This window comes from Cydia pomonella, chromosome 5 (genome assembly GCF_033807575.1).
Source record: "Cydia pomonella isolate Wapato2018A chromosome 5, ilCydPomo1, whole genome shotgun sequence".
NCBI lineage: Eukaryota > Metazoa > Arthropoda > Insecta > Lepidoptera > Tortricidae > Cydia > Cydia pomonella.
This window is the reverse complement of record NC_084707.1, coordinates 5,779,610-5,923,788: the sequence shown is the minus strand read 5'-3', so window position 1 is coordinate 5,923,788 and position 144,179 is coordinate 5,779,610. Positions and strand designations below refer to the sequence as shown.

Here is a 144,179-nt window from a genome sequence, read left to right as displayed (position 1 = left end):
CGACCATGATACCGCTGCAGGTAACTCAGCTGTAATAGTATTTTATACTCGTGATAAAATAGAGAGCTTTTCAGGCAGGTACCGTGTTTAGGCAACGATGCTTGCCGAGTATTTATGATATTTGATTTGCATTAAGTAATTTGAAAAGGGAACCGTTCAGAGACGCGAATTGAGTGACATGGAAATGGAGGAAACAACAAAACACATTTTTCTGCACTGCAAGCAAACCTGAAAACCTTGAAAGGTTTCGTGGAAAAGCTGGGGTGGTTAGAGTAGCGCTATCTCGTTTTTCACGCAAAGTAGGTATAATGGTTGTCGATTTGGCAAAAATGCTCAGTAAAACTAACTAAGTTCGTTATACCAGGCAGTCGTCTAGACTGTATAGAAAATATGAAAACTATGACTGACTGTATGAAAATATGAAATGAAATATGTAAAGTTAGCCCGGGATAATTGCCTCGTGGAAAATATTATAAACAATTATTAGCTGATATACAAATATAGACATGTTTCCGCATATAAAAACACAAATGGAATTTTACGTACATTTCTCATAGGATGACGGCATGCGTATCGTTGGTGAAAACAAATAAATTGAATTTTATTTAATTTCCAACCTGGATTAAGCGGATTGTGAACACTCTTGTCGGATTTGCGCTATCCGATCCATTTTGTTACCGATATTTAGATAGGGAATTACGGAAAACGTAAAATGAGAAAATAAGCCCGGCCTAGCAAATGGAAAGCTTAGGTACTTACTTAAAATTTTTAGAGATCCGCAAATTGCCCCTACCATTTTTTGGATGAGTATAGGTAAGATAAAACTAATTTTTACTCCCTAGCGCCAAATTGTGTTTAAAGTTTAAACACCGATATAGTCCAGAGATAAATCCGCCGCCGGGTAGACCACGCACCGCCCGCTTCCTGCGCTCTTCTGCGCAGTCTATACGCAATTTACAGTTACAATACAAAAACTACGATAGAATAACCTTGAATGTATGACTTTTGTGTTTATAACCCAAGTAGGATAAGGTGTTAAAATTACCAAATAAAAACAACGCATTTTAACCCTTAATTGAATATAAGATAACATCATTAGGGTACATTAAAAGCACATTAAAAGTCTGCCATTATTACGGCTCCAGCCGCCATAACCTTTAGCGGGGTCTAAAGCACTAAAATAACAGACTTTAACCCTTTATTCACTTAAAAGGGTTAAAAGCTTTTCCAGACTTAAAATATCACCCTAATACCCACTTACGCTTATAGAATAGCATTTTTCAAGCGATTTTCAGTTTCAAAGTGCCCGATAAAGTTATTGTTAGCGAACGCTTATAAATGGGGCGATTTAAACCTTTCCGAAAAATGCCGAAGTTTTGATGAGTTATACAACTTTCAATCGTGGCTGATGTCTTGAATCGAAATTGGAAATGCACCCAGCATCGGATAATTATGTGCGGACGGATTGAATCGGTATAATTATGTGCTAACTTTTTCTTTCGATTGTAGGTAAGTTATTTAATGGAGCTGTATTTCAGAGTTACATATTAAAGTTAGGTATTTACCTAAATAGATTAAATTATCAGATTGGTTAACAGCGTCCAACAGCTGTCGTCTCAAGCCGCGTAGCCAACATGCAAATCGCTTACGCCTTACGCTCCGTAGCGATCGAAACGGAACTGTCACTGTCGCACTAATATGAAAGAGTCATAGAGAGGCACAAAGCGTTTCGTTATCATAGCAATAGTGATTGTCACCTTGGCTAGGCCAGCTGGACAATTAATAACTTTAAAAACTTAAAATTTTATGAAGAACTTGTTTCCGTAACGCAGGTTTTAATTTTTACCCAGCTCCGAAGCCAAGGGACTTCAAAATTAATTTATACCTGATTATTTTTTTACCAATAAAAAGTGGGTTTTTTTCATTTCATTTTTAGACATTTTTATATATATTGAACATTCTTATAGGCACTTATTTAAAAAAATTGGTTAGATTACATACACTGAAAATAGGATCGTAAAAATTTAAAAGCACAATCATATTTGTACCAAAATCCTGCCAAATGATGTTTGCTGAGATTGCTTCTGGCGAGCAACTTTACAGCTTATACTTTTACTGCAAATATGGCTTAATAAAAACAGTATATTACAAAAAATAATCATACAATACAATACATGTTGAGGGCGACCAGTATGTGTGGGCGCGCTTTCCTGGTGAGTTAAGTGCAGGCGCCCAGTACTCATGCAGCGCGCGGAGCAGCAAAGCAACAACCAGCGGCCCGCAGTTCAATGATAAAAGAATCTGAAGTTAAACTTTCAAATCTCTTAAGAATCTGTAGAAGAAGAAAAAAGGCTGCCATTTTTAATTTAACACTACCTAAATGGATATTTAGTCCACTGGTCCACCAGTAACCAGATTAGATTTACCTCTTACTTACACATTTAACCTAAGAAAGTGACCTACTCCGTCTAATGGGTTCCATCCATGTGAGGAATTGTAAATTGTAAATAAATATCTTCAAGTAACATAAAGTATAAACAATATACAACAATACCCTATAGTTTTCATGAATTTAAAATGATAATTTCAGCCATGTCGGAGTAACAATGATATTTGTTCTTGTGCGTCTGTGTAGGCATAATGTTCGTTGAAGTGTGCGTCACCGCTAAAGACGGCGCCCGCGCCCTCGCGGCCTTACTATACTATGGGGATGTAGAATCCTACATTCGATATCGGATCGGACAAGGTGAAAACGCTCTAAGGGATACAGTGATCTGACTGACCAATGTAGCTCAGCAGAGAACCCATGTTGTAATAAAATAGTGGGTAATCTGCCGCTTATCCCGTTAGCGGTTCCATCGCGTACTTTACAGATATACCGATAAGTTATTGTTTCTCTCAAGGTCACAATAACCAGTTAGCTCGAGAACTCGACTTTCTAGCTCAACTAATAGGACCACGCCCTAGTAGTGGGTAATCTGCCGCTTATCCGGCTAGCTGTCCCATCGGTACTTTACCGATGCCGATAGGTTTACTGTTAATCCGGACTTTATTTCCGGATCGTATTGAGGAAAAAAATGAATGATGGGAAGCAAAGGACTGCCTCAACTAAGCTTTCGATTACAGCTGGGTTATAGCTGGACTAAATTGGAAACTGTTTTAGCTGGAATCGGCCAACGTCAATGTTTTTTCGTTTCCTTCATGTTTTAAATAAAATTCTAAATAGGGATAATCGGAGACACAAGTGACCAAAAATTCAAAGCAATGTTTAAGGGAAGGAGACATGAATTCGCAGCAGTTTTCTTATTTAAATGAATAAGTACCAAGCAATAGGGCTCAATATCTAGAGTATGGGCGCGATTCGAAGAATGATTAAGAGATGCTTAAGATCTTGGAAAGAGATTGAAAAGATCGATAACCAAACGATATGTCAAAATTGTCGTTTATTTCGATTCTGCTGTGATCTCAATAAGATCTATTTACGATATTTCTAACGTCAAAGTGACATTAGTTGCCCGAATCAATTATACGACATACAAACGATATCTAATTAAGAACTTATCTAAACCAGAACTTATCGTTATCTTATCTTTTCCGTATTTCATTCTTCGAATAGGGCCGTAATGTAAGATTGAATTTTGACGCATGACTTGTTATGAATTGACCATTATATACTTACATATGAAGCTAAGGCTATCAGCTAAATGGTAGATCTTAACTTCATATATAGACAGTTACGAGTACAATGGTCAATTCATAACCGTAAAAAAATCACCTCTTTCGTTAACTATAAACAGCTCCGGATTTGGGAAAATAATTATTTTATTATTGTTTTTAAATTAGACGAAAATTGGGTCGTCCAAATACTTTTTAAAATAACTGGGAGATATTAGTATGACTTTTTTAAAGAAAGTTCCAGCCAGCCCGCCTGAGAAAAAGCTTTTCTTTTAACATTATTCTTATTATGAGAATAATAAAAGGCAATTAAAATAATATTAGTAACCCTAAATGATTTCTGATTTACCTAATACCTTACCAGTTGCTGTACGTTATCTAATTAAATACACGCGAACAAACATCAGTTTTCTCTAGCTAATTATTTTCTTTTTTTAATTTTATTGTTACTTCACTGGAAATTTAATAAAATAACGGATCTAAAAACCTTTCGACAAAAGTAAGTTTTTTATGTTTCACAATTTTTGTTTCATAAACACATCGTTTTCGCGATTGAGAGATAATTTTCGTAATGAGTAGTGTATTTACATTCAATTAATTTTACGGTTTATTTTACAAATTTAATCACTCTTTCGACATGTTTCCGACAGCCTTAAGTCCCCCTTTTAGTTCTAGCTAACCTTTTAGAAAATTAAAATGGCGACACCAGTGTCATTCCTTTTTGTACCGACGCCGTCGCGTTCAGGGTGGCCATGACAAAAAATGACAGCGGAATCGCTGGAATAAATGATTTAATCCAGATTTATTGTAGCTGGTAGTATTGATAAGCTGAATAAATGAGAAAGGATTTTTAGCCACAGCGGGGTGTTACACGGTTTTAATACGGTGGCTTTTAAAAAGCATGTAACATATTATTATTATTATTTTAACGCAACAACGCAAGGTAGGTACACTTATTTATTTATCCTCACGTGTTGGTCATGACTTATGGCACAGGAAAGCCTCCGTTCTATGCCATATTGAATATAAATACTTACGCCTGTATTTCATTGGCATACATAGACGGAGTCTGAAGTAATCACGCATTCACGATGCATGAGCATGATTTACTAATGAATTAGTTATAACATTCCATTAGCGCACTAGCGCGGATACAGACTGTTTATTTTGTTTGTGTTGTCATTCAGTGTGATAATGATAAGGGAAAAGTGTGGACTGAACGATGATGTAGTGCCAAAAATTCAGAAAAGTATGTTTAGATAGTTGGCACATGTGGAAAGAAGGCAAACAAAGAGACTATATAAGGGACAAGTAGAAGCGGGAGTTGTAAGGAATAGAGCTCGGCGGACTTTCCCTGATGAAATCGGGAAAATCCCGAAGAAACCGGCACCCTAAACCGACGAGCATATATGAGGAATGTTATGAAAGTGAAGGAAACCAAAGAAGTCTGGTATGTCAAGATCGTAGCATGTGGAAATCCGTGGTCTCTGCCACCCCTCCGAGATATAAGCGTGACTATATGTATGTATATGTGTGTTATTCCCAATGGTGATATTGACCGATTGAAGGCTTGAACCGCAGAAATCCGTTGGATTTAATTCTTGTTACTATTTTTTTTCTTGTCACCCTAGCGCGCTAAGCGGGCTGCTCAGACGCAACCCGTCTTAATTGGCGGCAATAACTTGCTTTTAATTAAAAGCCGCTTTGTGAGGCTACCTGCAGCTGCGGAACGGGATGGATTACTAGGAAAGGTAGGTTTGAACTGGTTTTTCCCTTATAATTATAAGGGGAAGTGGGGTAAGATCAGCACCGAGGTGAGAACACTTAAGAATCACTATTATCGTCGTTTTACCCTGGGCTAAATAAATTGTCCTTTCTTACGCTACCTTAATGGGTTGTCTTGAACATGATAGCGGAGAGCATTGAGGAGACTAATGCAGTAAAACATCCTAATTATGTAACGATTATATAAAGTGCCTTACGTCAATAATTTTATTGTTAGAACTGGATATAAAATCAAGAATATAATCCAGTTCGTAATTATTCTCGTGTTCTTTCTAATAAACGTTACTTTCTTTGCCCTTTGTGAAAAATTCAAATGCATTTTTATTGTAAAACATAAGATAAACATTTGGCTGTCAGGCCCGGACGTTGTTCCATTTGGACCTGTCAAAACGCGAAACGTGCAGTGACACCTGTCAATCAAGCGAGCTGCGTGTTTCGACTGTTAATGCAAATAAAAAGTAAAAAAACCCGTTAGTAACCTTTCGCCTCAAATGTTTATTTTGTTAAGAATAATGGGTGCCTTTTTCGTGCGATGAAAGAAATGCGTTTGTGAATCGGAATCGAATTGTGTCTATGGTATCATAATCCCCGATCCAATAAGAGGAATAATAAGTTAAACGTGAATCTGTGTATTTGTCTGTGACATCGTGACTTAGATTCTAGCATTGACTTATAACTAGTTTGTTACCAATATTTTTACAGCTGATAGTACTCGGTTCCTGGAGCATAAGTACAAAACCTTATATATTTTATGATGTTTTCTAGGAGAAAATTGGAAAAGAAATTTGCTAAGTAAAAACATCCTGTTAATGAGTTAAATCTAACTTTTAACTGGCCAATTTACGTTGATAAATCAAATAACACGTTCATTATGACCTCAGAACAATTAGTTATTAATTATTATAATGAAATTATGACATTTAAGACAAGCAATAAAATTATTGACATGACAGAAACTGTTAAACATCTTATTAGATAAATGTACAATGATGGTTATTTTTAGATAGATTTATAATTTGTTCATTTTGTTCCGTAAATGAAAACAAAAAAATCATATGTTAAGTTTTTTTAATTTTTATTTGAAGTTTGTTTTAATGTAAAGTAAAATATCTATTGCGTTTGCGATTCTAGTGCGGTTTTATATACAAGATTCTTGTCTTTATAAAAGTAAAAAACACAATATTAACTAACGTATCATAAACTATCTAACATATCGTATCTGACTTTTTTCTCGTACCAAAAATATCCCCTCAATTATTAATTGTATACCTGAACTATTAACGTCTTGTTAAAATTACGAAACTTAGCAGCCAATTCCCAATATACCTGTTATACATCATATTACATGTTTACTTTGCGCTCCTTTACTCTCTGTAAACATTAACAAGCAGACATGAACAGAAACCTTCGATGAAAGTCTTTATACTCATCTCAAAAATGAAACCCGCAGGCCCATTCTGGTTTAACTATTTGGTAAGGTTTTGATCTCATTTTGATAGTACGTTGAGTCAGCGTGAGCCGATAATATAAACAAGGACCCTCATCAATCCTCACGAAATGCAATAAGGAGCAGTCTTATAAGGCATCTCGCACGCACTTAAAGTCAACTGGGTTAATTGCGTCACTTGGTGTAAATGCGTCTATTAAAGATACTCGTATCTTCTAAACGGAATATTTTAGAACTATTGCAACCGTCTCAAGTATTGTCACCGAACTTTTAATGCTTATTGTCGGCTATAATAGTTATATTATGTTGCGTTTCGGAGATGTCTTCAATAGATGCATTATTGGTGTGCGTGAGATGCCTGATGCCGAAGATATGATTCTAGTATCCTTAGCACGAGTTTGACACTGTCATATTCGCTAGCGACTGCGTAAACTAAAGGTAACGTTCGGATTCAGACTGAACCAGCATACATAATATGCATTGACGCGCGATATTACTGCCGACTGCATTGCTGCCGAAGACGTCTAAATTCCGTGCAGCAACATCGATTTTGATATTTGTGGCAGTAATGCAGTCGGCAGTACTGTCCGCAATACTGCTGAGGCTGGCTGAATCCAAACGTTACCTTAACTCACAATGCACCTCCCTCATTTTTGACATTGGTATAGTCACCATCAGATATATCGGAGCGGCCGAGATGCTCAAAAATATCTAAGCACGCACTCTAACGCCTTGACAACAGCGTGTTTAGATATTTTTGATCGCCTTGGCCGTTGCTCCGAAATATCTGATGGCGATTGTACAAGCAAAATGCACTCATGGTGAGGGTATAGATCGTGTCAATACGAAATCAAAACCAAATCAAATTGGTAAATTAGAATCGGCCGCCTGTCTTATTAAAACCGCTCTCATTACTACGGAACTAAAGGTGACTTGTACAACACAGCTACAAATAAAAATAGCTCAGTACCGACTTACCGGTGCCGGTGGCGAAGATTGGAACTAAAATTCTTAATGCTTCACGACTCGAACGCTAAGAACAACATACGAGTAAGAGACATACTCAACTTTGTTTACTCAATAGATGACATTGTTCTAGAAAATCAACAATGAAATAATTCTCATATAATTCGATCATGAAAACTTGGCCCATTGCTGTCTAAGGTCAAGATACCCAAAAGGCCGAAGACCGACCGAGGATGCTGCAGCACCAGCGCTAACTTTGGTACCTCCAACATGGGACAGTGCCAGCGCAATTAGGGTCGGGCCTCAGCCCCAGCGCTTCGGACGCATGCAAAACCGTGGTGGCTGTCCAACATGGCGCCGCATTGACGGCGATGTGGTTGGTTGGTTGGTGCCCCTAAACGTTGTATACTTTAATAAATATTTAAACGTAATTCTTAATCGATAGCGCGAGATGGAAATTGCAGTTTTCGGTTCATCAACATCTTCCTATTACGTACTGAAAAATATTGAAGTACCTATGACAATAGAGACACGAACATAATGTATTGTTGTTGGCGGGGTGCTACTTGAAGTCAGGTCCCTAATAAGTAATAACTAAATGGTAGACTAGACTATCGTTCTCGCGGTAATATTTTGTCTATAGGAAAGATTCCCGTGGATATCATAAAATAAAGTACTAGGTATATAGCCTTTTTTGTCTTGCTGCTTTCGACTTTTATATTTTTTAAATATTATGTCCACAGAAAGATGCCCATTTCCAAAAACGAACCCAAATATGAATAATAATCGACATTCAACTCGCCCGCGCTCAGTAAGCATTTGGAATTTCCTCCTTCGCTGGTGGCGCCGCTGACTCCTCTATCTAAGTTGGTGACGCCATACAAAGAAACAAAAGACGCGAGTTTTCATACTTCGATGGATTCCCGTTTCGTGTGACGAGAAAAAAGCGCCGTTCGTATTTTGAATGCTGCTGTTCTGGATACCTATAGAACAGATGTTTACCCGACGATGTTTGCATGAGAAAGCCTAATTTAGCAGTCTCTGTAGGTGTGTATGTGGTTGTTTTTGTCATGCGTAATCAAACTTAACATATGTTACATACTTACCCCCTTATTCATAAACGTCTACTAAAGTTGGCAAGCCGCTAATAATCGTTTGTCCCTTTCCGACGTATAGGTATGATGGAAAAAGACACACGATTGTCAACTTTAGTAGCGGCTTGTCAACTTTAGTAGACGTTTATGATTAAGGGGGTTACTAAAATGTATAAATATTCATATCGATTTCAGAAGAAGAATTATATGCCCTACAACGTAACATAGTAAGTCCCTATGTGGTCCCTATCTAAGCGAAATATGGCATATGACATATTATTATGAATATTTATTACATTTCGAAGTTAAAATATGAGGGATAACAGGATTACATCATCATCATATTTCTTTATGTAATAAGAGACACATACAAAATATTTTTCACATTACAATTCCAGATAAGTATCTATATTTATTGTTTCATACTTTTTAGAGTGCGATTTTTCAACATAGTTTTAGTTTTTGAACTTAGCTTTTATACTAAACTTATTCGCTTCGTTTATTATATATGGATGTTTCAATTGAGACACTGTGTTCATTTCACTAATTGTGATAACAGATTTTTCATGACATTCGTTACAGATTTGTGACATTAGGTATATAACTATAAACGTCTCAAATGAACAATAAAATAAGGCATTTCTACACAAATTGATAAATGTTATCTATAAATAAACTTAAAATAAGGGGGTTTTTAATAAAAAACGTCTTCGGAATCGCTGCCTATGGAAAGTTGGCCGTATTGCCACGTTGAATGGCAATTCTTATACGCTGAGCGAAATACTGCCCACCCCTTTTGGTCACCTACGGTCCCCTGCTGTTTACACCTGAATATAATCAATTCTATTAAGGTATTCTTTCACATGTATTGAAGTATCCTCAAGGCCCGAATCAAACTTTAAAATAGATAGGTCAAATATTAGGTCTAGATACGATATGGATCGGATATTTCAGTGCCATAAGTTATTGTTTCTCGAAACGTCACTTTTAACACTGACATAACCGATCCATATCGTATCTAAACCTAATATCGTCAGTCACTAAGATCTCTCCAATTTTGATAAGACATGAATAGACGTAGTGGTTCATTTGCCCCGCACTGTATTCAGATTTCATACGACTTTGCCGCTTGTGGTGGAAGGTATTCAGGCTGTGATTGCACCTGCATTCTAGACACGACGTCTTCTGTGAGATATTCGAACTTTACATATTGATTTCGATTTGATCTCATTTTGACATCTCTTGAAGGCGCGTGTCGCTCGCAATAATATGCACAAATACCCGTACGAAACGAACTAGTTTCAAATTCATATCTAGTCATGAATAGGTACCATATCATAATCTACATATATAAAATTTAAAACTCCTGACTAAATTATGATAGCGCCATATATGCTTTAAGTTTAAACTTATTTGAAGCATCAATAGTATATGTAGATAGTAGATACATATCACAAAACCTTTATTTACACCTTTCGATCCGTTTTGAAATAAGTAACAGGAACCAACCATATGCATAGCACAAACACATAAACAACCATCCACCTTTACGCTTATACCGTCTTCGTTAAAACATGAGTCATAGGTATGTTTACACAAATATATTAAAACATAAATTATCACTTCTGTGGATACTGGATAAGAGTTGACAGCTTATTTGCATATAGATATTGCAAGTAGGCAATGATTTTAGAATCCGGGAGCCCAAATCCATGAACAAAAAAGTCTTGTGATCGAATCCATGTCCATGTTCTGGCCGAAGGGTGTGGTGTTTCGGCGGTTCCGGGGCAACCTGCCGAATCCTACGCCGAGTCAGACGGAGCCACGCTGTAACGTCGTCGCCCAAATCCAATGTTTAGATTGTATTTTGTTATTATTTGTGTTGTCTCATATCTTTGTATTTTAATATGTTTATGTAGTTCGCAGTGCCTTAGTAGTAATACTGTAATGCTGTGTAACTAAGTTGAATAATAAAATAAATAAATATTATCCATCAAAACTTTACATTAACAATTCACATATGATATGATATGACAACACAGAGAGTTATGTGTTAATTAATGTAAACACGATACATATGTAGGTGACTATTTAGCATGTCGATTAAAGAGTACATTTAAGACAAAGCCCCTAAATGTGGATATGGATAACAAATTAATCAGAGAACTTGGTTTTCTAGACTTTAACATACCCCGATGTCCATGGGAGAGACGTGAACCTAATTGTCCTAATTGCTGTATCCAAGAAAATAATGTAGTGTTAAAAAAAAATCAACAGTTCAATTTTTTTAAAAGTATTTTATCAAATTAAAATCAATTTGTGCAATTCGAATGCCGCCCTCGGTGTTGCAGTTAATTCGACTTTCAAAGGAATTCGCGCTTCGTCTGTTCTGTAGGTGCATTCATTAATATTCTGTCTGTCTGCTTATTTAGTGGAATGCCAAATAAATCGCGTTTCAATTGTTTAATGAGAAATTGTTTTATCATCGAAATAATTATGATTTTTTTTTGCTGGTTAAAGAGGCCGCAATTCATCTCAACAAGGAGAATTGATAGATGGTAATAGATGGGGTAAAGTCTAAGAAAAGGGGCACGTTTTTTTCTTGACATCCAAAATAGATGGCGCTGTATTGCGCCATATGTTTTGCGGTCACGTCAACTTCAGACAATCAGAGTTACCGCAAAATGTATGGAGCGGCATCGCATTTGCCTGTCAAATTCGAAGCACAAAATTTTCTTCGATTTTCCACATCTTATTCAATCAATTTATCATTGATCACAGCAATCATCCATGTATCACTATCACAATGATATAGGCAGATAATACTTTTCATTTTTAAGATTCATTTTCTCAACATACATTAATACGAGTATGTTGCTTTTTAGCTTACCCACATTAAAAGAGGCATGTAGCTTGGAACAAAACATAATCATTTCAAAAGTATGTAATACAAAGACATAACCATACAATCTTCTTCCTCGCGTTGTCCCGGCATTTTGCCACGGCTCATGGGAGCCTGGGGTCCGCTTGACAACTAATCCCAAGATTTGGCGTAGGCACTAGTTTTTACGAAAGCGACTGCCATCTGACCTTCCAACCCAGAGGGTAAACTAGGCCTTGTTAGGATTAGTCCGGTTTCCTCACGATGTTTTCCTTCACCGAAAAGCGAGTGGTAAATATCAAATGATATTTCGTACATAAGTTCTGAAAACTCATTGGTACGAGCCGGGGTTTGAACCCGCGACCTCCGGATTGCAAGTCGCACGCTCTTACCGCTAGGCCACCAGCGCTTCTAAAGACATAACCATACAATATACAATGTAATTACACGAGGAAACATTACATATAAATTAAACATTTTATTTGAAGACTTTGACTGGAGTAAACTTTTGTAGCGGAGCAAACAATTTCGCTATTATGTTTTGCTGTGCTATAGAACGACAATTGAACACGATTTTAGAATTTCCTCCATTGTACATTTTCAATATGACCTTTATTTTCAGCTCGTTTATTATTGGGGTGTTGTAGGCCTTTGAGTGCCACGTCGACCAAGCAGTGATCTATTCTGACGGCACTTTAAAGTTCATTACTAATGCCCGTTGAATCCAGAAAATTCCAGATTCTTTGGGCCGTAATGTTCTGCACCTCATAGGGTTGCAATACGAGGTACTTCTTTTTGACATAAGTGGTCCACAGGAACAGAGAATGTGCATTGCAGTCTCCTCTGACTCCTGGCAGAACCTGCATGTCGCATCTTGTTTCTTTCCAATTTGAAACATGTGTTTGTTCAACTTACAGTGTCCAGTCAATATTTTTGTCAACGCGCAGGTTTTGTATCTTTTGAGCCCTAGAATCTCCTTATAACCTACTCCTTGAACCCTTTGATTCCAGTTTTCGAGTGTTCTTCTGGTTCAGTTCGTGTTGTATTAACAATACCATTCATGAAGAAACATCCTGTACAATACCGAGTTTTTTTTAATTATTCTAGGCAAAGGCAAATACTTCATTTAATCTAAAGTTAGATATACACCATAAAATGCTTGTTAGCATTATACGATTGCATTTTTGGTCCCGTCTATCTCCCGCCAGCTCAGTGCACAAAGCCGCAACCTCCCTTGTGATGCAAATGTCGAGATGGAACATTGCTCAGCCGGCTGCGGCTGAGCCAGGTATTGGGAATGCTGACATTCTATTACGCGTGTGCTTCTGTTTGTGTGCTTTAGAGAATATTTTGTGGGTGACATTTAATTTTGATGTTTTGTTCGGTGTATGCAAAACTTCCTGTTACTGTGGACTGTACTTTACGACCGAAAATTGCGGTCGGAAGGAGAATATCAAACCGTAGAACTGTGTCTTACTTAAACAAGTTGCCACATTGATTTTTTGGTTTAAAAAAAACGTTTTACTTGGATTTATGTCACACTTTATTGGTCGTAGAGCGCAGTCAGCTTTAAGTATACGTTCATGAAATAAACACGTAGTTGGCATCTGAAAACAATCCAAATATTTACGCAAAATACCCCAAGGAAATAAACGTCCTCAACAATGCTAACTTCAAAAGGTTCAAGGCTCTGTTCATGGTGTTGGCAAGTAAAAACAGGTTTTTGACGTTTTTAAAGAAGGAAAGTGAAAACTTTCTAAGCTTTTACTGTACCTACGATTATTAACCTGTATGTACTGTACTGTATTTACATCTACTTATTTTACTTTACAAAATATACTGATGCCTTTAGTATGTTGCAGCTGATTAAATGTAAAATCCCTCCTTACCACTAATTTCCAAGACGTAGAAACCAGGTTAACGAGTTGCCGAGCAAAAATGAATTTAGAGCTAGATGCATGCAGCGCTTTGACTAAGTTGGTATTGTACATAATTGTAATAGTTTGAGTTTGCAAGAATGTTTGTAGTTAGGAAGCGTTGAGCAAATTTTATGAGATTCTTCTAGCTTTTAGGCTTGTTATTATAAATAAGTTTTTTATTATGTTAGTGTATATTATATAACACTTTTTCAAATGCCTCTTTGTAGAAAATTAAGCTGAACGATAGTGGTGTGAAGAAGAATACTTGTTATTTAGATATAGTGTAACAAAAGGTGTATAATTTCATCGACTAAGTCTATCAATTTGTCATTTTTGCGACTAAAATCGATAACAGTGTCTTAAATCAATGATTAGAGTCAGACCACGATAACTCTGCAGCGATTTTTATAGCACAACGTAAAACTTCTATGAAATTATGACGTTTAAATAACACTTGCACGTCTGTGCAAATTGCCTGCAGAGCTGATTGACCTTGATTTGCCGCCCACCGCTTCTGTCCAGTCAGCGGCCACTTTCCACTTCTAAATTTTCTTGATATTTCTAGTAGTCTCGGGAATATTCTAGAATAAATCTAGTACGTAGTAGAATGTTCTCGAATCTTTCACGTAGGGTATATAAGAGCGGGCTTGTTACAGAGATAGTTAAATTCGAAAAAATGGACCAACAATGGATCTTCGAGCGATTTACTTATATGAACACAAATTGGGAACCAGTTCGAGGGAAACTGCAAATAAGATTAACACTGCTTTTGGCCCAAACACTACTACCGATCGCACAGTACGAAATTGGTTCCAACGCTTTAATGAAGGAGACACAAGTCTAAAAGACATTCCTCATACTGGTCGGCCCGTCACTTTTGACGAAGAAGCATTGCGGCGCGAGCTTGAGTTGCATCCGGATTCCACCACCAGGGATTAAGAGAAAACTGAACTATACTACAGTACCATAGATCGCCATCTGCAGGCCTCATGCTTTGACCGATGCTCAACGTGCATTACGTGTCAACATTAGTGAAAGTCTGCTGCTGCGCCCCCAAAGAAAGAACTTCCTGGAGTCAATCATCACTGGAGACGAGTCCTGCGTCTTGTACGAGAACGTTACACGAAAAGCCTTTTGGATGCCTTCCGATAAACGGCCACCAACACAGCCGAAAAGCAGTCCGCATGGCCAGAAACTTCTCCTGTCAGTTTTCTGGGATTCGCAAGGAATGTTGCTGTGGGAGTTACTGGAGGACCATCAGACTATCAATGCCGAAGCCTTCGTAAATCAACTACAAAAGTTGGCGAACGCTGTTAGAGAAAAAAGGCCAAAACGTCTTGAAGTATCATTACTTCATGATAATGCACGACCACATACGGCGAAAATAACCTGTAAATTTCTAGAGAAGCTCGGTTGGACTACTAATTATGCAATAACCCTATAATTTAAGGTGTGTTGGAGTAAGATGGAATGGTTTTTATGAGGTGCGCAGTGTTGCATTGAAACTACCCTATAACAAAATACAAACGTTTGTGTTGAACAACTGTACATCTACATTACGGGGGAATGAACAACTAATAAACATTCCTGAATCCATCGATAACACTCCGGTAATACGGTATCAATGAGGAAAACAGACCATTTTTTTTCACGTTAAGTGGGGATTGACCACTGAGTGAAGGGGCATAACTAAATGGCAGCTGTAACAATGTTGCCAGCACTAAAAATATTACATGCGATTCGGAATTGCGGAGGACTTTTTATCTTATCCCCTTTCAACTTACCCCAACGCACTGACTATAGAAAAGTTACCAAATGATTGATGTCCATACTTTTCTTACTATGTAGTTCCATCGATTTCTCATTTGTTACATTCACCTCTGCTCAAAACACGTGGCTCATACTATGTAGATAACTCTTGTATTACGATACGGTGCCCTGTCCTTTAATAACCGGCCGTGTGGTCACCCGATGATGAATGTGTTTCTCAATATCGCGCCTGTCTCGCACTAATGGCCACCCGATGCCATATTGAAATGCAATAAATATGTCCCGTTTTTATCCCAATGTGTGGACGCAATAACGCGGAAAGTGTAATAGAAAAATGGGTATTTAAGAGTCCATTTTATAGCTGCCGTTCTAAGTAGATCATTTTGTTTGGAATGTTTAGAGTTTTGGTTGCTTTTTAATATGAATATTTAACAAGAGAGAACGGCGTACCGTAGAAATGGAAAGCACACATACAAGGCTGAGGAAAAGGAGGACGAACTAAGTTATAAACGGCCTCCTAGCCTAGCCAACGAAGCAGGAGGTCCCGGGTTGAAACCCTGGTAAGGGCATTTATTTGTGTGCTCATTACAGATATTTATCCCTGAGTTATGGATGTTGTCTCTGTATTTTAGTATTTATATCTATTTAGAATAGAATAGAATAATTTTTATTTGTAAACACAAACAAGACACATTATATTACATAATATAACAAAAACAAAGAAAGTATAAAGTGCCACGAAATGGCCTCATCTCAGCATGTTGCTGGTGGCTTCCAGCGCTGATCTTCCGATGAGACCATCAAGTCACAAAAATCACGAAAGGTATCAGACAAGAAGGAAAAAGACATAAAATAATATAGAGTGAACAAATTGAAAAATACATAAAAGATAACGACCAAATTAAGTAAAGATTATTTATATAAGATTATTTATAGCATCGTAAACATAGCACTGTATCAATCCGGTCCAACCATACCTTGGCTGAGCATTACAGCTGCATACGCAACAAGCGCCAACGGTAGCTACGGTATTTATTACATATGGTGGAAAAAAATAATGGGCCCTCGATGGAAAGTACCTTAAAATCTTATGTTAGCTTATTTTACTTAAAGGAAACATTCTTTTATTTTTAAAACAAAACTGCATTCAAAGATTTTTTAAAAATTTGATAGTCTAAAAATATTCTTGTGTACTAAATACGAGTATTAGATTTTATGTTGGAATGCCACTCTAGCATTCCGTATATTCCTGCTCGGCACTCGGTTATTCCGTTAGTTAACATTTAAGATTGAATTCAAATGAGATGCATTTTGCTATGCACTATATGCATTCTAACTGGCGTTTCTTGAATAAATTCAACACTGCGAATATACGGTGGGAGTGACTTAAATATGTCAGTTAGGAATTAAAAAATAAAGATCTTACTACTAAGGAAACTGATCTGGGGGCACGGCAGTGCCCCCGCCAAGACGAGTAAAGCGAAGCGCAAGGGAACTTACTACCTTTTCTCGAAGCACTTCATCGTTATTTTGAACCCTTATACCTAACTTGGGTTTGGATTATACCAGATAAACAAAGTTCTCGGGATATAATGTCAATAGTGGACATATTAAGCATAAAAAAATCGATTGTATAGCTTTCTTACTTTAGATTTTATTCATATCTAAAAAAACCCCGATTTCGTCACTAACTCACTCACTCACTCACTGATGATCATCAAAACCCTTAGTACTTCCTGAAGTCCTAGGAAGCTGAAATTTCGTATGTAGGATAGTAATTAATACATAAACAACAAAAAAAATCTAAAACTTAAAATTTCTTGCCCCTAAGGGGGTGAAAAGGTGAGTGGAATTTTGTATGGGGAATCAATAACCGCTGAACCGATTTAGTTGAAATTTGGTATGGAGATAGATTTTATTATGGGGAAGGATATAGAATAGTTTTCAACCCCAAAATCACCCGTAAGGGTGAAAAGAGGGAGGCAAAGGGTGTAGGGCGAAAAAAAAACCTGAAGTTTATAGTTATGGGGGATCAGAAAAAAAAGCAGATTGTATTAAATATGCCCCCAGGCCCAGATACGTATTTCAGCATTTTTAATAGTAAATCACTCCCAATCCTTTAAATAAGGTGATGGAAAATTGTCAAAGGAACTTACAAAAAGAAGTGATAGGCCATCGAAAACATTTTCATGTAAAATTTTGCCAAGACGAAACCATAAGGCATATTAAACATTAGCAAGCATTTCATTTTTTATTTATTGAATAAACAAACAATTTACAGTCTAGAATTTAATACTTTTATATATTTACAATAACCATATACATAATGGATATATACAGAGGATTACTTTAACTAGCTTAAATCTAAAATAGGCCCTTGGGGCATTGTACCAAGGATTCTGGCGGAATTTCCTCGTTCTATCGCAATACTGATACGTTGTGTGAGGAAACCGCCAGCTCTTTGGTCACCAGTTGCGTCAACCAGACGCTTGTGCGCGCTGGGACCCCATGGACCTAACGTTTCAACGTCAAATGGTACAAAATGGTACTATCTATTTCAAAATTTTGGCGCTTTCCACCGCTGCGCCCGCTTTTATATCAATCCGTTGGAGGTGGGACGGTGCCAGCGTGTCTACGCAGGTAGCACCCCACACTAACATCCGTCCCAGGCTCCAAGCAACCAAAGACACCCCATCAGGCCTCTGGTCATCATCCCTGAATGACAAAATTACTTAATTGAAGCTCAGGAATACACCCTTGAAATTAACGGACTTTAAAAAACACCGTATATCATTATAAGCTAGGTACGTACATACGTATGTACATGCCAAGTTTCAAGCTTTCTTCCGGATGTACTTAACGCTTAAGACAAGTTGGATTATAATCATAATAAAAACACAACAACAGAGAAGGAACCGCAAGAACAGCTCCTCAGTTATAGTTTTAATTACCTTCCCTGTAGTGCTCAACTTTTCCATCAAAGCGTAATTAAACTGCAGAGGCCTGTATTGGAACTTTGCTCATTCAAAACTAATTATTAAAGTGCCTGGTAGGCGCTGTGATGATAAATCCTTAGTAATATCAGAGAATACAGAGTTGCGAAGTATTAATTAAAAGATAAACATTTTAGCTGTGAATATTGCTACACTACAAAGTAACGATCGTTCATCACGTCGAAAACCTATTGTCATCTTTACTACAGCCCCTGAACTCATCTAGCGCAAGCAAGCAGTGATGAGTGGCGGAAGACAAGGAAAGTCTAAAAAATGTATCTACCTACGTCATCTTTAAAAGGGTTTGTAATGTGTGGCTGCGGAACCCAATAAATGGCAAAAGTAATAAGCCCGTGGGACATGTGGCGGGACGTTATGAAAAAACTTACGGCGCCTCGTGTGTCCTTGTATAGTCGGACTCATTTATATCACTGAATGTCTCTTCGCTACTTTTAGTTTTTATTTATATGCGGAAATTAAAGTTTTTTCGTCTTTTTTACTATTGTAACTGAAGTAAAGTGTATAAAGTAGGCCATTTTAAATCGTTGTTGTAAATACAAACGAAATACTGTTGTAGGAAATATATAGAATCTGCACCGATTATTTTGCTGTTTACTACACAGCAAAAATTATGTATGGCCCATTTAAAAATACAAATTGTACTTAGGAAATCAAAGTAATTTTGCTGAATGAATGCCACACAATTAATATCCCGAACTAATGCCACAAATAATTTCTACACGGCACGGCATGCGCTGTGATCGCTTTACTATAGGAAAGCGATGGTTAGGTACCATGTAGCAAATTTCAGCTAACTCAATTGAGACAAACAAATGATCTTAATTTATGTTACCAGTCGGGTCGGGTTCACTGTTCAGCAGCCCATTTCTTCTATTTTATTTAATCGTATGGCTAGATATTTGTCAAGGTCGCTTACAGTATTAGTGAAACTTTAACTAATTAGGTACTATAATTTTACATCTAGCTCCTTCACCCATCGGGCTGCGTTTTCATCAGGGAGGAGCAAGTCCAGAGTATCTCCAGGGTATTTTCTCTTTGGGCAGTCGTAGATGATATGGTGCATGGATTGCATTGGCTCTCCGCAATCACACATTGGTGACTCTCTCCAGCCACACTTGAACATGTACTCTCCGCAAAGTCCATGTCCAGTTCTAAGCCTGTTCAGCTGGCACCACTCTCGTCTGGGGGCCGAAAAGCCGAATGGCTTTTGCGTGGGGTCATAGTGGGATGCAGTGGCCTTTGGTGGATTTAACTTCTATTCGCCTTTCCATCTAGTTTTTATATCGAGAGGTTTTTCCAGCAGATCAATCGCTGTCTGGTAGGGCGGATGTCGGGACTTCAAACGATGACGGGGTGGGGCCATAAACTCCTTTCTTCTATGTACAGTATAAACAATATATTATTATACGATAACTTATTACACTTTAACAACCAGTCACTGAAAGGCAAGGTATCGCATTTGTCCTAAACATTGGTCTCTTAAATAACTTGGGCAATAAATATAACGAGCGAGGGGAAGTTTGTTTGTCCCGTGATTTATTCGCGTGAGTTCGTAACTGATACATTTACGCGTTGTGTGCACGGACTATGTGAACAAGCTGTAACACTTGTAACGGGTAGTGAGGCGCCTACGGAAAATTTCCCTTACGTGAAATTGAATGTATGAATTAATGACAATCGTATATGATTTCAGGCAACTGGTGGCCCATAAATAATTACCTTAAAACTATCATACATAAATATTATATCAATATATTTAAAACTAAATACTACAAATCACATTATGGTTGCGATGCATTACGCAACCCCGCAGTGTGAGGGAGCCGGCCTCTCTGAAAGCTTGAGAAAACTCCTCCTTGCTGAAGGAATTAAAATTCCCATTGTGTCGAGATTCCAACTTCGCGACCATCAGGACGAGTCCGGACTTTACTCTCACATACTTTACGATGGCATCGACCTTCGTAAGATAGTGCAAACGGGACACATACAGCAGCGTCGACGGTGTTGCAGGGCGCAGCAAATGGTTGGATCCGGTCGATGCGGTACCGCACTGATTCTGGCGAGCCTTTATCTTAAGGAATACTCCTGTGAAATTTGGAATAAAATAGTCTAACTAATCTTGTTTCACCGTACAAACTTTGGACCCCCATTTCACCCCTTTAGGGGATGAATTTTGAAAAATCCTTTCTTAGTGGACCCCTAGACCTTACAAGGAACCTACTTGCCAAATTTGGACTTTCTAGTCCCAGAGGTTTGGGCTGTGCGTTGATTTAAGTCAGTCAGTCAGGTCTTTCACGTTTATATAGATGTAATATATTTATATAAATTCCGACATACTTACAGGTTAATTCTAACGTACACTGACGTACGAGCGAAATACACGATATGTCAGCCCTGTGTCTATCGTTTTGGAACCATCCAAAAGTCTGATATCTATGACATATTATATCATCTGCTCCGCTCAAATAATTATTGTGACCATGTTATATGGTAGCCTATCGAATATCCATAAATAAGAGATTCGTATATTCATATTCGATAGCTAGGCTTCGAACACTACCTAAAAATAAGGTTCAAAGGTGCCTACGCATTTGTGACAAAAAACACTTTGTTGAACATGGTAACAATATTGTTTTGTACAATATGGAGATCCGTATTTTGTATAAATAAATATGTATATAAATAAAAAATATTTCCCAGAAATATTCCAGTAGGTAAATTTTAAGAATAAAGGAATTTATTTTAGAGTTTTATAATTTTTATACAACTATAGTAGTTTGTTTTTTTAGCATTTTAAAACAGGTAAACAATCTTGACGTGCTTTAAAAAAAATAGTTTATATTACTTATGAAACCAAACGAATGTAAAAGATCGTATATGATTTTTAACAGATTTTTAATTACACATACTTGCTGTGACTTATTTTTCAAAAGAGATTTTTAATAAAAATACACATCATGATCGCTTACCTTTTTCCTAATGCGAAAAAAACGAACTATACAATGAATTACCGTCGAAAAACATGTGTGAAATATGAGAAGAAAACGTTTTTACTGAATTTTCTTTCAGTATTCCGGTTACCTAATATTACCGACACATTAGGTAGCTTACCTAATGGTACCGACACATTAGGTATCTTACCTAATGTTACCCATACATTAGGTAACTTACCTAATGTTACCATGTTGCACAGTGCTGCTCTACTATAGTTAACTGCGATGTTGATGCACCTTAAACGAAAGGAAACATTCAGTAAATTAACCTCTCATAACAAATTACCTAAGGTATCTTACCTAATGTTACCGACACATTAGGTAACTTACCTAATGTTACCGTTTTGCACAGTGCTGCTCCACAGAAGTTAAAAGCGGTATTAAAAGAAAGGAAACCTTCAGCACACTAAGCTATCTTAACAATTTACCTAAAGCTCCCAATAAAATTTCAACCCTGCACCTACAAGTACGTGACTTGCACTTGCAAGTATCAGCTGTATGAGCAACTGCATGCAGGAAGTAACCAAGGGAATACATCGAATCGCGTTTTGATTTGGATGAACTTGAATATCATAAAATCGAATGTGAATATAAAAAATATTCCGTATATTTGCCAATATGATTGGCCCGTTCTGATTGGGGAATTTCCGGCCATGGGCCAAATTGGCGTAAAGTTGATTTACGTCATTGTTGGCAACCTCCTCGCCTAAATTAAGGCCGATTGCAAAAGGAATATAACTCATATTTTATCAAAAATTCTCATGGAAGTATATTGCGGAAGGAATGAGCAGTGAATAATTTATTAATTCATTGAAATGTTAGTAAGCAAATAATAGTTGTTTTCTTCGTTTATTCAAAGTAAAATATGATGCTTCCGTAATTGCATTAATAGGCCACCAATCATACTCAAATATCAATGATTCATCAGACACCAGTGATTACATAATACCGAATTTCATTTTAGTATTCCATAGTCGACTAGAAACTCTTAGGAGAAACTGTTTCCATATTCTGTCTGTTTGCGGCTTAGCTCGTTCGTTAGTAGGTTAGTAGTAAAGTAAGGACGCGTAGCACGAAGAATTTTATACATTGACTCGCCTATCCCTATCTCTATCGCACGCACGCAATTAAATTGCTGTTCCACCCATGATGCCGACGGTCAATGCCACTGCGAGCGGGATATAATGTACGTGCGATAGGAATGAAATCGCGGGCGAAATTCTTAGCTTCGTTACTTTAGACAGCTGCAATTTAGTGTGGGTATGCATCCTAAAACGGTCTGGGCCGACTCTTCGTTTTCGATAGAAAGAATCATGTGATCGCCGAGATCGAAAATGAAGTGCCGGATACCTTAGTGCGGACCCAGTCCGTTCTAGCGCGAATCCCCCTTAATAAAAGGTGAATAATAGTATAATAGGTTACGTGTTACGGATGGACTAGGCCAGGGTACCCAAACGCCTTCTAGAAGGCCGATCGGAGAGGTAAAGGCAGTCCCAAGCTCAGATGTTTGGACGGCGTATACCAGGATATCAGGAGTTATCCTGAGACCTTAGTAGAGACAAGTTGGAGAAGGAAAGCCACGAATAGATCGAACTAGAGAATTTTGCTTGACCAGGCTAAGGCCCATCCGCTGTTGTAATGCCTCAGATGATGAATAGTATAATAGGTACTTTAATCAGATACTAGTGGTCCAAAACTACAAATCTTGAAGATAACTTACGTGTAAACATCTCAAGTGAAAAAAAAGCTTGTAAAAGTTTACTATCCCGTAATGTATGCGCTACTTCCACGTGCTGATTTATGCCACGTCTCGCTCTCGCTTGGCATTCCCGCCATGCGTGACAAAGACAAATGGCTTTATCCAAGCGTAAAGACCTGTATGGATTTACGGGATATGTTGTAGTTTTTTTCACGACGGGGCTATTTAACTATTATTTTGTGGCTCATTTCTCAATAACGAAGATGAAGATGGTTTCTCTTCTTGCCTTTCCTTGGATTTTGAGATAAATGCCATATGTTCTAACTTTTTTCTTATTTAATGCATGTTACGAGTAATTATAAGATGTAATGTTTTGAAAAGATGTGTCCCGCTGAGTCCCATATTGGGATACCCTCCTAAAATCGAGGGGGGATTTAAATTTTCTCAGACAGAGGTAGTTAGAGCCGGTGTAGCTTTATTTGACGTTTATAAGTGCATTGTAATATTTATGCCTACTTGAGTAATAAACTATCTTTATTAAAAAGAGCAGGAACTACATATAAATTGCGATGGCAATGCACTTACCCGATATGAAGCCGATGGTCTGGCTATTTCCAAATTTCAAATCGATAGGCGAGGTATTTAGCGATCCAACCCCATCGCATCTCAACGGGGGATTTGTATTTCACGTTCGATTCACCTCGTTCGATTTTAAAATCGTTGTTATTTTCGTAATCAGCGACCCGATAAACCATAGAAATAATACCCATGTTGATTTTTAGACTTAGTCACCATATTTCCCCCTTTTAGGGGTTGAATTCTCAAAAAACCTGAAACACGTATTTACTCATTTATCGTTATATAGGAATACTCTTGTAAAGTTCCGAAAAAAAATAGTCTAACTAATCTTGTAGCCCCATACAAACTTTGGATCCCTATTTCACCCCCTTAGGGGGTGAATTTTGAAAAATCCTTTCTTTGTGCGCCCCTAGACCTAAAGAACCTACGTGTCAAATTTGGAATCTCTAGAACCAACGGTTTAGGCTGTGCGTTGATATGTCAGTCAGTCAGTTTCTTCTTTTATATATTTAAAGATAAGTTTCTTGAATATTTAAATTTATTTCAATATAAAAGGTAAATTGGTTACAGCACATTTTATTCAATTTGCCAAATACGTCAAAGGAAAATGTCGATAAGACAGTCCCACCTGAATTTACTTTGAGAACTAGGTATAGTCCCCGAAGTCATTATAATATAACATTTACCTTAAGTGTTTTGTGAGTAAATATTTACTTATGAAATGATAGTTCTTATTGAATATTTTATCTACTACAGACTGACTTTAAAGACTTTATTCAAAACATTTGGTTCAGGCTTCACTTGAGTGAGTTGAGTGGGCATTCTTTTTAATAAAACTAAACAAATTTGTTTTAAAATTTTACCCTACATGTCTACATGTGTCGACATGGTGGAGGCGGATCTGCGCGAACTTCGAGTCAACAATTGGGGAGAAGTCGCACAACACCGAGGAAGTGGCGCTGTATTGTGTCAGAGGCCAAGTCTCATTTTGAGTCGTAATTTCAATAAAACAACGAATGATCAAGACACGTTTGGAAAGATCTATAAAAGATTGATAATAACTAAACGACATGTCAAAATTGACGTTTACTTTGATTCCGCTGTGATCCCAATAAGATCTATCTACGATATTTCTAACGTCAAAGTGACATTGGTTGCCCGAATGTCAATTATACGACATACAAACGATATCTATATGAGAACTTATCAAAACTAGAACTTATCGTTATCGTATCTCATTCTCCGAATTGGGCCGACTGTTTCACTCAATTTATCAAAAGGATATTATGATGGATGCGAGCACAAAATAATATCACAGCTATAAACCAAACACATTTTTATTTACTCAAGAACCTTAATCCAATATGTCAACGTGACATATAAACTTTCATCAAATCAACGGAACAGATACATTACATTACCATTTATATCACCAACAGATATATTTACAGTATGAAATGATACCGCAAAACAAGACGTTGGTACAAATAGGTTCGTCGTGATGTTTTTCAATAAGCCTTCCTGACATTTCCACCCAAATGTATGTTCTATTCCATCATATTAGAGCACATTTTCCAAGTGCCCGTGTCTCTATTCCATCTAGAAAGATGTCTTGAATGTATCAAACTATCTACAATCAAATTGATACCTAATGTAGAGGAGATTGAATCCGTTTTTGTTTAACAGTTTTATATGTGGTTTGGCTGAACGTCTTGATCCTAATATACGAGGTAAACATGCAGTAGTTCAGCTATAACGTTATTGAAAAATTATTGTAAAGCTTTCATATGTAGTTGTAGTCGTAAAATGTACAACGATTTACGAAATTGGGCGTTAATTTTTTAAACTGCAAAATTGGAGCAGCAGCGGTTTGTCACCTGTCGTATCATGCGTCACTTTCGCACTTACATATTTGTTAGAGCGTGACAGGTATGATAAGAAATGATAGACAGCCGGCCATCTTAGCCCTGCTAGTTAATATATTCAGCTAGCCTATGGTCGGGCTATTATCGTTTTATAACGTGAAGTGGAAAAAATTTGTGAAAAATTGCAACTATTATATGAATATTACCTACAAGCCGAAAAGTGACATTAGTAATGTAGGCTATGAATATTAAGTTAGGGTCTGTTTCACAAAGCCTGCATCACGATGAGATACACTAGGTGCAAAACTGTCCCAAGATGCCTTAGTAGAATGTGGAGAAGTTGATGTCGATCAAGGCGAGGGGCACATGATTAATACATAACCGCATTCCTTAAAATTTCCTACAAATCGGCCTAACATATGATATACTTGGAATTTGCGGTTATTTTGTAATTTAGAATCGGAAAGTAAGAAAAAACACATTTTTTTTTCAATATTTCTAGTTTCTCTTATGGAAACTCCAATAACTCCATAATTAAGAAATTTATATCGCAGTATAGCTGGACCACAATTGAACATGACTCGTCCTTTTTATAAAACCAATCAACCCTTGACAAATATATTTGATTGATTAATACTTAAGCCTCCATTTTCGAAAGTCATGTTCTAATTGATCAGCGAAACAAAAGGACAGGCTCTTTATTGAACAAATATCGCGAATTCAAAGCAAGCCGTTGTTTTGTTACATCCCTTTACGCCCATACAAGTCAATCGACGGCTGTAATGAGTTAGGGTACTGTTGTAATGTTTTCTGCGTGGATTGGAATATTCTTGGATCCAGGAAACAATTTAGTCTGTCTTGTAGGTGGATCGTGCAAACGTTCCTTATTGTAATATACATATTTAGTATTGATACCCACATTTACATCTACGTCTACATTTGCTCGTAAATGAAGCCTGTTTTTTATACTACGTCGGTGGCAAACAAGCATACCGCCCGCTTGATGGTAAGCAGTCTCCGTAGCCTATGGAACAACTGTACACTCCTTTTTTGAAGGACCCTATACTGTAGCCTCTCGGGAAAACTTCGGCAGGGAGCTCATACCACAGCCGAAGCGTCCGCGTGAGGAAAGTTTATTCAAGACGCAATGTATTGCAAATTTTGACATGTTTGAAGCGTGACAAGCAACTATAATTAGTATAATTACACTGATAACAGCGTAGATTGAAGATAATTTTTAATCTGTATGAAAAATAGGTATAAAGACTTCATAATTATGAAAAGTTATTGAACAAAAGTGATATCGTTTGAGGAGTACAATCTATATTTAAGTTATTTGCTCGTGTTACAGGGCCAACCCGGTGTTTGGTAACATAGGTTTAAATTCAAAGATATTATATTCTAGATATTACTGAAGTTTTTTGAACTAGCTATCGCCGACAAAAGTGGAGCTTTGGTGAAGAATCCCATTGAAAATCATTTGAATTTTGAATTCTTAGTTGTGATATAAGAAAGTAAAATACACGTGTATTCAAAAAACCATGACTCTGACTTCTTGAGGGTACTTTCGATTAATAATTTAGGTAAACGTAGCATTACCTGTGGAATGGGAAGTTAAATGTCAAAATAGGAATCGTACAACAACAAATCCATTTAAAACCAAATTTTAATGACTTATCGTAAAAAAAGTAAAGAAAAAGTACTTTGAAAGTAAAACGCCTTGGAGCAAAACGTATCACTTCGTACACACTTCAAAGATAAACAATTACGCACTTTCAGAGCATAAGAAATGAAAACTCTTTTCCAATGCATGTTACGACTATTATCATTAGTGCCGGTTTTATAGTTATAACCACTTTCATTATTTATTTATTATTATTTATTTTATTGACCGAAGCGTTAGCGAAGGTTTACGTTTTGACTCGAGCAATTGGCTTCTTCTCTACAGGTCGCAATTCTCAACAGAATCTCGTGAAATTTTGTATGTGTAACATTTTCCTGTTGTTTCGTTTTTTTTAGAAAATGTTCAAAATGGTGGAAATTGGCATAAAGGATTTAAGTGCCATTACGGCCTATGGTACTTAAGACCATTGTGAGTACGCTGTAAAAATGACTTAACGAAGTATTTTTGAAGTGAAAACTTCTTTAGCGGCGCTGTGCACTTTTTGTGATGGGGAAAAAATGTTAAACTGGCGACAGGTCACGTGACCGACACATTCGTCAGATTGAAAATTGTAAGACGGACACGTAACCTGATCGAAAAAATGTTACAATGTCATTGAAGCCGTAGGCCGCCGGCGCGGCGTAGGAGAGGAAATATCCCCCTCTCTTTCTACCGCGCGGCGAAAATGTATGCCTGCGCCTGCTGTTTCGTTTAGGCGGCGCAGGGCGCTTGCAATGAATATTGTATTTTACCACATAAATTATAGTACTTTTATACTGATAATTAAAGCAATTCGTACATAATTATTCCCTAACCATTCCAAAGTATCAAAAATGCACAATGTTAATATTCAAGTTTTCACTTCTGCCGGCACTCCCGGAGTGCAACTCGTTTTTTTTTACATCTTATCGCGAGGTCTGCAGGTCCCAGGGCCACTAGTTTCAAAAGGTACAGAGGTATTCTTAAATATAGTTGTAGTCCCACAAAACTCAATAATGAGTTTGACTGTGGGGTTATCAGTCGAATATCTTGTCTTGTTGTATTCCAGATCTAGAGCAGAGCCCAACTGGGGAAGTACCTCCACCTTACAGAAAATCGCAACCAAATAACACTAGACCCTACTCATAGTATTGTGTTCCTGCCGGTGAGTAAGGTTGCCAGAGCTCGGGGGGGGGGGGCGGGTTTAGGGTCGGCAACGCGCATGTAACTCCTCTGTAGTTGCAGGCGTACATAGGCTACGGAGACTGCTTACCATCAGGCAGGCAGTATGCTTGTTTGCCACCGACGTAGTATAAAAAAAAAATTAATATCTTGTCATGCAACTAAAATAACTTAGTAGGTAATTATGCTTTATATTTTCAAGTGAACTCTATTACTCAAGTTAAAGGTGATTAACTGATTATTAAAAACAAATAACACTGAACTACTAATTTAATAAACACCTATTTATTTTGCGTTCGTTTCTACGTATGGGAACTCTGGATTTGGCTTTCCCTGAAAACGTTAAGTGAATTGGGTTAATTAAGTTATTAACAAAGCCTATTCAGACAGCTTTGGCGAAATGTATTGTTTATCTACGTCCTTTCGGCGTTAATTTGACCAAGTTTGACTAAGCTTCACGTGTTAATGAATATACCTATATGTATTAAAATGATTTAAAGCTATAATTAAATCAAAACATAAGTAATAAATAAACATAAAAGATGCCTCACGCTGCAACGGTCAGGGCCTGGGCCGGGGCGCCTGACACTTCAGTTTACTATGGATAGCATCACGTAATCACCGATCACCTGTCATAAAATAAAAACCGGGCAATTGCGAGTCGGAATCGCGCACGAAGGGTTCCGTACCATTATTTATAAAAACGGCAAAAAAATTATGTTTGTTGAATGGAAGCCCCCTTAAATATTTATTTTATTCTGTTTTAGTAGTTGTTATAGTGGCAACAGAAATACATAATCTATAGAAATTTCAACTAGCTAACTATCACGGTTCATGAGATACAGCCTGGTGACAGACGGACGGACAGCGAAGTCTCAGTAATAGGGTCCCGTTGACCCTTTGGGTACCCCCCCCCCCACCCCCCCCCCCCCCCCGAAAACTCGCATATAGTAAATCGTTAGAGCAGGGCGGTTACCGGGAAAATCGTAATTTTCTCTTTCACTCTAATTACTTCTTAGTGAGAATAAAAGAGAAAGATCCCCGCAATTTGCGAATTTCGGTTTTCGCAGTAGGCCTCCCGTTTCAGAGAACCCTATACTATACTCGTACATACAAGAATTGCTCGTTTAAGGTATCAGATACGCATCCATTCCACGTATACCTAACGTAGACCCCTGTTAACCTGAGTACGCCTATAGTAGTTCAATTGCATGCACCCTGCGGCTTTGAAGCGGTGCATTAAAGAGATTGGATACTGCCTCCCGGGTCGTACCTGCGCCAAATTTAATTAAAACCCGGCCTAAGCTGACGTCCATTGCCGGTGGGATATTTAAAAATATGGAATTTATGCCTTAATACGAAAGCGAAGGACCCCCACGAGCCTTTTCATACAAACGTAGTCCTCATTTTACTCTCTGGATTTTATTTTAACAACATTAAAAATATGTTGACACTATTTGATGTATATCAACCACAACTATACCCTACCTATACCTATATGATAATAAGAGGAGCACTAATAATTTTTTTTATGGTAGAGGAGGCAAACGAGCAGACGGATCACCTGATGGTAAGCGATTACCGCCGCCCATGAACACCTGCAACACCAGAGGGGTTGTAGAACGTTGCCGGCCTTTAAGATGGGAGTACGCTCTTTTCTTGAAGGTTTGAAGGTCGTATCGGTCCGGAAATACCGCAGGCGACAGTTTATTCCACAGTTTAGCTGAAATTAGTATGAAATCAGTTTTTTGCACAAAATTTTTATAATAATCAAAAATCTAAATAAGTTGAACGTAGGGGCATCCATCCATTCATATGGTTAATCCATCAAATTGTGTAAAAATATTTTCCATAATGCCAATATCCAAAGAGGAAAATGGAGACAACGTTTGTATGGAGAAGCGGCCGTCGCTTTTCCTTTTAATTTTGTATTACGCATTACCTACGCAGAAACGTCTGCAAACGATGCCATAAAGCTTAGAAATAAATTAAAAGTGGAAAAATTTACTGTCTCGGGCGACTCGAACTCGCGCTTCCTAAAGCGCATATGTTGGAAATATTCGCTGTCCTCCGGGATAGTCTCGGTAGCTCAGTTAGCAGAGCATGGATTAGTGATCCAGTCACGAGTTCAAACCTCGCCTCGTTTGCCTTCTCTATCATAAAAAAAAGACAGTGAAATTTTTCACTTTTAATTTACTTGTAAAATGTTGGCATCAAAAAAGTACACGGTCATTTATGTTCTTCTTCAGCTGTTCCTATTCCGAGGAAGTCGAAGATAAATAGTTAGATATTGAAGAGAAAAACACAAAGACAGCTGGAGAGGCTGAATTAGAACCAGCGGTAGCATTTCAACTTTCGCAGTTTACGTCATACTCGTATACCTAATTCATCCACGATGATACGCAGATTTGTCAAATCTAAACTTTAATAACATGATTACATGACAATGCGAATCAAGGCACGCGTCTTCATGAATGACACGATCTTGTATAATACGTAATCTTAATGGCTTATCGCTTGGCAGCTTTCTGCTAATGTTACGTTGTATTGGGTTAGAATATTTTTTTTATAAATTTCAATACAAAGTATCAGGAAAATGTTTGTACATGAACTTAATGGTATGGATTAAGATTTAAGACTAAGATAAGTCTGCAGTGATTTTGATAGCCTAAACTGTGGAAGTGTTATTTATACGTCATAATACTCATAATTTATAGAAGTTGGAGACTTATAGGGGGACCTTGACCAGGTTATAATATAATATTTATTTTTTAGCATGCATTTGTCATGTCCAGATCGATATCGTTATGTGAATATTGAAGTACTGATAAAATGAATAATTCGGTTTTGGTACATTTTTTAATAGAATGGTTCAAGTCTCCCGGACTCCCCCTGTTGGTCTAATTATTCTAAATAGGTAATTTTCAACATTTTTCATCACAGGCAAAATACCTAATGATGAATTCCTACCCACGATTTCCGTCGCAAACAAAAGAGGGCGCATTAGGCTGTTACATTATGCAGGGCTAGTCCGCCTAAGCAAATATTCAACAAAGTGCAGTGCTATGACCACTCCGCTAGGGTCACCAATCGTCAGGACTTTCCCAGATAAGTCGGGATTAATTTTAAAACATATTTAAAACCAGGTCTATCGCGAACTTATTTTGTTACTTTTATTTCCGACGTTTTTAAGAAAACAAAATAAATTCGGGATAGATCCGGTTTTAAATGTTATAAAATGTGTTTAAAACGCGAAAGTTTTAAATGTTATAAGTCGGGATTAAGTTGTGGCTCTAGGCTATATGCTACTCCAAGGACCAGTTCGCAGAACATTATCAAAAGTTCCAAATAATTCTGGAAATTATTCATGTAAGTTTCCACTCAGAAAGTTCCGTTCAGATTAGGAATTAACTTAATGTTCTTCTATTATCGACTTTTCAATTAACATTTACGTCACTCATTCGAATCTATTTCAAGAATTAATAATAGAAATCTAAACTAACTGTAAAAAGGTTTGATACTGAACGTGTAGAAAAAAATAACGAGAACATTTTATGGGAACTTAGTATTTTTTGAAAATTATCTTTAACACATTACTAGCCTGCCACCACTTCGTCTAGGGGCACCAGATGTTAGCGCTGTTATGTAGGTACTTACTTATGTAGTATGTCCGAATCAACCTAAGTAAATATTCAAGCAAAGCACGGGCGCTGTGACCGTCAGGCAGTGTCTTACCTGAGCGAATAACTAGCGAACGCGAAGCGGCGCGGCGCGGGTGAATTCAATCCTTTGATACCTATGGAAGTGTCCTACGTGGGCGCTCTCCGAATGCCGTTGGGCCGCCGCGCCGCGCCAAATCGCATTCGCGAGTCATCGCCCACGTAAGCCGCGCTGTCAGACTTTTACATTACTGCCGGGGATTTATTTTGTTTGTCTAGCTCGCAGTATTGTTTTAAAGCCATCCGTGTTGGCCTCTAGAAACATGCATTTAAGGGAAAGAATTCTATCAGATCTATATGGGTTTGTAAAGTCAAACCAAACTAACCTTGCATGGCAATTGCAATAATAAATTTATTCATTAAGGCATTTTTTAATTAAGGCAATTTTTTTATGAAAACAACGTTTATGTAAAGTTAGCATAGAAGGAGTCTAATTTTATTAGGTCTATACAAATTTATATCTGGTAACCCTTTCTAACTACTCGCGCGCTGGAAACGTATGCAAACATTTGCTCTTTACAGTCCGGTAACTGTATTATCTACACGTGAAAAGGCAAGTTTACTGAGCGTTTAGCTTTCCACGAAAAAAACAGTAACTTTACTTATATTCTCACTCTTGATTTTTATATTTGATACTCAGGGAACTTGGTGTGGTGAAAAAAACTATATTGTTGATAAACAAATTAACACACTAGAACAATACGTAGAAGGCGAGCTAAAATATTTGGTGGACGTCGAGCCTACTAAACGCATATTGTATATGTTGCAGATTTAATTAATTTTTTGATTAAGTAACGTCTCGTCGGCTTACACGTGCAATTAAAGCAAAGGCTCGGCTTTTCAATCAAAGCCTTCGTTTACTTTCAGAAGCTTTTGAAAGTTGGGATTCGTGTTTCAGCCAGAGGCGATAAACACTTAGATAATAATGTTTTAGCCTTTACCTTACAGACTAATTCGGACTTACACTGACTTCAAAATTATGTCATGTTAAGAACAAGTAGTAGTGAAATGCACGATAACGAAATAATTTTGATGTCAGTGTATGTACTTTCGAATTGGTTTGTTAGTTATTTTGCGTGTTTTATTTCTCGCCTACTTTATCCAAGTAATATCAGGGGACGAAACTGATCCTTTCGGCCATTCTCGACTCCGTTCGGCTCAGCATTGGTATAGCTACGAACATTTGTCAGGGTTGACAGAACTTGCCGTCCCTTTGTTTATTTAATTTATTTAAAAATTGATTCAGGCAACAAGACCTTTTATAAAATTAAAACCTTTGCGTGTACAACCACAGATAAGATAATGACTTGAATTTTGACAACTCTAAATAGCTGAAAGGGATAGTGTCATACATTAGAAAGGGACAGCATGATTCGTCCCTGAATCGCTGTCAAACTTCGGTTTTGTTGGAAGTTTCTTTTCTGTACGATAGTACTATTACTTATTTTGTGGTAATATTGGAATTGTAATATTCATTTTGCACTAATCATGTACTGTAACAATTTATAATAAGAAACAGAAACTGTGGGTAGGTAGGTACAGTTAGAATTTATCAAAGTGCCCGAATTGTAGGAAGTTGGGAAACGCGATAAGTTGATGAAAAAGTACAAGAGTTTAGTTGTTAGTATTCGGTCTATGGCGTAACTTTTGACAACTGCCATAGTTTTACGACGCACTCATAGTAATGGATGACGAGCTGACGAGGTTGTTTTTAGTGTTGGACTGACCCTCTTACTCATAACATAAACATAAAACCATAAACCAAAAACTTATAATTAGACCCCGTAAATTTGGTGCAGTTGACACAAAATCGACGTCACGCTGCATATAGGCTGATTCAATTTACTTTTTTCCTAATCATTTAGTATGTACATATCAACTGCTTTAGTTAACCGTTATCGATATTTAAAATAAGCAAAGATAATATATAAAACGTCTGTGATTGACTTTGACTGATTGTCATTCAGCTTACTTACTTAATAGCACTCAAACTGAGTGCTCCTGTACCGTCATAGATAAAGTCGAGCGCACAAAATATTTAGGTATAATGCTGGATCAACGTTTAACTTGATACTCTCACACAGAATGCATTATGACGAGAATAAGAAAACTTATGTGGACTTTAAAAAATTTAAAGCATAAAAAACTAAGGACATGTTAAATTAAATATACGTTTCACTGGTTCAATCAGTTATAACATACCGTATTACTGTATGGGGTGGTGCCACAAAAACAAAATTGTTAGAACTAGAGAGAGCACAAAGGTCATTGCTTAAAGTACTTTAAACCGTACAGATTTCCTACCACTGACCTATAAGTATTATCTTGCGATTTACTGTCTGTCAGAAAACTCTATATACATTTTTTTCTTTTGATTTGGAGTTTGTTGATCTACGATTGTCATATTGGCTAGGCGCCCGCGACGGGCAGCGTGTCAGTCTCCTGTCGTGACCAGTGTTGGCCGAATGTTAATTAGAATTGACCTTTAACCATTACAAATTGAACCGTAAATTGTAACCGTCCGTTCCGGTTTACGGTTCAATTTGTAATAGTCAATGGTCAATTCTAATTAACGTACCAACACTGGTCGTAACGTCAAGGCACGCTGTGCGTCGCGAGTGGCGTTTTAAGCAATTCCTTAAGCTCTGGTTTCCTAGAATATTGGTGCCGTCATAGCGGCCGTCTCCATGCAAAATAATACGGCAGGTATTATTTTGGATGGAAACGGAGCTTTAGAGCTCGCCAAGATTGTCGAGTAGAGGTTCTTTACATTATTAAGCGACTTCTCCTTACTCGTTAGAGTCCTGAAAGCTGCTGAAATATTCACACAAGTGCTGAGTCATTATCCGCACCTTTAATGTGTGCGGTGTTGGTGAGATAAGGTTGTAAGTCACTATGTGTATAGTATATTGTTTACCAAGTGAGGACAAGATACTGAACTTTACGTGCGAGTAACAACGGTCACCTTTACGTGTTAAAAAAAATAGAAAATAGCTATATCCCTCAATCTTTCTTGCATTTTGCCACGGCTGACTAGGGACGGCTGCGGTTGGCTCGGCAACCTTGCCCAAAAATTAGCACATGTATTCGTTTTTACGAAAGTCTGCCATCTGATCTGACCTAAAGGGAAGCTCGTGCTTATTTAATCAGAATCATTTATTCTCGATAAACTGTAACATACACAAGTATACTCGTAATACAAAAGGGAAATTTAAAACATAAATACATAAGTTATTTAGGTACCACGAAATGGTCCCGCCTCAGCATAATGCTAACCCAAAGGTCATTTCAGTTCAGTCAGTCAGGCTGTTCCCCTACTGGGTCTGTAATATTTCTCAAAATTGAAAAAAAATGGAACGTAATTCTAATTCAATATGCTACTCGTATATTGGAAAGGCAAGGTTCTAAAGAAAATACATTAGATCAGGTTATTATAATTTCCCGTGTTTTGTGTTATTTTATAAATTTCATAATACGCTTTCCAGATTGTGACGCGTTTGTAGCGTGGTCTCTTCAAAATCAGGATTTTACTGTAGATAGATATAATTTTCCTCTAATATTCACGTATTTCTTAGCAATCCTCATCTGTCAATTAGATGAAATAGAAAGTTTCACCCGAAGACAGATGATGGTGCGGCGAGAAAATTGAATCAACTGTCCCATACATCAATCTTCTAGTTATCTGCTTGACACTTCGCAACTCCGCCATCTTACGGATGTTTGTAAACAAAGTTGGAGGAACTGCTTTCATGTAGCGTTTGCCAACTGCCATTAAATGCATAGATAAGATACTTTATGAAAAATCTTATCTCTTGCGCAATATGGAAATGTAATGGAAAAAGTTGAACAGACTCTTAAAATTGGTACAGGCATTCGTTTTTACGAAACATACTGTCATCTAAAATTCCAACACAGAAAACTAGGTCTTATTGAAACTAGTCAGCTTTCTGCACGACGTTTTTCCTTCACCGAAAAGTAAGTTTCAAAATGATATTATGTATATGTATACAAGTAAATATTATACCTACAAATGTAAAACGGAAAACATTATCCCTCCTTCTTTAGTCGTATAAAAGGCATATTCTCCTCGGTATAATCATTCCCTCATCTTACCAATGTTCTATGTACCTAATCTACGCTAAACTTTTTCCCCACGTCAGATACTTTCAACCCGTCCCGCTTAATTACGCAGTAATTACCTAAAGTAACACATGTTTAATTTGCGCTAATTTACTTTTTCACGCTTAGCTAGCTTGTCTTTCATTTAGTGTAGGACGCCTACCTTTGATGCGTTTGAGGTACGGTCGACAGCAAAAGTTGAGACAGGTGTAGACGGAATATTTAGGTTTATACCACGTTTATACACAAGACTTAAGGAGGGACATATATTCAAGTAAACCTCCGTTTTTGATTTCGCCGCAGTCAGGTAGAAGGAAATATGTAGTCAGTGTTGGCCAAAACGTTTATGCAATTGACTAATTTAATTTTTAACAAGATTTCCTTTGAAGACTAGTATAGTAGCAAAAATTGTTTAAAACGAAACTGAAAAAGTTGCTACTAAATACCTCAACTCTTAACATACCTCAACTTAAAAATAAATAAATAAAATATAAAAAACAATCCCAATCTTGGGCAACTAGTTTTTACATTTGGAGGTATTAAAAACAATACAAACCTACATACATACATGTAGTACTTAGAATAAGTCATAATAATCATAAATACTTGGAATGGCTGTAAACAAGCCATCTTTGGCTTAGTAGTTAAGAAATATGAAACTCTGCGATTAATTTAATGTTTGGAACTTTAATAAATAAATAAAATAAGATAAATAAGATAAATAAATAGTTCATAAGATAAGATCGTGTACACAAAAACTGTAAGTGAGTGCAACATTCGCCGATGAACTTTATGTTTGGCGAAAAATAATGTAAATATATATTGTACCACCTTTCTTGATAAAAAAAAAAAAAAAAACATTACAAATTGAACCGTAAACTGTAACCGTCCCATACGGTTTACGGTTCAATTTGTAATGGTTAATGGTCAATTGTGTGTAGTATACTCTTAATACGCCATCTACTACACCGAGTGCTTTTGCATTTACACGAGTTACTACGAAATAAGTTTTTGGCATCCATTTTTGGTACAAGACTTTGTCGCTGACTGTACTATTCTTACCATGGGCAACTTATACTCATCAAGACAACTATAAAACCCCAAACACAATTAGGTTGCCTTGTTTCATCACAGAGTGCCTATGGCCACCCTGTCTTCATCATGAGATCAGCTCCATGGTACCATAATATTGCATTGTCACCCGACAACAAATACATACCTATGCAAATTTTCAGCTCAATCGGAAATCGGGAAGTAGGTCAAATTTAACTTTCAAGATTTGACATTAATAAAATAACACTAGTGCGATAATTATTTAATTAGCAAATTACATAACTATGTTGAAACTTCAAAGAGCCATAAGTACTGTAAAACTTGGTACAATAGATGTACGAATTTCCTGTTTTTTGCACTTGTATCGTAATGTATAGCGTTTAACCAAGGCGTAAATTAAAACAACACAGCAGGAAAATACATGTATTATTAAAGCTTAAATAGAAAAATAGGCAACATCTTTCAAAGCGTTTTAGATAGCCTAATAAAAATAAAATGTTGTTAACCGTAGGTCCTAACAAAAAGCCTTTACAAAGTACTTTGTGGCCACCCAAATGAAAGAAAATTTAATAATGAAACAAAAAACTTACAAGGACGCTCGGAAACTTTACAAATACATTGTTTCTATTTATTTCCTCTTTTGTATTTCAGCTTTTTAATAAACAAGTGTTCCTAGTTATGCTTTCATGTAAAACAATATGACGGTAATATTTACTTCGCTTTGAGAAATACTTTTCAGATGAAGTGAGTAAGGTAAGGTAAAGAGTAGAAAGAACAAGGCGCTTATATTTATTTTTGGCCAACTTCTGCCCGCGACCTCGTCTGCGTGGAATGCTGATGATGATGATGAGTGATAAAAGCTATCTCCGTACCTAATTTCATCTTAAATCGGTTCACCGGCGTGAAGAGATAAACAGACAGACTGACAGACTTACTTTCGAATTTAGAATATTAATATCACTTTAGCTGAAGACCGTGATGGATGGCGCAAGCGTGTTGTGGAGGGGAGAAAGCTATGCGACCAAGCCTGGTTTACTACGTTAGATAGCAGAAGGTGTCGCAGAAAGCAAATCGGGACTGGAACCTCAGGTGGCATGAGCTTTTTCTGCCAAAAATGTGGGAGGTCGTGCCGCTCACGCATCGGCCTCCACAGTCACCAAACCCGTTGCCTAAACAGCAATGCTTAAATCGTCTGCAATAGACGCAAAGGCCTGTGATGATGATGATGAGGGATCTTTCCTACGTAACTAGTACAGACAATAAAGAGCGGAATGGCGTAACCTTCTACATGACGGTATAGCGAAGCATGATGAAGTCTGGCTCGATGATTTAAAGCAGAAAAGACTTCGGACTTCACAGGAACCATCAACAGATTCGCACTTCATCTGCGATCTTTGTGGCAAGAAGTGCCGCGCTGCGATTGGGCTTTACAATGTATTGTTTTTTTTCTATTTTTGTGTAAAAAAAAAATAGAAAAAAAACAATACATTTTGGGGGTTCCTCATACTTAGAATTGAAACTCAAAAAATATTTTTTCATCAAACCCATACGTGTGGGGATAGGTCTTCAAAAATGATATTGAGGTTTCTAATATCATTTTTTTCTCAACTGAATAGTTTGCGCGAGAGACACTTCCCCCCCCCCCCCCCCCACCCCCCCCCCCCCCCCCCCCCCCCCCCCCCCTGTAACTTCTAAAATAACAGAACGAAAAATCAAAAAAAAATATATGATATACATTACCATGCAAACTTCCACCGAAAATTGGTTTGAACGAGATCTAGTAAGTAGTTTTTTTTTTTTTTAATACGTTATAAAATTTAAAAAAAAAAATTTTTTCTTCAAACCCATCTTTGTGGCAGGAAGTGCCGCGCTGCGATTGGGCTTTACAGTCACTGGAAAAGATGTTCCGCACCTCCGATCTCCGACGGCGCACGGACCTTTTCTTCTTCTTCTTAAGAGGCTGTCAATACCTAAAGCGCGCACACTGTCTATTTGTATCGGAGTAAATGAGATAGCACTGTCGCTTGTTACTGGGCCTGGGCAAGAAAATATTTAAATAAAAAAGAAGTGGATTATTAGTGTAATATTTTACTCAACAGCGGTTTAGATATAAATGTTTTGAAATTGTGATTTTAATTGCAGACCCATAAGTCAAAACAATAAAGACATAGAACCGTTTAATTGTGATTTTAAGACCAATCTTTGCAATTATTTTCTATCGAGCCGATTTCGTTCAATCATGTCTCGAGTACAACCACGGTCTTTGAAATATAATTAATATGAACATATATTTTTCTTACTTGACTAAAACAAATAGTCTTTCTTAAAAAACTGTTTAAGTAACATCAATTTCAAGGACATTGGGTGTTGACAGCCTCTTAATAACCTGTCGCTGCAACAATCATCTGTCAAGATGCTGTGGCCAATGATGATGAGTACAGACAATAGTATGAGGTCTCTAGCGACTTTCATGTTGTTTGTTACTGTGCCAAGGTACGGAATATGAAATTTTGAAAGTCAATTTAAGATGTTCGAAAATAGGTCATTTGATTATTAGTTTAATATTAGGTACCTTTCTATACTTACTTTACTCTTTGATTAATACCTCCAAATTGAGTTTTTGATTACTCTCCTGGCCAGTCTATACGCAGCTTTAACAGTACCCCTAGTGTAACTTTGATCGACATCATAACGTGACGAACGCGTTTGCGTTAAGTGTCATTTTGTATAGGATTTTGAGTTTCCAAAACGTCCCGCTTGGCGCGCTCTTTCGAAATTCAATACAAAATGAGACTAAACGCAAACGCGTAAGTCACGTTTGGAAATCGAATTTATTTACACTAGGGGTACTGGTAAGCGTTAATACCATAAACCTATATGGTTAATACAGAGAATATTGTACCACCAATACTTTAACGTTTTACTGACAATACCTAAACCTTATTGGCTCGAGATAGGGTCTACAATTGGATAAATAAGTGAGTTACTGTTACTATATTTAAGGCCCGGCGTAAATCAACCAATCCCTTTATTATTATTAATAAGCCTCGAACATGCGCCTCAACGGTAAATTTTCAAACCGCTCTCTGTTTAAATCTCATACGGTTTTTTTTTCGGTTTTATTTACATAAAACTAGAAATGTAGTACTTATTCTGTATTTGTCTTGTAAGTTGGGCATGTGTTGTCACTAACACCTAATTAATATACATAAATTCAAAGTTTATTTTTAAAAGGTCAATTAGGTTTAGGTTTTGTTACCAAGTACAAATATTGCCGGGTCGGATTAGGCTGTCTAAACTGCAAGAGTTACATAATCAGAATGTCATAAGCCCTTCCTAACGCGTAGGTACTAAAAGTTTTCGGGATTACACTTTTAAATCTACTTTTTTGATAAAATTATCGCTGATACACCTTCGTAGATTTTAAGCTACAGATGCCCGTTTTCTACTTCCGCTATCGTTACTTTTCTAAAACAAAAATATAAGACGCGTGCCTATTTATGAACGTAGATAAGTATATTAAGTTTTATTTCTCCTTACGCTTTTATGACGCTGTTTCCATGGTGTGGCGCCGTAATCTTTGCATTGCCACCGACAGCGTCGCGTCGCACCGTGGTCATGTGGCCGGGCCTTACATGTGTGCGCGAATACATCCCCTGTAGGCCTTGTATCAAATAGGTACTCGTGAGCTTTTGTAATATTCCTCTCCAAATAATCAGTTTCAACTGGTTTCCGGGATCAAAACAAAGCACTTCCACTATCGCGCAAATACGGCCCGATGCTTTCATTTACAACGCTCGTCGGCTTCTGCTGGTAAAACCAGAATGTTTGACCTACGAAAACGATAAGTTGGTGGGAATTATAAGGTCAAGATATACTGGGGTTGAGCTCACAGCCTAGTTACCGATGTGAATAGGCAGAACTAGTGCTGTGCCGTTACTGGGAATTTTACCAAGATGAATAAGTAATTCCCGGTAGTGTGTAAGATTCCATATTCAAGTGTATATTGGGTATTGTACACACAGCTCGCACAGCTGCAGCAGTGCATAGCCACATTATGAAAGAATTTCATTCAAAATGTGCTCATGCAATTTTGTACGTTCGTTAAATATATTCAAAGGTCACTTTGGTAAGTATGTTACCAAGAAATTTCCCAAAAAGAAAGTTCTCTTATGTTACCGAACTTACTACAGTTACAATAGTACGTGTCATCCAGGATGACGCTCAGATTTGTCAAATCTAACCTTTAATACTATGACGATACGAGCTAAGGCACGCGTCATCGTGAATTATACTATTCTATACCCGGAACCTTGGGTAATTTATTTACTGAATTGAGAGCTCCATATTGGAAAATCCATATTGCTGTTATCGTGACAACGTAATGTTTGTAAAAACGTGTCAACAGCTACATCATGACGCTTTCCTAGGTCACAACGATACGATACGATTACGATTTTATATATATTTATATGTATGTTTATGTATGTCTATTTGTATTCCTTATATGTGTATGTTTATTCACTGTAATTGTGTGTGTGAATGTAGACTTCATAAAGATTTAGCAACACCACTTTTTCGATTAACTTTTCTATTTCCGCTACCCAAAGGTTATCTGGAAGAGATCGCTTATTTTTCTTATATATTTTTACAGGTGTGCCTATAAAGTGTATTCTATCTATACATTTCTTCAACCAAAAACATCATTTAACACTTGACAGATCGGTATCGTATCCCTGTGACATCTTATAAGCGATTGTTCGAATTGATCCGTAAGCTTCTGTCCACTACAAAATATTTCCGTGAAGGGGAGATATCGACCGGCACATCACTAGATAAAACATGGATCCCGAGTACCAAGTATCCAATGAACCTACATTTGCCTAAACATTCAATCTGCTTTGTGCGGCACTCGGAATAGGCACCATTGTGCATTGCGAATGCGAACGGTATGGTTGACTACCTACTTATAGAGATTAGGGGTTATTCTGGCGTGTTTGGCTGGACCACGTTGCTAGAGCAAATTAAATTAGTTAATAAATAAGGTTTATTTTTTCAGTGTATTCCTAGTACTGTCGAGAACACATACCAACCACCTAGAAGGTGTAGGTGTGTAAATTATCTCATAGTCCTATATAACATCTCTTTCTCTTTCTAGGTATTACTATATACACACACACACTACACACACACCACACACACACACACACACACACACACACACACACTGTATGGACAAAGGTCTGAAATAAATTTTTTTTTTTTATATTATAGATTCTCTTATGTATTGTGTGTTTATTTGTAAATGTTATATTGAGGTTGTGCAATAAAGAGGATTTGTATTGTATTGTTATATTATAACATTTATAACCAACCCTTTGATTCTTGAATTTGATGGTTTTTCCTTATGACTAACTGTTTAATAATAAAACTCACATTTTTAAAGGCGGAAATTGCTCGAAATATTTCGCTCCATAGCATAACATAACCGAGTAGCATCATCGGGAGCACGCGTAGTCGGACCGACGCAGACACAGCGGAACTGAATTAAATGTAATTAAGTATAGGTACATATACAATAAAAGTTAGTAAAAAAACCTGATATAAGTATGTAATTATATCTATTGCAACCTATAAATTACCGTTTTCACCTCAACCTTTGATATTTACAATTTTTTTTTTAATAGCCTACATTGTGTCCCACTGCTGGGCAAAGGCCTCCCCTGTTTTCCGCCACTCGTCACGGCTTTGTGCATGCTCCCGCCAGTCGCCACGAAATGAGTCCAGGTCGTCTCGCCATCTCGTTTTTGGCCTTCCATTTACAATTTACATCAAATAATTTTATAAATCAAATACCGTTCGGTTCTAGCATTAATAACTCAGCAACGAACAAACCATCTTTTATTCATGCTCCAATTTACCGGGATGTTTCCAAAACCAAGCTAGAACGAGGCTAAATAAAATATAGGGATTTGAGTCCTACATTTTACAACAGTGTGATTGATTACACAGGCCATAAAGTAGACATGAAATAGCTAACTATTTCATGCCTATTTTAGCGCGAAGTACCTAATAGTAGTTTGTACCTGTAAAAACCTGGTCCAAAAAGTGCGGGAGCGGAGGGACCTCTAAAATATATTTAAAAATACCTATTAAAATAATCACTGTTAAATTGGATTCACGCCAATCACAGTCTCTATAAACCTTCATAATAAATGATACAATTATATTTTATGGAAAAAAGCTGTTGAGAATAATGGTTATTTCACAAGTAATATTTGTTTTATTTTGAAGTAATCCTTTTTATGCCTCTTGTTTAATGTATTACGGGATTATAACATTTTTTATAATATTATTTACTGTATTTAATACCGACTTGGTAAGAAATAAGAAAGTACCTACGTTTTTTTTTGTTTGCACCGTGATTTTACTATCAATAAGAGAAGAGAAGAGAGAAAAAGAAATAAGTGAAGAACCTATTTATTAAATACTTAACTGTAGAAACTCTTAATAAATTGCATCATGATGGCTGAACATTTTATTTGCGAAATTAATTCGCTATGTGCACGACTGTCACGCAACCTAGCGTCCGTCCGCAAGTCTAGGGGAAAACGTCAATCTACTACATCTTATAAAACTACTCCAAAACTGAAAATTACTGAACAGATTTTCATACCACATGGATACAGTATTAATAATTATCAAATTAAATACGTTAGTTATATTAAGCATTTCATACAGATTACAATAGTCCCTCACACAATATAATTTAAATGAATATTTCAGGAGTAATCGTAAATTAAAGTTCCATAGCGAGCCATATAACTTGTGCGAAATATTAAAGACGCTATCCTTAGTTAGTTCTAATTTTTAGCACCTTATGCGCTGGGATCGCTTTACTTACCCCCACCATGCACTTCGCACGGTCCCAATACTCTTGCCATGACTAGTCCTTAATTATTTAGGGACATGCTGAAAAGAATAACAGCACCTCCTGTTGACGAAAATAAAAATTAATTAAAAAGTGGCGCTTACCTCTCCCAGCGTATATCCCTGGCAATACAGAGAGGTAACGGGGCCAGCGTTATGAGATCTTTGCCGCAGGCGGAGGCTTTAGAAGGGGTATTCTTTTTATAACTAATTTGTTCTTTAGTATATCTTTTAATTTTATTTAATATAAGTTTAATTTTTAAATAGTTTTATTTTATAGCTAGTTTAGTTTTAATTTTTTACATTAAAAATTTGAATTTAGGGACATTTAGGCGAAACTTACAGTACTACCACAGAATAAGCGCCATCTAGTGCAGAACGGCTGCAGCACTATGTTACATTGGAGTTAACGCCATCTAGTGTTGTGGTGTCGCATTATTAATAACGTCATCAAACAAGTTTTATGCGCATTACTTGAAAACCTCGCTGTTAGTACTACAGTACTCGAGTTTTGTTAGTAGTGGTTGAATTAGAACTCGCTAGATGGCGTTTAAATCACAGATAAATGTATTATACATATTTATTATAATTTTTTATTAACAACTTATGTAGAACTTTACAAAAACATTTGCTTATTTGTTATTAAGTCTTAAAAACTAAAAGTATTTCTCCAGCGGCTCCCCGAGTATGGTCTCCAGTTTCCGAATGGCATCTTTCGTGGTGGCCTCGATCTTGGGGTCGCCGTCTTCCAGAAGTTCGGCGAGGAACGGCACGCTCTCGGCCAGGAGCGGCAACCAACTGCTGCCGAGCTGTGTTGCCATGGCAACCAGGCAGTCAAGGGCCAACAACCTATAATAATTTTGAGTTTATTAGTACAAATGGCCTTGTGCACTAATCACGCGAGGTTTTTTCGGCTACTTTTTTGAGTGCCGCTCCATTAAGGCCATGCAAGTCTAAAAGAGATAGCATATTTCCGATGATTTAGGACCTGACTCGCCACTTGGTTTTGCAGCGAGTATTCTAGGATTGTGTATAAAATAGTAACGATGTAAGGATACCGATACCGATATACCAGCCGAAATAATCGGCAGGCCGCGGCCGATATATCGGCTTGGCCGATTTGCTTCTGAATAAACTGTACCTCAAGTGAACTTTAATTACTAATTGAATTACTTTTGGTTTGATTGCTTGATGATTACCTAAATAAATGTATCATTAATTTTGATTTGGCATTTTTCTCTTTATTTTAATTTTTCAGTTATTCTCACTTTACAAAATCAAGTGCCTATTAAAGATAAGAAAGTTTTATGGATAAAAGGTACATAATGCTATTAGGTATTTGATTTATTAACTATTATCAAAGAGAATTTGAAATAGAGGGGTTGCTACAAAGAAAACTTTGTAGCAACGTAAATTTACTGCTATTTCTCTCTCGACACATAATTAAAACTTTTAGTACCCCATTTGACTTTGATCCTTATTCTCTCAGTGATATGTGTTCAATTTGTTAAATATCAAAAAGTGGAGTCATCTATTAGATCAAAGGCCAAAGGTATAACAGCATCGTTTCGAGCGATGGCGCCATAACCTTTAGGTAGTGCCCGGTAAGATGGCGTCACTTTTTGATATTTAACAAATTGAACACATATGAGTGAAAGAATATATAAGGATCAAAGTCAAATGGCGTTCTAAAAGTTTTAATCATAAGTCGAAAGATGGCAGTAAATTTACTGTGGCTGCAAAGTTTTTTTTGACAATCCACCTCGATTTCAAATTCTCTTTGCTAAAGTGAACTTTAATTACTATCTTTTAACTACTTTTGCTTTGATTGCTTGATGATTACCTAAATAAATGTTTTCTATGATATTGATTCAGCATTTCTTTCCCCCCCGATTCCCCGATCCCCGATTATCAACTTTAAAAATAAGTATCGGTATCGTATCGGCAAAATCCTCGCACATCCCTATAAAATAGCTTCAATAAACAAACAAGTCTCACCTTATCTCAGCATCATTATGTCTCGTCTTCAACAGCACCTGATAATTCAACAGCTTCCACAGCGAGTCATCCGCCGTCGCCACCGCGAACTGCGCCACACAAGGCACTAGCGACTCTACGGCCCTCTCCTTAAGGCGCACAATCCCACCGAGCTGATTCTCCAACTGATCCACCACTGGCTGCATTAGTGTTTCAAATCTATCCTTATTCAAAAAGTTCTGGCTGTCATATAAGAAGACTATGTGTAAAGTTTTAATAATGTAGTTGACCAGTGTAATGCATTTTTCTTCGGTGTCAAAGTATAGGTCTTCGGTTTTGCTTTTGTTGCAGGAATCTAGAAGTTCTGCAGCGTTTTTGATGAAGTGGCCCGCGAATAAGACGAACAGACCCTTTAGTTTGTCTGCGATTGCGCTGCTTACCCTGAAATTTGAGAAAAAAATATGCGAAAATGAACTATGTAAAAAATGAATGTAAGTCACAGACATATCGACACCGCGCCCCGCGCGGACTGTAATTGTGCTAAGCTTGAGACTGTAAAGGAACACACCTACCTTGGACTAAAAATAGACCAGAAGTTCAACTGGAATCCACATATTAATCATGTTTGTAACAAACTTAGAGCTATCTTGTCAAAATTATTTGTACTTAAAAACAAAGTTCCCTACACTACATTAAGACTTTTGTACATGTCAATGGCCGATTCAGTCATAAGTTACGGTTTGGAGAGCTTTGGAAGAACATATAAAACATATCTAAACGACATTTACAACCTACAATTACGTCTACTTAAAACGATTGTACCTACAAAAATCAAATATAAATTCAAAGATAACTATGAAAATCTATTCAAATACTGTAAAGTTCTAACTGTATATGAAAAAGTTGATCTAGCCATTGTAACTCAATACTATAATCATATAACAGAATTAAGAAAAAAAACACGACCTGCGCGATTACGTAACTTAGCCAACCTCCCGACATTTGAAGTTGCAAAAACAAACAATGTATACGGGCAAAGAGTGTGGAAGTGCATGTTACCGAGTATCTTGAATAGATTTCCACAGGAATTATTAAAACTTATAGAAGGACGAACAAGTGGACAAGCTAGAAATATCATTAAAAAATACTTTATTAAAATAAGAGTTATAAGAGGGCAGTCTACCGAAATCATTTAATTAGATGACCTATGTACCTAAAACCAATAATAATTAAAATGTATTAATATTTTATATAAGACTCCTTAACTCAAAAAATCTTTTGAATTTAAGATTAGTAGTTAAGTTTAAGATTATGTAATGTGATTTTTTTTATTGAAATAAACAGCTGAATATTTTTTTTTTATATGGTTAAAGTAAGGACACTAAGCACAAAGAATTTCGTACAGGTCGATTAACGGGAGCTGGCATGAATTAAATTAACGAAACTTTCATTGTATGAGTGACACCTGTATGGCTATACAGTTAGAGCCGCCATTTCATTGCTTAATGTGATACACACATGGATATTTTCATTCATCATTCATTTCATTCATGCCAGCTTTTGTGAATCCCCATTGACTCGCCATTTCCTATCTCATATTGCTGTCCCGCTCGCACAGAGCCATTGACCTCCGGCATCATCGACGGGACAGCAATATAATAATGCGCGTGCGATTAGACATAGGAACAGTCTGGTCAATGTACGAAATTTTCGACCTTAGCGTCCTTACTTTAGTCAAGTTTCTTAGTAATCTTATCAAATACAAATTTGATTACAGTGATTACTCTAAAAAAAACACATTAAAGAGTCTAAAAAAATATATAAAAAGAAACAGAATGAATTGTCTTACCTATAGAAAGTGATAGCTCGATCCCTCTGCTCTTCAACATTAGTTCTTATCGCCCAGTCATAGATCTTGAAATAGAACGGCCTAAAGCTCGTCTCCGACAACTTCAGCACCAAACTCACTAAAGCATTCACCACTTCGTCCTCAGCTGAATCTATAGTCGAATCATCTGCTTTATCCACCGAGTCACTTCTTAACTGCAGAGCGGCTAAGAAGAAAGCCGTCAAATCTTGCTGCAATGCTGTGAAATCACTTGAGGTTATATTAGCAAAGCTTTCAGCTAATACTGCCATCACTGGACCAATAGCATCATATTTTTCCTTGTCCAAAAGTAATTGATAAGTAGCGTTAGCAACAGGGATTAAAACTCTAGGAGGAATCGAACTAGCTATCTTCTTTTTAACAGCCATCAATTTTGTGACTATTGCTGTCACTTTAGCACATTCCTGATCAAAAGATTGCCATTTTGCTAACAATATTGCATACTCGTATAAAATCTTCTGTAAATACGGACTTAAAAACAGAGGCAAGCTCTCAATAATCTTTGCTAGCGATGTCACAGTACTTAATAAAACTAATTCTGGTGTTTCTGCCTTACGCTGCAATTTTAATACTTTGATCAACGCTGGCATAAATTTATGAAGGTATTGTAAAGCGTATGCTTTCATATTTGCACATAACTCAGCCAATGTTAAGACAACTGAAGCCATCACATTGCTGGAAATATTTGGTTTGCATGTGTATTCTGTGACAGTTTCAAGTACAGATCCAAAGTTATCGGGTTCGTTCTCTGCAAGCATTTTTGCTAGTAACTTCAAAGACAGTAGAGCAGTTTGTTGATTCAGTTCCATATCTTGAGCAACCAATTTATTTGATTCTTCATTAGTAACATCAATAGTTTTGACAATGTCAAGTAAAGCGGGTAGCAAAGAATAGGTCAAAGTTTTGTGATCATCTTTGAACATTTCTGGGTTATGTTGGATTTTATTATTCAACAGTTCCATCGACTTTCTTCTTACTGTCTGTAGGGTATGTTTTAGTAAACCTCTGACTACAGACAAGAACATCGGTGCGGATAATAAATTATTCGTATGGTCCAATAAATCATAGCTGTGGTGCAGCATAACTCTGTAATACTTGACGGTTTTCTCATCTGTGATTTTGGAAATGCTTTGGATGAATGTCAAGACATTTATTATGTAAGTTTTGTAGTGGCCCTCCATCGTCTTGATGTCAGTTGCTTGTCTGCTATGATAGATGAACCTTGATGAAGCTAAGAAGCTATTCATGAAGGTAATAATTATGTATTTGTAATGTCTGAGCTGATTCGGCCGATGTCCGCTCACGCTGAATATCTCAGAAGGGTCGACATTCGTGTCCATAGCATTTTCATCTTTCTGCAAAGGCAGCGTTTTGATGTATGCCATTAATTTAATGAACGTCTCCATGGAGATTTCTGGTGGGAACTCTAATAACAGATTTTGGCCAAAATCGAGTCTATTCATTGGAGCTTCTCTGTCAGCTAAAGATTTTGGATGCTTGCCTTCTTTCTCCTTTCCTTCATTGAAGTGTGCCACGTGCGTCTCTAGTAGAAGAGCGAGGAATGTCCATAGGAACTGATTAGGTCCAATAGTCTCCATCAGTTTCTTGTAAAGTGGCAACCTCCTGTGTTCCGGTACGTGCAGTACCACATCAGCAAATATACGCAGAACAGGCACTACGCGCTTTTGCAATTGCTGCAACTCTTTCTCACTGTACTCTTCTACAGGTCGATCCAGTTTGACCAAAATTGGTATCAGGGTTTCAATAATTTTGATGATGATTTGGAAGCTGTATGCATCATCATGTCTTAAGACAGAAGAGCCCATGAATGTGAATATTTCCATAGTGTGATGCAGTACTTGTTCTGGAAGCATGTATGCAGCGTGAGACAAAAGTATCAAGGCATGATGATGAGTTTGAGGATTCTGAGTGCCTCGAATACATTGGACAACTAATTCAATATCAAAAATCGATTTAAGATTCATCAATTGATCTTTGTCATCGTCATCAACAAACTTCTTGCAGTAATAAAACAGAGATGACAACACCAGTTGCTTCGGGTACTCGACATAAGACTGTTCTTCGAATCTCAAGCATTTATTGAGAATTTGGAACAAGGTTGAGACAAAAGAGTTGTCCACAGTCATTTTCTTCTTGTTCTGTACGTATTCTAGCATAGTGACGCCTAAACGCCATTCGTCTGTCTCTGTCAGTTGATAAGAAATCATAGAGATAGAGGCAGTCTTTTTCTTCTGAGTTGCAGCAGCAGGATCAGCCACATTCAGCATTTTCTCTAGTATTGGTTGGAAATCGGTAAAATTCAAGTGGATCTTTCGCATTACTTTAGAAGCGGCGCTTGAAATGAGCGGATTATTACTGAAAGCACCAGCAGCAGCGATCAGATGGACTAAATCCCTGGTTTTCTCTTCTGGAACTTTCTTAAACACTTCCTCATCTAGTTGCTTCATTATCAACACTGATGGGCTCCTGAATGTCTGATCCTCCTCCATAATACATTCCCTGTACTCTCTCAAAGCAAAAGCCATAGGGTCCCAGACAGTTTGCTTAGTCAATGTTGAAATTGTGACAGAATTGATTCGACTGCAGATGTTCCTGAAGATCTTAGATTCGTAGATGTCTAATGTGAACTTCAGGTTGTCCTTGTTTAATTTGAGAATTAGTTCAAACATGTTGAAGGATGGAATGATTATAGCGAAAGCTTGGACAGTGTTAATATTTGCCATGATCTTAAGAAGTTCGCTGGATACATGAGCGGGCGTGTCTTTAACTACAATGCCTAGGAGTTTCTCCACACACTTCTTCCTGAAAACTTTATCTGCAGAGTTGGTTAGGAGTGTATCAAGAACTTGTGATATTTGTTCAGGGTCCATTACTAGTTCTTCTCTATACTCAAATAATCCTTTCATAAGCTGGACATATATTTGGTTTTTGTTGGACTTATTCTTCAATAACAGCTCGATCATTTCAACAGTGTAAGATCTAATCACAGAAATGGGGTTGTTCAGATTAAAAATAATCATGAGCATGATGACATCAGAATCGTATAGCCATTTCTCGTTTTGCTGCATCTCTATGAAGGTGTAAATCAATTTAAGACTTTTCAGCTGAAGTTCTGGGTTGATCACATCATTAGGATCATTAGCATACAGAATATGCCCACAACCAAAGTTTACGATAAATTCGAATTTTTCTTTTGCATCAGAAAAAGATTTATCAAGCAGCTTTTCAAGCAATGTTGAGTAATTCTGGCTGTAGCCTTCGAGAGAACATCCAGTGATAAATATCTCGTATAATCTTCTAATAAGGATTGTGTCTGCGTCTTTGCAAACATCACACCAGGGCTTGGACAGTATTTTGATCTGCATGCCTTCAATCATTCTGCTAAAAATGTACTCCATAACTTCAAAGACAATTTTGTCTTCACGTGACATTTTAATAAAACTTGGTATCATTTCCTCGGAAAAAGATTCTCCTTTAGTCACTGGAACTATTTCTCTGCCCTGAATAGGTTCTAGAATTAAGCCTAGGACATCTGTAAAGTCTTGGACAGGCATTGTCTCAAAGGAGCAAGATTTTAGCAGCAGATACATAGAAATCTCGAGTATGTTTCTTTTGTTCAATTGCAATGGATCCAGGAAGTCAAATTTAATTGATCTCTTTACAAACAACTCATTGTACACCATTTGTTTTAAGACTCTATGATTGTCGCTGTATGATTCCCTCAGGTCAAGATGTTTCGTCAACTCGAACCTCTTTCCCCACCTTGAAGTCAATATTTGCCAGGTTAGTTTAGCCGATGTTTCGTCAAACGGAAACAAATATGGCGTCAGGGCGAGAATAGTAGCCTGATTCACAGGTAATGCATCTAATTCGCATAACTTTTTTATACCTATAGGTATAATAGGTTCCCAACCGGGTCTACACTTTTCTTGTTCCAACATTGATATTAATGCAACAGTAAGATCTGCATCATCAAATACTTCATTCAAATCGGCAGTTGGGATATTCAAAACAGCGGTAACTACAACCTTACTGTAGTCGTGAAGTCTATCCAATAGAGCATCTTTGACAAACTCATTGCTTTCTTTTTTTAAACGCTTGAATTCCTTACCTATATATTCTACAGCTTCGGCTCTTAATAGTGGGTTCACATTATTAAGGTTTTCGAAAAGATATGCTCCTCCAACTTGGTGAGATACAGCAGGATTAAATGCTAGAACTTTTATAAGACCCCTATTCATTCTTACATTTTTAATATTATCAGTCAAACTGAGTTGATTTTTCACCACCTTATCAAAGCATTCTGGATATTTTCTTTCAATACTTTTCAGGAAATTTGAATACCAATGGAGTATTTTAAATGAGAAGCTTTCATCCGTCATGGTGATGTCATCATCAACTTTCATTTTTTCTTTTTTTGGTTCCTTGTATAATTGGGTTACAACCCTGAAAGACAAAAAAATAATAATAAGAAAATGTACAGGATTAATGAAGAATTAAAGCCTATATATAACGTAACAAGTATCAAAATAATGTAAAGTAAAAAGTCATTTATTCAAATAGGATTTTTTTATCATGTTTAAAATACTTTAAAGTGTAACATAATTGCATTTGTTTTATGTAAGTTGATTAAAAACAAACAATAAGCCAACTTACTTCTCACTCATCAAAATTGGCTCAGTAATTTTTCAGCTATGGTGGAACACATAATATGGTAACAAAACATAATTGTATCTATGTGCCACAATTTTACCAAAATAAAAAAACCGGCCAAGTGCTTTCTGTACCATTATCTATAAAAATGGCAAAAACAATCACTTTTCTTTGTTTGTTGTATAGGAGCCCCCTTAAATATTTATTTTATTCTATTTTTTAGTAACAAATTGAACAAGAAGTTGTTACAGCGGCAACATAAATATATCCTCTGTGAAAATTTCAACTATCTAACTATCATAGTTCATGTGATGTGATGACAGACGGACAGACAGCGGAGTCTTAATAATAGGGTCCCATTTTACACTTTGGATACGGAACCCTAAAAATACACAATTACAACAAAACATATACTCAACCCATACTCAACTTACTCAATTATTTTTGCTGGATTCTGGTTAGTCAGATCAATGCTGTCAAATAATATCAGTGGCATTTCACTATACAGCATAAACTCCTCCGAGTTCTTCAGCAAATGTTGAATGATGGTCCTCAGGAATGCACATACAAATTTGTGTATTTTAATCTTGTTCTCAATCATCTTCTTCAAATGCATACAGAGTGTGCTCACTATGTCATTTGAGATACTATACAATATAGGATCTAACAATGTTGACAAACCCTGCTGATTGTTATAAATCAAGTTTATAACCAAAACCACATCATACGTCAAGTCAGAGTTTAATAATCTATCCAAAATATTATTCAGAACTTTCGGTTTGAAAGTAATTTTGGTAGAAACATAGCCAAGAGTTACCAAAGATGAGGATTTAAAATCAGGTATAGGAGAATTTAAACCCACAATCATAGTTTTCATAATAGGGACCATAATTTCTTCTTTAACTGTTTTACAGGACTTAAGGGTGCCGATGACAGTTGAACACCAAAAAGCGTACACAGTATTTAACTGTGTAGCTCGCTCACCAAATACCTCTATTGCTCTCAAGGTGTTCCTAGATATGAACTCTAACAATGCATGGTTAGAAACACACAGGTTATGTAAAGCCTGTTTTGTGAGGGGTGCTCCAGTCTGCTGCACGGGTGAGAGCCATTTGAGCGAAGAATCTTTCAAATTTAAAATCTGAACAATACGGACAAATATTTTTGTCTCATGGTATGGAAGAATCAAAGCTACCAAAGCTCTTGAGTTATAGTTATGTACACTGTATCTATTCACCAGCCATTCTAGGGCTTTATGAGCAGACTGCAATTGTAAATATGGCGACAATTCTACGAGAAACTTATGAATATCAGCATTCAAGTTTTTGTTAACTTCTTGGGTCTGTACGGCTCTTTCAAAATCTATTGATGATTTATTGAATAGTGTCTCCTCGAAGGTCTCAAATTTTGCATCTAATGTTATGAGTTCCTGAAGACCACTGAGCCCGAGTTCGTAGAAAGTATTTCGGTCCTTTAAAGCGGCCTCTCTGGGGTCGAATAATAAAGATGCCTTCTTTTTATCCTCTTTGTAAACCTCAGTTTGGGGAACAGCTAATTTCTGCAGCTGTTCGGCTAACGAGGTTGTTGCCATCGTGTTATTATTCTGTTGACAAAGTACAACTTAAATTAATACTTATATTATAAAAGTGTGGAGTCGGCGTTTTATAACCTGTTTCACGTGATTATTTTTTGGTAGCGCTATAACAAAAGTTCTCAAATTCAACTTACCACGTATACATTGGTTATAAAAACTAGTGTACGGCAACACACACGACAGTTCGGCTTTTAAAATAGAAAAACTTTAATAAAACACGTGCAAGGCGTGCACACCTGGCATCGCATTAAACAAGTGAAACAAATTGAAACAAGCACATGTCAAAGTTGTCAATGTCAGTTTTGACAAACAGAATTAAAAGGTATGTTCCAAAATGGTACTGAATCTCTGCTTTGAGCTAAAACAGCTGCCAGTCAAGACGGGACAATTTTCCGCAAAATCTGATTTGATAATGATGTGGCGTGGAAGCAAAAATGAAATTGACTCGTCAATCTTGCTTGATTTATTTATAAGTTTATGACCGAACAAATTAGAAGGTGCGGACACAAAAACTCAATTCAATTCAATTCATTTCAATGTTTTATTTCAGGCTTGAAACCAATATTATGTTAATACAATAATAAATTAAATCGAACTAAATAAATAGCTCTGAGGGCCTACTGCGAACCACGTTCGACGTGTTGCCTCCCTGTCACACTTACGTACGAATTTACAAGTGCGACAGGGAGGCAACACGTCGAACGTGGTTCGCGGTAGGCCCTCAGAATCTCGTTGGGGCTATTGCGCATACGCACAAGGAGTGCCGGAAATTCCAATTTCTGGCACTAGAGTCAGACCAAGCTAACTCGGCAGCGATGCCAGCGATTTTGATAGCACAGACTGTGCAAGTGTTATTTTCAAAGTCATAATTATATAAAAGTTTGACGATTTTAAATAACTTTTGCACATTCTGTGCTATTAAAATAGCGGCCAAGTTAGGTTGGTCTGACTCTAGTATACAGTATGTAACCAAAGGTAAGGCAAAAAAATGTACCACATCACATGAACGATTATGTCCTGTTCGTGAACGTAGATTGTTGCGAATTTTGTGCACACTATACTCTGTTTTATTCGATCCAACAGCACCCGACTATCTCAGATCCAAATTTCATTCTATAACTGCCCGAACAGGTTGCACCCTTCGCGAGTCCCGTAGTCTCAAGCTTACTGTTCCTTGTCATAGTTCTGGTTTTGTCTCTAACTCCTTTACCGTTCAGGCGATCCGGCTTTGGAATGATCTCCCACTCAACATCAGACAGGCTCAAACCAAGCTCTCGTTTAAGCGTATGTTACGCAAGCACTTTTTCGACAAGCTCTCTGGTTAATTATCCTTCGTAGTCATAGTATTTTTTGCACTGGGTACATAAATTAATATATATGTATGTATATTTAATTATAGTATATTTATGTAAGTTTATAACCGTTAGTATTTATTATTTATCGCTATTTTGCTTGTTTTAAGTTACTTATTCTGTTTTTTTTGTTTAATGCCTGCACGTACTACTGTTTCTGTTAGCCTGACGGTTGACTGGTAGAGAATGCCTTTAGGCATTAAGTTCGCCATTTGTACTTTATTTGTTATATTGTGCAATAAAGTTTAAATAAATAAATAAATTATGGGAGGTCCTTGGAGATCTAGTAAAATGATTGGAAGGCACTTTCTTGAATATCACAACATTATTTATTGTTGAGTTGACATAGTTATGTATGAATTGAATTGAGAGCATAATATCAGAATATCACTACGGAGTGAATGCTCAGATTTTTATAGCTATGAATAGGGAATATAACGCGAAACTCTGCGTAGGGGGTGCCACTACCACAATCCATCACAATCTGAGGGTCTACCGCGACGTATGCGTAAATTTCGTTATCTAACCCCTCTATCACTTTTGCATATTCGACCGATAGAGAGGCAGATAACTAAATTTCGATTTTCGCGTTTCCCGGTAGGCCCTTTGTAAACAAACCGCCTTGATGCATCGATGTCATATTTCATTATCTGTGAAAATATGTCAAAAAACAGTTGGGTTTATGAAAGGTGCTGATGCTGCACTCTGGCGGCAGAACAATGCAGTAATACTCCCTATTCAAATCTGAGTTCTATATTTAAAATTAGAATATCACGCTCGAGTCGATTGCTAATCAAACCTCTTCACACTAACACCACACAATTTAAACCTGACAAGGAATATATGATCATTGTCAAGAGGGCGCAATTTTCTCATTTATATGGCAACAGTTCAGTATAGTCTGAATAATGTGGATTGGCAACTCGTTATTTTGACTTACATACTTTTATTCACCGTAATCAAAATCAGAGGGCCTACCGCGAACCACGTTCGACGTGTTGCTTCCCAGTCACACTTACGTACGAATTTACGAGTGCGACAGAGAGGCAACACGTCGAACGTGGTTCGCGGTAGGCCTACACGGTCGCATGGTCGATTGTGAGGAAGGTGGTCCGCCGGCCGTCCGTCAAAATCCCAGCTATAAGTAAGACCGAGACAGGTATTCAGGGTCGTGGACCGGTACGCAAATCATTACAGTTTTTAACTAGGGCGCTTGTCCCTCTGGAGCACAGACATATTATCTTATATTCGCACTTAGGAATGTCACGCAATGAAAGACAAGAAAGGAGCTATACGGATGCAGGCGATAGAAAGAGTCTTTCTTATAAGACGTTAACGAGTTTCGAGCGAGCGAGCGAGCTAATTTAACTCTTAATTTTTTCAAAAACTAAAAACATCGGCATACCTGTGACATGAAATGCCATTTTTTTGTACACCAGAGTTTTTACTGTTCTTGCCACACTATTTGACACAACAATAATGCATTTTTCATATAAAAACTTCTTCGAGTTAGCGATGTTTATAGACTGAGCCCAGTCCGTAGACTGAAAAATTTCAGCTCAATTGGAAATTGGAAAGTGGGTCCGTCAAGCCCTAGCGTAGCAATTAAGATTTTTACACAAAATAGTCTTGGTATTTGGATAAAATGATAAAATATTAACGCAAAACTTTTATTTAATTATGTAAACCGGCTTCTTACACTATTATGATTTATTAATTCTTCTTATGCTCTTAATTTAACAAAATAGGTACCTATAGTTTAGAAAATTTCGCCTTGAATATCATAATTACCTGTTAAACAACACGACACTATTTTGACTGCAATAAGTTTTTAATAGTTTCCTCCCCGATTGATTTATAGGTGTTACGATTCCATGTGTTTGTAAATGAATAAATTATCGAATAATTATCGGCCGTTGGCGACTACTGTCGAACTCAAAAATGGTCAATGGTCAGGTTTTTTCATTTGTAGTCTGTCTCTTTCGCACTCATGGGATGTTCATATACATGATGGCTTCCCTTTTGCACACTTCAGCCAACTTTAAGCGTCAGCATCATCGTAAATCTGGGATTGCAGCTAATTTTTTCAAATTTGCCGCCTTGTCCTACGGACGAATATTATGTGTCCAACCTATGTAGAATCGATTACATATATATAAATATTTTGAGGCAACGTTTCAGTAATAGAATATTAAGTATAAATGTGGGTCTGTAATATTTTACAGGACTTTGGATTTACATTTTGTCAATTATTTATTATATAATAGCTCTCATTACATCGACCACATTAAACGTGCCAAAATAAAGACATACCTATTTAGATAAAGTTACTTTTACATTAAGTACGTAATAAAAAGTAAGACTGATTAATATCGTGCCGACATATGGTCACCCTAATAAGTTTGACAATATAGTCTTGTATTTTTATCGTAAAATTGAATAATTGTCACTTACCTGTGAAAACATATTCCGTAATCAGCAACCGCATACCTTTCACTCCTGCAACCCGTCACACAACATTTTTTAACTATTTTTTAGCAATATTATACGTATCAAATCAATGCTGAGCGGCGCCATTAACGTATTTTGAAAATACACGAAAATATGTTATCCAGTTGGGGATACCAATTAATATTCAAAGTTACGACAGATTCTACCATATTAAATTTATGTTTTTTTTTGTTGCTTACATGCTTGTTTTAATTAGTTAATAATATTAGCATCATAATTAATTGCAAATTACTTAAAAGACATCAGAACGGTAATTTAATATAGCGCTAAAATAGTATAAGAAGGTTATAATATAAAATAATAGCGTTTATTGCAAACCATGGTACAAGTATTAATTTCAGTATCATATTGATATTATTTCTACCACAATGGTATCTTTTTAACAATGGCAACATGTGCGAATGAGACACAGGGCTCCGGTTTTGCTATCTCAAGTGGACCGTTTTCTCTAGTCTGGTACGAACACCTTTCTAGCTCAGTGATAAGGTTCAATTTGCTATGGCAAAAAAAGTCATTGCGCTCTCCACTTTAATATATACCTTCGTGGTGCCGAGCCCCATACTCGGATAAGGGATTGTTCCAAAATATCAGAATTTTGTCAATTTTGTTAAACTGTTGTTAGAAGCCTAAGAAACAATGACAACTCTCAAGTTCATTCAACTGTCATTCATTTCGTCATTCGCCTTTGAACTCTAAATTTCTGTTTTTATTTGCGTAATAATCGTCCTTCCTCACTATCAGCAAAACGGAATAAACAGTAGCTGACGAATGTAAACTACAAGTAATACGATACCATTCACAAAATACAAGTACTCGGACTCGGTCATAACTTGCGTGCGTTGCGTCGTGTCCTTTGTTCTCTTATTAAACTAAAGTTGAGGAATGGCTTTGTGGATATACGGTGTGTTTTTGTTCATAAGCCCGTGCTTAAGTTACAAGCCGGTGGTTTTAATACATGGAGTGATGACAGGCAGCGGCAGCATGGAAATGATTGCGCACAGAATCCAAGAGGTAAACAAGCAAATGTTTACATATTCTGCTACCTGAAGCGTTCGATACATGATGATTTCAGGTATTTAGTAGTCATAATAATAGGGTACCTACTGATAATAACTGATATTTATAATTAAACTTAATTTACATACATTACTATGGAAATTTCCAAAATATTCTGGTCTGTCATGGGTTAGAATCCTAACTCAAACCAAAGTTTTTGCGAATTTCATCAAATATGATCAGATATAATATCTGATCTGATTTCTTAATTAAATAATAATGGAACAATTCTGAATTCAATAATAATGGCACATTTTATTATTGAAAATGTAAGTGTTTACATGCTTTTACTGTATGTAAACTTTTCTCTTAAACATAACTTTTTTTCAGAAACATCCAAACACAACAGTGTACAACTGCAACCGGTTTGAGAGCTGGTCAAGCCTGGAGAACATGTGGCACCAGGTGCTGGAGATAGGTCAAGATGTGGCCAATATCTCGGCGAGACACCCAGAGGGCATTAACCTTATAGGTAAGTTACTTATCAAGTTTATTTTATTATGAGGTTTGTGAGCTGGTCCAGTTTGGAGAACATGAGGCACCAGGTGCTGGAGATATGTCCAGATGTAGCCAACATCTCAGTGAGGCATCCAGAGGGCATTAACCTTATAGGTGAGTTACTTATCAAGTTCATTTTTATTATTTGATTATTATTTGATTTACAAAATAACCAATTATTATTATTTATTTCTATATCTTTTATATATCTCCTTTTTCAGGGGTTGATTGTCTATTATGCCTATAGCCAAGCATAATAAAAACATTTTGAATACAGCTATGAATCAGTTATGGTAGATGAGGTTAAAAACTTCCTAGTTATTATTATAGCTTTATTTATCCATACATTTATTTATTTATTTAATCTTTATTGCACAATACATGAAGGTACAAATGGCGGACTTAATGCCTTAAGGCATTCTCTACCAGTCAACCAATGGGTTAAACCAGAAAGATTAAGATTAAGTATTTACATGTGTATTAAATACTTTTTAGTTGATATAAGTTTTATTGTATGGGTAGAAAGCCTCCTCTATCTTATTCCATGTTTGTCTGTGTTGAGGTGTGGTAATCCAGTGTTTACCAGCTGTTTTTACAACATTGTCGACCCATCTTGCCTTGTCGTCCATCTCGTCTTTTTCCAGTGGGACCAAGCAACTTCATTATTTGCAGTGTCCATCTGTTATCCTGGTATCTTGCTATGGTAATCAACAAAAACATAAAATAAGTAATCCACCTGACCCCAACGGCTTCGCGCAAATTACAGAGCTTTTACCCCTCACCGCACCACCTGCTGCAAAAGATCGAACTCGCAGCACCCTACTCTGCATTCATAATATAATTTTCCTTACTCGCACATGCATTGTAGCACAGGTCCTCTAGAAACACGACTCCCCACACTGACTATAAAGAAGAGAGCAGAGTAATGGTAGGAATAACCTAGGCGGGATTTAGGCTTATTTTTTAGGAATTGAGACCAAATCATTACAAGCCTAGTACCTATAGTACAAGCTTTGTTTAGTTTGAGGCTAGGTCGATCTATGTAAGATTGTCCCCAAATATTTATTTATGTAATTTTTATGAAGTATAATAGGGATATAGAGCGGGAACGGAGGGTCCTATCTGTGAGGGCTAACATGATCGCCCGTAAGTTCGCTAGATGTACAAAAGAAGTAAAAGTCACATGTTTAGAGCCTTTTGTACATCTTTATACTCATGCAGCTTATGGAGGTATTATACGCGGAGAGCCTATGGAACCCTCCGAATACAATATAATAATGCGTTTCGGGTGTTGGTGGGGCTGCCCCGCTTCTGTAGCGCATCTGGGACGTTTGCGGAGGCGCGTATGGATTGCTTTCATGCGACCATACGCAAGCGATGCTCATCCCTGGTGCGCCGGGTGCGGGACAGCCCCAACCCCATCCTGCGCTCAATTGCGGACAGGTTCGACTGTCCATACTTGAGGCGTTGCTGTGAGATGCATGTGTCTTGCAGCCCTTATTATGTTTAATTTATTAATTATATACTAACATTAGATATAAGAATTAATATTGTATTGTATACTAACAAATTGTATGAGTCCTGTTACTTGATAAATAAATGAATTGAATTGAATTGAATTGAATATGTCTGCTAAGGATATTTTTTTTTTGTATTATAGCAACAATTGGAAAATTCACCGCTTTCGTCAAGACATCTGTTTCATCGGAACAAAAAAGAAAATAAACATAATACAAGTTTGAGTCTTCTCCACATCTAGCTAGATACTTAGATAGATAGATAAATACTTTATTGCAACACATAAATGTGACAAAAAACATTTAACTTATAATAAAAATAAATGCAAATATAGGTCTAGTCTGTGTAGTCGCATAAAGGCGCCGACTCAGCATGTGCTGCAGCATCTCTGCCCTAGCGCTGGTATTCAGCAGTGTGCGCGCAGGCACGGTATGATCAACCATCAGTGACAAAATAGACAGCAGTAAGAAAGTAATAGAGAAACGTTATACTTACAAAAAAAAATGGTACAATCATTTGTAGAAAAATTGTGAAAACATTTGTGAACTAATACAAGATGACATATAAAAGAGTAAGCATTAAGCATGTGTAATAGTTCTGTCCTTATTTGACAGGGTATTCCCAAGGCGGCCTGATAGCCCGAGGCATAGTGCAGACATTCCCTAATGTCTCTGTCAGCACTTTCATCTCTCTCAGCTCACCACAGGCTGGACAATATGGAGGTAAACCACATTATGTTATGATTTTTCGATGAGTCAACATACAGTTTACATAGGATTGCCATACATCCCGTATACATATAGTCTATCATTTGTTACTACTCCATTGTCCCATCATGCATCATACATCAATTCTTGCCGTGTCATCATCATTATATCAGCCAAAAAACGTAACCAACAACTGGTTTTGCGATGCCGTTAATCAGGCTACTTGGGATCTTGATAATTCTTCCACCTTATTGGAGGTCTCTGGCAGAATTGTCATGGAATTGAAAAACATGGAAATTGAAAGTCTTTATAATATACCTATCTCTGTTATAACACAAATGACCTGACTCGCGACCGGTCATTGCTCCCCTTTGTTGATTGATCAGATGTCAATTTTTTTATAATGTATATTTTCAAGGTCATGGCATTAAAGCATACATCCCAGTTGACATAAGTCTTCACCACAGTCTATGGACGCTTGTATTAACCTCCTAGGTTACTGAAATTTGAACCTATGGTGCAGGGAAAACAGTTGATTTAATTTTGTTTGAGAATTGAATGAGACAAAACAAATGCAACTCTGTTCCAATTGAATATGATTTAAATTTCATCGAACTGAATAAGTCCTATAGTTAGGACCTTGTGGGTAGTACGAGAATAAGACAGATTGTTATTTATTTCACCTTGTTTTACATATATATTAATTTTCAGCCGGTTTCCTCCACCTAGTTTTCCCCGGCCTAGTAAAGGAGAGTGCTTATGAACTGTTCTATTCCCGAGTGGGCCAGCACACGTCAGTGGGAAACTACTGGAATGACCCCTACCATCAGACCTTGTACGAGACATACAGTGTGTACCTGCCATATATCAACAACCATATTGCGTGAGTTTCTTTTTATTTTATTTAAATTTGGTCGATGTAATCTTGTTAATAGGTTATTCGCTTTCAGTGACGTATTTGTCCTTCAAACAGATAAATGATGCATATTTGCTATGTGCACGACTGTGGTGCCCGTCTGGTGGTTTTGTGCCACATAAAGTGAATATTTAGGGTTACTACATAAAATCGGGTCATACTTTGCCATGGTTTGTGGTGAACTGTTATCGTATGTAGTTGCGCCACTATGCATTTCGTATTTAGCCAATATGAAATAAAATGAAAAATAACGTATTTTAAATAACTTGTGGCCCATAGATAAATACCTTAAAACTAGCATGCATATTAAAAATACATATATTTTAAAACTACAAAACACATGATGGTTGCGATATATTGCGCAACCCCGCTGTGTCAGGATGCCGTCGGTGGAGCCGTCGGAACTTGACACCCTATAGGGACCGCGCGTTGGAGGGTCTGCCATCTTGTGGCCTGAATCGGAACAATAAACATTACATTTACACGTCAAGTGTTTTCTTGTGCATAGTAGATTCTGCCATCTTGTGGGCTACATCGGAACAATAAACATCACATTTACGCCTCGCGCCAAAAATCTGACGGCTCCTGTGCTGCCTCTTACAGTTCATGCACGCTCCCTATAATAATATAACGTAAAAAACGTACAATTATTACATTTGCAGATGAATCAGTAACGTTAAGTAATAACAGTTTGTAATATGTAAATTCGTCGATTAGCACAACCGGTTCCATGGTGTAATGGTTAGCACTCTGGACTCTGAATCCAGCGATCCGAGTTCAAATCTCGGTGGAACCTGACTTTTTGCATTTTCTATTTTTATATTTTCTATTTAGAGATTTTTTAATATATATATATTTTGAAGATTATTAAATATATTTTTAAAAATCTTAATTAAAAATTATGTGTTTTATTTCTTATTTAGTTTACTATTACGTAGTTTACAAGCTTATCAATTCAATACTCTGCGTAATTACGTTATTAGGTCAAAGTTATTAATTGTTTACGATTGTTCTAGGTCAACGAAGACTAATGATTTCAAGAACAATTTGCTGAGATTAAAACGTTTTGTTCTGATCGGAGGTCCTGATGATAACGTTATTACTCCTTGGCAAAGCAGGTAATTATAATCTACATATATTTATTATCTAAACTAAAACAATAAAAAATCGCTGTGCAACATTCCTGCACACTTGTTAAATGTTTTTAATTTGTGCTTTTTTTTCATAAATGGTTCTGTTTTTTTTTAGTACAGTTAATATTTATATGTCTTTTGCATATCACACTTTTACAGTCAATTCGGCTACTACGACGCCAACGATACAATAATCGAAATGCGAGACCAGCCAATCTACAAAGACGATAAAATTGGACTCAAAGAACTGGACAACAATGGAAAACTCCACGTTGTCACTGTACCCGGAATCAACCATTTCAACTGGCACATGAATGTTAGTATAGTCGACGATTATTTACTGCCATATTTAGATTAATTTACTTAGGTTTTCATTTTTATTAGGCCATAAACTGAGGCAATTCTGTGTAGTTCCATATTTATCCGTGGCGCTGCTGATAGTTCTGCAGTGTGTCGCTAGATGGCGCCTAAATCAAAGCTTGAATACTTAAGTTTTTTCCCGTAGAAGTGCAGTGGCGCCACTTGTTAGTATCACATTGTGCTAATAGATGTCTCTGTGATATATTCTTATGAATAAATAAAAATTGCAAAACGTGTAAATTGCAAAGTCAAAATTATATTTCTGTAAAATGTAGATTCTTTCATTATCGTACAAAAATCAGCCATATTTTTTTACGATTTACAATCATAAATTATATCTTTGATTTTAATACACACGGCTGTAATCTAGAATTAGATAGTAGAATTGTATTTCTAAGAGGGATTTCATGTTTTAAATACTCTCATCCAAGTATTTTGGCTTTTTACCAAATAATAGCTCAATTTTAGGGTGTAAGCGTGCATTCGGATCTGACTTTAATACTTGATATTTTTCTTATAATCAACTCATCTGAAAACTAGGAATCAATTGATATCGAATAATTAATTTACGAAATACTTATCTTTATTCATTTATACATCTGCAATACTAATATTATACTGATATTTGCTTCTAAAAAAATCATTATTTCAATATAAAATATGGATGTGTGTGTTTTTGGTAGAATATGTTTTACATGATACTACCTTATATTAATATATGTATAAATACTCGTATACCTAATATGAATAATTTTCAAACAATTGAGGAGTGAAACTCAGTTTTTCTATTGTTTTTCTATGTTTTTTTTTTAATGAAGAATATATAACCCTTCTTATTTCTATAGACGTTTTGATATGATTTTAACACATTTATAATTGTGCAGATTTTATCATTATTTTTTTGTGTAACACTTTCTACCGCTATAGTTCGCTGTTTTAATATTTTATCATAATTTTAAATAATTCAATACCAGTGATGTACAAGTTCAAGGTTTGATGTTAGGCATACTCATATCATAGATATATGCATTTTGTAATTAATTTGTTTATAATTGTCAACATTTTTTATCATTAAGGTGTGTCATTATAACCATTATACTCTGTGTTTCTAAATTCCGGGATAAATTCGGATTGTTGAAATCTAGTCAGATATCCGATTGAGTGAAATATATTTTTATCGCATACCTACATATCTTATTATTTATAATCTTTTCCTTATTATGGATTATCTAGATATAAAACCCTTGTCATTTAGTTTTTGGAAATGCTAGTGAAATTACAAGAAATGGGCTTTTCATACATTCAGTAAAAACATTTTTAAACAAAGTTAGATATGACTGAGTTTAATCGGTCTGATAATAGTGTGGCGATGTTAACCTTTTGACCGCCAAAGACGTCATATGACGTGCGCGGCTACAGCCCAATATCAAGCTTCATGCGTACCGACAAGGTTCATGATTACGCGCCGCGTACGATAGGCGTGGCGTTCAGAAGGTTAATGAGGATGTAAACTAAATAATACGTCATGATAACCACATTTTTTTCCGGTATCCCCTCTAATATTTTGATGTATTTAGCTTTAGACCCAAGATCTCAAAGCTATAGGACCATATATAGACTGCAAACACAACTTGTCAGTCAGTAAGAAGTAAGAACCAGGAAAATTATACGATTTTTTTACCACCTCACCCGCTTTGCTACTTTTTGCTATTATTTGACCGTTTTTTCTGGATAATCAGCAAAAAGATAAGTTTTTAATTTTATAATCGCGCTTGTATCTAATATTTCTCGTTACTTTTGATTTTAAACAAGGATTTTGTTATTGTCTTTTATACTAATTCTTTGAAACGATAAAATTACGTTCTCAGAAGCAATATTGTGTCAAAAATGACAATGATTGACTTATCTATTCAAAGTAAGCGTATACTTAAAACAAATCTCGCAAATAGCATAAGTTTTTATATGGCAACGAAAGAAGACCTTATATCTCAGCGGGTAAGGTTTATTTTTGAAAAGGGCAGTAGAGACAAATATTTTGGTTTGTCACGATTTAAAGAGCACAGAAGATTAGATACAATTTCAATCAGCAACGTGTCTAGTTGTGATAAGATAGATTTACTGGACATCATCTTAAAAACATCGTTTGATAAATATAACTATTCAAGGGTCGGCATTAAGTGGCTCCTCTGATGTTGCTTATGTTCATTTGCGACGGTGACTGCTTCCCATAAGTCTGCTCGTCTGCTCGTTTGAGTCGTTTGCTGACTGTCACATTAAAATAAACAACTAGGTAAAGCCGACTGGGATATATGCAACTATGGGATAATTGCATCTAAGTATATGAGTTTTTTTTAAGCAACGTGAATAAAAAGATCTCCCGTCATCTATAGCGATAAAAGTCTGAGCTACTTCGAAATAAAACGTCACATTAACAGTTTTGAATGATTCACGGTTAGTTTCACTAGACTTAAATCGGCCGGGATATGAACCGTGATTGCCTTACCATTATGTAAAAGGTAATCACGGTCATATCCCGATCGATTTAAGTCTAAATAAATATTATAATGGACGCAATAACCCCATAGATGTATTTATCTCGGTTGACCTTACGTTATTTTTTTTTTATACGACGTCGGTGGCAAACAAGCATACGGCCTGCCGGATGGTAAGCAGTCTCCGTAGCCTATGTACACCTGCAACTCCAGAGGCGTTACATGCGCGTTACCGACCCTAACCCCACCCCCCTCGTTGAGCTCAGCCGTTGGACAAGCCGGAGCTAACTTGTGATTTAAAACTTAAGGTCAATTAAAACTAAAATTAAAGATATACTTATGAGTCAACCTGTAAATATCCTTTTTGATACACAGATACGAATGTTTCTAATACAAACATCCGTTAGCGTATCTTATCTAATTTAAATTAAATAGATAAAAGATCTACCGTATCGATTTACGTAATTGTTTATGACACCTTATACAAAATGTTGTCCTCAAGTTCTAGTATTCCATAATATGTTAAAAATAAGAACTATGCTATTGAACTAGTATGTATAAAGGTAAGGTGGGTTAAGTCGTACATAGTTTATTTTGCTCGGGGCAAGACTGACAGAATGAGGATTCCATACAAGTGTTTGTCTTGTCCCGGTGATTCTCTTTACCCCACCTTTCCTCGTACCTATTATTTCAATGAAAAATCGATGAACGCATGCGTTTATAAAGTGCTATAATTTACCGTTTATACGATAAACTTACCGTAAAACATTGAACTATTGTTACTACGTATATAACCGGCACAGAGAACCAGTATTTTGCGCAATGAGCTATTGTTTTGACAATAAACCATAGGTAGAAGCGGAGCGTGAATCTCGCGACCTAAACGCGTAAGGCCATGTTTTTTTCCTTCATACTTATTACGGCGATATATATTAGAATAAGAGGGAGGCCTTGGCGCAACAGTGGGACATTATGGACTCATATTAATAATAATAAACCTGGACTGAATACTGTACTGTATATAGGTCGCTATCACTAGAATAAGTTTGGCAATAGACACATATGAAACAAGAGGTGGCCTATCAATCACATATACATTTAAAAACTATATTCCCATAGATAGACAATGATTGGCCGGAAAATATTTACTTAATTTTTAAATTTACCTAATAAAAAATCTAAACTGTATGAAATAAAAATGTATAAAATACGCGTAAATCGTCCTTAGCCCACGCCGACGTTTTCAAAGTTGAAATCTATTTTTTTATAAGTAAATTTAAAAATAATATGTTTTCCGGCCAATCATGTCTATGGGAATATAGTTTTAAAAAGTATATGTGTCTTAGTGTGTGTGTGTGTATGTGTGTCTTTGTTTCATATTTGTCTATTGCGAAACTTATCTAGTTACCTACGTACAGTCAGCGTCAAATACTTCGTAGCAGTCAAAGTAGCCAAATAGTTCGGTACACCATATATTTAGTATGGTGTACCGAACTATTTGGCCACTTTGACTGCTACGAAGTATTTGACGCTGACTGTACATAGTTGGGTGGTTTAACAGTACCTCATTTTCCTCCTTACGCAGTCGGCTAAAACAGCGGTAATACCCACAGGAATGCAGGCCTAAAAACTGGCATTTTGTGCCCTAAGGGCTCGCGGATCTGCAATTTGATGACTCACCCGTATCGGGTATCTTATCGAGACACGTGCGGTGACTCATGCAGGTGACATGTATGGTGGTTAGATATTGCCGAAGAATGATAGTGGAGCCTAGTTGTAACTTCAAACGGATAGCCGTAGGTTTGAATTTGGGAACTTATGTCATTTCATGCACCACGTGTAGGTATACACTATTTGCAAAATATTTCTCGTCTAATGGGTATTAACCACTAACTTTTTGTTTAAGGAGAAAATACAAAACCATTATACAGGACAGAATTCAAAAATACAATTATATTAATAATTATACAATAGAAAATTAGTATCTATCTAAATTTTAGAAATAGTTTGCTGTGCCATAGGCATTCGGGATTTTCAGGATGCTACCTGAAACACACTACAGTAAACATAAGCTTCTAACTTCTGTAAAACATATCAATAAAAACATTGATTAGTTGCCAAGCGGACCCCAAGCTCCCATGGGCCGTGGCAAAAAGCCGGGATAACGCGAGGAAGATGATGATCAGTAAAAACATTAGTTACTGGCACTATGAGTCAAACCGTCCCGTCCCGACACTCCCAACCCAGACAGTGCCAGGGGCTACCTAATAATAGTGATTACGCACTCTCGTCTAGACTAGCGATTTAACACGATATCTTTACAAGTTCACACTTCAATACACGAGAAATCTTCCAGATAACAAATTACAGAGCGGTAAAGGAGTAAAGTAGGGCGTGGGCAGTACAAAGAAACTAATTCGCATGACTTCAGATAGAATGGCATATAGACATAAGGTCGCCAACCTCCGGGATGGAGAAGGCACTTAAAGAAGAAGAAGAAGAAAGGAGTAAAGCTACCTGAAGCCCCATTTACGAGACGTGAGAACTTGAATGCAAATCATGCAATATTCGATACAATATACTACAGTGTACAACCAAGTGTAAAATATGGGTGCATATCACTTACTCAAAAATATGTCCTATAGTTCTTAATTCACTGACATAAGAGCTATGGGACGTATTTTTGTGCACCCAAAATGTATGATGTGTGCACCCATAGATATTTTTACACTTGACTGTAGAATGAATTCAGTCTATCGATCAAATATCTCCATGTAGCAAAAATCGCTGGCAAAGTTCTTGATCCGTCTAAATGTCCGACGCGACGCAATTTGAAAGCCTTTTTCGATATATTAAATCGTCAGGTGACAAGCAAAACTCACTAATTACTAAAAAATAATTAAACAAGAATCAACCTTATTACAGTAGAAATATGGTTCATTGTGGCTATGAACTTGTCGTGATAATTAGTGACTATTGCTTGTCACCTGACGAAATATACATGCCAATGGGTTTGGTTACAAAAATCGCAATTATTTGTTAAATTGTTGAATTGCCTCATCAGATATCAATTGAGCTGAAACGACTAAATCTGATAGCTTGAAACTTGCATTAGTAGCTTTATAATAAGTTTTTGGCAAAAAATAAATTTTTGGTACAAGCTTTAATCGCTGACTGTACTTTTCTTTCTACAGGCAACTAATACTCATCGAGACAATTCTGACAACTCCAAACACAGTTAGTTTGCGTTGTTTTATCACACAGTTCCCATGGCCACCTCCTGTCTCCATCATCAGATCGGCTACATGTCATCATAATAGGTATTGTCACTCAACTTAAGAGTACTGTATGCAAAATTTCAGCTTAATTGGAAATCGGGAAGTGGGTTAAATTTAGCTTCCAAGATTTGAACCACACCATAACTACCTAACTAACATACATACTAACATGGCATGTTGCTAATGGCTTGTAAAAATTTGTAAGTAGGTATGTACCCTTACCACAAACTACGAGTCACTGACAGTGTCAACACTGACATAAACGCTGACATCTAATTAACTTACATTTTACATTCTTTGTATCTCACTCGTAATAATAATAATAGCCCTTTATTTCATGCAACTTACATAAACATTACAATAGTTACAATTACATAATCAGCTAATAATACCTATTTATTTTCCATAAGTAATAAGTTTATATTTACAGCTGCCTATTATCTGATATTAATATTAATTGATTTATACGAATTTAATTGTGATTGAAAATAATGAACGAAAATATTATGCAGCGCGCTTTGCGCGCAAAGGCCACCCCTAAACGTTCTCATTTTTTCTGTCTTGAACCGATCTCCACCAGTGTCTGTCATCTTTTCAGATCGTCTTTCCATCTAGGTTTACGTCCATCATTCTTCCTTTTTCTATATCTGGGCATTGATTTAGTTGTTATTTTTGCCCATCTATCACCTGGGATTTTACAAACAAGTCTTGCCCAGGACCATATAGCATCTCGCTCATAAGTACACATACGTGTTCAGTATCAGTGTTGACACTGTCAGTCAAACTTCTATGACATTATGGCGTATAAATAACACTTGCACCGCTTGTGCTATCAAAATTGTTGCAGACTTATCTTGGTCTGACACCATTGTAAACGCTCTCCATATCAACTTAAACTCGATTTTTAAAATAGGCGCCAGGAAATGACAAGAAGTTTTCAGTAATTTCCCAGCCATATATGATAACTGATAACGGCCACTTATATTGAATGACAATGAGGTGCACCAATTAAGTGTTATGCATTATGTGGCCAGTTATGAGTGTTGCTGTTAGTACTCATTTCAGCTGTAAATTTATTCAGTTTAGGTATTGTACGAGTATATCTATTTGGAACTTGTCGGGGAATTTTAGAAAGTATTTCCCCATAATATCGTATGATTGAGTACTTATCGTTAAGTATATATATATAATCGTTTTGACCTTTTCCGCTTTTTTTGTTAGGCAGTGTCTTACCTGAGCGAATAACTCGCGAACGCGAAGCGGCGCGGGTGAATTCAATCCTTTGATACCTATGGAAGTGTCCTACGTGGGCGATCTCCGAATGCCGTTGGGCCGCCGCGCCGCGTCGCATTCGCGAGCCACGTTAGCCGCGCTGTTAGGCTAAAGGCGAAGGCAGAAGTGGGGGTTCCTTTCCTTTTTAGTCAAACTCAAGAAGGAAAAGTCTCTCAGACATTCCGTTGGGATCATTTTTTAATCGACTTCAACATTTTCGAAGGATGAGAGTCACATTTGGTTTACTGAGTCACTTCAAGGAAAATCCTGAGCTATAGACACGCTTGTAGTGATTTTTGTATTTTTAATACAAACACGTGCATTTTCTATAGGGAAGCAACCTCTCTTGAAGTGAAACTGCTGTTGAAGATCGTAAAATGATGGTGCAATGTTGTGTGGAGTTGGTATTTTTTGGATAAAATAAAAAAGTTAATTTTAACTACTTTATCCAGCATTGACGTCAACGTTGGGTGTCGCCTATCTACTCTAGCTCTAATTTTCGAAGCGGCGCCAGGTTTGACACTGTATAACAGATTTTGTAGGACAATGTTCCAAATTCAAAAATGACGCGTCCGATGACCTGTTTGGTTGACAAACGCGTTGGCAAGCTGCCTGATGATGGCTAGCGCCGCTGGCGCCGCTGTGAGTCGCCGGCGTCTTGTGTTGTGTCTATAGTCAGCGTCAAATAAATAATAACAACCATAGTGGCCAATTATGAATATAGGGAGTAATACTGCAATGTTTTGCCACTAGACACAAACTGTGAACCATAAGAGCAACTTATACTATGCCTTGACAAGTTTTCACATTATTTGTTACGAATAAATAAGACTTTGATGCATCAAGGCTGTTTGTTTACAGTTTGCGCTAGTGGCGACCCCTACTCAGAGTTTTGCCTAATATTTCCTATTACTACAACACACTAATTCACGGTGCTTATAGTATTCTAAAACACATTTTGCGATTCACAGAAAAATTGTTATCTGTATTTGCGATACAAAACCGTGTAGATGTTGTTATATTATGGTGTTATTTTCAACACATATCAGATTATATTGATTGATTTTATTTAGATAATAAGTATCATTGTATTTTATACGTATAATTGTGTCAATTGGGCTACAAAAATGGTGCAAAAAATATTAAAGCGAGATTCGCTTTGAATTACCAATAATATGCCCAAATAAACGTGTAATTTCAATATTTCTAGGTACTATTTTAATATTTGTAACCTGTCTTGTGTCACGCACACATATGATTTTACTGAGAATGTACCTTCCTAGCTATATTTTTGCATAATTCAACAAAAACTGAAATCGCGAGAAAAAAGTCATTATCATAACACTGATTCACAGGACAAATAAAAATATACTATTTTATAAAATCATCGTAAGTCTAAATTAATAGCCAGTCCAGAAAGCAATATATTTCACTTATAATACGGTTCAATTTCGATTGCGTTAATTTTTTTTGTCTATGCGTCGACTTATGAGTCAGTTGAACCTTGGATACGAGTTATAATATAATAAATGTCAAAATGTTGTAAGTGCATACGATTTTCTATAAACTTATGATTCTTTCTTAATAATACGCGTGATACCGTTAAAATGTGATGTATCAATTATATAATATCACGATTTGATAGCACTGCCGTGTAATATGATCGGTTGACCTGTCATTGTTTAATTTGTTTACAAACTTTATTGATTTGTTTACAATTATATGGCGATATGATCGATTTTATTTTCGTAGTATTTTTAATATTAGGAAACATGTTAGGTACTTATATATGATTATGATTCAATAAATTAATTCGAGGAATAGTTAGATTGATGACTAATTTACAAAGGCTCGGCAAAAATACAATTAACTATTTACCATGAGGATCTTAGCCGATTATCCGAGACAGAAGATGCCATTCTAGGTTCGTGTTCTTCTCTCTCTCTCACAGCGTAAGCTTGAGCGAGACGGATGTGCGTGCTCGGGACCGCGGATATCATGTTTTTGAATTTTAATTTGTTGTAAGTTTAAAAAAAGTAATCGATGAGTTCCCTCAAAAATGAAACAATGCATTTTTCGGAGGAATTTTAATGTTTTTTTAAACTTTTGTGCATAAATTGTTAATATAAAAAAAAATTAAAGTGTATTTTTGACCTATGTTCGTAATTTTTTTCTGTCGAGCGAAAGTAATCCATGAAGTCACTAGAGAAAATCCTCAAAATTGCTATTTTTTTGCAACCATTTTGTGATCTAAAAAAAGCAGTACCTACATCATTCACCTGTGGATACAAGTACTTGCCACTTATCTGGCATTTAACGGTTCTTTTACAACAATGTTACTTAATGTAAGTTAAGCTCTAAACCGATTTCAAATTGAAACTGTGTTAATTTTATAGAGCGGCGCCCAAATTCCAAAAACATAAAAAAAACATTTGGGTTTAATTTTTTAATGACATGCATTATTTTTTATTAATAAGTAGGTAAGTACATACTATGATAGGTACCTACGTAGAACCGCTAATAAATGATAACATTTAAGAATTTGTACTCAATCATGCAAATGAAAAACAAAATGGGATGCTATTTCGAATCGTTATTTTTAAATATAACATACGGAATTTGATTTCTGTTATTCAAGATGTCATCCACTAAGGATATGAAATGAGGAGGACGCAAGGGTGGATTTAGGCCTTTAAAAATTTAGCCGCCTATACATCAAAACTTACCAGGAAAATGCAATTTTGATTTGTAAGAAAAACTAGAATTAAATGAGAGATCTTTATATATGTATGTATAGGCCTCTGCGCGGCTTAATGCTTGCAGGATTTCACAAGTGGAGTCGCTTTAAGAGCTTACCCCTCTGTGGAAATCCTCGGCCAATGGTCATAATGTATTGTACGGACTGACGTTTATCTAACATAGTTATTTGTACATAACGTTCAAACATAACATTTAACGTGCCCCTCCCCAAAATTACAGACAAGGCCTCCAGTTGTTAATTCCTCCAAGGCTAGAGGATATAATTATTATATTATATCACAATCATAACTCGTAACATCAATAGTATATTTTATCTTTGCATAAGAATAATGATTCAACCATGTTAAACGCTATCAGGTTTTTCATATGACATAACCCGTCCTATCCTCACACCCGACTAAGATAACTAGACCCGCCGCAGAAGAAAGTCCATAGATTCCCCAGGTCTAGTTATCTTGGTCGATGAGTCATCTCAACGAATTGGTGCGTGAGAGCCCGGTGACGATGATTCACGCGCTCATGCGCCCGCGTCGGTATGCGGCGTTTTTGCTGGGGTCCAGACTCCAGACTAGTAGGGTAAGGGATAGATACGGGATACTCCGATGAATTTGGGGACTTGAGATGTCACTAACTCAAAAAAAATCAAGTACCTAGTGCTAGAAAGTCCTCTATGGCAGTTGGTTGCCAAAGTTGACTGGGCTCGGTCCCAAACTGCCAAATTCGGGTTCCATGTCTTGGTCATCTTAAATACTGCGGGCTGTTAACCCGATCGTTCGGCATGTCGTCTAGGTTTTAGGGCTCACTGAAATTTCGCTCGCGACCCATAGTTTCGGAAATCCTGCTAATATGGCATCAAGATTTTAATTTTTCTTATTTTATTTTTAAGATCGGTATTTTTGGATGAGCGCTTTCTTTTGAACAATAAACTATAATAAATGTATTAAAAAAGCGGCCAAGTGCGAGTCGGACTCGCCCATGAAGGGTTCCGTACCATTTATGACGTATAAAAAAAAACTACTTACTAGATCTCGTTCAAACCAATTTTCGGTAGAAGTTTACATGGTACATGATATATATTTTTTTTAGTTTTATCATTCTCTTATTTTAGAAGTTACAGGGGGAGGGGGTGGGGACACATTTTACCACTTTGGAAGTGTCTCTCGCGCAAACTTGAAAGAAGAAAGTTTAGAAAAAAATGATATTAGAAACCTCAATATCATTTTTGAAGACCTATCCATAGATACCCCACACGTAAGGACGGACAGACAGACAGACAGACATGACGAATCCATATACCTCGCTTAATTTATTCGATAGGATTAACTAAAGGAGGATATTGGCGGTGTAGGGAACAAATCCCTTGCCGGCAACACAGCGCATTCTAGGGAGCTATGACATCAATCAGGAGACACCATTTCAACATTTTTAATAAAGATACTCGTGGCCAGTGTTTGATTACCTTAGGTTAATAACTTGAAACCAAATGGCTAATAAAGAGTTCTTTTAGCACCTCCACCAGGCACTTCGCACATAGCTAATAGCTATTTCGTTTTTGCACTCATTGGGATCATCACTCGTCAATGATGATTATGACGTATCAATACGAGTATCAGAGCAAATATTGACGTGAGGTACTGTTATACTGTGGTCGTAGTGAGCCAGGGAAATACCGGTAACATCCTGCTCAGATTCCGGTCAAGGTGAAGATTGTGTATTGAATCACCGTCAATTTAGGTTTATGTAAGAGTTTGAACCTAATCCTTCTGATCTTAGCGCTTTTCGGTCATATTATTCAAGACCCCGCTTGACTAAATCCTTGTTTTTATATTCCAGATGATAAAATGATGGTTTGTTTGCCCCATTTTGTCAAACCGATCTGTTAAACATATTTTGAGTACAAAATTCGAAGCTGGAACAAAAACAGGACGATTTCGTAGTAAATTGGTAGATTTAACCTGTCATTTTAATGTATCTAAATAAACTACGAGTACATTGCTAAAAATTTCTTATTCTAAAAGACCTCGCTGTACCGGGTACAAAGGTGCCCATCACACATGCCGCGTTACCTTACCTACCACGTTGGATAGCGATGGCCAACATTTGCTCCAGGTATGAATCCGGGCGAGCCTACGTCCCACTTCCCTTATAAACTCTATGGCATTTGACCCCCAACACCCCGTTGTATCAAAGACGAGGGATACAATAGTTATTTGTTTTACAAAGGGGCAAAGTTGTTGTTTAACCGCTCGTGCTAATATTGATACCCGATCAAGCGAAATAATCGCGTTGCGAGGGTTTCAAGGCACGGGGTTAAACAAACTTTGCCTCCGAGTGAAACACAAAAATTTTCACCACACCGACGCGAAGAAAATACTAACTACAAAATACCAAAAAAATCAAACCCAAATAAACGTAATAGAAAATTTATCATCCAAAATCATCATTTAAAAATCAATTCTACCAGCTAACATCCTTACATACTTTGTCCCACATGTGGATAAAATGCAACTTTCTCATTAGTTTTTGAACAATCAAGAGGGCCTCTACCAGTTGGTGTGGTGAAAAATAATAATTTAGCTCAGGGGCAGAGTATTTTGCCCTCTTTCTTAAGGCTGCCCACTCTGCCGCAGCGCCGGCTGTCTGCACCGTCCGACCTGTCATTTTAATATCTGATCAAAATATAAAATTTGTTGCAATTAGGCTTCGTCAAGTTATTATAGGTCACTGATTGACTTTTACCAACAAAAATCGAATTGAATTCTGTCGAATTATCATTCGAGATCTTGTAGGCTGGAAACCAACAGCATGGATCGAAGTCTTAACTTGTCTTCAAAAGTAACGTAACTCTCAGTCAGTGTACGGAATACGGTCGTTTGTACAGTCCACGAAGGAGCGTCGTAACGTCGATCTAGTACGGTCGCCAAATCTCAAAAGCCCTCTAGAAACACGATTTAATTGACTCGGCTCGGCCTTACCCACAACCGGTATCAATGTGTTTGGACAGTTCTCCTGATCACCGTACATGCGGTAGTAAAGCGGAAAAACGGTGGAGGGGATAGTAATGACGTCACAAAGATGGCGGCCGGACCTATTCTTTTTGGCGGTGTATCTCGAAAACCACTTAACCGATTTTAATCATCGAGGTGTCAAATAATAGCTTATATTATGGAGATTATTTCCTTTTCTACAAACATTTACGTGAAACCTATAGGAAAAAAAATAATCACAAAAAACAGTTTTTTTATAAAATTATTATTTTTTATTTTGTAAAAATCTCCGTAAATATTAGCATTTCGCAAATTTTGTTTCATATAAAACATATTGCTTCATTATCAAGGAATATAATGAGCCTTAAAACATACAGATCGAGTAATAAACAATGAAGCTACACTCATTTATTTGCGCATGGGTAACGATAACTGGCTTTACCGGTCGAAACTGTGGTGACTGTTACGATACGTATTGAATAGAATTTATAGAGTATCGGTTTTAATTACTGAAATTATAATGACAATTATAAAAACCAGACACAATAATGTTACCTTACTTCGACGTTTAGTCTCTTTTTTCGTCTTAATCATTAGGGCGTGCAGTCCCGGGACCGGTTCCTAGTTTTTCATTTCCCGGTACCGGGTCGGAGCCGGTACCGGGATTCCCGGTTCTCCCGGTTCTTTATGCTGAGCTGAATTATTTTTATATATTTTGTTTGACATCATTTAACTGTGAATCTTGCAACTAACTTTAATAATAATGAAAAGGAATCGTAGGAATAATTAAGAATTTTTTATAGAATAAAAAACAGTTTTAGGAATAATACACTTAAATCAGTCTTTATAGTTACTTTAATCAGTCTTAATTGATTAATCAGTTAAAAGTGTCATTGATCATAACCGTAATGTTATGAATCATGTGTAGTAAGTAATACTTACAAACACCATAATATTTTAAACATTATTATCATGTTCACAATATCATAATTATCATAATATTGTAATTAAAAAAAAAACAAATTGTGCAAAGTTATACAAATTTTAATATCTCAACCTGACTATTTATGTAAGATGTCGTCAAATTTACTTGACGTGACGCTAATCATTATTTTAATTTTAAATGTGAACTTAAATAATATAAATCAGTCTAATTATAATAGTTCAATATTTTTTCTATTTCAAATGTGATTAACTTAAGATAATTGTAACATTGTAGTAATATAATAATCAACACACTTAAAACAAATACAGTTCTTTTTTTTAACAAAAACATAATCACCTCACAAATAAATAATTTAACATAAAGAACTTATCAAATACCTAATCTAATCATTGGCTTAAGAACGGATGGAACTGGAGATCAATAACAATGAGACACAAGAATGTGATTTATAGTTTTATACATAAACATTGTAGTTTAAGTCTTGTGTATATAACATTTATTAAACTCTGAGTAAAAAGTAATCAATATTACGGAAACTTAAACGTAACATTAACAAATTATAATCAGGTATTTCAGGTCATTATATAATAAACTTTTGCAAAATTACATCTACAAGTTTAAAATCAAAATCTGACTAGTTATGTAAATATGTCCAATTTGTTTGACGAAACGCTTATGATTACTTCAATTAAATGTCAACTTGATATGTATAAATCAGTCTAACTAAATCTAGTACTTAGTCCAATACTTTTATTTGCATCTCTTTTCTTGATAATATGTCCGAAGAAAACTAATGGCGTCTATGGTACGGTCACCTAGAGATGTTCGCAATCGATTGCATATATATGCGACGCTGCCGAACTTGCCGGTGCGTTAATTTTACTGATAATATAAATGTTTATTTGATGTTATGGCGGGAACCGGGAGAACCGGGACTCGGTGCTCAGTACCGGTTCTTTGGATTCCAAATAAATCCCGGGATTTCCCGGGAAATCGAGAACCGGTATTTCCCGGGAGGACGCCCTATTAATCATAGGTAGGTACATATTTCTTTTTACTTAAAAATTTTATACTCAGCTCGGCCTTACCCACAACCGGTATCAATGTGTTCGGGCGTTTCTCCTGATCACCGTACATGCGGTAGTAAAGCGGAAAAATGGTGGGAGGGGATAGTAATGACGTCACAAAGATGGCGTCCGGACCTATTCTTTTTGGCGGTGTATCTCGAAAACCACTTAACCGATTGTATTCATCGAGGTGTCAACTAATAGCTTATATTATGGAGATTATTTCCTTTTTACAAACATTTACGTGAAACCTATAGGAAAATAATAATCACAAAAAACATTTTTTTTTATACATTTGGTTGGTAGGTTTGTCTTATGTTTTAAAGCAGTAAAATCTTTCAAGTCGAAACACAGTATAAATATACATTTTGTTGTCTAATCTAAAAGTATGATGTTCATTGTTTAAGACTGATTAGTGATTACTGAATTAAATAACATGCTATTTGTTATTTTTGTTTTATTTTTTAAATCAGGTATTAATTTATTCACTATACAGGCAAAATGTGTATCATAGTTGGTCTGTAAGTACTTACTACTTGTGTCGAATATAGGTATAAGATGAAATTTTAACCACCAGCCATACTCTGCGCAGTGACTTTCCAGGTCATACTGAACAACTTTTATTATGGGACCAATGCCGAATCACGCAAGAAAATTTGGATCTGGAATGACACCCACTGGCTGTGCCCTACCACACAAAGCGAGATGACATTCACAATGCCCATACCTCTCTTTTGGACGTAGTTTAAGGACGTACCCGGGTCCATGACGCATGCTCGCCACACCGCTGCTTAAAATAAGCTGACGCACCGTAAATTGAACTGCGTAAAAATCGCAAAAAATATTACACGGAGATCTTATGGCAGACACCGTACCGGTGACGTAAAAGACGCAACTGTTTTGCGAACAAAAAAGATTCGCGTGAAGCACGTCACTGCGATTCCGTACCGTCACCGTTTTTTAAACAGCGGTGTGGGGAGCATGCGTCAAAAACGGTACGCATACGACGCGTCACTGCGATTCCGTATCGTGACCGTTTTTTAAGCTGCGGTCTGGTCGCACCTTGTATTGTATTGTATTCGGGCGATTTTTCCGCAACTCGACGACTTGCGCCTATTTTGCGTGATATGTTGGGGGTGGGCTAGTCCTGCCAGCCCAGCTCCTCGAGGAATCCTATCAAACCTTTGATGTTGAGTAGGACCTCGGGGAGGTCTCTCAGAGATCCGAGATGTTTAGCCCTGTATGGAGTCACTCCGCTGCATTCCAGCACCACGTGAGAGGCTGTTTCTTGTGTCTCCATGCAACCTCGGCACAGGGGACTGTCTGTGACACCTGTTGTGAAAAGATGTTTGTTAAATAGTCCATGACCTGTTATGACACTGGTTACCATACTCAGTCGGACCTTCCCTAGTTGCAGGAGCGCCCTTGTGAGTTTTCCGTTGATGCCAGGCATGGCTTCTTTTGCCTGTCTGCATCCAGTCTGGTTCAGCCAGTGTTCCGTGTGTAGTTTCCCTGTACGTGCCAGCAGCATTGAGCGTACCTTGCTAAATGGTATCGGAAGAATCGGTTCCGGACCAATCGCCCCCGCATTCGATCCTTGCCTGGCAAGCTCGTCCGCAGCATCGTTACCTCGGGATCCACTGTGTCCCTTGATCCATTGTAGGGTGATCTTGTTATTATGACATACCTCCATTAGTCGTTCGTGGCATTCGTGTATAAGTTTGGATGTAACTATATGGCTATTTAGAGCCATTAAGACTGCTCTACTGTCGGAGAGTATGCGGATGGAGGATCCTACTACCTTCCTTGCAGTGATGGCAGCCGCCGCGTTTATGATGCCCATGCACTCAGCTTGGAATACCGAGTTATGGGCTCCTAGCGGAGTGGTGATCGACATGTTCAGGTCTTCTGAGAAGGTTCCAGAGCCCGATCCGCTGTCTGTTTTGGACCCATCAGTGAAGATTCTCAGCTCCCGGGGATTGAGTCCTTCATGATTGTCGTCCTCATATAACTGTATTTTGTACCTTTTATCGAAGATAGCTTGTTTGTGAATCCGGTCCGTGCCTGACCTAAGCACTGGAAATTCGTCATACACCTTTTCCAGGCATTTTGTGTGAAGAGCTCCTGTGATGTTAGACCATATCTTGAGGGTTCGCAACCTTACCGCTGAGAGACTGGCCTCTTGCTGTATGTGTAGGTGTAGCGGTGGAAGGTTTAGCATGACCTCCATGGCTGCAGTCGGGGTAGACCTCGTGCAGCCAGTGGTGGCCGCGCATGCGAGCCTTTGAAGTCTTTGTAGTTTGTCTCGTACGTTGCCTAGGTTTGTTCTTGGCCACCAAACCAGAGCACCGTAACAGAGTAAGGGGCGGATTATCGTCTTATAGAGCCAGAGTGTAATTTTCGGGTTGAGTCCCCACCTCTTACCAATCATCCTTCTGCACTGCCAGAAGACAACTCCCGCCTTGTCTATCCGTTTGTTGATGTGGTTGTTCCAATTGAGTTTATTGTCGAGAGTTAGTCCTAAGTACTTAACTTCATCGGACAGCTGTAGCTCAGTTTGGAAAAGTGTTGGTCTGGTAAAGTTGGTCGCACCTTTATATGGGACAGTCAAAATTTTTTTCGCGATTTCGGAATTGGTCCCATAGTAAAAGTTGTTAAGTATGACCTATAAAGTCGCTGCGCAGAGTATGACTGGTGGTTAAAAGTTCACCCTGTACAAAATTTTTAAGTAGTAAGTACTTACAGACCAACTATGATACACATTTTGCCTGTATAGTGAATAAATTAATACCTGATTTAAAAAATAAAACAAAAATAACAAATAGCATGTTATTTAATTCAGTAATCACTAATCAGTCTTAAACAATGAACATCATACTTTTAGATTAGACAACAAAATGTATATTTATACTGTGTTTCGACTTGAAAGATTTTACTGCTTTAAAACATAAGACAAACCTACCAACCAAATGTATAAAAAAAAAATGTTTTTTGTGATTATTATTTTCCTATAGGTTTCACGTAAATGTTTGTAAAAAGGAAATAATCTCCATAATATAAGCTATTAGTTGACACCTCGATGAATACAATCGGTTAAGTGGTTTTCGAGATACACCGCCAAAAAGAATAGGTCCGGACGCCATCTTTGTGACGTCATTACTATCCCCTCCCACCATTTTTCCGCTTTACTACCGCATGTACGGTGATCAGGAGAAACGCCCGAACACATTGATACCGGTTGTGGGTAAGGCCGAGCTGAGTATAAAATTTTTAAGTAAAAAGAAATATGTACCTACCTATGATTAAGACGAAAAAAGAGACTAAACGTCGAAGTAAGGTAATATTATTGTGTCTGGTTTTTATAATTTTAATTATAATTTCAGTAATTAAAACCGATACTCTATAAATTCCATTCAATACGTATCGTAACAGTCACCACAGTTTCGACCGGTAAAAGCCAGTTATCGTTACCCATGCGCAAATAAATGAGTGTAGCTTCATTGTTTATTACTCGATCTGTATGTTTTAAGGCTCATTATATTCCTTGATAATGAAGCAATATGTTTTATATCAAACAAAATTTGCGAAATGCTAATATTTACGGAGATTTTTACAAAATAAAAAATAATAATTTTATAAAAAAACTGTTTTTTGTGATTATTTTTTTTCCTATAGGTTTCACGTAAATGTTTGTAGAAAAGGAAATAATCTCCATAATATAAGCTATTATTTGACACCTCGATGATTAAAATCGGTTAAGTGGTTTTCGAGATACACCGCCAAAAAGAATAGGTCCGGCCGCCATCTTTGTGACGTCATTACTATCCCCTCCACCATTTTTCCGCTTTACTACCGCATGTACGGTGATCAGGAGAACTGTCCGAACACATTGATACCGGTTGTGGGTAAGGCCGAGCTGAGTCAATTAAATCTGGCCTCGGAGCGGCTTGGCGACCGTACTAATCGGAGTGGCCAAGGTGCTCACAAATATCTAAAGACGCCTCTATTTTCAAGACGCTAGAGTGAATCTCCAGATATTTTTGAGCACCTCGGCCGCTCCGATATATATGATGGTGACTGTACGAATCGACCCAAACCAAATTCCAAACTTAAGGAATTTCCAACATGGACTGTTTTATCTACGGCGGAAAGATGCTCATAAAAACGTTTGTTGGAATGTCATTTTTGCTCATTGAGGACGAGATATACCTGGCAGGTACTTAAAGAAAGGGATTGTTTAAACATTAGCTAATGCGGAGCGGCTTCACTGTGCCATGGTCGTATTTAAACGTTTACTCCTGTTTCTATTAGTGTTTTGTGTTAAGGGAACTTATTGCAAGCCAGCTTATGGTAAGTAATACTTTTCACGTTCTTGCGGACATATACTGTATCAAATCATTATGTTGTTTGAACCATCGAACAGTGGCCACTGTCATGTATTATTTTAAACCTTATTTCAAAGATATTAATGTCTAATTATTTTAAATTTTATGATTTTGACGTCATGACCGCGTTCTATAGATGAAAATCTATGAGTGCCTACAGATAAGATCCAAGTATGAAAAGCTGTGATGGATACAAATGAGATTTCGTGTTGAAGATACTTATACAACGTGTTACACCATCCACTAAAAGTGGGGTAGGTACACGTTGTATTGGTCATACTGAGTGACTTTTACTATGAGACCAACCCCGAAATCCCGAAAAAAAAAAACAACTATCCGATACATTTTTGCTAGCTGGTGTTGATATCTTGGCTGGTGTAACACGTATAAAGTTTCCAACAATTTATTTTATTACTATCATCTTTCAAATGTATAATTCTCGCTTTCAGATGAGCAAGCCGTAGCACCTGGTGTTTGGTCCAGCCTCTGGGGATGGGTCTCTTACCTCAACCCTTGGGGCTCGCCTGTCGATACAAGTGCGTCTCCGCCCAGGCCCGAGCACGATACCAATGCTACTCAAATAAAAAACGCACTGGTAGTTGAAGCACGGCAGTTCACTGCAACGACTATATTTGACCATTCAACAGCTGCACTAAAACCCTCATCAAATGAGTCTGTGAAAAAAGAAGACCCAACTACACCCATCACATCAGTTCAAAATGTTCAGATCTCGACAACAACAGAACAACACTCGTTGGAAGCATCATCCAGAGTTATAACGTCAGGGCAAAACAATCCATCAACATCGGAAAACTCTGCAATAGACTCGCGGGAACCTATAACGTTAACATCTCCCTTAGCAATGGTTCAGAATAACCCAACAAAAACGAAGCAAAGTGCGCTAGAACATTATACAGAACCAGATCGATCAACTACGCGTATTCCGTTAAACCAGGTCTTTTTGACGACACACGAACCTGCGATAGACGACCATGTAGAATCAAGATCATCTACCACACCTAACGTATTGGATAAGGGCAACCCGATAACAAAAGAAGAACCCACGACAGAACAACTTCTAGAACTAGAAGTGTCAACCGCAGCCATTGCGACAGACCAAAATACCTCTAAATTAACAGAAGAGACCATGACAGAACAAACTTTGGAACTGAACGTGGCAACTATGGAATCGGACAACCCGACAACAGAAGAAGAATCATTAGAAACTGAAATGTCGACCTATGTGACAGCCTTTTTTTTTTTTTTTTTTGGTATCGCAGGGGTGAATGCATTTACGCATCATCGCCCCCCGGGCGAGGGAAGCCCATTGGGGGGGCGGTATGTGGGACTCGCTCCTTCCGTAACCCCCTCTGCTATTCAGAGGGAGAGGAGGAGAATACCCACTAACCTCCCCTGCGGCGTTTCCGTCCATGCCGTTAAGGGGGGTGCTGGGGGCTCGCAAGCATGTCACCTCAGCACCCCCCCGGCGGTCCCGACTCGGATGAACCGGGACTTCACACCAGTTTGGGGAGAGTCAGCAAACGCATAACTGACTCTCCCCCCTCCCATGTAGGGCCGTGTTGTGCGGGTCCCTCGCCCGCTGCCCTACTGAGGTATAGCGCGGTTCGCAATGGCGAACCGCCTAAGTCTCCTGCCCATTCGTCTTCGCCTGATCGGGAGCGCGTTTGGGTCCTCCTCGCGCTCCCGCTCCTCGACCTCCTTTTGCGAGACAACCGCGTCACAAAAGGAGGTCACCGCCTCCCAGGATCTCTCGCTGTCCAACATGGCCGCCACGACGCTGTGCAGCGAGAGATCATTTGTCCCGATGCCTGCCACCAGCGCGCTCCGCTCCACCACCCAGCGGCTGCACACCTGCAGGGTGTGCTGGGCGGTGTCGTCCGTCTCGTCACATTGATGGCAGGATTGGGTAGGCTCGCGACCGATCCTGTGCAGGTAGTGACCGAAGCATCCGTGTCCGGTCAGTACCTGCACCAGTCTGTATCCAACCCTGCCGTGCGTCCGGTCCAGCCATCGGTCTAGCGACGGGAGAACTGCCCCTATGGTGTAGGTTCCATAGGGGGAATTCTCCAGGTCCACCTTCCACTTTCCACGCAACCTCCTCTGCGCCGTTCTGCGTGCCTCCCTGACTTCTTCAGGAGCAGGAAAGTCGCCTGTCTCCCTGCTCCTGACCCTCCGTCTGTGCGCGTCAGCGAGCACCTCAGCATCCAGCTCCCATGGTGAGGTGCCCGCCAACACGCACGCTGCCGCCCAGCTCACTGACACATACGCCCTGCACACTCGTATGGCAATGACTCTCTGGGGCCTTCGCAGTAGGGCCTTGTTCTCTTGGTTTAGTTTATCGGCCCAGATCGGGGCCCCATAAAGAGCCATTGAGCGCGCCACTCCTGCGTAGAGGCGTCGGCACACGTGCGAGGGTCCTCCCACGTTGGGCAGCAGCCGGCCCATCTCCGACGCCGCCGTCACTACCCGGGGAGCAATTTGGCGGAAGTGCTCCCCGAAGTTCCACCTCCTGTCCAGCGTGAGGCCGAGGTACTTTATATGGGGCCTCACCTGAACATCCCCGCCAGCTATTCTGAGGGAAGCACCGGTGGGCACCCTCCAACCTCTCCTCGCAAAGACTATCGCGTCAGTCTTTGCGAGGGAGACCCTCAGTCCTAGGAGGCGGATCCTAAGAATCATGAGGTCCGCCGCCACTTCCGCCCTCCGCATTGCCTCCTCCAGGTCCTTACCCCGAATGGCCACCATCGTGTCATCGGCGTAACACATGAGGGCCATCCGGGGGAGCAGTTCTGCTCGGATGGCCCAGTCGAAGCCGATGTTCCACAACAGGGGTCCAAGCACCGACCCCTGGGGAACACCGCAGGCCATCCGCCTTTCCAACCTCCCATCAGGCGTGTTGCAGACCACCACCCTGTCTGACAGGTAGTGGTCTACAACTCGCCTCAAGTATGGGGGCACCTCGTGGTACCTCAGGGCCTCCCGTATCACCGAGTACGGGAGGGTACCGAATGCGTTGGCGATGTCCAGAGACACCGCAATGGTACCCTCCCCTTTCTTTAGAGCATTCTCACGGAAGGCCCGAAGTGCCCCCAATGCGTCCATCGTGGACCTGCCGCTTCGGAACCCATATTGGCGCCCAGTGAGATTGGGGCCCGTCTCCTGTAAGTGTCGGTTTATTCTTGACGCCAATATGCGTTCCAGCATCTTCCCCGCCTCGTCCAACAGGACTATTGGCCTCCACCCGGATGGGGAGTCCGCCGGCCTGGCCTCCTTCCGGAGGAGGCACACTATTCCCTCTTTCCAGCACCTTGGAAACTGTCCATCCCTAAGGCACCGGTTAAAGATGGATTGGAGACAGTCTCCAAGGTGCTCCATTACAATAGGTAGGACCCTGCCATGGACCCCGTCTGGGCCAGGGGCTTTCTTGCAGGCCCTAACCCTATGGGCGACACGGGCCATTTCGCCCTCGGTTACGAGGGGCACCTCCTCAGGATCCAGGGGCTCCTCCTCCCTGGGGACCACCATTGCAGGAGGAGCGAACTCTGGGGCTGGAGGGAACAGGCCTTCTAAGATACCCCGGAGGGTCCCCATGTCCATGGCATCCATGGGGGCGGCCTGACGAAGCTTCTTTCTTACAAGTTTATAAGGCCGTCCCCATGGGTCCCCGTCTAAAGAGGCCAAAAAGGCCCCGTGCGCCGCGTCCTTTGCCTTGGCGATGGCAAGGTTGAGGGCCTTCTTGGCCTCATTCAGCGCCAGGTGGTATGCATCCAGCTCCTCCTGGGTGTGCCGCCTCCTTCGACAGCGTGTAAATTGCCGTCTCGCGGCATTACTGGTAGCCCGGAGAGCGGCCACTTCCGGACACCACCAATACGTCGCCTTTCTCCTCCGCGGAGGCCCCGCTCTCCTCATTGAGGCGTCGCATGCCCGTGTGAGGGAAGCACGGAAGCCAAGGGCCATATTGTCCACATTGGCTTCCTCTGACATTTGACGCCCCCATCTGGCTTCCACCATGGCCGCCTCTCTGGCCGCCTCCCGATCCAGGGTGGCCAGACTCCACCTCAGAGATCTCCCCGTGCCCCTCGCCGGACCTGGTTGTTGGCCATGCCGGGCTCTGGAGACCCTCATTCTGATGTATACGTGGTCAGAGAGGGTCTCCGTGTCTTCCAGGACCCGCCAGTCCGCAATGCGTGTTGCCGCCGCTGGGGAGGCCAATGTCACGTCGATGATAGACCCCCCCGCCAGGCGCACGCACGTATTGGCTGTGCCCCGGTTGACCACTTCAAGCCCCAGCCCGACCAACCACTCGAGGAGCACGGTCCCCCTGGGGTTGGTCCTAGGGGAGCCCCAGGCAGCGCACTTGGCGTTGAGATCCCCCAGGACCATTATGGGGGAGGGAGCCGCGCCAGCCACCGCCCGCCCGAGCCTCTCCAGATAGGCCTCGAATTCATGCAGTGGCCTATTGGGGGAGAAGTAAACGCCCACTAACACGATGTCCCCCAATTTAGCCACCACATAACCAGGGCCGCTTGAGACTCTGGAGAGGGGCAGGCCTCCCCCCATTGGTGCCACTATGGCTACCGTGGCCACCGAGCCACATCTGTCGCCCACCCAGTTCGCCTGCTGGGGGACAAAGTACGGCTCCGCCACCACCGATGCCGCAACCTCCCATTCTGCCATGTGCTGAATCATTAAGTCCTGCGCACGCGCGGCATGATTCAGGTTGCACTGAAGCACCTCAATATCCTGCAACGGAGGCATTAACTTTCCATTGCCTGGGGATCCGTCCGGTTATGAGGTGCTTCCCGGGAGGCAACCGCAGCGGCAGCGAGAGCTGCAGGGCTGGCAGCATATGTCTCCTTCCCTTTAATTGGTGGGGGGGTGCAGGCCTTTCCTCCCATCACGTGCCCCGCCTTTAGCCCAGCATGGTGGCACACGGCGCACCAGGGGGCCGACGCGGCGCAGGCCAGGCTTTTGTGGCCCGGTTTGCTACACCTGTAGCACCACTCGCCCCTATCTACCGGGGACGGGCACAGAGGCCTAGTATGCCCCGTCCCCATGCAGCGGTAGCAGCGCAGGGGCAACTGTTCCAAGGCCTCCACTCGGGCCGCCGACCACCCAACCACTATTCGCCCCGCCGTGACGACCACCTTGGCCGCCGTCAGTGGGCAGCGCAGGATGACCGAGCCAGTCCCGTTGGCCGCCATCCTTATCGCTCCCACCGATATCTGGTCCTCCTGGCATCTGCCTCTAGCGGCAACCTCTTTCTTCAGGGTTTCCGGCGTGACGGCCTCGTCAAATCCGGAAATCTTGATTTCCGCCTTCTTGACTGGTCTGTAGACATCAGCCATGTCACCTACCAGGCTCCGGAGTCGCTCAGCCAGGTTGTCGGCGGCCTGTCCGCTCTGTGCCCCGGGGACCTCAATAATACGCGTCCCTGTTGCCGTCCTGCGGACCTTAAGGTGGTCGACACCAAGCTCGGCCAGTTTTAGCGTGGTGGCCTTTTCCATGACGGCCCTGTAGCTGGTTTGGGCGTCAGGCTTAAGGGCCACTACGACCGCCGCCATGGTTGGGGCCACTAGTTTTGGGGCCGCCTTTTTTGGGGGCTGGGGAGGGGCAGGGCTCTTGCCCTTGGCCTTGCCCTTTTTGACCACCGTGGTCCATTCGCTTCGTGGGGGTGCAGGCGGCGCAGGTGGCGGCATGCTCGGTCGAGTCGGTTTCTTGGGTGCCCTAGGAGCAGGGACCACTGGTTTTTTAACCCTCGGTGTGGGTACCGGCCTGGGTTGGGTCTGCCCGACCTGCGTCTGGGGCAGCTGGGGCACTACTGCCGCACGGGGCGCCTCCCTTGCTGGTTGGCTAGCCGTCGTTGGGGAGGCCGATTGGGATACCCCCCTGCTTCTTTTGTCCAGCCTTGGGGCACTAGGCTCGTTAACGTGGTGCTCCGCCGTTACCACGTCCATTCCTTGACCCGCACTCTCCCGGATCCTCCTCCTGTCGGCAGCCAGCATTGGCCGGCGGATGGGCTCCGGCGGCAGTCGTCCCTCCACACTCTCGAGGCGGGCATTCACCATGTTCCCCAGGGATTGGAACATTTCCCTCTGGAAGCTCCCCAGGCGGACCTCCATGATTTTGCCCAATTCCTCGAGAAGGGTTTGCGTCTCCGTCCCTGCCCTGATTGGCTCCGTCTGCTTGCGCTCCGAGAAGGCCTTGCGCAGCGCTTTGGTTTCCAGACGGAGCTGCCCCAGCTCCTTCCGCATTCTATCGTTGTCCGCTTTCAGTGCGCGGACAACCTCCGACTCCCCGAGCGAATCTGCAAGATTCATTAACTCCCTGCACGCGGAGTTAATTCTGCCCCATATATCGCCCTTTAAATTCTTGCTTTTGGCCGCATCACTCATTATTTCCTGCGCACAGGCCCTGATGCGGCCACCAGGCGTTTCAAACTCTCCTGACGTTTCCTCCATGTGTACCGGGCTTTGTACAGGGCTTCGTACTGGGCTTCGCGACTGCCTGCCCGTGTTTCGTCTAGGTTTGGGACTGTAGGGGGCCTCCGTCTCCGTGTCAGTCCCAACATCCTCTAGCTGCTTTTTGGCAGCGCTAAGCCCCGTATAGTGCCCTTTGCCTCGGCCCCGGCGGGAAGTGCTAACTTTGCGCACCGGAGTCTCGCCTTCACTGTCTGGGTCAGGGTCATCCCTGGTCCTTTTTTCCCTTCTTCCCCTTTTATCCCCCATTTCCTCCTGGCTAACGCTCCTCGCTCCGTCAGTCCCCACGACACTGCCCCATTCGTCAGAAGACGACTCTGAGAGGCGTCTTACCGTCTTTTTGCCTGCCCAAAATTTCCCCCGAGTAGGGGTGGGGGAAGCATCCCCCCCACCAATGTACCCCCTTTCGGAGTCATCACCATCCTGGCTCATTTCTGAGCTAACCTCCCTTTGGGACACCATATTGGCCCCCATTCCCTTAGAGGACTGGTTACCCCCCCTTTTTCTCGACTCCCCCCCTTCCTCTCCTTTATCCCCACCCGGATCCGGAGTTTCCCCCTCCACACCCATGGAGGAGGCGACCGCAGAAACGTTTTCCGCAAAAACGGTCAAGGGTGATCCGTGTCACCCTCGACAAAGTTACGGAATTGAGGAATAAAAATTAATTTACCCCCCTTCCAGTTGTCCAAAGTTTTCGGAACAAGGATAGTTATATGGAGTTTTATCTCCCCTATCCAAATCCCGAAAAGCCCGAACTCTAGCTTCTCGGGTTCAAACAGCAACTTTTTCGAAAAATCGACAAACTTATGTCGTGTAGTTGGCAACGCCGCAAAAACGAGAATAGCAATCTGTATAATCCTTAATAACTTTTGACTCTGATGTCAAAAAATTATTATTGGACCGGCAACAGACAGCTATTAACCTTCTTCTAATAACCGTATCACTAAAAAAGTGGACAAAAGAAGAAAAAAGAAGATACGAATTTTTTCCGAAAATTAATACAAGTTTCAAAACTTCAAAACAAAGAATTGTTTCGCTTGCAACTCCGGAACCGGATGTCCCAGCGTTGCAAGAAAAACAGGACAAGAAAGAAGAAAAGAAATGAAAATTTTGAGGCCTAAAACCAAGAACAAAAAAAGAAAGAAAAAGAAGATACAAATTTTTTAATGAAATACAAAAACCGCACAAAAATCGTTCCTAATCAGAAACAAGAAAAGTCCAAAAAAATCGCCAAGTCGTCAAGATAGAGCCGTTTCGATAACCGGAATGGATAGCCAAAAATTGTTTTTATCTAAATACCAAAAATCACCGAAATCGCTCTAATACACCTCACGAAAAAACCTCGACTCCATCACCTATGTGACAGCCTTGAGCAACACAACCGTAACAGAAGAACCCGGGGCAGATTACCCATTGGAACTAGAAGCTTCAACCACACTGACTGAGACAGACCATATTAGCCCGACATCAACAAAACAACCTGCGACAGAACAACCTGTAGAACCAGAAGTACAACCCGCATCCCTCGAGCCGGATACTGATAACCCGACAACAATAGAAGAACCATTGATATCTGCAATGTCGACCGATTTTGCAGCCCTGAACACTACGATAGTAACAGAAAAACTCACGACACCCTGTTCCCTGTCGGAACTAGGAGCATCAACCACACCCATTGTTATTTACCAAAATATCCCTGAATTAACAGAAGAACACGCTACAGATAAGACGTTGGTATCAAAACTGTTAACCCCATCCATTGCGAAGGAGCCGGATTTCTCGACATCGAAAGAAGAGCCCGTGACGGAACAATTTTTAGAACATGAGGCGTCAAACAACATAATGTCAGTCCTGAACAACCCAAGTACAAACGCACTCACGGCAGATGACCCGTTGGTATCAGTAACGTTAACCAAAGGCCAGACATATCAGAATGATACTATAATTACGAAAGAAACCGCAACAGAGACTACAATATCCACACAAGTAGGCGGAGTATTGAGTTTAAAACTGTACGAAACGTCTATTCCGACTGAGCCTGTGACGGATCTGTATCCAGGAGTTGCAGAATTAGAAAACATTGAAGAGTCTATAAAAACAAGCGAAGCGTTGTCCGGTATGGACAAAGCGTCTTTTTTGGCTGAACCTGTCACGGATTCGTACCCAGATGTCGCCATTGCAGTATCAAGTAGAGACGAAGTGTCTACTGAAAGAAGCGAAGGGTCGACGCTGGCTGAAACTGTCACAGATTTATTCCCAGATGGCCGTACGGTATTAGGAAGAGACGAAATATTCACAGCAGAAAGTAAAGCATCAATACTGACCGATATTGCGACGGATCCATACAAACAACTAGAAGAAGTATCAATTTCAACCGATCCAGCCTCGATGCAGTCTTTACAAGTAGAAAAGGCGTTATCCACACGTATAATGGAAGTGTCCACGAACGTAAATGCCTCGATCCCAGCTGTAAATGAAGTTGAAGCAATGTTCACAGAACGAGATGAACCTGCCGCACCACGAGTGTCGAGATCACACAGTGCTGGATATCGACTCAGTTTTAATCAACTTCCTTTCATGTTTTTATTTTACGCTGTATATTTTTTGAAAGCTTAATTTTAGTATGAAAATTTATGGAACCCTCATAAGTCCGATGATCAAAAATATGACAAAGTACGATATGATCTATTTATATCTTAATACCACATATGTATATATTTAGAGTTGAATGATAAATAAGTTGTTATCAGTCTATTTTTAGAGGTATTTCCAAATTTTCTATGTCACTTGTCTTAAACTCATAAACCAAGTTATTTTTGGTGGAAATGTCTATTTTAGTTGCCCTTATCATATCAAAATCATATACATATCTTATATCTTTAATGTCAACTTCTTAGATATATATTTATAGATATTTTGCACGTGATTTAATCTTGCCTCTTGGTAGATGGTCTTTATTTGTGCTGTTAAAATTTGTATAAAGTTTAAGTAAACTAACTACTATCTATTTCCCTTTAGACGCCAACTATATCTCGCACTAAATATTCTGTGTAAGCCCTGACTGTATAAAAGATTTTTCACAAAAAAGCGCACGTTTCTCAATTGAATAATATACCTAGTATTATATCTGTCTCAAGGCCATCAATGGCCATATTTATCTAAAGCAGAGCCCCTAGTGTAAATTTATTCGATAGCGAAACGTGACGTACGCGTTTGCGTTAAGTCTCATTTTGTATGGGATTTAGAAACAGCGCGCCGAGCGGGACGTTTTGGTAACTCAAAATCCCATACAAAATGAGTCTTAATGCAAACGCGTACGTTACGTTTCGCTATCGAATAAATAGTGTACATTTATTCGAGGGGTACTGTACTGTTAGTAAGCGTATCGAAATCAAATATGAATATTTACTCTATGACACACAAAATAGGTAGGCCAGTTCCAAACATGATTAAATTAACTACGATAAAACAGTCACCACGCATGAATAATATAAAGATAACTACAGCATATTTACTACAGTATAAAAATAACGCCTACCAAATCAAATTTATGGGTTACTACAGTAATTCTGCGAACGACTTGGCAGGTGAAGCAAAATTTCCAAACGCTCTTTCTTAGATTCGCTATCAGAAATTCAGATCATGCATATTAGATATAGTTCATATTCTTGAAATAACGCCGTCCTAAATACCTATGAGTAATGAGTATTTATAAGTTATGCAAATACAATGACTTGTTTATAATAATATTGATAGATGCGCAAGAAATATAATTGTCATAATATGTAATTAACGCGCTAAGTAATATTAATATTATCTAGGTACGGTCACGTCTGAAAATATCGATACGAAAAAAGTGCCAAAAATATGTATACATGACTTTATTGCCCATGTAATAAGGTAGTGTTTACTTTTTTTTGGCACATTTTTCGTACCGATATTTTCGGACGCGAGTGTACAAGGGGGCTACTACCGACATTAAATATCAATCTATATGCATAGCGCAAGAGCGAAATCTCCATTATACATAAAATACATGTTTATATGGCGTGAAACAGTACCTACCTAACTATACAACAAAGTTATTAATTGTTGGTAAGTACACGGAATAAAATGCCACTTTACATAATATATCGTGTCATATAGGTATGCCACGAAGCTGATTTTCAAAAATCTATAATACTTCAAAAATGCGAAAAGAGATGTCGGCACCGTTCCTATTCGCATGTTCATATTATTCATATATCTAAAGTTAACATTCGCTACCAACGTTTTCGTAGCGCTACGCTCGTAGCCGATCCCGGCATTTTCCCGCTTTGTAGAGGAAAGCGACTATCTAAAGTTAAAACAGTGAAAATTGCAATAAATGCATGCAAATATTTTGAACTCGTATATTACTTACAATGCCGATAAACAATTTGTTTTACTTTACTACTCTTTATTCTATCATTGCGCTATATCTTATACTTTTATATACAATATTTATATCTACTAGATAAGATATATTTTTTGGCTAGTTTAGTTAGTTAGGCCTATCATTAACGCAAGATAAGATAAACTTGCGCAGAATTTTAATAGGTAGGTACTAAGCATAATGCACTGACGTTAATATATGTAGGAAGGAAGCTTACTATGAGGAAAAATTTCAATTATTGCTCATTGACCAAGCATGTATGTACACTACCTATTTCCTATGCAAGTCAGCGGTGGCAGCATGGTTCCATTTTTATCACTTGTCACTATGCCTGTCACTTTCGCACTTACATACTTGTTAGAACCTGACAGGCATAGTAAAATAAACTGTTTTGTTATTTACTTATCAGATTTCACCTAGATCCAGTGGCGGGGCAAGACTAAAATTTGGTGTGGGCAAAGTATATTTAGCGAGGTCCTCTGGTGGCGCAAGAAATAACTAGTCATTTTTTACGTTGCTTCCCAGTTATATGTATTTGATGCGCGAGGCCCCTCGGACCGCGAGGCCGTAGGCGGTGGCCCACGTCGCCCACGCGTAACGCCGCCTCTGCCTAGGTCACGCTATTAGCAAAAATCTATGAAGTGTATAAGATAAATTAAATCTAAGAAAAAAAAACGTACCATGAAATATCAATTGAATAGATGGCGATATACCTTTGGCCTATAAGTATATCAGTGGAATAACATGGGCCAAATAGCCATATGTCATTCTAAGAGTTTTTAGTCCTGTGTCGAATAAGATGGCAGTAAATTTAGTTGTCTACAAAATTTACTTTGACAATACGCCTCGATTCGATATACAATTCTCTTTGCTATTAGTTTCATTATAAGTGCTTGTAGTACATACCGTACCGTATTAACGCTACGTCGACTACTTAAAGTCGCAAACCTCGTAACTCCATTTCAAAGACGTTAGGGATTTGCTACCTTTAGCCAACGATACCTAAAGTTGCAAACCTCTTAACTCCTTCGGAGAAGTTACGAGGTTCGCGTGTTAGAGTAGGTCCAAACTAACTCTGCAGTGTCAGTGTGTATTATGGCTATAGTAGCACTTCCCCTAAACATCAAATTCCTATGAAAATGTGATGTTTCTAATGGCTTCTCTAAATTTTGACACTTCAAACTCTGCGGTGAGTTAGCTTTCGCTCTAAATTCTAAGAGAGCATGGCTGTGGGCATGATTCCCATAGCTTGGGTACGGGTATAGTTGTCATCTTCATACAATTTATAACTATTTTATCACACTTGCTCGAAAAAGATCTTATTTCATGCAGGTGTGCTGAAGGAAAAAGAACTATTTTTTCCCGCGGAGGTTATGGATTGTGAAAAAAGCTATAGCTTTTGTATAATATAGCTTTTTTAAAATTATGTCACTTAGGTATTCATACAAACTAAGTACCTAGTATAAATGAGTTTTACTTTTAAAATACTGACGCTTATAATTTAATGTTTTTGTTTATGTTTAAAATGAAATAATTTGATTAATTTAACAGCTTGTTAAAAAAATATTTTTCATAAATTTCAATCGTGGCTGAATGCCGAATAGGTCTGTGCCTTCGATGCTATAACCTGTCAAGAAATTACAAAATGGCGGACGAATGTTTGATACGTCACCGTATCACTCCAGCCTGCGACTGTCGGGAATTAACATTCTCGAATCCAAAATTTCACGTGGGGGGTACGTGGGGCGTACACACGTTGCACAATGTACTATAAACCACCTATGTAATGAGATGATGACTGTCACGGTACCCAAGCTATTTAAATTACAATAGCTTACGTAACGTTACGTACGTTACGACGTGGTTACGATAAACTGATCGGACTAATAAATTAATAATGATTGCTTTGATAAAGATCAATGCTCCGGTGATTCCCTGGCCGCGCTGTGTTTATGCACATTATACTGTCTAATCTGTCTAATGAATATACTTAGATTGCTGATTATTGATGAGTTTATTATTGCCATGCCACCTTTCTTGTGTTGCGGAACTTGTGGATACTACACGGCGATATATATAATTCCTTTTTTAGCCCACTGCTGGGCCAAGTCCTCCCCTATTCCTTTCCAAGCACAGGGAGCTGTGCTGAGCAAGATCCCGCCAAAACCCGCTGAACTCAAAGCCGTCCCGATATCTTTTTTTTCTTATATTATATCTAGTTATAATATGTAATTATATGTAAATACTTATATACATATAAATTATCTATAACTCGTGAACAAATATTTGTGAATAACACACAAATAAATGCCCTTACCAGAATTCGAACCCGGAACCTGATGTCCGTAGGCAGGACCACTACGTATTGTTTCCTCATTAATCTCAAATCCAATTCTTAGCAAATTTTAACCAAAATTATATATATTTTCAATTATATTTTTTCATAGCACAATAAAAAGTTTTCCTGTACGTTTCTTTTGTTTTCCTTCTTAGTATTAAAAAAATAAAACTTACTAATAAAATGCTTCTGATAACTTTACGTCATTGTTTTTATCTTTATCGTTAAGTATAATGATAAAACCAATAACTTTCACGAAATAATGTCATATTTCTGAAAAACTCTACTGTAATCTTATCACAGGTGTGATGTGCATTTCATTATGATTTCACTGAAAATGATATTACTATATTTCGCGGAATTTTGTAAATTCACTCTTAGAACTTGGGAATTCACTTATTTGTCATTATCATTTTATTTGTAAATATCTGAAAAACTACAGACCGTTACTCAGGCATACAAAATTAATTTCCCCAAGAACACGTAAATACTATTGAGTCGCCGTCGTAAATAATTTGAGCCGTAAATAATTTCTATAAAACAGTAAATTCCACTTTTACAATTTAGGTTTAAATAACTTTATTTCTCAAATAAATTGGCATTTCACTTAATGAGATATATATAGATAGATAGGTATAAAATAAGAGTTTATTGACTTATCTAGAATTGCAATAGCATCACAGAGCAGTTTACTTAACACTTACTATGTTATCTATAAAACTCTAAAACTAAATAAACCTATTAACCAAGGCAATTTTTTTTATAAGTATATAGGTAAAAAAAATTATGTTAATTCTATTCTGATTTGTAGCTCTTAAATCAAAGAACTAGGTACATTATCAATTTAATTAACTTACTTTTTTATACTTACCATCGTTTTATTCTACCATGATAAGAGGAAGTAAATATTGAGAGGAAGAACCTCGTAAAGTCCAAAGTCACATTAACAACAGTAGGTCAATGACTCAAATTGATCAAAATATACGTCTAATTTTAAATGCCACGGTCATGAATCTGCCAAGACTCATGAGCAATCTGTTGAATTAATTACCTAAGTTAATCAATAAATTTAATGTCTCTTGTTTTTGTATGTTCCTACGTAATTTGTATTTAAAGTAGTAACAATTGTCTTTTTCACAGCTCTGGTAGATACTAAAACCAAAAAACATAATTATGAGCATTATTATATCTTAATGGATACCCTGTTCCAACGGTTTATTATAAAACTATCGCTGTATGCACGCAACCTCAACTTAGTGTATATTTCCCACTGTTGAACCCATGCTTGTGTGTGCAATAATAAATTAATTTTTCATTTTTTTCATTTTTTTTTTCATACTCGTACAAAATACAGTTGAAGTATACTAAAACATATAATTAACTGCTATAATTTGTTTGTGAAAGCAGGTAGAATTTGTTTTGATAGTTTTGACGTTTAGAGTAGCTATTAATAAATATAGTATGTATATCTTATCCTTTATTTTCTAGTTATCTGTGCATAAAGAAATAGAAAAAACAATAAGTCTCAGAAAATATCTGAAAAATTGTTGCACAAAATTTCAAAATCGTGTAAGATAGGTAATAAAAATAAACATGTGAATAACGTCATATTACTCAACGCTATCTCTCAGAGATATATCTTCCGTTTACCTAACTACTATACTAAATTACCTAATCCAACGGAACCACGATAACAGAATACGCAAAACTACACAACTGGCATATAAAATGTAAACATATCGTAGTAGCGTAAGATTAAACACAGTACAAAACAACATATACTCATAATGTAATCAAACGCCAAAAACATTTTTAACCCGTTAGAAAGGTAGTTCACCCGAATCCGTCGGGGAATAACAACTCAACAATTACTATAACCGAAACTCGATGAATGGATGACGCATTACTAGGGGAATCCTCCGCGGGGAGGGGCTGCGCACACGCCGCCGCGGCCTATAAAACGAGCACGCGCGGCCAGCCTGAATCATTCTTGATACAACGAGCTAGTAAGAGGCAATCAAAATCTCTCCAGCCAGTATCAAACGGTAAAAACAAAACACCTGGCCAGTTCTTTCTTGAAAAGAAAAACATTCCAATTTCAAAAATGAAGCAGTACTCGATCGTCGGCAACAAGAAGAAAGTCACCATGGAAACAAACGCCACTCGCCTAAAGGTCGTTGGCAACGGCTGCGTCATCATAGTCAAAAGCAACCAGGGGCACATCGAAGTCATCGGCAACGACTGCAAGATCGACGTCGTTGACAACTATGGCACCATCAATCTAGTCGGAGCCAGTGGTCTAGTGACAGTTTCCAAGCGCTACAAGAACGATGACATTCAGCTTATCGGTGCTTCCTGTCACTTATTAGTGGATGGAAAAGAAAAGGCAACGTTTGAGCCGTTTTCTGCTCAACTTTCACCGTTCAGCAAGAACTTGGATGACGTTATCGAATCCATCTTCACCTTCGTCATGCGTTGAAGAAATGAGACTTTTAGTTATGTGATTGAACTTTGCCGCTCAGTGCTTTATCTGTGACGTCGCGTTGTTTTTGATAAGTGACGCGTTGTACCGTCAGCCGGTGCATGATATGATAAGTTTGATACCAGTGATTCCTCGTATCAGTTTGTAAGGAGGCCGCTTTTTTTATCTGAATGTAAAATTTACATTCTGGAATTGTGATAACAGAATGGAATTAGGTTATGTTTTTGAAAACTGTGTTGTTTTAAATGCTTGCTTGTTACCTGTTTTTAAAATGTTTGGAAAAAAGAGATGCCATGAAAATAAAATCATGAGACCAATTTTTACTTTTATTATTTAATTTATCCTTTGATACATTATACCTTTTAATTCTATTTTAATTTAGATACTTAACTTCTTTTGCTATTTTTTTAACAGCAGAGCTAAAGTTTATAACTTTTTCAATATTTTCTATAATTACAATACCTAGTAATTATAGAAAATATTGAAAAATATTAAAGCGTTCTGTGTGAAATGTTTAAAAAATAAATCAAAACAGAAGCTCTCAAAGCACTTGTCTGAATATTTTGTTTGATTAAGCAATGTATGAGTTTGATTAATTTAAATACCATATGAATTAACGTTATAACTATACACGAAGGGTATTTATTGCTTAATCGTATATCATACAGGGTACCTATCGGTAGCCCCAAAAACCCACATGCCTCTATTAGATCAATTATTAATCACCAAGGAGTGGTGACAATGTTACGTAGGGCTGGCAAAAGTTACATAATAGATTACTCACTATGACAAAATATTTCATTCACGAATACTTATTATGACTCACTTTTTTCAGTCTACATGATTACTTACTGCGAGTAAAAAATTTGTTATAATATACCTAACTATGAGTGTAAATTGTCTAAAATGTTTGTGTTAACGTTATAACAAACAGTTCCCAGCAGCAATAGCAGCGTTATAGTCCGTTTTTAGCATTAGAAAGAAGGAAAGCGATTTTGACGTGTCTTTTTATTGAAAAACACTTTAGAAAAATAAGTCACGGCAAATAAATCATATAAAATCATTTACATTATTTTGCTTTCATATGTAATTATTACTGATTTTTAAAAAGCGTTTTTCAATAAAAAGGCGTCAAGATTGTTTACCTTTATTATAATGCTAAATAAACGACCTATTTAGATACAGTAAATTTGATATTTTCTTATTTTAGTATTTTGAAACCTCTCGTCACTCCAACGTCGTATACATATTAGTTACTTGTTTAACAAGCGAGGCGAGCGTAAACACTTGTAGGTATCAGTGGCGGATCGTTCAAAGAACTCGATTCCCACCGGCTTGTCTAATTTCAGCCCGTTGAGTACTTTCATGATCGGTTCATGGAGAAAAGGAAAGCAAAATCAGCTCCGGGTTCCCTACCAATGATTGTGACGCGCCGCCACTGGTAGGTATCACACATAACTATTAGGTACTTATACTATAGTTACCTGTAAGGAGGTGGCTTAATCTCCTACCTATGTAATATTTAAATTAGACGTTTTTGTGTAGGTAATGAAATTGATATGATTTATTTTAGGCACTTAGTCGCTATGAAGCGAGGCCAGAAGGCGAGCTGAAGATAAGGAGGCGCGGCGCGACCTTGTGAAGGCCCTTTGCCCCTCTTAGGACAACAAAAACAACAACTAGTCCCTATGGTGTTAGAGATAACATATTTCAATACTTTTGTAGGATGATTGCTAGATGCTTATCAGAATCGGTGACAACCCTGTGTACAAGGATAAAGACATTCCGTGACTGCCGGTAGTTTGGCCTCTAGTTAACACATTTGCTGTAATTACCATACCATAACTTCACCATATAATTGCGCACAGTGACGTCGTTTTAGATTTTTTGGGGATAAGTCCCTTATTTTTATTTAATTTTTTATTTAAACCTGGGAAACAAACAGGCAAAATAGTACAAAAAAATTATTGATTTAGATAATACACAGCCGAAACAGTTTCCACGTATGACTAATATTATTTATGATTGCTCAGACAAGACTTAATTTATTAGGTTATTACAACAGAGATAATTACATTAAAAGACACGTATATTAACCATTAACATTGGTAAACAATTTTACTTACAACTATATATGATTAAATCAGTCAGTATTGTTCTCTAGTAGTACATAGTAGTTACATGTGTCTATTAAAACACTTAAGAAGGAAAAATATCATGACGATCCTATCGAAATAACGGTACTTTTTCTATGAAATTTCCATATCGGGAGAAAATATATTCTAGGTTTATAGGTTTCGCCTTTTTTGTATTGCAAATTTTGAAAAAAGGAAAGTCTATAAACCTAGTTTTTCATTGTGCCAATGAATCATAGAAAATATTTAGAAGTGGAAAACATTTTCTCTCATTGCATGGACGTAGTAACTTTCCTCTTAAGGGCACACAAATGTATATTACAACGAAATTATTAAAAAAGAAACAGAGTAAAAACAATACAACTGGTTTTATATTTTATTTATTTCGTTTTCGATGGTTAAATTTTGCTCGGTTTTTATGACAGATCTTAATTTGTAGGATAAGATTAGGTATACCTTAATATTAAGATCGTCTAAAAATCCGTGATTATTTTTGTATTTTTGCACATTTTACTACTTAATTTATAAAAATAAAATTATCTCCACCGAACTGTAGTTTCTGAGTATTGTCTCAGTAAAAAACGGGAACAACCCAATTTACATAGATAAGTTCCCAGAATCGTAATTCCCGATTGCGTAGGCGCATTCTTGCCAACATCCAGGAATTTATCACAAACAAAAATCAGCTTTGTGATATACTGCAATAAGTTGCAAACCGAATGACTCGGGTCTGCAGTTGATGTGTTATGGTTTTGGATGTGGCAAGTAAAGAGTAATGTCCCGATTTCGTGCCAAGTTCATTTACAGGAAGCTTTAAAACAATAATGTGTGAATTTTCCTGCTAATGTACCGTGAAATCTTCAGTGAAACTAGAACATATAAGTGTCAAGGTGAATGACATGTGTAAATAAAACTATCGAGCACGTGCTATTATGTATAGTCACCATCAGATATATTGGAGCGGCTAAGGTGTTCACAAATATCTGAAAACGCACTATAACTCCTTGATAATAGAGGCGTGTTCAGATATTTGTGAGTGCATTATTAAAAAGTTTTTTTTTAAATGTGTCAGCATGTCGCGTTGTATCAGTTGAAAGCAGCTGATTGTAATCGGAAAACATGCTGTTTGTTTGTTAGCATGTTTTTTACAAGTTGTTGTGTAAGATTAATGATAACATGATTTATATAACAGAGGCCAAAGGAAATAAGAACATGTGAGTAATTATTTGAGTTCGCCCCGTCCGGTTTTCCCCGGCCGGACTTGTTACGACGATGCACGTCCGGCTTATATCCGGAATTCGTTCTAATAACCATATAGCTGAATAACCTTCGACCCATTATCGGTTTGAATCATACTTTAATGTAAATTCGATTGTTTTTAGTACCTACTAACTACATATTTAAGCCAACATGTATGATGTTTTAAAATCAAAATTATTTTATACTATTATTCGGAAGTATGTCAGGCTTATCGTTCATTATTCTTCGGCTATATAAATAAACAGCAATCATGTTAAGCTAAAACCCGCATTAACTGTATAAACTTATTTGTTCTGGCCTAGTGGGTAAGTGATCCTGTCTATGAAGCCGATGGTCCTGGGTTAAAATCCTGGTAAGAAAGGGCATTTATTTGTGTGATTAGCACGGATATTTGTCCCTGAGTCTTGTGTGTTTAAGATGTATTTAAGTATTTATATGATATATATATATATCGTTGTCTGAGTACCCACAACACAAGCCTTCTTGAGCTTACTGTGGGGCTTAGTCAATTTGTGTAATAATTTCCTATAATATTTATTTATTTGTAATCTTTAATCCTAATGTACTAGCATCGAATATGTACGTACGTCGTATATATGTCAGGTTAATTTAATCTTGGGGTCAGTTAAGTGGCTACTGGCTAGCTATGAAGACAAAACTTAGGTCAAAATTAGTCGCTGCAACGATGTTAATCTTGTTTTACTAATCTGTAGCCGCAACCCCATAGAAAATGTAAACACTAATACGATTAGCTTCCTAAAATTCATGTAACGGACGTTTGCTACATTAACCCCATTCTAAGTTTAAACTTTCTACTTCAGACTTGGCAACGATTTCAAAATTGGAACATTACTATACAAGAACTTGGTAATATTTTATTGACGTAAGATTGATTATTTTGAAGACTGTCATGCCCTTATAAGGTAAGAAAGGTGTTGAGTCAGTCGTTTCCTGTCGTTAACATCCAAAATACTAGTGAATAATAGTGCAAACAGGTGGAGCGATTAGATAAGATGGTCTTAGGCACAGTAGGTAATTATATCAAGGTAGTTGTATCAATAGTAAATGTTGGCTTACGTATTTAATTTGTATTTCCTAAAGTAGTAAAATATGTAGATACACTGTTTATCGAAACGGTTTAGCGATCTAAAATAGTATTATATGTTTTAAAACAATAAGGTCATAAGAAATGAACTTAAAAAGTTGTTTAAAATTTCATTTCAACATTTACTTTGCTGACAAATAGGGGAATGTAAATTATTCCTTTTTATATCCATATTCATATTCATAATCAACAATATTTATAGGTCACATACCTACACACTTTCAAAATACCTACTCGCCTACAAAATAGCGGACAAACAAATATATCTAATTTTGATATATTTAAAATTGGTTTAATATATAGACTCAAAACTTTTTTTTTGTAAATTTTGATCGCCTTATGTTTTAATTATTTGGTTATTAAAGACAAGTTAGTAAAACTCTCAGTATTTTTTTTTTCAATTATATCTCCTAAAACTGAAATGTGTGGTCACCCTACAGCCAAAGAGTGGCCATTAGGTAAATGGGTGAAAACCACTTGGACGGCGAGCCCTGAATTTGGAGTGTACTACAAAAATTGCCTGCGGATTGATACAATCGCGTAAAAAAGTGTTAGGTATAACAGGGCAAATAAAAAAATATATGTAAATATATATTAATAATATATTATAATATATATACATATAGGTATAGTTTTTAAAATATATATGTATATTAGTATAAATCAATTAAAATTATTAAGTTAGGTACTTACAAGGGGGCGCCGGTGGCCTAGCGTTACCGAGCGTGTGACTTTCAATCCGGATATCGCGGGTTCTAACCCCGCCCGGCTCGTCATTTGGTACGAGCGAGTTTTTCGGAACTTACGTACGAAATATCTATAAATAAGTAAACCGGACTAATCCCAATAAGGCCCAATTTACCCTCCGGGTTGGAAGATCAGATGGCAGTCGCTTTCGTAAAAAGTAGTGCCTACGTCAATTCTTGGGATTAGTTGCCAAGCGGATCCCAGTCTCCCATGAGCCGTGGCAAAAATCCGGGATAACGCGAATAAGATGATGAGGTTAGGCACAGGGGAATAGAGAAAGCTTTTCTCTTATTAAACAATTAAAGGAATGAGTTAAAGCGTGGCGTTATTCATCTGTCAAATTTAACAAACCGTTGATAATCGTTCGGTCTTATCTCTCATTTTGACATTTGTGTTTGTTAGAAAGGGAAGGGGTGTCTGCCTTAGCTTATTTTTTTGTAAACCTTACTTTATGAATAAAAAAGGTTTATCTAACCTCTCTACTGATATTTTTTAGTCATAATCATAAACGTCTATAAAATATTTATTCTCGTTTTCAAAGTTCTATTGTTTTCTTCCTTTGGACCCGTTTGGAAAACTACACACAAACTTAAATATCGTTAAATAAAATGAGTCCTTTGTTGTTTCGTAACGTTATAATTCGTTTTTAAACCAAAGAAAACAAATCTTCAAATGAACGTATGTTTTCTACAGGCATTTTAAAAGCGGAAGACGATCATTTGTTCTAAGCGAGCTGCATTTTGCTATGACTACCATTATAATTATGTTTCTATGACATCTCTGGCAGGAATCCCCGCGTAGATTAGGCTAGTTATGGTAAAGTTATTCTAGATACCTATTCTAGAAACTCAGGTCCTTGTAATAGCGCCCATGCCCGCTTTATAACAAACAACTTTCAAGAAAGAGGTAACTAAGTATCTCTTTTGATTTCTAAGTTTAAAAAAATATTGTGTTAGGTACCTGTCGATTTAAGTCCAGCCAACTCGGTTCTCCAAACAAACGTAGTTACACTCTCATTTCAAAACGACTAGGCTAGATTGTTCTGAAACTTTGTACGTACAATAGGATAAGATAAGGTATATCTAGATAGACTTGTCTTGTAATTAGTTTATGTAGCTTCAGATACCATAGTTTAAAAAATACAGCGAATTTAAGTTTTTCATACAAAACTTGTTTTTGCTCTATTTCGTTTGTTTTATAAACTGGAGCTACATAAACTCATTACAGGACTAGATATACCTCATGGCATTGTATGTGCAAAGTTTCATCACAATCCAACGCATAGTTTTAAAATGAGAACGAAACTCCGTTTGTATGGGAAGGTGACATTCGGCCGAGCTTGCCGGGGACTCTTAAAGCGCCGAAAATCGTAAAATAGTTCATACGGGTAATTTAAATAGCGCAGCAAAGAAAATCTAAGTTTGAAACTATATGGTTGTTACGTTGAAGGCGAGGGAGGATTATAATATAAAACTATTAAATATGAATAATTGGCTACTTGACTGTTTTTTGTAAATAATGTCAAACGATCTTGATTTTCCTGGGGATCAAATGTCTATATAGGAATCATGGCATTTAAGCAACACAAAGATCAGAAATGAGAGTTAAAAGTCTGACGCTCGCACTCGACGATTGAAACGCCTCTAACAAAATGATAAGGTGATGTGACGTCACATCATATAAGTCTGTCCTAAATGTATCGAAGATCAAGGAAAATGCCATTTTGACCCTGAAATATTGCGTTTATGTGTATAGTTGTCATACAATTTATTTTTCAATAAAAATGAAGGAATCGAATAATATAATCTCAATATAAGTTTTTAAATTCCACTTTTTTATAATGGATGGTCAGTTCTATCCATTTAACTAATTTTTGTTATAATATTCAACACGTGTCAAGTACGCAATTGTGTGAGGAAGTAGCCTACAATGAAAACTTACGTTCCATCTTCTACTTTATTTGTTTATTCGATTATGATTCAAATTAAGACTTATTTACCCCGCATATGTGTTGGCGACTGTACAAAATTGACGATGGAATGGTCCCGGCTTAGATAAAACACAAAATGCCAAAACAGTCCCATTATCTATGAGCAGATAACGTTGTTTTGTTGTTATGATTCTTAATTGATATCATAAATTAGCTACCTTCGAACTTTTGAAGTGCGTCGTGGAGGAACTAAAACGTTTTATCAAGCTCGATGTGGCTAATAACCATTTGACTTTCGTCTTATTAAATTGCTAATTTGAAAAGTGTCACATGTCTTATGTGGCCCATAGCCGCTAGGTGTGCTACTGTCAGTCTGTCGCGTAGACCACTATTGGTAAAATAATTGTAGATTTTGCATGATAAAATTTGTGTAAGTATTTTCTAAGTAATTATCAGGTATATCACGTTTTAAGTTTTGGTTCTCTATGCACCCCAGCTGTCCCTATTCACCCCGGTCGACGGTACTTCTGAGCGCGATCTGTAGCATAGAGAAATATAAGTAAAGAAAGAGTGGTAACTCCATACATCAGTTTTTTCACCAAAACGCAAGTGCGCGTTGTCGACCCTAACAACCCTCCCTCCCCTCGTTGAGCTCTGGCAACCTTACTCACCAGCAGGAACACAACACCATGAGTAGGGTCTAGTGTTATTTGGCTGCGGTTTTCTGTAAGGTGGAGGTACTTCCCCAGTTGGGCTCTGCTCTAGATCTGGAATGACATCCGCTGTGCTCTGCCCTACCACACAAAGCGAGATGACATTCACAATGCCCATACCTCTCTTGTGGACGTAGTTTAAGGACGTACCCTGGTCCCGGGTCATTCTGAATAAGACAACCGCGTCCGCGTAGCCTATGAATGCCTGCAACTCCGGAAGTGCTATTTTCGCGTTAAGACCTTAATATCTTCGAAAAACCTCATTTCAGTCCATCAAAAAAATCTAAATAAATTTAAAATCTGACAGAGGAATTTGAGCTTAAACGAGCAAGCAGAAGCAAAAAGTAACACGGGTCTAATTCAGCAGTGTTTTTTGCTCGTGCGCAAGAACAGGCCAATTCGAATGTACACTGATATCAGAGTGACATCTAATAACTGATGTCTTTCAGTTATCGTGCATTTCGCTCGAACTTTTACGTACATGTATTGCCGCGGGCGAGACGCACTACTAAATAACATGATTCAAATATCAATCTGATGTTAATGTCTTTCGAATTGGCCTGTGAGTCGGTTTGAGGTCAATCTTCGCGCGTTGCCATGGGAAGTCCCCTGCGTTGCCACAGATTCGTAAGGTGCAGTTAGCTTATAAATGTATTTTTTACTGAGTAGGGAGAGTGGCCTTTGACATATTTTACAACTCAATTGCAGTTAGGTAGAAGTCAACCTTTGTTTCCATGGGAAGTCCCCAGTTTCGTATAAAGTTTCGAAAAATGTTATTTTTTTATTAGTGCAGTGGAATAATGAGGAATAAATACATTTTGATAATAAGTTTTTTTCGAAGACAAACATAATATATAGTTTGACATACCAAACCAACTTATAGTAGGCGCGAATCAATAGTTATTCAGTCTAAATTTAGATTATTTAGGCAAAACGGTTAGGGGTCCGGGTTTTCAAAACTGTAGATAGCTTTTAGTTTACTGCGTGTGTAGTTAACACAATACAATTACATTATATCTACAGAATACCTCAATAAAAGAAAAACAGTACCTACAGCAAAGTAATCGTTAGAAGTTTAAGTTAGTGGTCTTGACGCTACAAAGAAGAATCTTATTTATTCAGCTGTGCAAATGCAGCGCTTCCTTTGTGATTTCAATTATAAGTAAATGATTTAACTGCGCTTTTCTGTGGCATTTGCCATGATCACTTAGGTTCGATCGAAAGCGGATGTCTACATATGTAAGATTTATAATGCAAGGTAATATTATAAAATGAATAAATATTATTATATCGTTTGAAATCATATTATCATGTGGATTTTTTTAAATTTATTTAGAACACAAACAGTCACATATACAAATTGATTTGAAGTACAATGTAGTGTACTTAACATACTTAAGAATCATAGACCTGGAGGTTCATTATTAAGTACATAATGTTAACGTACATACTAACAGCAGAAAGAAAAAAAAAACGTAATGCCATCTACCGGGATAGTTCCCAAGAGATAGGCCGCTTTGGAGTTAGGACCCATTTTCACTAGCGCTGTGACGTCACGAAATGCAGGATGTAAGAAGATTAATAATTTATATGTAAATTGTATTTTTATTGTGACTAATTTGAGAATTTTTCTCTAATAAGTATTCGGTTTACCCAAAAAAATATACCCTTAATGGTATATTTTACCCTTAATGGTATATTTTTAACAGCCATGTTATAGGTATAATGTTATATGTATAACAGCCAGTGTGTGAGTACCATTAACATTTAACTTAACTATCAACAAGTCGAAATACACAACAACTACTGCACTAACCTAACCTACTAAGTATAAGATGATCCCAAATTTACTGGTATATCCAAAAGCAACAGTATTTTGTACTACAAAAATAAAAATGTGTAGTGTTGTGTTCCTGCCGGTGAGTAAGGTTGCCAGAGCTCAACGAGGGGGGGAGGGGGTTAGGGTCGGCAACGCGCATGTAACTCTTCTGGAGTTGCAGGCGTACATAGGCTACGGAGGCTGCTTACCATCAGGCGGGCCGTATGCTTGTTTGCCACCGACGTAGTATAAAATAAAATTAATGTAATATACACAGTACACACATTAAAATGATTAGGTACTATACTTACTTTAGTAACGGTACAGTAGAGATATTTGTACTTAATCTCTACCCAGTACGGCTAGAATGTGACGTCATGTTTCTATTTACCTACTGATTCATCACTTAGTAATGTAATTGATTTAGTTCGATTCAGCCATTCGAAACGATGTATTTAGAACTTCAGAACTTCAATGGTAATAAAAAGGTATTCAATCTAAATATCCGTACACATCGGGAAGTGGGATGTGGGAGTTTGAACCTTATGTCATTTTAGTTTAAGTTCAAAATTCTTTAATTTTATATCTCGAGTTATCAACTTCTTCCCGTCGTGTACCGATATATCGTATGGCTGATTTGAACTAAATCAATCACAAATTACAAAGTCGTGAACTCTATCGAATCGAGTAAATAGAACATGACGTCACATTTTAGACGTACCGTGGAGCGCGCGGCAGCTATTCGGTAAATTCGCCGGCCCTCTCACCGGTTCCATGGTGTAATGGTTAGCACTCTGGACTTTGAATCCAGCGATCCGAGTTCAAATCTCGGTGGAACCTTGAAGTTCTTTTTGCATTTTTTTTCTTCTTTTTAATCAATGATAGGTTATTTGTTGTTGTCTTTGGTGTGCAAGTTGCGTGGTTGTATAAGAATTGTGACAATTGGGGTCAAAGTTCGTAATTTACGATTTTTAGCTTTGTGCTTACAAATGATTTTATTCTTTGATGCTATAGTATAGTTTAATATTTCTATTGTTTTTGAATACCATCAATAGTAGTCAAAGATCCCAGAGCCGCCAGACCTTACTTATTTTCTCATGAATAAAATGTATGGGATAATATAGTGTTAGTACGTACTTTTAATGTCTGCATACTTGCTATATCTGTCCAACAGTCATTTCTCCGGTGCAAGGCAAGGTGCTAACGGTGGGTAAAAATAATAATAACGTTTCTAAATATTCTCATGGCTAATTTTTATGTATGTTTTAGAAACTAATGTTAAAAATTGATAATCATGCAACATTGCCAGACTATTTCCGCCGGCGGCAACTTTTACAAGACGCTTTAAAGCTGCCAAAAGGATATTGTAACTTTACTTATATTCTCACTCTTGATTTTTATATATGATACTCAGGGAACTATTGCAAACCATTTTATTTATTTATTTATTTTAAACTTTATTGCACATAAAAAAGAGTACAACAGGCGGACTTAACGCCAATAGGCATTCTCTACCAGTCAACCATAAGGCAAAACAGAGAAACTTCAAGGTGGGTGCAATGAGAATTAAACAAAAAAAAAAACCGTAAATTTTAAGCGAAAAAAAAATTCTAAATAAATACTATATGTAGTATGTTTCATTATACCTTATGACTATGAGTACATTTTGTAAGTAGCCAGTCCAAATGGTGTGGCTACGTACAAAATGTAATAGTAAGAATAAGAATAATAAGAAATAAGAATAAGAAATATTTATTAGCACAAAAAGTTACAAAATTTAGATTAATATTTAATTGTACTCACATAGAAAATAGTAGTAGTTCCTTAGTATGCAGACATTAAATGTACACACTAACACTAATATATTAGTAATTAATGAGAAAATAAGTAAGGTCTGGCGGCTCTGGGATCTTGCTCTATAGAAATGGCATGTTTTATTTAAATCATGTTATGGATTTTCCTTCTTTTATTGATTCTTAAAAGTTGAAATATTAATAAAGAACAGGTACACCGGTACAAGGTACAGGTTACAGGTAAGTCGATTTTATTTCGAAATTTAAATTCAAAAATACGCGTATATTTTAAAATATTTTTGGGATACATAGCTATATGTTTATACAGGGTGATTTTTTACGTGGGACACTTCTCGGTCTTGTACTGCTACGCGAAAATGCTCTTAGCAAATATTTCACACTGATACTGACTAAAGAATAAAGAAAGCCTTTCCAACTTGTAAATTCCGAGTAATACTTTTTAATACAGACTAAGTATTCACTATTCAAGAGTATTTTTTATCGAAAGGTATTTGTATTTTAAAAAAGTATTTGAGAATATCTATTTTATATTTTAAAAACAAATTTGAAAACTATTTTGTATTTTGCATTTGAAATTATAGCAAGAAAGTGTTTGTATTTTGTATTTAATTACTTTTTATACTTAAACTATTTGTTACATCTCTGATGATAATATACCTATATTTAATCATGTTTTTGCTGTCATAGGGTGCCCAAGGTTGTATATTGTATATTAAAATAAAAAATTGGTCAAGTGCGAGTTCGTGTACCTCGCGCACCGAGGGTTCCCTACAAACTTTCAGTTTTCTCATGAAAGACTTGAGCAGAAGTATACTATTAGTACAATTGTGTACAGCGCCATCTATGGGCGAATTGGTTAACTAATTAGTGCGATCTGTATGTATGTTGGTTTTTCAGGGATAATTCTTTATCATGTGAACCGATTTCAATAATTTTTATTTTATTTGAAAGATGGTGCCTTTAGTGTAATCTCATAGGAATTTCAACTACAATAAACACCCGCAAACGGGATTAAATTGCAAATTAAATTACAAAATGTTTTTTGTTAATTAAAAAAAGTTATAAAGATAGAGGTCTGATTTTATTTTTCCTGTAATCTCTATGACAATGTTATTATTATGTAAAAAAATTATAATTGTTCATTCGTAAACTTCGGAGATAAGGGGGGGAATGGTATTTTTTTTCACATTTTCCTTCATAAGTCAATTTTGTTTTCACTATGAAATAAAAATAAAAAATTGTTTTGTAATGTTCAATTTGAGCTCTTTCAAATGATACCCCACTTGACCTAGTAACTAGACTTGGAAATTTTGCCCCCTCTTTATATTGGGAATTTTCCATAATTAATACAAATAAAATACTTAACAAAATTACACATCCAATATGTTTGGGTTAGCGGTCTCGAGGTAATGAAAGAAAAAGTACGGGTCGTGTGTGTGTTAAAACTGGAAGATAGTTCACCGACAAGAGAACAACTCTTAAGCTGGCCATACACACTAGCCTGCGCAGTTTTACCAACTGTACAGGTAAAACGGAGCGTGTGGGGCATTTTTGTAGGTACTGAAGCGTGTCAGATTAAGATATGATTGATATTTTGCTACCCCGTAGAGTTTACCTTAACCACTTTTAGCCGTCTACGTTGATCCGTTGGTTGGCGGGGGTTAAAAATCGTTAAGGATATTGTGAATTGGTTCATTTTGGTCCTAGTTAATGCTATAATTGTGATATTACTTAATCTGACATAATTACTTTTGCGCATTTTCTTAATCTGACGGTTATTATCTGAAAATCGTGTTCCGAAATTGTAACCGTATGATTAAGAAAATGCGACATATATTGTCAGATTAAGTGATACCAAATTATAGCATTAACGTGAACTAAAATGACCAAATCCATAGTCTACTTAACGATAGTTTAACCCTCCACTAACCCCCCGAAATATAAAAATAATCTGTAGACGCTTTCCCGATCGCTGGAAAAGAAATCATTAAGTATATAATCTTTTTTCTTCCTATCATGTAACCTTTTTAGCATCGCTGGCTCCCCAGCTATTACGTATACTGAAACTGCATGCTAAGGTAAGAAGTTTATAATTATTAACCGCCTTCTTCATACATATTTTATAGGAACTTTTGTTTGATGTCTGCATCAATGTGTCCCTCTATCACTCGATCGCCGCCACGCGCTATACTGATGAATAAGCGGCCCTTCCGCCAAGGGAACGTCGAGAGGAGCGGGAGATTTGAAATTGAGAAGTTCAAAAGTTTATACTCTCCCTGAAAAGGAGTTCAAAAGGTTATACTTCTCCTGAAAAATAAAAATATGCGTGAGCGTCGTGTAACACTCGGTTGGATCGAAGCATGTTAATTTTGATAAACGTATTATATTATTCATTAACAAATACAAAAAAATCGACAAAATATTAATTTACAGTACATATGGGGCTACTTTATAGCACTAGTGCGAGAAGTAGCATATTACGTTACTGTGTCGAACATTTAAAGGGCCATATGTACTGTAAAACGTTGTACGATACATGTGCGAATAGGTAATTCGCAACTCGTGTCGATTTAAAACACTCCCTTCGGTCGTGTTTTAATTTATCGCCTCTCGTTTCGAATTTCCTATTTTTCGCACTTGTATCGTAATGTACTATATCGAATCTGCTCACAAAATTCACAATCAGTTCAGAAATACGACTCACAGGCAGGGAGAACAACCAAACATAAGAAATCATTTTTGTACTAGCTGAAACTGATTCGCATCACACTCGCGTAGTGAATTAAAAAAGAGAAAATCAACTGTAAAAAAAGTGATACTAAAACTTTTACGTTTATTGCAGATATCTGCATACGCGTCCGGGGAACGAACCCGGATCGTCGCTGTTACCACCTGTTTGCCAACTGCGCCACTATAGGACATAAGTAACTCGGTGAAATAATCGGTAGGTACTTATAGTCGAAAAATATTTTAGGTAAACAAAAGAGGGACGGAAAAATCTTACACTTTTTTTCGCCTAGTCGCTATAGGGAGCGTGCATGAACTGTAGGAGGCAGCACAGGAGCCGTCAGATTTTTGGCGCGAGCCGTAAATGTGATGTTTATTGTTCCGATGTAGCCCACAAGATGGCAGAACCTACTATGCACAAGAAAACACGTGACGCATGTTTATGGTTCCGATTCAGGCCACAAGATGGCAGACCCTCCAACGCGCACGGTCCCTATCCGTCCGCCAACCGTCCGATAAGGAGCTTCTAGCACAATCGGAATAGAACAAACCTCGAAATTTCTTGGACAGTCCTGAGGTATGTATGTAAATCCATGTCGAAAATATTACAGCTATCATTGAAATATCGAATAATTTCTCTTAAATGTCGCATGGTTGGTGCCGTTACTAGTATTTTATAAAATACCCAAACTCAACATACTCGTAATCGTAACCCTAATAAAAACGCCACAACTAACCTACTAGCCCCGCCTTTCCCCAGAGCTCTATAGGGTTTAATGAAAAAACATCAAATTCCATAATTGATGGTATCACCAGCGGTGACGCAAGGGACGCAATTTATTAATCAGAAATAATAATTCACAGGTAATGTTTAGTGTTAAGATATACGTGAGGGTTGGGCAGTGAAGGGTTGAGGCCGGTGGAACGGTTAATAGTTGATGATATGGTTTATTCGAGTAGGTTTAAGGGAAAATAGAGATATGAGTACTTATGCTTTATTTTGTATCATGAAAGTTATGAGTTTTTAGCCTATTTTTTTTTATTTGTTTCGTTACATTTATAGTCAGGTTTAAAATCAATGTGCATGTCTTCAGTCAAGCAGGCGAGGTGTTCAAAATGATGTGCCATATACGGAACCTAGCCTGTTTAGCTATTTAATACTACTGATTGTAGCTAGAATAAAAGCCTAAAGTAGCTAGAATTTAACGATGGCCCAACTAAAAAAATGTCCCAAAAAATTCGTTGACGAAGAATATTTACTGCTGCATATTGATGATCATTTTCATGAAAAACTTGTGTGTTTTTGTATAAAAGCTAAAGGAGAACATTTTGAAGATAATTCGTTATTTTAGTTAAGTGATTGTAGTTTTAATTCTGATGTCATTTTGTCAGATACGTTTAAGTAAGAAAGAAAATCTACACATTATTTGTTAACGTATTTTTGAGTGAAATCCCCCCCCCCCCCCCCTTATATTAAGACAGCGTAACACTGAAAGAGAGCGTCGTGAGAAGCTGCCTTACCTGTTAAGTCTTATCACAATGCAATCTGCGCTTAGTACAATTTTGATAAGCATACAGCACCAATGACACCAAAAAAGAAAGAAACATTATTTAAAATTTAACTTTAGTTTAATTTAAACCACCAGCCCATAGATTTTGTCGTCCCATGGGCCGGTAGCGAAAGAGTTAGTATTTTTAATTAACTAATCAGTTAATAGGGGCGTGTCGTTTAAATGCTAATAGTGCGACCGCCAGAGGATTGAATAATCTTTGTATCACGGAATAATGTGGCAAATCCATAATGGGGGTACTTTGCCTAAATACTAGTTCGTCTAAGCTAACTTTGCACCGTTTTGAATATTACGAAGTGAGGGAGAGTTATATTTTCATAGAAATTTCTCATTCAATATGAGATTTTCTTGTCGCGGTCGCTCGCTTGTTTTTGAAGCCACCTAGTTTAATAGTTTTAGTAGACATACTTACCTAAAAAAACAGGTTTCACCGAGATTTGAACTCGGATCGCTGGATTCAAAGTCCAGAGACTCCAGAGTGCTCACCATTACACCATGAAACCGTCTGTTTAATTTAATCACTAACATTACCGCCTCTTTTCTATACAACATATGTATATTATACTGTGCTAAACACAACGTCACCACAATTGAACAAATAAAACACTTGACAATCCACTTATTTATTATTAATATCTTTTTTAAGTAATATTATAACGGTTTATGAGAGAGCTACTCCATGGTGTAATGGTTAGTACTCTGGGTGCCTAGCCAACGTGCCAATTGTTAACGTTTCGCAGCGTAGCGTAGTCTCTCTCTATCATTAAATATTTACTGGTAAGTATTTTTTGGAGTAATATTTTCGTGGTGGGCTATTAAGCTAATTAAGAATACAATAACACTAAAAGTACAGGTTTCACCGAGATTTGAACTCGGATCGCTGGATTCAAAGTCCAGAGTGCTTACCATTACACCATGAAACCGTCTGTTAATATCACCAAAATTTAATGTAACTTGTAGAACTTCGGAAATGATGCAGTCTATACACACTTGAACAAATAAACTGGGAACTGCCTTTATGTTTACTATTTACTGATCGTTTATAAGCACTCACTGCATGAAATATATTGTTTTGAATAATTAACCGGTTACATGGTGTAATGGTAATCACTCTAGGCTCTGAATTCAGCCATCCGAGTTCAAATCTCGGTGGAACCTGACTTATATACTCGTAGTAGGAAATATAGTAGGAACTTTAATAACTTATCGAAATAAAAACAAGGAAGAATAACATATGTACCAACAATGGCCAACAGTACCCCTAGTGTAAATATTTTCGACAGCGAAACGTGACGTACGCGTTTGCGTTAAGTGTCATTTCGTATGAGATTTTTGACTTTCCAAAACGTCCCGCTTGGCGCGCTGTTCAAAAACCCATACAAAATGAGACTTAACGCAAACGCGTACGTCACGTTTCGCTATCGACTAAATTTACACTAGGGGTACTGATCTCTTCCTTTTACATTTTTAAGTCGGTTAAGAAACAGGTTTCATTTAGATTTGAATTATTGGATTACGACTGTTTACTATTACACCATAAAACGGATTAATATCAATAAACAATTCTTATTATATTGAGTTTGAACAATTCAGTAACAGTTAAGCACCTCTTCATCGCTTCGTTCTCATTAATGCTGAGGGTCGTGACCTCCTACGAGGACCACAGGATTCCAGATGTCAGATTTCCAGGCCTTCCAATCTCTTGATGGATAGCAATTTGCTGACCTGGTTAGACCATCGCATTGGAGTGCGGCCCCTTCCTCTCTTTCCTTTCACCGAAACAGTGACTATGACTATAAGCTTTTCCAGGTTGTCTCCAGTCTTCCTGGCTATGTGTCCGAAGAATTCAAGAGTTCTCCGGTGACATATGGCTGAAAGCAACAGTTTAACACTCATTACGGAGGTTAAGATTTTTATTGGTTACAATCTGGTTACAATGGATTGCCTACTGTTGTTTTAATTCAATACCTATTAATTTAATGCGTCATTGTATTTCGATTGCCAATCAACCGGTTCCATGGTGTAATGGGGAGCACTCTGGACTCTGAACCCAACGATTTCAAATTTCGGTGGAACCTGACTTTCAGAGTTTACAATCTTGTTCAAAATTATATCCTTTATGTAAAATCAGCGCTGCATTAAGATTATTTTAGCTAAGGCTTGAAATATGAAGCTTAATTGAACGGAATATCCGGATATCCGTTTCATACTAGTTTTTGAGCTGCACTGCGTTTTGATTTTGTCACTTTAATGCTTACTATTTATTTTCTTCAGAAGAATACTCATTAAACAGATAATTATTTTATAATAAAAATCACGTTTAGAAAAAAAAAACACAAATAAGATTGTTGTGAGTGTTATGACAAACCAACTGGTGTTGCCACTATGTTTCGCTTTTACTTTATTTATTTAATCGTATGGCATACATATCGTAAAAATAGAGACAATCTAATTAATTAAATGTCTACACATAGACCAGTCAGCCACTTCAGTTTCATTTCACTTCAGCCGCTTTTAGTTTAATTTTATTTAATTCTACAATTTCTTGTAGGACTGACCTATGCTTCATTGACTATTAGACATAAGATGCAAGAAGAATTAAAGGCTTTAAATAATATTCTATACTTATCAAATCGGAGCCTTAGGTCCTCATTGTTGTTTTTTTAGGCTTTACATAATACTCTATACTTAACTAATCTTATCAAGTCATAGGTCCACATTGTTTTTCTTTTTAGGCTTTACATAATACTCTATACTTATCAAATGTTATCAAGTTTTAGGTCCACAGTGTTGTTCTTTTTAGGCTTTGCATAATACTCTATACTTATCAAATGGTATCAAGTCTTACGTCCAGATTGTTTTACTTTTTAGGCTTTACATAATACTCTGTACTTATCAAACCTTATCAAGTCTTAGGTCCACACTGTTGTTCTTAAGGCTTTACATAAGGCTATATACTTATCAAGTGTTAGGTCCACACTGTTGTTCCTTTTAGTATTCCGTTCAAAACTTTGTTCACGGAACACTTATGGGATCACTTCGGTCTTGCAAATCGGTAAAATGCGTTTTTTTAAACAAAATTATACTTAACTTTGTATGTCAACATACTACAGTAGTAGGTATATATTTTTATATTGTTTTAATACTTAGGTATTATCAAATTAGCGGACCTAGGCAATATTTTATTTTAAACACTGTCAGCAGTTGAATAAATATAAAAACAATTGCTCAATAGATTGCAATAGTCATCAATTATACGATAGACGCTAATAATCGGTTCAAAATATTGCAACAAGTAGTGACGAGGTTCCATGGTGTAATGGTTAGCACTCTGGACTCTGAATCCAGCGATCCGAGTTCAAATCTCGGTGGAACCTGATTTTTTTAACAAACAATGTAATGTTTTAATACCTTTTATACTAAACAAGTAGATACCTTTTTGTCGCCTCTTTCTTACGATTGCTTTTTCAAAAATAACATCTAGGTATATGACATAATGCATGCAAGTATTGCATTCGAATATAACTATCAGTAGATTTTTACCTAAGAATTTTAGCGCTTTCTATGCATGTAGCCTACAAGAATGTACGCTGTCAGATAGGCACTTGAACTCTATATACGTGTCCACGTTCGTAGGGGCCTTATCAAATACAAATAAATTATTGATTATCTCCGAAATGGAATTAATTAGAATACCAGTGTCTTTGAGAAAGTAACTTAATTTAAACTCAGGAATGCACCCCTGAAATTCACGAAATAAAAAAACATGGTGTATACAACTATACATTACATACCTTATTCGAGAGGTGATTTATATTAATTATAATGATGTTCTGAGAGAATAAAAAGTATTTTAATTATAAAAACATATTTTTTGTCTATAAGACTCTACGATTGAACTTGAGTATGTGGCAAATTCACAATGTGTGTCACACTTACTATATCTATGCTGTAGATACGTATCCGGGTGAAAGTATTTTCAGACGCGCCAAAAGAGATGCTTCTATTTCGCGAGTCGGTCAGCCGGTTCCATGGTGTAATGGTTAGCACTCTGGACTCTGAATCCAGCGATCCGAGTTCAAATCTCGGTGGAACCTGTCCTTTTGTTAATTGATAAATTTTCTAATTATTAGATATAGGTAGACCTATGGAGATAAAAAAAACGTAAGTACAAAACTACAGTCTGCAAGTGATACATGCACGTCATCCATTTTCTCAATGGTTTGTTGTATATTTTTGCCAACTTTCCAATTTTTTATTTCTTAAATTCAAACAACAAAAAGTTAGAAGGCTCAAAAATTCCTCGAAAAGTAACTATTTGAAAATCTATTGAGTACTTTTATTATTTAAGAGGGGGCGTAAAACCAGAAAATTAGAAAGGAATAAAAGATATGGCGCACTGTGCGAAATTTGCGACGGAAGATTTAGCGATTGCGCGGGTTTTTACGTTTTACCTATATAAAAGGATCTAATGTTTATTTGGGTTTGGGACTGTTCCGATTTCAGCGAGTTCGAGGAAATCATGGAAGCAATATTTTTGCAGAACTTATTATTGCAACTCTTAGGCATATAATATATTGTATATATATAAACTTTAATAACACAGAGACAAATCTTTATTGAAGATTTCTCAGAATCCTATTTGGTTCTTGCTTTGCTCGAATGTAAATATTTATATTTTTTGTATTTTGTGATATTCTTTTACAGTACCTACTTATACATTTTTTCAGCCATTTCATGTTGAAGTATGTTACACAATTTAGTATTTATTTTGTACCTAAAAGCTAAGAGCTGATACCAATGCGTTATAATTTTATACAACTAAAAATAGGATTTTTGGCGATGTGACTTCCTATCAAATTAATCTTTTTTGGATAGGTACAGAATTTTTTTTTTGTTTTTCTGCTTGTATGAATCAAAGCACACTAAACCGGCGAGCGTGTATGAGGAATGTTATGAGAGAGAAGGAACCGAAAGGGGTACAGTCAGCGTCAAATACTTCGTAGCAGTCAAAGTGGCCAAATAGTTCGGTACACCATACTAAATATATGGTGTACCGAACTATTTGGCTACTTTGACTGCTACGAAGTATTTGACGCTGACTGTACATATGACAGGATCGTAGCAAGTGGAAATCCGTGGTCTATGCCTACCCTTCCGGGAAATAGGCGTGATTATATGCAAGCGGTGGTGGCCGAGTGGATATGACGTTCGACTTTCAATCCGGAGGTCGCGGGTTCAGATCCTGGCTCGTACCAATGAGTTTTTTGGAACTTATGTACAAAATATCATTTGATATTTACCACCAGCTTTTCGGTGAAGGAAAACATCGTGAGGAAACCTGCATACATTTGCGAAGAAATTCAAAGGTGTATGTGAAGTCCCCAATCCGCATTGAGCTAGCGTGGGGACTATAGCCCGAGCCCTCTCGCGCATGAGAGGAGGCCTGGGCCCAGCAGTGGGACGTATATAGGCTGAATTATTATATGTATGTGTGTATGAATCATATATCTACGTATGTACCTACATATGTATGTACACATTGTACACCCAGCCACAAAATTGCATTGTCCTTTTAATAAATAAATCTATACGACATAATAATCATTGTTATTTATTCATCTTCGACCCATCGATGTTACACTTAAAAACGCCCAATTAAAGATTCGGCCGTATTCGGAACGTGTATCTAAACGCAGAGATTTTATGTCAGGCGCCCGACACACGATCCCTCGGCGGCCGAATGAATCACATTGTAACTCGATAAGACATTCATACGATATAATAACCATTGTTAGTTATTCATCTTCGACTAATCACACGCCCACTTAAAGATTCGACGATATTCAGGTGTATCTAAACGCAGATATATTATGTCAGGTGCCCAACACACGCTCCTTCGGCGCCCGAGTTTATTCCATTGTATATGTATATGTGTCTGGCTGGGTAACTGTTCCCAGTGGCGTTCCTCAAGGATCGTTGCTGGGGCCTTTGCTTTTCAATGTATTTGTCAATGACATCAGTGATTGTTTCCACACTTCCAAATTGCTATGTTTCGCTGACGACATGAAAATTTTTACCAAAATTAATTCATTGGATGACTCTGCTCTTTTACAAGATGACCTTACACGTCTTGTTGCATATTGCCAGACCAATAAATTAGATCTAAATGTATCTAAATGCTTTACTTTAACCTTCACTAGACAACAAAGTTCAATTCCAACTTCGTACAAGCTAAATGATCATGTGCTTAAATCTGTGTCATGTATGAAGGACCTGGGAGTCACCCATGATTCAAAGCTTTTATTTGATACTCATATAGATAATATAGTAACTGGTGCTACCAAGACTTTGGGATTCATAATGCGTAGTTCTTTACATTTTACCCAAATTAAAACTATAAAAGTTCTTTATTGTACATATGTCAGAAGTAAACTTGAATATGCGTCTCAAATTTGGAACCCCAGTTATAATATTTACATTAACAGAATAGAACGTATACAGAAAAAGTTTGTAAAATACCTCTGCTTTAAAATGAAAACTCCTTATAATTCATCCAATTATGAGAATATTTGTAAAAAACATCACCTTATCCCACTACATAAACGTCGACAGATTGCAGATATTACTTATATACTTAATATTTTAAATGGTAACATTGATTGTCCTGAATTGCTCGCTAAGCTCTCCTTCAATACTCCATCTAGGTCTAAAAGATACTTCCCTCCCCTCTCAATTCCTTTTTCATCACGTAATTACAGAAAGAATAGCTTTCTACTACGAGCTGGTAAAAGACTAAATGAACTAACGAAGGAGCGGGATATAGACGTTTTTAATAGCAACATCACAACTATAAGACGGATTCTAACAGACAAATTACTTGAGTGAGCGAGTCGTATGTGTTGGCATATTATTGTATCGATTAACGTATTAAGATTACTAATAAGTTTTGGTTTCTTTGTTCAGTATATAATATAATGAGTATTAATATTTAAAAATATTAGTGGTAACACGTTGTAAAAAAAAAAAAAAAAAAAAATCTAGTGCTAACCACCAATTATCTGTTAACCTGTTGCTACCGGTGGGAACCTATAATTGGCTCTTTGTTATCTATATATATAACTATTGTACAATCTATAGCTGTTGGTTCTCCGAACAATAAATAATAAATAATAAATAATATGTTAAAGGAAAAATGGATAAATTCCTTGTTTCGGGCAAGCAAGGATCGTTTAAGAGCGATCGGACCGGTATTCCGAATGGTCGCCAGTTCTTGATTTTCCTTAAATAATCGCAACAACGCTCGCAAACTGTATCTGCTTAGTAAAAAATAGTTTCACTTTAAAACGCCCACTTAAAGATTCGACCGTATTCAGAACGTGTATCTAAAGGCAGAGATACGAGTATTATGTCAGGCGCTCGACACACGCTCCCCCGGCGCCCGAGTTTATCCCATTGTAACTCGATAAGATATTTATTGGCGGGTAACGTTCCAAAATGGAGCACGGCCACAAGATGTCTGCATTTTTATATTGTCAATATTTAATGTGATGCCGGGACGTCGTGTGATGCGGTAGAGTCAGGAATCCGGAGATATCTGTGATATCCCGAGACTATGTTTAAAGATATTTTTTTTCAACTATTAAAAAAACCATCTAGTAATGCCCACAGTAATATGATATGGAATAACAGTAATAAAATGATGTAAGTCTAGGTACAGTCCAAAGGCTTCTTATCTGGAATGTCTGGATCATCTGGATCTGCGCAGCGCAGCACACGAACAGTCGTCATCTAGATAATTTCCAACTTGAACGTATCCTTGAGAGCTAGATTCTGACAACATATTAAGTTCCAAATGTTTCATACCGAGCGTTAGCGAAGTTCTTAGTTTCTGCTTTGGAAAAAATACTTACATATATTCCGAATGTTCTCTAGGTAATGGTCGCATATCTAAACCGATTCTCGTGAAAGTTTGTAATCAGATTCAATATTTACATAGTTTTTTTTTAGATGACGCTTAAGACTATTGTGAGTTTGCTGTGGAATTAGTTTCGCTTATCGCAAAGTCTATATACACTCTAAAGCTCACAGAGCCTCTAGTTTTAACTTTTTCTTAACTGTAATAGTTATCTTTGCAACGTTTATTTCAAAATACGTTGGTGCTATTCACCAGCTGGGTTTAAATTGTCAATTCAATTTTTTATTCATTAAATAAAAATCTTATACGTCATTATATATTTACAGATTATATGTATATAATAAATGGATTATATATTTTTGCCGCAACTAGACCGTTAGCGTGTCCTATTGATAACACATTGCTGTAATAGCGCATTAACATTCCATTCTTTTCTTTATCAAAAAAGTTATCTCGAGACATATCCCGGACTAGATATCTCGTACAAGTTAACCCGTGTATCGTCCACGGCATACATTTGCGGCGAACGCTTAGCGACCGGTATAAAATATTGTTTTTTGCCAATATCGGGGAGACGGGTATCACCGCCCGAATAGGCCAGGAGTAGTTCACTTTATTTTTACAATTTTGTTTTGTTGGTCGGCTTTTCTTTTAGACTTGACCGATTACAACGATTTGAATGTGTATTAGCTAGAACCAATATTAACGGTTAGAACCAGGTGCATAATTTCCCTCGAACACTTTTACAAGTCAATGTAGATCCCTATATCACTCCTGCCCGCGTTTAAAAGTATCTGTCACATTTTAATTGCTTTACTGAAACATAGAGACATGTCTCATTTTGTAACTGACTAACCAATAGAATGTCGTCCACTAGAGCTGCGCTGACCGCAAGTAGGTAAAAGAAGCGATTCTATTGGTTCATAACAAACACATTCCTCGCTACGCATCCTCGCATATCTCTGATGGAAACGCAGCCTTATATTTTAAGTAAGTCTCATCCGCTTTATTGTTGCTGAATACCTTTAATTATGCCAGTTTGTTTTAGTGTATAGAAAACTGGGATCTGATGGAAGGAGAAAGAGGTCTATGTGAAGAGAGAGTGGATAATTTCAGAGAGTGTACAGTATTATTTTATACTTACTAAGTATACATTCAACTTTATTATGACACCAAATTATTATCGGTGCGTTTACCTTTTATGGATACCTATATTCACTCATAATATTAAATTATTAACGAAAAACTTAACTAAAATTTTTAGACTCCACCGAGATTTGAACTCTGATCGCTGGATTCAGAGTCCACAGAGCTCATTACACCATGAAACCGGTTAGTTGCTCAATAAAAACATCCATGGTGTAGTTACTAATTATTTAATACATGTGACGTATTATTTAATTAGTTGGTTTGAATAATAGGTGATGGCACGGACCGTCGTGTGTGGTGCGAATGGTGCTTTTGTTTTACCTTATTTTTAATTTATTGTTTTTCAGTGTCATGTCGTCAGAGACTGTATACAACTAAGTAGGCAACTGTGGGTGGGGTACCTATAAGTAACGTAAACTTATAGTTTGACGCAGTATAACTTTTTTGTAACGTAGTATTTCTGAACTTGAGAAGCACAATATGCACGATGTAACAACCTAAGCATATTTTGTTAACACCTATATTGATATATTGGCTAGATACCCAAATGGCTATTAACAATTTTCTTCAAATGTTTAACAAAAAATATTGGTTTACTATACGATTGGGTTGAATCGGCGTAAATAGATATGTCATTTAAGTATTTTTCTTCTATAATGATCTGTTTCCTTGGATTTCACGGGCCTATAAATCCCGGTCTTTTGATAGGCTTGCGTGGGGACATAGATCCAACACGTGGCCTCTACCTTGGAAAGCTTTAATGTCATGTAGAACGCCTGCTGGAACCCGTTTACAGGCGCAATAATAGACACCCATGAACCGTTCGCAGCAGGCATTGGGACTATTGTAGTAAAAGTGAACAATATAACGATCTATGGATTGAAGTTTGGGAGGACAATGAGACTGGGTTATTGCAAAGACGTCCGGACACCTGGCATAACAATGGTTTCACTAGTTATCGAGGCAGGCGATGACTCGCCGCCCACTAGATGGGCCCCTGAAAAAGCCGGCATGAAGACGACCAGGAGCAACACCGGTGTGAGCGGCTCAAGGGTGTCGAGAGGTGTACGCCGCTTTCTACCCAGTGGCTGATAACAGCCACTGTGCCAGCTCGCGTCTTATGCAAGTTTTCACTTCCACCCCTGGAGCTTTAGCTCTAACGACTCCTCTCTGGACGGCCAATGAAGGCAAGCCAGAGCTGAGAGTCCTGCGGGTCCCCTTGGGGTCCACTCCGACCGACGAAGACACGCTGGAGACGGAGACCCTGACCGACTCTCGGGAGTACTCGGGTCCGTGGGGTCATTACTCCCCAACAGCTCGCCACAAGCTGCCCTGCGGATCTGTTATTATGCACTACAACGGGACTTGATTGAGTAAAATTATGTTTAATTTACCTCCGACGTTTCGAGGACGGCCTTGTTCCCGTGGTCTCATCTCGAAACATAATTTCGGTGTAAGAATAATAATGAGTAATATTCGTGAAAGTTTAAATCAGTATATCTGTTGTTGATTATTTCGTCAGACAAACCTCCCTTGTTTGTAATATAATTTGCAATTTAACGAAACAGACAACTTACTTAATCTATTAAATTTAAACGATAAAACTAGGAATGTCTGTAAATAAAGTTCCTAGCTCTCAGCCTAGGATAAGTACGCTGTAGGCGGCAATATGAAACATGCTCGCTTGTACATGATTGATATCATGAATGAATGATATTCACTTTAACTCTTTACACAGCTCGATATAAGAAGGCGAATACAAAGGTCTGTGTGGCTAGCACAAGGCTTTCTTGAGTTTCTTACTTTTGAGGGAAGTATCATGATCGACGTGATCGTCCATAAAAAAGAGAAAAAGTTTTTACATTTCTAAATATTTTCCATTCTCCATGATTTTTCAATATGTTATTGACAATGAAAAACTATGTTTATAGGTTTTCCTTTTTTTTAAATTTGCAATACGATTTTTTACCAACCTAGAATATATTATGCTGAAGCATAGAGAAATAAAAAGTAATAGAGTGCTCCATGCATTAGTTGTGGTACCAAAATGCTTATTATATAAGCAGTCGACATCTAGCATCGAGTAGCGGAACTCTCAGTACTGCTACTCGACAATAGATATCGCGGCAAACAAAAAGTCTAATGCTCAACGATGTTCCGCTAATATTATAACCAGAGTAACCCAGTGGCGGATTTGCAGTGTTGGCCGCCTTAGGCCCCAGGCCTGGTAGTAACTACTAGCCGCCCCTTTCTCAGCACCCATCATATCGACTGCCGCCTTGCAGCCGCCCCTAATGTCTTGCCGCCCTAGGCCCGGGCCTACTTGGCCTTAGGGCAAATCCGCCACTGTCAGTAACTGGAACTCTATTTTCAACTCCTACACTTACTAATAATATAATAATCATTTTGGTACCAAAACTGATGTATGGAGTGAGCACTCTATTACTTCTTATTTCTCTGTGGCTGAAGTGATCGACATCAAAATCATAGTGATTTGTTAAGATTTAGTTAGTGGAAAACGTTTTCCCGAAATGGAATTTTATAGAAAAAGTACCGTCATTTCGCTAGGATTGCAAAGCTATTCTTCCCTCTTAAGCTTTTCAATAGGGCCCGTGCGCGTTGGAGGGTCTGCCATCATGCGGCCTGAATCGGAAACTTAAACTGTATATTGACACTTCACGCCTAAGCAAGTACTGCCCTCTACTTTTCTTGTGCATTGTAGGTTCTGCCATCTTGTGGGCTACATCGGAAGCTTAAACTTGACATTTATACTTGGCGCTAATAAACAGGCGGCTCCTGTGCTGCCACTACAGTCCATGCACGTTCCTTATTCAATTGATTCTTGGGACACCCTGGATAGCAATTCAGTAATAATATAGTCGTTCGATTTGAAGCTGGCCCGGAGCGGCTTATCTTTTGTCTATTGTTTTGACGACCGGTTTGGCCTAGTGGGTAGTGACTCTGCCAACGAAGCTGATGGTCCCGGGTTCAAATCCTGGTAAGGGCATGTATTTGTGTGATGACGATGAGCATGGATATTTGTTCCTGAGTCATGGGTGTTTTCTATGTATTTAAGTATGTATTTATAAATATTTATATATTATATATATCGTTGTCTAAGTACCCTCAACACAAGCCTTATTGAGCTTACTGTGGGACTTAGTCAATTTGTGTAATAATGTCCTATAATATTTATTTATTTATTTATTTAACTAAAGCCGCGCGTGCCACTACCTGCAAAAAAGGGTCGTATAATTCTAATTGGCACCAGAGCGCGGGCTAGTCCAACGCTCAAAAAAACAGTGTAGGTGCGCTCTCCGATAATGCGCCTTTGTTCCGCATATCGAGGACACATTTTAGACTGGTTCGGTAGCGTTCGACTCGCCGGCACTCAGTAACCGTATAGGGATCACACAAGAAATCACAAATAATTTTTCCATTTTTCATTTTGAATCTTATTTCAATTACCATAGGAGTTGTAATTAAATAACCGGTTGAAGTCACCCGGCCCTTTTTTTGCAGGTAGTGGCACGCGCGGTTTTAGTTAACAATAGACAAAGGATAAGCCGTTGGGGGCCAACTACAAAGCTAACAACTATAGTAGTAAACTCCTTATAGTACAAAAAAAACTCATAATAAAAAATAAATTACAATTGGGAAAAGCTAACTACAAAAGGCGACCTTATCCCTTTTATCATTTTGACACTGACAATACCTGCGACTGCGTAAACTAACTCACAATGCATCTCCCTCGTACTGACATTGGTGCAAGCGAGATGCAGTGCGTTTGAGTTGACGTTGACGCAGTCGCTAGCGTTTAAGTCCGCCTAAAACTCATGATAAGGGTACTGGAATTAATTAGGGTACTTACTTATTACTATTTTGTTCTATGTAAATGCGACATTCTTGAGAAATTAAGTTCAGGGCGCACGCCAGTTCCACCTGTTTCCTGGAACTGGGTAGTATTTTTTAATACCACGCCTGTCGCAACCAAGCATACGGCCCGCCTGCTTAGTATAATCTTCCACTGCAACGAATGCTAAAGTATGGACGCTAAGCGCGAAGAATTTCGTACGTTGACCCGACTATTTTGATTTTTATCACACGCGCATAAATATTGCTGTCACGCTCGCGCTGCACACATTGGCTGCCGGCATCATCGGACCGGAAGACGCAGCGTGGGAAAGCCACAGACTAGATGGAGCGACGATCTGGTTAAAGTCGCGGGAAACCGTTGATTGAGGGCAGCGAATAACCGTTCGTTGTGGAGATCCTTAGGGGAGGCCTTTGTCCAGCAGTGGACGTCTTTCGGCTGAGAAGATGATGATGATGATCATCGCCGGGACAACAATAATTGTGCGCATGCGATACGAAATGGTGGGTCAATGAACGAACCTCTTATGTTTAGCGTCCATAGTTTATTGCTATTCATTTACGCATAAACACGTACGCAGCTTTGAATAAAAATCTTCTATAGTTAAGAAGGTATTTGATTTTAATGTCACTTTGTAACTTGTCACCGTCACAATAATATGAGATCTAGCGGCTTTCATACCATTGCCACTGTATCGTCACAGTGTTTTACCTTATGGTAGTGGCTCCTCTATAAGATGGGCCATCATACTGGCCCACTAAGATGGGCCAGCGTAGTGGTGTCGGATGGCTTATGGCGCAGCGGGATGACGAAGAGGTGGCCACGGTGTCGGACTACGATGGTGCGTACGCATCTACACGTGGCCCATTTCGTAGTGCGTGCTCTCAACCATCGCACGGCCGTCTCGCTGGTCTAGCGCTGGGCCAACGTGTAGAGGAGCCATAAGTAATGGCTTAGAAATCAAATTCTTTGATTGTACGGAGATACATTATGATACAAGGAAATTGTATGCTAAAGACTGTATCTAAACAGTTAAGGGATGACTCACGTGATGTTTCCTATAGAAAACGAAGTGTCGGACGCCCCGGCCAGGGCCCGGACCCGTCTGACGTGAGTCATCCTTAGGTAATGCAAAAAATCAGGTTCCACCGAGATTTGAACTCGGATCGCTGGATTCAAAGTCCAGAGTGCTAACCATTACACCATGGAACCTATATTATTCTGCATCAATTTATAAAACGTGATCAAGCAAATACGTCATTTAATTTCTTTACTCAAGTGCGTTGGTATGTGTGGTCGCACGTGGCTTAGAATAGTATATATTTCCATTGGTCTATACACAGAAGTTTTTCTATGATATATTCATTTGCATCAGCTTATGACTTTGTGCCGGTGGCTATTGAGACAGCGGGGCCTTGGGGTTCAGAGGCTCGCTCTTTTTCCAGGGAGTTAGGGCGTCGCCTGCGAGAGAGGGGCTGCGATCCTCGCTCTGGGTCGTATCTGGTTCAACAGGTCTCCATTGCGGTTCAGCGAGGAAACGCAGCGGGAATAATGGGGACCTTTGAGCCAGGTACGATCCAGGGGGGATTATTTTAGATTTAGTTTTATAGTTTATAGATTAAATATTATTTTATATATAATTAATTTTAACGTTTTTATTTAACAATGTAGTCAAATTATTAAACATGCTATTTCATTAGAGTATAATTGTTATTGTAGTTCTTAGGTTTGATATGTAAAGAAAGAGGATGTGTTATTCCAATTACATTTTGTTAACCCCTGTAATAAATTAATCTATTTTGTTTGCATATTAAACTGACGTTATCGTTTTATTATTATTATTAAATTGTGAAAAATAAGTAGATACAATGTTATGCCTAATAATACATCATAATAAGTATGTAAGTACACTAACCTGATTTAAGTTGAGATTCGGAGAGCAATTGCAGCTGCTTTACTGTTGCAGCATTAAATACCGCTGCGGCGTTGACGCGGGCGCTGACACTGTCAATTTCTTATGTCTTGTTTCGGGACTCAAAATATGTCTATACCAAATTTCAACTAAATCGGTTCAGCGGTTTAAGCGTGAAGAGAAGTAAAAAAGCGGCCAAGTGCGAGTCGGACTCGCCCATGAAGGGTTCCTTTATGACATATTAAAAAAAACTACTTACTAGATCTCGTTCAACATTTTACCACTTTGGACACACATTTTAGCACTTTGGTAGTGTCTCTCGCGCAAACTATTCAGTTTAGAAAAAAATGATATTAGAAACCTAAGTATCATTTTTGAAGACCTATCCATAGATACCCCACACGTATGGGTTTGATGAAAAAAAAAAATAGTTTTATTTTATGACTTATTAAAAAAACTACTCACTAGATCTCGTTCAAACCAATTTTCGTTGGAAGTTTGCATCGTAATGTATATCATATATTTTTTTTAGATTTTTCATTGTGTTATTTTAGAAGTTACAGGGGGGGGGGGACACACTTTTTTTCACTTTGGAAGGTTCTCTCGCGCAAACTATTCAGTTTAGACAAAAATGATATTAGAAACCTTAATATCATTTTTGAAGACCTATCCATAGATACCCCACATGTATGGGTATGATGAAAAAAAATTTTTTTTTTAAATTTCTTGACGTATTAAAAAAAAACTACTTACTAGATCTCGTTCAAACTAATTTTCGGTGGAAGTTTACATGGCAATGTATATCATATATTTTTTTTAGATTTTTCATTCTGTTATTTTAGAAGTTACGGGGGGGGGGGGGGGGGGGTTTACCACTTTGGAAGTGTCTCTCGCGCAAACTATTCATTTTAGAAAAAAATGATATTAGAAACCTCAATATCATTTTTGAAGACCTATCCATAGATACCCCACACGTATGGGTTTGATGAAAAAAGATTTTTTGAGTTTCAGTTCTAAGTATGGGGAACCCCCAAAATTTATTGTTTTTTTTCTATTTTTGTGTAAAAATCTTAATGCGGTTCATAGAATACATCCACTTACTAAGTTTGAACAGTACAGCTCTTATAGTTTCGGAAAATAGTGGCTGTGACAGAATCGGACAGACAGACGGACATGACGAATCTATAAGGGTTCCGTTTTTTGCCATTTGGCTACGGAACCCTAAAAAGGTAAGGTAGGTTTAAAAGTTATGTTTTTACTTCGGAATGGTGTCAATGTGATACTATAAATGAATTTGGCACTCCCGATTTATACGAAAACGATACCAAACATGGCCTTGTAAAGCTACAAGCCACTGATGAAGATATCAGGATAAAATTGAGAGCACCAAATAAACGTTCAAGAGAGGTTATCTCGAAAGAAAACTAATCATCAAGATATTGGAAAACTTGACTAAATTAAACTTGTTGCAAATTTAAGCAGCTTTCGTTTTGTGTAAGTCCTAACCTTTTCAGTCCTGTCACCCCTAAGACTAAGTAGGGATCGTGATTTTATCCCTCCTCCCAATAATCATCAATAATCTTTCTTATAGGTCTACTTAATCTTTGTTATCCTTAATTAAGCTTATTACCCCCGTGAAATACCAGTTTTTCCCTCATGGGGGTAATCACCCCCAGGTTAGGAACCGCTGGTGTAAGTAGTCATGTCGCAAAGACCCAAAGTTTCCAAGATATAAGTGAAAAACCGAAGAATGGGACCTTCAAACCCTCCTCTCCGCCTCGGCTCAAGGGCAACGGCCGGGGCTTTTAATATGTTCACCTCCTAACTAGCCCAAACAAAGTTACGGATCAAAAATTGTGTCCCAAGCATTTCCCTCTAGGTATACCCTCTTGTTGCTTGTCCTACTGATAAAATGAGTGACGGTGACCGATTGAACGTTATAATCGCGAGAGTAATGTGGAGGAAATTCTTTTATTCAATTCAGGAAAGCCAACGGCCGCGTCATCGCCACTGCTTTGATGCCCCAACAGTAATGCAGCAGCTGCAATTGCCATCCGGATGTGACCTTTAGCATAATTTAGAGGAACTTTTGTTTGATGACTGCATCTAGATGTGCTTCTACCACTCGCTCGCCGCCGCGCACAAAACTGCCGAATAAGCGGCCCTTCTGTAAAGGGAACGTCGAGAGCAGCGGCAGGTTCGGAATAGAGTAGTTCATGAAATTATATTCTGCCTGAAAAATAAGTGATTGTTAAAATATCGGTTGTAGTCGATTGAACCCTTAGCCCTAATTAGGGCGTCCGTTAGTTGGTGCGGTGGCACGGGGCGGGTTAAGGAACAATAGTTTGAGCAACACTGGCGCGGACGCGTGCGACGGATTTTACTAGACCGCGAGCCAGGAACAGATTTCCATGACCAATCGCCTCCCGGGGGAAAACTCGTATAGTGGTTAACGGCTATATATGATGAACCCTCGTACAGGGCTCGCTCGTTGAGGAATGGCAGCCACCGAGACACGTAAAAAAAATTTTTGTCATCGCCTCCCGTTTGATACTTTGTCAGATGATAGTTTAGACACTATTGTTAGTTAAATAAATAAGCGCTATACCTTTTTATGATAGTAATAACAAAATTATGAAACTTTGCATGTAGCATTCCATCAGGCGTTTCAATTTACGCATTACGCATACTTTGCGGACATAAAGTGGTAACGCGCGTATTTTTTGCATGTTCATGTGACCAGCTGACGGTCTTTCCACCGCAATAAAATCATGTGATAAAGTATCAGTCGGGAGGCGATGACTGACGATATATATAATATATATAATGACAGCCGCGTGTGTGCTCCCGCTCTCTATGCACCCGTGCCAGCTAGCGGCCGCCCATAGGTTAGTGTCAGTACCTCTTTGCACTCTAGGTACAGTACATACATGGCGCACTGCTTATCTGAATCGGTCTTTAATACACTTAGGGCTTCAAAACTTCTCCAAAAAAAGTTGCGTGAGTGACTAAGATATAAATTATTATTTACAGCGGTGGCAGCATGGTTACATTTTTATCACCTCTCACTATGCCTGTCATATTCGCACTTACATACTTGTTAAAATGTGACAGGCATGGTGACAGGCGATAAAAATGGGACCGTGCTTAGCCCGCAGGACAGCGATAAACCCTTACCTTTGGAAAAGGACAAGATGAGGCGTTAAAAAATTTCGAGGCGAAAGGTTTGAACACGTCATATTTTGTGTTGGAAAAAAAATCGCATATTTGGAAACGCATGATTAACATGCTGGGGCGATACTCATTGCTCAGAAACTCGTAGACATTTATGGTTATCTGTAATCATTTACAAACCTATGAGCCACCCATTTCAGGGCCACCCGACACTAGCGTCTTCCAAGCGCCGGCGTCTAGTCAGTGCTATGGAAAATGGCGTCATTGCGCAGTTGCGCCAGCATTGCATCTAGCAGCAGCCACCGGGAGACGCTAGTGTGGGGTGGCCCTTAAAATGAACATGATATTACAACCATTGCAAAATAATTTTAGCAACACATGACTATGTGCAACTGCCAACCCACAACGTTTACAGAGGTATTACAAATGTTACATTTGGATTGCGCCTGTACTAGCGTTAGTCCCACGGCGTTGCTGCAAGAAATGTAAATTTTCCACGATATCTGAACTTATTTTGTCAACTTCTGCAGCGAAACTATACAGCAATACCGCAGACTCTGCAGGAAACGTCGAAAAGGTAATTTTGTCGAGAGATTTATATTAATGTTGTGTAGGTGCTTTTCAGCCCCTCAAGCCAGGGTATCCAACAATTGCTTACTATTTGCGAAACATTCTCGAAACAGCATTATCTAAAATATAATACTTTAAAAACAGAAATGCTCGTTTTCAGATACGGCAAGGTCCGGAGGTAGTTCCGTCAGTTTATTTGAATGGTTCGCCGGTTCGGGTCGTAACATCTTTCAAGTACTTAGGCCATTTTCTAACGGAGAACCTTCGCGACGACATGGACATGGAGCGAGAGCGCCGTGCGCTCGCGGTCCGCTGTAACATGCTGTCGCGAAGATTCTCCAAGTGCACCACGGACGTAAAAACTACTCTATTTAGGGCATTCTGCCAGTGCTTTTATACATGCTCACTATGGTGTAACTACACCAAACGCTCATATAACGCGCTCAGGGTTCAGTATAACGATGCGTTCAGAATACTCATGAAACAACCTCGCTACTGCAGTGCTAAGACCATGTTTGCTGATGCGGGAGTACCTGATTTTTATGCAATCATGCGGTCACGCATAGCTTCGGTCTGGGCAAACGTATGGCAAAATTCGCAGCAAAATGATATTCTGGCGCTGTTTACTGTCAACCCGAGCAATAAGATCCTAAAGCACTGGACAGCCGTGCACCTGGACGAAAATGGTAAATAATATATAAATGTATATAACAAAGGATCTGTCTATAGCATCTGCTTCAATTTATGTTAAATTTTATGTTATTGTTTTATTTATTTAATTGTATTGTATGAGTTTTTAAACTTGAAATAAATAATTTATTATTATTATTTCCTTTATTCATTTCTTTTCTCAGGCTAGGATTTTTATAATATGGATATAAAAGTAAAATATAAAAACACTTACAAAACAATACAAAAGATATAAACACATTATAAAAAACCTAACCTAGGGTGCCGCCAGCAGCGGGGCAGGGCCCAAGTTGCCGGTGGTCAGGGCCGCAGAGAGAGGAACCGACGTACTATACGCGCCGTATTATTATTATTATTGTATCTCCTTGGATTTCACGGGCCTATAAATCCCGGTCTTTTGATAGGCTTGCATGGGGATATAGATCCAACACGTAGAGGCCTCTTGGAGAGCTTTAATGTCATGTAGAACGCCTGCTGGAACCCGTTCACGGGCGCAACAATAGACACCAATGAACCGGTCGCAACAGGCATTGGGACTATTGTAGTAAAGTGAACAGTATAACGGTCTATGGATTGAAGTTTGGGAGGACAATGAGACTGGGTTATTGCAAAGACGTCCGGACACCTGCCATAACAATGTTTTCACTAGTTATCGAGGCAGGCGGTGACTCGCCGCCCACTAGATGGGCCCCTGAAAATGCCGTCCTGAAGACGACCAGGAGCAACACCGGTGTGAGCGGCTCAGGGGTGTCGAGAGGTGTACGCCGCTTTCTACCCAGTGGCTGATAACAGCCACTGTGCCAACTCGCGTCTTATGCAAGTTTTCACTTCCACCCCTGGAGCATTTAGCTCTAACGACTCCTCTCTGGACGGCCAATGAAGGCAAGCCAGAGCTGAGAGTCCTGCGGGTCCCCTTGGGGTCCACTCCGACCGACGAAGACACGCCGGAGACGGAGACCCTGACCGACTCTCGGGAGTACTCGGGTCCGTGGGGTCGTTACTCCCCAACAGCTCGCCACTAGCTGCCCTGCGGTTTTATTATTAAACTTGACGTTTCTTGCAGCATGTGCTTAAGCGTGAGTCAGTTTAAAGGGTTTTTTATCATTGTACAAAAATTTGTGAAAGTGCGGCACGCGTCTTAAGATTATTCCAAATTGGTCGTACACCACCCCCGAGGACATCGTGGTTTTACCAACATAACAATAAAAGTCAACTCACTACAATGTCGTTCCCAAAGACAGTTAACGTTTTTAAATGGAAGTTTAAGTAGTGGATGGGGTCTCGACGGCTGTATCTCTGAGCTGTGATTTTTACGTACTCCAAGTATTTAGGATTCCAGTACGTAACGTTTGGATGCTCAAAGTCAACGTAGTATATCTACAAATAAATTAAAAATAGTTATAGATAAGACCTTGAAGAAACAAAAGATAAGAATGACTTAAAATGCAGACTTAAATTGAAGACAGCATGACAGTAATGCGCGGACTTTGTTAAAGTCAAGTTAAAGTTAACTGATGCACAAACATAAATTAAATATTAATGGTTCTTGTATCTCTTCATAAATGAAGATACTCAGTATTCCGATGGCTCGGGCACGTGGAGTTCCAAATGGCCGAAGACCGACGGGATGCCCTGTATGACCTTAGTGAACTCGGCGCCGTTGACTGGACAGAAGCGGTTGGGGTTGGAGGCCAAGATCCACTTCGAGTCGCTGCGTTAAGTACACAACACAGCACAGCAGTAAGTATCTAATGGGATTTGCTAGTCCAATTTTTTCATGAATAGATGGTAAATTCAAATATACAAATTACTGACCAGTTCCTTAGCGGTGAGCATTGGAGCGTAAATGACGACAAGCAGCATCGGCCACATCTCTCACAATTATAAATAATCACAGTCTATAGGTATGTACCAAAAGGCACCTGGGCTAGAGTTATCGCAAAGTATCCGGACGTCAGGGATTCCAGTGGTCACTCTATTCGATAGAGCCCCCGAGTAGTCAAATGATAACCTCTCGTCGTCTGTACCGTATTTTTTTCCCAGTGTTGTTGGCCGCGCTATTTCATGTTTTTAGAGTTCCATACTTAAAGAGTGACAATATGAACCCTACTATTAAGCTTGCGATGTCCGCCTGTACGTCTATTAGGGGCTCTATTTCAGAAACTGTTTTATGAGTACTTAGAAGTTTTGAAGTTTAATATGCCCAAAAGGTTAGATATACATATCAAACCCAGTATGACTTTATAGAAAAAATATACTGGAAATAAAAATAGGTAAGTGTGAGTTGGATTTATGGAAAACAACAATTAAAACGTGCACACAACTACAACATGTATTTTTTACCTAAAGGTCTTTGGTTCTTACCTGGAAGATCAACGGTGGGAGTTACTAGCATCATGCTGGGATTTGGGCCTTTCTATTTTTTTCTTGTTGTAAATTTACTCTTCTTTGTTTGTGAATAAAGTATATCGTATCTTATACGTGTATGTTGTGTGATATATGGAACCCTTAGGGCGCGGATCCAAATCGCACTTGATCGGTTTTAGGAAGCTGGTATTTGCGCATTCACAATTACCCCGTTTGTATTCATAATTGCTTCCTTCATTCAGTTTTTATTTCAAGTTAAATCTATCCGTGAATACTTTTTTATCTAAAAAATTAGATAAAATTCGCAATACATAGAGGAAAGTGGGGAAATTGGAAACACTTAACTTCCTTCAAATCCAATTAACTACTCGTAGACCGTAGTTTGTTTATCTGTCTATCTAATTATAATAAAATAATTATATTAAAAAAATGTTATTATACTCAATTTGGACGTAATCGTAAACATTGCCGTTCCTATCTACCCTAAACCGTATAAGGTAATTAGAACAATCTGCGGGGGAAATGTTAAGACTAAAGATTTTCAATTTAGTATTATTTTTCAGGTTTCTTTTTTTTAACTTAAAGCATATACCACAATTTAAAATATAGTAAATATAGGACGTTTATTCAGTACTTATATAGTGGGAATCATTAAGAACGTAAGGCATCATTTGGAGCATTCTGATTTTCTTAGTTCCTAATTACCCCAAATGATTAAAATATCAAAAATATCAATGAAAATGAGCATCACTCATGATTGTATTTTTGTGTGAACTTCAAACCACATGGGGTTTGAAATTAGATATTATTAATACTATGTACAAGATTATAATAAATAAATATTATAGGACAATTTTTTTACGTAAATTAGTTAAGTAACTAAGTCCCACGGTAAGTTCAATAAGGCTCGTATTGTGGTACTTAGGCAACGATATAAATAATATATAAATACTTAAATGTATAGAAAACACCCAAATATTCATGCAAACACAAATATTCGTGCTCATCAAACAAATAAATGTCCTTACCAGGATTTACCCAATTACCCAACCCAATAGGCCAGACAGGTCGTCAAAATAAAGGTGATATCAAAATAACGAGTCTTCAACTCCAAGAACTCAAATTGCATCATCTATCATAACATGTGATAAAAATTATAACAAATGTTGAAAATATTTTGTTCGGTTAATCGTGACCGCATTTGCGTAGCTTCCGAATCTAACAGTCATGCACATGAGGGGCACTGGATGTGTGAGATTTATTTAGTCACCTGCAATAGTTTACGGGCTGAATATAATGGTTACACTGAGCAACCTTATACAGGACCAACCCCGAAATCGCGACAAAAATTTTTACTCTCCCATACAAAATGTCAAGGTCAGACAGCCAAAATGTATGAAACAGCCAAATATTTTTTCGCAACTTCGGCGTAAGTCCCATAGTAAAAGTTGCTCAGTATGGCCTGTATATTCAACCCGTAAATTATTGCAGGTGACTAAATAAACACAGGGTGTTATAATAATATAGTGCAATTAGACTGTTCCCAATTACCTGCCGTTCTCAATTCCCCGCTTTCCCCTATAGCATAAGCAAAATGCTATAATATCACTATTAAAATCAGCATAAATTGAGTTGCAGTTAGTATTTATCACTAGAACCATCTAGAGGTCATAGTATTAAATGTTTTATGTGGCTGTGTAATGCTTAATATAATAATAAAAAACTATATCATACATTTGTTGTAATTCCATTTGATATACTATTATGTAATTTATTGTTAGCGACGCGACTGAAAACTTAGATGACGCTAAGATTAGTTAAGTTTAAATACGATTAAGGCTGTATTCGAAATAAAGATTTTATCCGTTAGGTAGGGCAAATATATAATTAGATTGTTATTAGACATAAGAATTATGTAATCGTTCGTTATATCAGGTATTATTCGATATTTAGGTCACGCAAACCCTAAATCCCAATTCCTTATTCGAAGAGCGAGATGGACGAAGGAATAAGAAAATAAAGAAAACTTATTCATTGGTTCATAATTATAGCCAATCACACGCAAATAAAGACAAGGAAAGGTAAAAAACAGCGAGACAGAAAATCTCGATCGTGATTGGTCAGTCAATTTCCCGTACAGAATTCGATTACGCTCAATTGTACTATGAGACGCACATATTTAGGTTATTATCGCAGTAATTACTTCAATTAGACTACTGAATGTTACGTATAATCGTAGAGCGTGAATTGCTTAACACCCTAATATAGGTCATGTTGTCGTAATCCTAGCTATTAGATAATAGCATGCTGTAAACCGTCGAGAAACGGGCTATTGTTCCGAGCGCGGGCGAACAATAGGCTTTGTATTCATGAAGTAAGCGAGTCGGACAGGTGTTATTGTTTTGTTTCACTGACCTAGTAACCGAGTTAGCGTGTTATGCAATATTTAAGTCAATAATTAGATATTTGTGAGAATTATAGTTATGTAAACGATAACGAGATAACACGATTTAACCCGAACAAAGCCGAATCAAGTAACCGACCAATCAGAGGGCTTGATTCAGAACGAATCGAAACGCGTCTTATCTCCTTATCGTAAGGGTGTTCCTTTTCTTCGAAATTCGTATATAAGCGAGGAAGGAACGGAGTGAAATCGTAGTCAGTCGTCGAGTGATCCAGCAACCAGAAGCCTCAAGAAGAAACCAACCGGAAGAGAACCAGAAGCGGTTCAATCGCGTAGTAGGGATTGTAGGAGTATTTTTATACCTTTGTATCGCGTGTAATAAAAGTCAGCTTTGTGCGAAACAGTAGTTTATTTAGCTATCTCCTCGCGCATCGTATTCGCTCCTCTTCACGCGGCGACGTAGAGGGCCGTGGTCACGGTCTTGGCAGTAGGAGTGGTGGCGACAGCCCGGTGCCTTCTCCATTGAGCTATCGTCGGCAGATATAGCGCCGCGGGCTGCTATATTTTCCTGGTCCTTCGAGCACCGGATTAACTGTCAGCCCATCAAGACCGTCGAGATCAGCTTCTACTCTGCGTGAAGAACCCCATCGTGCGACATCGTCAAGATGCCGATAATTCGGACCAAGAAGGCTACGTCGGTACAGAGCGACGAAGACAGGCAGCGTTTCCTAGAAGAAGGCGCGGCGGCGGCCCAACATCGTGAGGTTGCCCGCGAACACGCTGAGAGGACTGAGGACGCCGACGCGGAGCGCCCTCCCCTCCCCCCTGGCGAGTCGGCCGACGCAGCAGCGGTCACCCATCGAGCTGCTAGTGCGGAACCGTTAGGCGCAGCGGCTACATTATCGATCGACGACGTCTACCAGAGGCCACCGAGGTCTCCCTCGCAAGATACGATGTTGCTATGGCGGAGGGACCTGAACCAACGCCTGCGACGTCTTGCGAGACCTACACCGATCCCGTTACGTCATTCGAAGACAGTGGTTAAAGACGTTACCACATCGCAACGACCGAAGGATACTCCAAAGGAGGCGAGCACTCCGCACGTGCACACCCGTGCGCAGTCCGTGGGCTCACAAGCGAGTACCGTCATCGAGGCCAGACTCTCGCAAGCCGAGCTGGAGGCGAGCGAGCGGCTAGCGGAGATTCAGAAGAAGGAGCTGCAGTTAGAAGCCGAGTTAGTGAAGAAGAGGTTGGAAGCCCAGAAGCTGCAAATTCGTGCAGAAGCCAATGAATCCGACGCGGCATCCGATAGGAGCGAAACCGGACCGCAACACCAGCGCATCCTGACATGGATGGACGAATCGCAGGACAAGACGCTAACCGAGCCCGTCAAGTCCAAGAAGAGGTTAGCCAACGAGCCCCCACCGGATTACGAGACTCCAAGGCGCTCCACGCGGGAAGAGAGGCATATTCGACGTCGCTCACCGAGCCGCGAGGACCGTCGGCGATCGTTATCGCCACCGATCGAGCCACGTACGCCGCACACGGAGCGTACACAGCTCACTCAGGAAGGAACCGTAGCGGAGTCTATGTTGCAGTTATTCGAGAAGATGCAAATGGCGGCTCGTCCGGCACCGAAGGATATCTTCGAACTACCTCACTTCTACGGAGATGTGAGTGAGTGGCGAAGTTTCTACAACACGTACACCGAGACGTCGAGAAGATATAAGTTTACCGACTACGAGAACGTCGCTAGACTGCGTATGGCGCTACGCGGGGACGCGAAGACATGTGTGTCACACGTCCTATCGACCGCAACTCGTCCAGATATGATTATTCGAATACTGAAAAAGCAGTTTGGTCGGAGTGAAGTATTGCTAGACAGAGCAATCGAAGATTTGCGCAAGCTGCCAGCGTTGGGACCTACAGCGAACGATCTCAACAGCTTCGCGATCAAAATTATGAACATAGTGTCCACTATTATGGATATAGATCGGAGACACTACGCCGACAACCCGTTGCTGATTCGCGAAGTAACGGACCGGTTATCGCCCCATATTCGAAGCAGGTGGTGCGACTACGCACGCAATCATCGTGATACCGACGAACCCGAGATCCTGCAACTTGCTGACTTTCTGATGGAGGAAAGTGAACAAGAAATGGCGTTTTGTCATGCCCGCGCAGCCCCGAGGCGTGCGCAGGTACCGTCAGCAGCACCGAACGCGCGCGCGACCGGCACTCGTACGAATACATCCGCGCCGCGTTATCCGATTCCCGCTACCACAACCGGAGGTCGATACGCCACAGCACAGAAGGTGACGTATGCGACGCGTCAAGCCAGTACATCGAAGTCGACGTGCCTGTATTGCGGCGGCAATCATTCAACGCCGGAATGTCGCAAGCTAGCCGCACAAAGCATAGGCGCAAGATGGGAGTGGGCAAAACTCAACCGAATATGCTATAGGTGCATGGACGCGAAGCACCTCAAAATACAGTGCAAGGCGAAAGGGTGCGGTGTGGCAGGCTGTCCGCACGTGCATCATCGTCTGCTCCACGCGGAGACGACGCAGGAGCTCCGTGATAATACCGCGATGGCGATGACTCATGCTACGCAACGAGCGGCCGTAGCGCGAGTTACTACAGCATCGATCGAGCCGACGGCGGCACAAGAGCCGCAATCTACGCAAGTTACGCCACGAGAGGACAACGAACCACGAGTCTACGTGTCATCGACCCCGAACTACAACGTGTTGTTGAAAGTGTTGCCTGTAACGGTAACAGGACCGCAAGGAACAGCGCATATTTTCGCTTTTATCGACGACGGATCGACATTGTCGATGATCGATCAAGACGTTGCTGATGAGATAGGTGCAGTGGGTCAAGACGAGCCGTTATGTATTCGAGGAATAAGGAATCTCAAGCACACGTCGATAACACAGACTGTTAAGGCCACCGTGAGACCGGCGAAAGGAGGTACCGAACACGAGATTACCGTCAAGACCGTAGATGGCCTAGGAATCAGGTCACAGTCGCTCAATAAGGAGCAACTACTCAAATATAAACATCTGGCGGACTTAGGCGACGAATGCTACGTCGGAACAGGCGTACCACAGGTGTTAATCGGAGGTGATTATAGTCACTTGATTACACCGACGGAAATCAGGCAGGGCGGCGAGAACGAGCCGTGCGCTATGAAAACACCACTAGGTTGGGCGTTTTTCGGTAGAATGCCACGCATTATTCGTACGAACGAGCAAACCGTGTTACACTGCCGTATGGGGAATGAAGATCTCAACGAGCAAGTGAAGAAACATTGGTCGATCGAGGCGTTAGGCGTAACGCAAAAGGAGAACGTGAGTCCGAGCGATCAACGAGCCATCGACATATTTAATAAAACCGTGAGAAAAGTCGGAAATCGCTACGAGGTTGGCCAGCTATGGGCGTCAGACGACGTGAAGTTACCACCGAGCTACGCTATGGCGCGTTCAAGATTACATAGTTTGGAAGCGAGAATGCGTCGCGACAAGGACTTCGCGGAGGACTACGAAGCCCAGATTCAGAAGTTGCTGAAAAAAGGATATGCCGAGCGTATTATGGAACCACCGCAAACCGACAAGACTTGGTTTTTGCCGCACTTTAGTGTTTTTAATTTAAATAAAGGCAAAGGAAGAGCCGTATTCGATTGTGCCGCGAAAAGTCAAGGAAATAGTCTGAACGACTATATTTTTAGCGGGACCAGACCTGCTAAAAAGCCTGCTGGGTATACTACTGAGGTTTCGCGAATGGAGCTTCGCAGTAGTAGCAGATATACAGGAGATGTTTCTGCAAATCCAGATTCGAGCCGAAGACCAGCAGAGCCAGCTATTCTTGTGGCGAGGTACGAGAAGAGACATGGAGCCGCAAGTCTACAAACTAAACAGAGTTTGTTTCGGAAACGTATCGTCACCGTTTCTCGCGCATTCAGTGCGCAATCGTAACGCAACCGACAACGAGGACAAGTATCCAGAGGCGGTCTACGATATACACAATAATCATTACATGGATGATTATGTGGCGTCCTACAAGACTGAAGACGAGCTACTGAGAGTGTCATCGCAGGTACGAGACTCTCACGCCGAGGGAAACTTTCACCTACGAGGCTACGCGAGCAACAGCGAGCGACTGTTAGCGAGCATCGAGCCAGAGCTTCACGCACAAGAACCGACGCATCTAGGCGAGAAGCAACAGACCGTTCTAGGAATGACTTGGGATCCTAGCACCGATACTCTAGGATACAATACGAAGATGCTGCGCGTACCGGACGCAGTAAAGAATCACGAGCGACCACCGACGAAACGAGAGTTACTCAGCGCGATAATGTCAATCTACGACCCGATGGGACTTATCGCTCAATTCGTGATAAGCGCGAAGATAATATTTCAGCGAGTTTGGTCAAAAGGAACGGATTGGGACGCACCGCTACCATACCAAGAAGCTGAAGACTTTTTTCAGTGGCTGAATGCACTGAAACATGTAGCTACGCTACGCATACCGCGACAGTACGAGACACCGAGAGCTGCTACGAAATATACTCTGCATATTTTCACCGACGCGTCAACGGAAGCATATTGCGCTGCAGCATATTGGCGCATAGAAAACTCAGAGCAAGAGGTTCGAGTAAGTTTAGCAGCGGGCAAAAGCAGAGTTTGTCCACTGAAGGTGCTATCCGTACCGAAATTGGAGCTAACAGCGGCAGTCATCGGAGTACGGTTAGCAGAAACGATCTGTAACGAGCAACGATACGACATCGATGAAGTGATTTATTGGACGGATTCAAGAGTCCTACTAGGATGGATCAAAGACGACGCACGAAATTATAAGCCA

At 38.4% G+C, this 144,179-nt stretch overlaps 4 protein-coding genes and 7 non-coding genes across 13 annotated transcripts; 7 read left to right on the top strand and 4 right to left on the bottom strand.

Moving 5' to 3' along the window:
* Nucleotides 1-44,898: 44,898 nt before the first annotated feature.
* Nucleotides 44,899-55,121, bottom strand: LOC133517564 (HEAT repeat-containing protein 1 homolog). Its single transcript, XM_061850877.1, has 5 exons — nucleotides 54,600-55,121; nucleotides 53,306-54,474; nucleotides 48,159-52,664; nucleotides 46,331-46,750; nucleotides 44,899-45,181 (listed from the first exon to the last, which is right to left on the bottom strand). Exons 2-5 carry the CDS (start codon nucleotides 54,460-54,462, stop codon nucleotides 44,989-44,991), a joined length of 6,276 nt encoding a protein of 2,091 aa, XP_061706861.1. The 5' UTR covers nucleotides 54,463-54,474; nucleotides 54,600-55,121; the 3' UTR covers nucleotides 44,899-44,988.
* Nucleotides 55,122-58,933: 3,812 nt separating this feature from the next.
* LOC133517565 (lysosomal thioesterase PPT2 homolog) lies at nucleotides 58,934-65,700 on the top strand. Of its 3 annotated transcripts, none has more exons than XM_061850878.1 (6): nucleotides 58,934-59,339; nucleotides 59,715-59,856; nucleotides 62,015-62,122; nucleotides 62,819-62,990; nucleotides 64,040-64,141; nucleotides 64,316-65,700. In XM_061850878.1, the coding sequence occupies exons 1-6, from the start codon at nucleotides 59,211-59,213 to the stop codon at nucleotides 64,512-64,514; spliced, it is 852 nt and encodes a 283-aa protein (XP_061706862.1). In that variant the 5' UTR covers nucleotides 58,934-59,210; the 3' UTR covers nucleotides 64,515-65,700. The 3 variants fall into 3 exon arrangements, with proteins under 3 accessions (XP_061706862.1, XP_061706864.1, XP_061706863.1); XM_061850880.1 differs by having other exon boundaries at nucleotides 59,263-59,400; XM_061850879.1 differs by lacking the exons at nucleotides 58,934-59,339; nucleotides 59,715-59,856 and adding an exon at nucleotides 59,879-59,996.
* On the top strand, nucleotides 63,748-63,819 carry Trnaq-cug (transfer RNA glutamine (anticodon CUG)). Its single transcript has one exon. It is a non-coding gene; the product is annotated as a tRNA-Gln (tRNA).
* A 17,726-nt stretch (nucleotides 65,701-83,426) lies between the features above and the next one.
* On the top strand, nucleotides 83,427-93,313 carry LOC133517563 (proteoglycan 4-like). The gene is made up of 3 exons (XM_061850876.1): nucleotides 83,427-83,668; nucleotides 84,153-84,942; nucleotides 91,559-93,313. Exons 1-3 carry the CDS (start codon nucleotides 83,593-83,595, stop codon nucleotides 92,817-92,819), a joined length of 2,127 nt encoding a protein of 708 aa, XP_061706860.1. The 5' UTR covers nucleotides 83,427-83,592; the 3' UTR covers nucleotides 92,820-93,313.
* A 5,595-nt stretch (nucleotides 93,314-98,908) lies between these two features.
* Nucleotides 98,909-99,754, top strand: LOC133517562 (uncharacterized). The gene has a single exon (XM_061850875.1). The coding sequence runs from the start codon at nucleotides 99,060-99,062 to the stop codon at nucleotides 99,432-99,434; it is 375 nt and encodes a 124-aa protein (XP_061706859.1). The 5' UTR covers nucleotides 98,909-99,059; the 3' UTR covers nucleotides 99,435-99,754.
* Nucleotides 99,755-109,914: 10,160 nt separating this feature from the next.
* Nucleotides 109,915-109,986, top strand: Trnaq-uug (transfer RNA glutamine (anticodon UUG)). The gene has a single exon. It is a non-coding gene; the product is annotated as a tRNA-Gln (tRNA).
* Nucleotides 109,987-115,680: 5,694 nt separating this feature from the next.
* Trnaq-uug (transfer RNA glutamine (anticodon UUG)) lies at nucleotides 115,681-115,761 on the bottom strand. Its single transcript has one exon. It is a non-coding gene; the product is annotated as a tRNA-Gln (tRNA).
* Nucleotides 115,762-116,109: 348 nt separating this feature from the next.
* Trnaq-uug (transfer RNA glutamine (anticodon UUG)) lies at nucleotides 116,110-116,181 on the bottom strand. Its single transcript has one exon. It is a non-coding gene; the product is annotated as a tRNA-Gln (tRNA).
* Nucleotides 116,182-118,563: 2,382 nt separating this feature from the next.
* Nucleotides 118,564-118,635, top strand: Trnaq-cug (transfer RNA glutamine (anticodon CUG)). The gene has a single exon. It is a non-coding gene; the product is annotated as a tRNA-Gln (tRNA).
* Nucleotides 118,636-119,283: 648 nt separating this feature from the next.
* Trnaq-cug (transfer RNA glutamine (anticodon CUG)) lies at nucleotides 119,284-119,355 on the top strand. The gene has a single exon. It is a non-coding gene; the product is annotated as a tRNA-Gln (tRNA).
* Nucleotides 119,356-129,339: 9,984 nt separating this feature from the next.
* Trnaq-uug (transfer RNA glutamine (anticodon UUG)) lies at nucleotides 129,340-129,411 on the bottom strand. The gene has a single exon. It is a non-coding gene; the product is annotated as a tRNA-Gln (tRNA).
* Between the last annotated feature and the right edge of the window lie 14,768 nt (nucleotides 129,412-144,179).

What these genes read in the sequence shown, in the direction of transcription:
- LOC133517564 (XM_061850877.1), bottom strand. Translation starts at nt 54,462, where the DNA reads ATGGCAACAACCTCGTTAGCCGAACAGCTGCAGAAATTAGCTGTTCCC. An exon ending in AATCCAGCAAAAATAATTGA is followed by an intron (nt 52,665 to 53,305) that starts GTAAGTTGAGTA and finishes TTTGTCTTTCAG; the next exon opens with GGTTGTAACCCAATTATACA. An exon ending in CATAATGATGCTGAGATAAG is followed by an intron (nt 45,182 to 46,330) that starts GTGAGACTTGTT and finishes AAATTATTATAG; the next exon opens with GTTGTTGGCCCTTGACTGCC.
- LOC133517565 (XM_061850878.1), top strand. Translation starts at nt 59,211, where the DNA reads ATGGCTTTGTGGATATACGGTGTGTTTTTGTTCATAAGCCCGTGCTTA. An exon ending in TTGCGCACAGAATCCAAGAG is followed by an intron (nt 59,340 to 59,714) that starts GTAAACAAGCAA and finishes ACTTTTTTTCAG; the next exon opens with AAACATCCAAACACAACAGT. An exon ending in TATATCAACAACCATATTGC is followed by an intron (nt 62,991 to 64,039) that starts GTGAGTTTCTTT and finishes CGATTGTTCTAG; the next exon opens with GTCAACGAAGACTAATGATT.
- LOC133517563 (XM_061850876.1), top strand. Translation starts at nt 83,593, where the DNA reads ATGGTCGTATTTAAACGTTTACTCCTGTTTCTATTAGTGTTTTGTGTT. An exon ending in TTATTGCAAGCCAGCTTATG is followed by an intron (nt 83,669 to 84,152) that starts GTAAGTAATACT and finishes TCTCGCTTTCAG; the next exon opens with ATGAGCAAGCCGTAGCACCT. An exon ending in TTAGAAACTGAAATGTCGAC is followed by an intron (nt 84,943 to 91,558) that starts CTATGTGACAGC and finishes CGACTCCATCAC; the next exon opens with CTATGTGACAGCCTTGAGCA.
- LOC133517562 (XM_061850875.1), top strand. Translation starts at nt 99,060, where the DNA reads ATGAAGCAGTACTCGATCGTCGGCAACAAGAAGAAAGTCACCATGGAA.